The sequence below is a fragment of the Loxodonta africana genome, chromosome 1, assembly GCF_030014295.1.
Source record: "Loxodonta africana isolate mLoxAfr1 chromosome 1, mLoxAfr1.hap2, whole genome shotgun sequence".
Lineage (NCBI taxonomy): Eukaryota > Metazoa > Chordata > Mammalia > Proboscidea > Elephantidae > Loxodonta > Loxodonta africana.
Window position 1 is genome coordinate 83523236 of NC_087342.1, and position 144179 is coordinate 83667414.

General features: G+C 37.9%; 3 protein-coding genes and 2 pseudogenes across 3 annotated transcripts; 4 read left to right on the forward strand and 1 right to left on the reverse strand.

Annotated features, from left to right (window-relative positions):
* The first annotated feature begins 18990 nt into the window (after positions 1-18990).
* On the forward strand, positions 18991-20211 carry LOC100663277 (olfactory receptor 2W1-like). Its single transcript, XM_003422182.3, has one exon. The coding sequence runs from the start codon at positions 19043-19045 to the stop codon at positions 20000-20002; it is 960 nt and encodes a 319-aa protein (XP_003422230.2). The 5' UTR covers positions 18991-19042; the 3' UTR covers positions 20003-20211.
* A 38576-nt stretch (positions 20212-58787) lies between these two features.
* LOC100664131 (olfactory receptor 2W1-like) lies at positions 58788-61212 on the forward strand. Its single transcript, XM_003422183.2, has one exon. The coding sequence runs from the start codon at positions 60250-60252 to the stop codon at positions 61210-61212; it is 963 nt and encodes a 320-aa protein (XP_003422231.2). The 5' UTR covers positions 58788-60249.
* Positions 61213-82130: 20918 nt separating this feature from the next.
* LOC100664416 (olfactory receptor 2W1-like) lies at positions 82131-83749 on the forward strand. The gene has a single exon (XM_003422184.3). The coding sequence runs from the start codon at positions 82790-82792 to the stop codon at positions 83747-83749; it is 960 nt and encodes a 319-aa protein (XP_003422232.2). The 5' UTR covers positions 82131-82789.
* A 21858-nt stretch (positions 83750-105607) lies between these two features.
* On the forward strand, positions 105608-107014 carry LOC100664697 (olfactory receptor 2W1-like; annotated as a pseudogene).
* Positions 107015-116167: 9153 nt separating this feature from the next.
* On the reverse strand, positions 116168-118471 carry LOC111748623 (putative olfactory receptor 2B3; annotated as a pseudogene).
* Between the last annotated feature and the right edge of the window lie 25708 nt (positions 118472-144179).

Consider the following 144179-nt stretch of genomic DNA (forward strand, 5'->3'; position numbering starts at 1 on the left):
GGAAATCAACAATGTCTATCTTGAAATGACTATATCGACTAGTATATTCAGTTAGTCTGGTGAATGTGTGTGCTGTTGGATTATGGCCCCAGTTTGAAGTAAATTCTTTATAATATTGAGGAAATATACTTGAAATGGTGTAACAAACAAAAACCACTTTTTGCATTTTATCTGACACATACACTAGTTTGACATTTGACTATAATTTTTCAACAAACCATTTTCTCTTAGTTATTTTTTAACAGAAACTTTCTGGATTTTATTTTCACCTCAGGCGGTAGGAAGTTATCTCTCTATACTCAATTACAGGAAACAGAGGTGGGGGATTGATAATATGTTGAATTGTTAAAAGTGTGGCAGTTCTGCTCTGTCCCTGCCTGTCATGAGGAGCTGTATCTGTATCACACTACTAAAGAATGCTGAGCTTATTAGTCATTCAAACAGAGACAAATATTTTAAGTTATGTTTTCATCAAGCAGAATAAATTGATTTTTTTTTTTTTTTTTACTGCATAGATATAACCGCAGTCTTTTCCATTAATCCCTCACCTTCTAGTGTCCCATTCAGGTAACTTCACAAGCAGACAACCTAAATTTTTAATGTAAGGAAAATGCTAACTAATAATGTTATGTGATTTTTCATTGTTATTCATAGTGTGACTTAACATTTCCTTTAGTCAAAAATTATATCTATTTGAGGGGGGCTGCTTTAGGTTTAGGGATACAGTGAGGAGCACTATCCATCATGTCTGCTTTTGAGGCTCCTAGAGTAACACAGGGGGAAGTAATACAGGGGAAAGGTCAAAAAAACATGAACTTACATGGTGCATGATTATAATTTCTTATGTGGTTATGTATGCTTTAGTATTGTATTTACTGTGATTGCCTTTTTTTTTCCTTGTGTTGCACTATGTGTCTTCCTTTTCCTTGGTCATATTGTACTGATTTCCCCTATATATTGCCTTTCCCTTCACCAAAGTTAACGCTTGTGTACTACTTAGTTTGTGATTTCTCCTCCCCACCCCTCCACTTCTTCATAACCATCAAAGGTTGTTTCTTTCTGTGTTTAAACCTTTTCCTGCATTTTTATAATAGTGGTCTCGTACAATATTAGTCCTTTTGTGATTGACTTACTTCACAGAGCGTAATGCCCTCCAGATTCACCCATGTTGTAAGATGTTTCCTGGATTCATAATTGTTCTTTATCATTGTGTTGTATTCCATTGTGTTTATGTACCATAATTTATCTATTCACCTGTTGATGGGCACTTAGGTTGTTTTCATGTTTTTGTTATTGTGAATAATGCTGCAATGAATATGGGTGTGCATCTGTCTATTTGTGTGATGGTTTTTATTTCTCTAGGATATATTCCTAGGAGTGGGATTGCTGGATTATATGGTATTTCTATTTCTATCTTTTTAAAGAAGCATCGTGTTATTTTCTCTAGTGGTTATTCCATTTTATATTCACACCAGCAGTGTATGAGACTTCTAATCTCCCCACAACCTTGCCAGCATTTATTGTTTTCTGAATTTTTGATCAGTTTCATTCTTGTACAGGTAAGATGGTATCTCATCGTGGTTTTGATTTGCATTTCTCTAATGGCTGATGATCGCAAGCAACTTTTCATGTATTTGTTAGGTGCCTGAGTGTCCTATTTGGTAAAGTATCTGTTCATGTCATTTGCCCATTTTGTGATTGGATTGCTTGTCCTTTCATTGTTGAGTTGTTGACATTTTCTGTATATTTTAGAGATTAAACCTTTATCAGGTATGTCATTGGCAGAGATTTTTTCCCAGCTTTTAGGTTCTCTTTTTACTCTCTTGGAAAGGTCTTTTGATGAGCATAAGTATTTAATTTTTAGGACATCCTAGCTATCTAGTTTATCGTCTGGAGTCTGTGCATTTTTAATTACACTTGCTATTTTATTTAAGCTATAAATTAGGGCTCCTAGTGTTGCCTCTATGTTTCCTTTCATGAACTTTCTAGTTTCCATTTTGACTTAGTTTTTGTGCATGGGGTGAGGTATGAATCCTGTTTCATTTTTCTGCAAATGCATATCCAGTTTTCACATTACAGTTATTGAAGAGACTATCTTTTCTCCATTTAATGGACATTGAATTTTTGTCGAAGATCAGGTACCCATAGGTGGCTGGATTTATTTCTGGGTTCTCAGTTCTGTTCATTTGGTCTATGTGTCTGTCATTGTACCAGTACCAGGTTGTTATTGACTACCATAGCTGTATAGATTCTGAGACTGGATTGTATGAGGCCTCATACTTTGATCTTTTTCAGTAATGTTTTATTTATCTAAGGGTTCTCTCCTTTCCATATAAATTTGTTTATTAGTTTTTCCATCTAGCTAAAGTATGTTGTTGGAATTTGGATTGGGGTTGTCTTGTGTCTATAGATCGCTTTGGCTAGTATTGACATTTTCACTATGTTAAGTCTTCCTATTCACAAGCATGGGATATTTTTCCATTTAGGAAGCTCTCTTTTGGTTTCTTGCAGTAGCGTTTTGTAGTTTTCTTTGCGTACGTCTTTTAAGTCCCTAGGTAGATTTGTTTCTAAGTATTTTATCTTTTGGGGGGCTATTGTAAATGGTATTGTTTTCCTGATTCCCTTTTCGAAGTTTCTTCATTAGTGTGGAAGAATACAACTGATTTTTGTATGTTGGTCTTATACACTGCCACTTTGCTGAATCCTTCTATTCCAGTCACTTTCTTGTGGATTCTCAGGGATTTTCTATTAATAGGATCATATCTCTTATGAATAGGTATAGTTTTACTGCTTCCTTACCAATTTTGATGCCATTTATTTCTCTTTCTTGTCATAATGCTCTAGCTGGAACTTCCAAGAAATATTTAAGTAGTAGCCTAAAGACTGAGTATAAGTTACCCAGAGAAGAAGGGGAACAGTTCTGTAACACTTTAGGTGGGAATGAGCCTGACCTGTCAAAAAACTGAGGAAAGGCTAGTAGGGAATATGGGTAAAGTGATCTGTGAGACAAGAATGAGGCCAGGCAGGAACCAAATCATGAAGATTCACCTCGACCATCTTAAAGAATTTGAATATTCCTTAAGTGTGTTGGAAGGCCCTTGGCAGCTTTTGAGTACACAGATGATATGCTGTTATTAAATCTTACAACAATATAAAGGGATAAACCCGAATGTAAAGTTAGAATGACCAGAATCTGGAAGAGAGATGACAATGGTATGCATTAGCTGGTGAACATTTTAAAAAGTTAGAAGATAGATAACGTATATTTTTGCATTCAAATTTACCAGTTTGGTGATCATTTAGGTACTGAGGATGAGGGAGATGAAGGTGCCAAGGAAAAATGCCAGATCTTTTATGTAACAAGCTGGTAGATCAAAAGTGCTATTCACTAACATATGGAAAAAGAGGAACACTCTTACTTCATTCTGACATTAGCCAGTAGGTAGATTTATAGGTGAACTCTCTGACCATGTAACTAACAGTAATGAGAATCACAGGGTCACACAACTTTAGAACCATATCTTTTCAAAACTCGGACATTTACTTGTAAGTGAATGCTCCGAGGTCACTTAGACAAAAAACGTAGCTATGACCTCACCGCCATGAAAGAAACTGCAACAAATACCAGATTACCTGGCTGCAATAATTTCTATCCATTTATTTTTCAAATATTAACATAAACTCCCTCCCTTTGTTTATTTTTGTATTTCATTAAATCACCTTGCCTGTGTTGACAAGTTATTTCTTCTTCTTCTTCCATTCTCCTATTCCTCTTTCTTTTCCTTCTTCTCCTCTTCCTCCTCCACCCCTTCTGCCTTTTGCTTCTCCTTCTTTTTCTTTTCAATTTAGGATTTAGGCATTGAAGGACTATGGCCCAAAACAATGATAGTTCCCTAAATGGTGTTGTTCTGCTTGGCTTCTCTGATCGTCCCAAACTGGAGATGATCTTGTCAGGAGTTGTCACCATCTTCTACTTAATTACCTTGGTAGGTAACACAGCCATCATTCTTGCATCTTTCCTGGATTCCCATCTGCACACACCAATGTATTTTTTCCTCAGGAATTTATCTTTCCTAGACCTGTGTTTCACCACCATCATACCTCAGATCCTTGTTAACTTGTGGTGGCCTAATAAGATCATCACCTTTGTGGGCTTTGTCATTCAACTCTATGTTTACATGTGGTTGGGCTCCATTGGGTGCCTTCTCTTGGCTGTTATGTCCTATGATCGTTTTACAGCTGTTTGTAAACCCTTGCATTATTTGGTAATCATGAACCCACATTTATGCCTCAAGATGATTATCATGGTATGGAGTATTAGTTTGGCCTGTTCTCTAGTATTATGTACACTTACCATGAATTTACCTAGATGTGGAAACAACATTTTAAATAATTTCTCGTGTGAAATGCCAGCTATGATCAAGATAGCATGTGTAGACACCACAACAGTTGAAATGTCTGTTTTTGCTTTTGTATTGTCTTTGACCTCACACCCCTCCTCCTTATTCTTATATCCTGTGGTTACATTGCCCGAACTGTGCTGAGAATGAAGTCCAAAGCAGGCCAACGGAAAGCAATTAATACCTGTGGTTCTCATCTCACTGTGGTGTCCATCTTCTGTGGAACTATCATCTACATGTACCTGCAGCCAAAGACCATGGCAAGTTCCTCATGCTCTTTTACACCATCATCACACCAAGTCTCAACCCCCTCATCTACACCTTGAGGAATAAAGACATGAATGAGGCACCGAAGAAACTCATAAGAGTTGCCTGTGAATCTACAAAAATAAAGAGGAAATGGAAATCATAGAAAAATGTTAACGTAAATAAGGCTTTGAAATATGCCTTCAAATTGGCTTAATTTTTACTGAGCAACCTGAGGAAGCAGGTGCCACACAAAACAGACCTCTTGAGGATGGTGGAAAAGGAGGTGCCTGGTTTTTTAGAGGCAGCAATGGCAGATTCCTGTTCTCCAGACTTGAAAGGTATTTTAAATTATACTTTAAAATTGTCATTATGGAAGCTGCAGTCAAGAAATGAAACGACACATTGCATTGGGCAAATCTGCTGCAAAAGACCTCTTTAAAGAGTTAAAAAAGCAAAGATGCCACTTAAAGGACCAAGGTGTGACTTGCTCCAGCCGTGGTGTTTTCAATCACCTCATATGCATGCAAAAGCTGGACAATGAATAAGGAAGACTGAAGAAGAATTGATGCTTTTGAATTACAGCGTTGGTGAAGAATATTGAATATTCTGGACTGCCAGAAGAATGAACAAATCTGTCTTGGAAGAAATACAGACAGAATGCTCCTTAGAAGCAAGGATGATTGTGAGGCTGGTGCAAGACTGGCAGTGTTTTGGTCTGTTGTACATGGCGTCGCTGTGCGTTGGAACCAACTTGATGACACCGAATAACAACATTATTATTATATTTTGCTTGTTTAGAGAAATGTTGTTTTTGCATACTGATCTTGACCGAGGCAAACTCCCACATAGTCAACTTGTCCTCTGCAAATACTGATTGCTTTATCCATTTGGTTGTAATTCCTAAAACTAATTAATTCACTTTGTCTTATTGCTTTGGTAAAAACTTAGAGTGCAACGTTGACTATTAGAAAGAGAGAGAAAAATCTTGATTTTATTTCTAATTTTAAAACGAGAAAGTTTTTAAAAATATCACCAACTTAAATGTTTGCTACAGGTTTTGGATAAAGAAATTCATTTTAAGAAAGCTTAATTCTCACTTCATCAAAAGATTTTCTCTCAAATGAATGCTGAATTTTACTGAATGTTCTTTTAGGAATTTATTGAAGTGATTAAAAATTTCCGCTTTAACATAGTAATGTTAATTTGGTGGATTACATTGGCTGATATTATTATCTTTTCATTCGTAGATGATATCACTTTTGATTACAAGCTTTTTTTTTTTTTTCCTGTGGAATTCAAAAGGTTAAATTTATATTTAGGATTTTGGTACTTATCCTCAAGAATGAGATTATCCTATGTACCTTTCATCTGTTTTGGTTTGTTTTCTCCTCATGGTTATTATAATCTTCTGAAAGGAATTGGATAGCATGTCTTCTTCTTTTTTCCTAGACCCTGAAGTGTTTTTTTAAAATAAAAACCACTAATGATAGGGACTCTCTCTGTTCCAAGAAAGTTTGGTTAAATATACTGTCATAGTGAAACACTAGTCTGACACTCTGTTTGGAGTGAAAACAAAAAGTTTTATTGTAGGAAGTGTTTTGCAAAATGGGACACATTACCACACCCAAACAGGGTACAATAATTTCTGGCACGTGAGAGGAGAAGGGAGTTTTCATGGGTGAACAGAACAAAGGCTGCAGGCTTGCATTCTTCTTAACATCACTAAGTGTATTAGTTAACATTCTGGTGTCTTGCACAAGGTGTTCTGTCATGAACAGTTGGACCTACTTTCTGTTAAAACTGCATGTTTGTCTCTCCCTCTTATCTTAAAGCAAAAAACAAGCTATGCTTCCGCTTCTCTTGTTTCTGATTCTAAAGAAAATCCTTTCCTAATATTACTGCTAATTCTTTTTTGTTTGTTTTAAAATTCTTTTTGTCAAATTAAGGAATTTCCTTCCAATTTGTATTCTGGTGAGATTTCTTTTTCTCTTTTAAAAATCATGAGTGGATGTTGTATTTTACCAATGTGTATTCTACACCTACTGAGATAGCAGTTGTCTTCTTTAGCATGTGACCAAAAACCCAATGAATAGTAGTCATCTTCTTTAGCATTTAGTGTTGGAAATTATGTAGATTGATATTCTAATATTAAATGAGACTTCCATTTCTAAGATAATCCCAAAATGATATTGGTATTATATCCCTTTCATTCATTTAATTTGCTTTGCAGCTATTTGGCTAATCATATTTTTTTTTTTAGTCCCAGAGACTAGCCTTTAAAATTCCTAACTCTCATCCTGACTATATAATTATATAACTCTTGTTTTGATTGGTATTCAAGATTTACATTATTATGCCTATTTAAATATTATTCCCAGCTGAACAGCTTAGTGTAGCATTACATTTCCTTTCTTATATAGCTTTTCTATTTTCAGATTTTATAATTGTCTTATTTTTTGTTTCCTTAGTTTACTGTGCACTTATCATTGATTTATACTCAATGACTAACAAATGTAAATGTTTTCTCAATATTCAAATAATTAATATATGGGTTTTATTTTCCTTTTCAAAACATCTCAGTGGGCCTGTCTGCATTCTGCTTCCTCTGATCTCCTGTTCTCTTGGACTGTTGTAGGACTCTCATCCTGTGATCTCTATTTCCTTTAATCTTAAAAAATTAATATTAAGTGTTTCCTTTGCTGACTTTGCATTGAATATTCCTTTTCTAGATTCATGACTTACTGCTTGGTGCAGCACATCTTCTAATGGGCTTGCAAGATACATTTCTAAAAGAGTTTACGTGTCTGAAAATGTCTTAATTTTATTCTGATGCTTGACTGATAATTTGGTCAGGTATGGAAGTTCAGGTGGAAATCATTTTCCAGCCGAATTGTGATGGCATTTTCCCAGTGATATTACAGCTTTGAAGATGGTTGTTAAGGGTGATGGAATTTTAATAGCAGCTTTTGTACTTTGGAATTCCGAAATCTCGTGATGCTGAAATTTCATCTGGTTTAAAAAATCAATGGCCAAATGAGACAGGGAGCAAAGGCCCTGAGATTGCAGGGTGCCTGCTTAAGGAGTATTGAAGAGACTGGCGTGGTTAGAGGAGAATCAAGTAAAAGAAAAAATAGACTATACTCTCAGTGAGTTTATCGGGGGTTGAGTGCGGAACCTAGAGACTTACTAAGGCAGAGAACAGACGGGGCCCCAAATCTACAAACAAAGTAACAAGAAATGGGTCAGGGAGCAGAAACAAAGCAGATCCCCAGAACAGTGGGGCAGGGTATCTAAAAATAACCTGCAAACTTCTTTAAAGTTGCCTTCCAGAAGCAGCTGGAGTAAAGCAGGCCCAGGGACATTCCCAGAACTTCCACCTGTGACCGCTGTGTGATCTTCCATCAGCGACAGGGAGGGGCTATAGCCCGAGCTGGGGAATCGAACCAGGGAGTGAGAGATGGGGCAGGTGTGACACTCCATAATAAGTCCTGTTACGAATCCAGAGGCCTCCAGGAGAGGAGCCATCTTGGAAAGCTGTTGTGTGCGCACCTTAATTAACAAATCCCCACCTGTGCCTATGAATAAACATGACAGTTTTCCTGCCCAAGAGCTTTTAAAAACTCAGCCCATCTTTTGTTCTGTGAGATGCGGGTATGTGTTGCTCTAGGCCCTCCTCGTCTCCGCTTGCGAGCCTCTTCAATAAAGCTTTGCTCATGTGGAACACTACGTACCTTACCTGCTCATTCTTGACCAGTGAGAGACATGAACCTTATGCCGGTAACACAATGGCCCTTATTTAAAATGAGAACTTATGTACTCAAGTTTTGGGAAAGTAATATCTTTAAGAATTTTAAATTAGGTAATACTTGATATATACTGTGCCAGTCCCTTACACCTTTAGTCTCTGACCCCATTCCTGTTCTTCTGTGATATTCTATTTACTGTAGGGGTCTGGGATGTTGCTTGGCATATCTCTGCTGGGCAATCTCATATATCTATGGTCAGCTGATGGATTGATTGGCAGTTGGGCATTCTAAGATGGCCTTACACATCTGGGAGTTGGCAGGCTGTTGGCTGGGGCATCTCAGTTCTCTTTTACTGTTCTGTCATGTAAACATAGCTTAAAAAACCAAAAACCAAACCCAGTGCCTTCTAGTCGATTCCGACTCATAGCAACCCTATAGGACAGAGTAGAACTGCCCTATAGAGTTTCCAAGGAGCGCCTGGAGGATTCCAACTGCTGACCATTTGGTTAGTGGCTGTAGCACTTAACCACTACACCACCAGGATTTCCAAACATAGCTTAGGCTGATTGATATGGTGGAGTCAGTGTTTCAAGTACAAGAGAATGAGACTCAATGTGCAAGTTCTTTAAAACCCTTTTTTTAAAATTGTGGTGATACATATCACAAAAAATTGCTACTTTAACCATTTTTAAGTGTATAATTCAACGGTAAAAATAACTTTCTCAAATTTGTGCAAGCATCACCACTATTTATTTACAAAACTTTCTCGTTGTCTCAAATAGAAACATGGTACCCATTAAACAATAACCCACCCCCCCTTTCCCCCTCATCCCAGCACCTTAGTAGCCTCTAATCTTCTGTCTCTATGAATTTGCCTATACTAGATATTTCATATAAAAGTATCATACAATATCTGTCCTTTTGTGTCTGACTTAGCTCGATTAACCTGATGTTTTCAAGATTCATCCATGCTGTACCATGCAATATAATTTCATTCCTTTTCATAGCAGGATAATATTCCATTGTATAGATACATCATATTTTGTTTACCCATTCATCTCTTGATGGACACTTGGGTTGTTTCCACCTTTAGGCTATTGTGAACAGTCCTGCTATGAAAATTGGTGTAACCATGTCTGTTTGAGTCCCTGCTTTCAATTCTTTTGGGTATACGCCTTGGAGTGGAATCACTGGGTCATATGCTAGTTCTCCTCATGCATCTGTCAGTTGGTCATTTTGTGGGGGCTTATGTGTTGCTCTGCAGCTGGAAGCTATGCCACTAGTATCCAAATAAAAGCGGAATCACCCATGGTGGACAAGGTTTAGCTGAACTTCCAGAACAAATCAGATTAGGAAGAAGGATCTGGCAGTCTGCTTGTGAAAAAAATTAGCCAGTGAAACCTTATGAATGGCAGTAAAACACTGTCTGATATAGTGGAAAGAGACAATGGAAAAGCTCAATAGCATCAGTTAGAACAAGGCCAGTGCCTGACTACAGGATAGACATTCATTTGTTCATATGCAAGTTCAAGTTGAAGCTGAAGAAAATTAGAACAAGTCCACGGAAGTCAAAGTACAACCTTGAGTACATAATATACCACCTGAATTTAGAGACCATCTCAAGAACAGATGTGACACATTGAACACTAATGACAAAAGACCAGACAAGTTGTGGAATGACATCAAGGACATCATCCATGAAGAAAGCAAGAGGTCATTAAAAAGACAGCAAAGAAAAAACAAAAAAAGACCAAAATGAATGTCAGAAGAGATTCTGAAACTTGCTCTTGAAGGTCAAGTAGCTAAAGTGAATGCAAGAAGCAATGAAGTACAGGAGCTGAACATAAGATTTCAAAGTGCTGCTCAAGAAGACGAAGTATGGTAATGACATATACAAAGGCCTGAAGTTTGAAAACCAAAAAGGAAGAATGTCCTCAGCATTTCTCAAGCTAAAAGAACTGAAGAAAAAATTCAAGCCTCAACTTGCAATAGTGAAAGATTCTATGGGCAAAATACTGAATAACGCAGGAAGCATCAAAAGAAGATGAAAGGAATACAGACTACCAAAAAGAATTGGACAACATTCAATCATTTCACGAGGTAGCATATGATCAAGAACAGATGGTACTGAAGGAAGAAGTCCAAGCACCACTGAAGACATTGGCAAAAAGCAAACCTTCAGGAATTGACAGAATGCCAATTTAGATGTTGCGACAAACACAGGCAATGCTGGAAAAGCTCACTTGTCTATGCCAAGAAATTTGGAACACAGCTACCTGGCCAACCAACTAGAAGAGATCCATTTTTACACCTATCCCAAAAAAAGGCGATCCAACTGAATATGGAAAGTATCAAACAATATTATTAATATCACACTCAAGTAAAATTTTGCTTAAGATCATTCAAAAACGGTTGCAGCAGTACATTGATAGGGAACCGCGAGAAATTCAAGCCAGATTCAGAAGAAGTCGTGGAATGAGGAATATCATTGCCGATGTCAGATGGGTGGATACTGGCTGTCTTAGTGATCTAGTACTGCTGTAAGAGAGATACCACAAGTGGATGGCTTTAACAAAGAGAAAGTTGTTCCCTCACAGTGTAATAGGTTACAAGTCCAAATTCAGGGTGTCAGCTCCAGCGGAAGGCTTTCTCTCTCTGTTGGTTCTGGATGAAGGTCCTTGTCCTCAATCTTCCCATGGTCGAGGAGCTTCTCAGGTGCAGGGACCCTAGGTCCAATGAAAGTACTCTGCTCCGGGTGCTTCTTTCTTGGTGATATGAGGTCCCCAACTCTCTGCTTGCTTCCCTTTCCTATTATCTCTTGAGAGATAAAAGGTGGTGCAGGCCACACCCCAGGGAAACTCCCTTTACCTTGGATCAGGGAGGTGATCTATCTAAGAGTGGTGTTACAATCCCACCCTAATCCTCTCAATATAATATTACAATCCCAAAATGGAGGACAACCACACATGGTCTAACCAAGTTGATACACACATTTTTGGGGGACATAATTCAATCCATGACACTGGCTGAAAGCAGAGAATACCAGAAAGGTGTTGTGATAGTTAAGGCTGTGTTTTAACTTCTCTGGGCCATGATTCTCAGTGTTTTGGCAGTCCTATAATGTTGTGATCACTGGCATGATGAGACGTGATATAATGAGATCACCTTTGTGATGGGATCTGCTGTGAGTAGCCAATTAGTTGAAAGGGAGTTTCCTTCAGTGTGTGGCCTGCATCAATTTTAAGTAGACATTGTGGCAAGGCTAGGGGGCGTTTGCTCACTGTGGATCCTGTAGCTGGCATCAATTTTTGTGATCTCTGATTCTTGTGGTTTGCTAGCAGGTTACCTGCAGTCTTGCTTTCTGATCTTGGGATTCATTGATCTTTGCAGGCTGTGAGCAAGGGCCCTCCTCTCTGATCTACAGATCTTGGATTTGCCAGCCCTGAAACTATGTGCATTAGGAGTAACCTCTTTCCTCACCCATGGATTTAGGGCATTCCAGCCTCTACAACCACGTGAGCCATTTCATTGATCTGTCTTTCTGTATATACATTTACAAGCTTTACTGGTTTTGCTTCCCTAGAAACCCAGCCTAAGACATTTGGTAACAAGAGTGGCTCTAGAGGGACAAAATTGTAAGGATGAGTTTTCTAAATTATTTCTCAATTCTGGTTAGGATTAAAGATGTTGATGACTCTACTTCCAGTAGTAAGGAGGGCACTGCTAATCTATGGTGTAAAGGGGCAATAGAAATACCCAAAATATCATCACCAATAGGTGAGGTATTGATGAAAGGTGAAGCTCTGGGCAATTGCATGTGTGATACCTTTCTACAATTTTGTCAGAATGAGAAGTATAAGGAAGCTGGTTGTTTGTTCCTACTTTCCCTAGACAAACTGGTGAAAGAAAGAGATGAGCTCAGGGTTTCAGAGTAAAAGCTCAAGTGACACATAAATAACCTCAAAGTTTCCACTCATGCCTTGAAAGGAAGCCTTAGTTCTTATAGTAACAGAGTTAATATTGTAGAAAACCATACCCACAGTCTTATCGTAAGAGTGGTTGAATTACCAACCTCAAGAGGTGTCTGAAGTTAAAGGGAGAGCATTGACTGGGAAAAACTGGAATCCTTAAACTTGGGTTGGGGACATATGGGCAGATAATCAAGTAGCTGGAGACATTCGGCCCCTAAGTTTCGTTGAGTCTTTCCTCCCAACAGAACCAGCCCTCTCACTCCCATCTGAAGAGTTTATTCCACGTTTGTCTGCTAAACCACTCTCCCAAGTAAAACCACTAAGCCTTCCACATCTATTTAATGAGATTAACCAAGCTGTGTCTAAAGGGCCCTTGTATGAGTCATTGCCTGGAGTATCACCTGAGGGAGGTGCTTTACAAGACAATGTTGAATGTTCTCCAAACACTTCCCCATCACCGATTTTGGCTTTCAGGCCTATAAGTGGACTTAAGTCCCAATGAGCCCCAAAAGCTGAAGCACAATGCGTGACTCGTGAGGAGACATGCTACACTCCAAAAGAACTGCTTGACTTTTCAAATATGTACAAACAGAGGCCTGGGGCAAATGTGTGGAAATGGCTATTAAGGGTATGGGTAATGGTGCAAGGAACATGAAGATGGATCGGTCTGAGTTTATTGATGTGGGTCCACCATAGATTCTTCATTCAGTGTTTCAGCTCAAGAAATTAGGAAAGGATCTAATAGTTCATTTGGTTGAGTCACGGAAGCGTTGATTACACGGCAACCTATACTGCATCAAGCTGAAATACAAGCCATGCTTTGGTATACTGTAGAAGAAGGCATCCAAAGGCTTAGGGTAATTTGTATGCTAGAGTGGATTTATCAGGTTAGACTCACAAGTCCACTCATGGAGTGCCCAGAGGACACACCATTTACCACAATGTTGAGGAATAAATTCATGAAGGGAGCCCTGGCATCCTTGAAGACTGCTGTGATTGCTATTTTATGTAAGTTATATTTGGCAGTGGCAACTGCCCTAACTGAATTAAGACACTTAACTCCAATTAGATTGATTGAACCCCGCAGTGATAGGGGTCAAGTGGCAGCTCTTACTGGACAAAGACAAGGTGGACATGGTTACCATAATGGACAGCAGAATCAACACAGTAAACAGAAGAGTCTGACTCCTATGGATTTATGGCATTTTCTACTTAGTCGTGGTGTCCAAAGGAGTGACATAGGTAGGAAATAATCTAAACATTTACTTGATCTGTACAAGTGGAAGAATTCTAGGTCAAGTGAACAGCAGTCTAAATTGAATAGCCAGAATAGAGAGTCATGGCTCCTCAGTCAATTTCAAGGCTTGAGAGAGTTTAAAGACTCACAATCCCCTGAATGAAGGGGAGACTGAGTCTCCTTGAGGAAGGACTTCAATACACAGCCCAAAACTTACACTGTTAATCTTTCTATCAACTTCCCCAAAGGAATTTACATCCTTTTACGAGAGTGACGGTTCTTCGAGAAAAGGAAATAATCAGACTTTTTGGAGACAACTGGATACTGCCTGTGAACAGACACTAACTCCAGGGGACCCAAAAAGTCACTGTGGATCACCAGTCAGAGTGGGGGCATATGGAGTTCAGATTATTAATGGAGTCTCAGCTCATGTCTGTCTCACAGTAGGTCCATTGTGTCCCTGAACCCATCCTGTAGTGATTTCCCCAGTTCCAGAATGCATAATTGGAATAGATATGCCCAGAAAGTGGCAAATACCCACATCGAACCCCTGACAAATGGAGTAAGGACTATTATGGTAGGAAAAGCCAAGTGGAAGGCATTAGAACTGCCCCTACCTAGAAAAATAGTAAACCAAAAGCAATACCACGCTCCTGGAGGGATTGCAGAGATTAGTGCTACCATAAAGGACTTGAAGGTTGCAGGGGTGATGATTCTCCCTAAATAATTCTCTGAATGCCTTATTTCCTCTTATGGCTATGTTAGGTTCTGGAGGGGGAGAGACGAATGATAGAAGCACCATGGTTTGATTTATTGATGGTGATCCTTTGGTTGGTTCATTAGTGTTTTGTGGAAAATTAAAGACCTGTTGCATTTGTTTATACAGTTTCCCTGAATGAGTGTAAACAGTGTTTTTAGTCCTAGATAATGAGCTCAATGTTTGTTGCTAAAATCTAGAAAAGTAGTTAGAGAAATTTTCAAAGTACCCAATTCTTTCTAAATCGTAAAGAGGACTCTTGGGATCTCATTACAGAACTGCCTTCGTTGAGCTAAGGCTGATGGTACAGCTCTTTTTCTCTAAGTCCCTAGGGATTCTGTCACCGCTGGATCAGAGCTTTTTAGATATTTTATTCTTATGCTCAGTGAAGCTATTTGTGTGTTTGAAATGTTTCATCGTAGTTCACTTAATTAAGATTGTTTCATTGCTCAGTGATGAGAAGATAACTGCATTTAAATGTGCATCCTGAGGCAGCCTATTTGTGCTTATCTGTTTCATTAATTACTGGTGGCATGCAATTTTAATTCAAGGAAGCTCTTATAACTCAATGGTCCTAAACCAACACAGAAAAATCATCAGAGCACACACTTGCTCCAGGACCCAGGGTTTAAACACTGACATCTCAGATACCTGCAAACTAATTGTCATAGGCTCTGAAGGATTTGAATTACCAATGGTGGCCACCAAGGCAAAGGAATGAAATAAAAATATAAATTTCTTATAATCCTCGATTTACTGTTTAGAGCTTTGGAGATTGACTATCTTCTCTTTCACAGACAAGAAGGTCCTTGGGTGTCAGAGCTTGGAGGTCAAAGAGAACTATTTAGAGGTACCTTATTTACATATTTATCCACCCAGTGCCATGTTTATCTAGAGCACCTTTATTTCCAAATCAATATGTGCACTATTAATGATATGATTGTTTTATAGAGTCAGTATGTGTTAAAATTCTAGTGTTGGAATTACACAGTATTTAAGAGCAAATTTTGTTATTTGTAACACATTCACTGCCTAGAGAAAAAAAATTGAAAATATACTTTCTCATTTCCCTGTCCTATAGCTTTCCTTCACATTGAGTACTTTATGTGTTAATTAAATTTGTCCTTGTGAAATGTCAGCATATGGTCTAATTCTCCAATTGTCTCATCAACTGGCTTTTTCTACAGCACTTTAGTGAAGTCAATTGGATGCAGTCCTGAGTGGGTTATATAATCTTTCTTGATGATCTGAATTTCCACACAATATTGGGAATTATTATTCACTTTTTATTCTTTCTTAATTGGAGTCCTAGGTGGTCGAAATAGTTAATGTAGTCGGTAACGAAAATATTGGAGGTTCAAGTTCACCCAGAAGTGCCTTGGAATTACCTGATTCCTTTTTGTAATATTTCTCTAGAATTTTCAGGTTAATTTAAAGTCAGAACAAGCAGTGAGATTTTGTGACAGATTTCATCCCCTTCCCTGAAGTCTCACATTCAAGAAGAAGAAGGCCTGTTGAGAATCTGTACCTTAACCACCTCAGGAAAAAGTGCAGTTCGTGGTGGCATTGCAGGGAACACATGAGGGCACTGTAGCCTGGACAGCAAATGCTGAACCAGAATCTGCTTTCTTCAGAGTGGGCTTTACGCTGGTGGAGAAACAGAACGCCAAGGGACCTCTCTCTGGAGCACAGTAATGCAAATCTTTAATATCTCTTGAAAAATAATGTATGTTACTTGGTAAAACAATTTTTCAGAGGTAGAAGAAAGGAAACTTAGATCTATATGGGCTGATTCTTCTGGCTTTCTGCCAGAAATCTGAGATTAAATGAACATTGTAAATCTCTGCAGAAACATTCTCCTTCCTGCCTATATTATGAAAGAAAGATAAAAGCTATTCTCTGTTATAAGGGGTGCACATGAAGCTATTTCTTGATTTGTGATTTCAGACATTTTGATTAATTAGCAGAAAGAAAAAAGGAAAACTGTAGATTATATTAAAAAGAATCAAAATATTGAATTTTATTCATAATGATTGTGGAGTTTGGAAAAATACTTTGGATCTTTTTCTAAATCTCATAATGTGCATGGAAAATTATATGAGATTCCCAGTCTAAGGAGGAGTTTTTATTCTTTTCTGATTTACCTATGGGGTCAGAAGTGATAATGATGTAGTCAAGGAATTAACATCATGGAATTGACTTTAATTTTAAAAGAATTATCATTTTTGCATTTATATAATCATAACTGAATTCAGATTTCATACAATTTGTTCAATTTAAAATTCAATTAAATTTAAAATTTATAAAATTCATTAATTTTTAATATGCTTGCATTTTATCCAGAAGTTAGGCACAATTATACACACAAACATGTTTGTCAAAATAAATATTATTTGTTCATCCTCCTGCTCAGATATTCTATCTCATGGCGTGTGACACATTTCAGAAAGTTATTATTTTTCTTTCTGGCCAACTTAGTCAATGGCAGAAATCAGGCTCAAATATTCATTCTTGGAAAGCAAATTCTGAGGAAATTACCCAATGTCCATATTGAAATGACTATGTTGACCAGTATATTCAGTTAGTCTAGTGGATGTGTAAGCTATTGAATCATGGCCACAGACTGATGTCTTTTTCACAACATTGAGAATATGTACTTGACTTGTACATAACAAATAAAATGCACCACTTTACACATACACAAATTCTCAAAAACAGCTTGATAGTTAACTATTATTTTTCAATAAGAAGCTTTTTCTTTGTTTTTGTTTTTTTTAAACAAAACTTTCCAGAAGTTATTTTTGCTTCAGGTAGTAAGGAGTTATTTTTCTCTAGTCAGTAATAGGAAACTGTGAAGGTAGACTGTTGACAATGTGTTCAGTTGTTGAAAGTTTCATCAGATCTGATATGTTCAAGCTTTCCTAGATGAACTATATGTCTGTGTCACATTGCTAAAGAACACAGAGTTTCGTAGTCCTTCAAGTAGAGACTAATATCTTAAATTATTTTTCATCAAACTTAACAAATTAACAATTGCTTACTACAGAGATAAAACCAAAGCCCTTTCCATTTGTCTACTCCCTTTTATCACCCCATTCAGGTAACTTCACAAGATGTCAATCTAAATTTATAAAGAAAATGTTAACTAATAACTTTCAGTAATTTTTCAATATTATTCATGGTGTGACAACTTTTCATTTATTAAAAATATATATTTGGGGTGTCTGCTTTAGGGGTCAGGGATAGAGGGAAGAACAGGAGCCATCACGTCTGCTTTCAAAGCTCATAGAGTAATACAGGGGGAAGGTGAAACAAACACCTACATGGTATATGATTATAATTTTTTCTTACAATAATTTTAGTAATTAATGATTATTGAGACATAGTATGTTACAAACATTGTTCTAAGCACCTTTCATATATTACTCATTCAATACTTACCCCAACTTTAGGTATTTTTTTCCCCATTTTTAGAGATGAGAAAACCGAGTCCAGAAGTGTCATGTAATTTGCCTGGGACCACACAATTAAATAAGTGGCAGAGATGAGACATGAACATAAGCTCTGTAACTAAGCTTTCAAAGTCCATGGTATATTGGCTCTCTGTTGGAGTTCCCTATACTTGATAAAAGATATACAGCAAAAAGACATGATGGTCTCAGGGGATTCCTCTTTAAGAAAAAAACTTTTAGATGCTGGCTGAAAGAATGAGTAGGAGTTCCCCATAGAATCAGTGGAATGATTTCAGGGGCCTTAGATGGGAATGAGTTTGACCTGTTTAACAAAAAAAAACAGAGAGAGCTAGCGTGGATTTGTGAGATGAGAATAAGGCAAGGCAGGTTCATCTCAACCAACCACAAGAATTTGAAGATTTCTTAAATATAGTGGAAAGTCATTGGCCAGTTTTAAGCCCAAGGATGATGTGTTCTTATTAAATATTGTAATAAGGCATAAGACTGAATGTAAGGATAGAAGATTATTACCAGAATCTAGAGAGATGATAGTAGTTCAGATTACAGTAGTGGTGGTGGAAAATTAAAAAAGTGAGAGGATCATTAATGTATATTTCTGCATTCAAATTTACCAGTTTTGGTGATAAATTAGTTATTAGGAATGAGGTACTGCATTCAAATTTACCAGTTTTGGTGATAAATTAGTTATTAGGAATGAGGTAGATGAAAGTGCCAAGGAGAAATGCCAGATTTCTTACAAACAACCTTGGAGATCAAAGATGTTCTGCACTAAGATATGGAGGGAGAGGAATGCTCTTTTCCTTATTCTGACACTAGTCAAATAGTTAGATTTTATATGTGCATTCTCTGATGAAGTAAAAGAATTGTTCATTCTATTAAACTTACTAGTTTTGCAGAAAATAAGAGTCACGTTATTTTAGAACTATGTGTATTGAAGACTCTCAAATTCTTGTGTGAAAATATTCAAACAGTGAGTTTAAGAGTGAACTCCTGAAGGTCACGTAGATAAAATATGTAATAATGAACTCTTCAACATAAAAGAATCTGCAACAAATACCAGGTTTCTTGAACGCAATATTTTCTAGTCATTGATTTTTTAAATTATTGGTATAAATCCTCCCTTTGTTTAGTTCTGTATTTCATTAAACTATTAGTCTATGTTGAAAAATTTCTTCTTCTCCTCTTTTTGGATTTAAGCATTGAAGGACCATGGACCAAAACAATTATACTTCTCTACATGGTTTTATTCTGCTTGGCTTCTCTGATCATCCCAGACTGGAGATGGTCCTGTCAGGAGTTGTCACTATCTTCTACTTAATTACCTTGGTAAGTAACGCAGCCATCATTGTTGCATCCATCCTGGATTCCCATCTGCGCACACCAATGTATTTTTTCCTCAGGAATTTATCTTTCCTGGATCTGTGTTTTACTGCCAGCATCATAACTCAGATGCTGGTTAACTTGTGGGGCCCTGATAAGACCATCAGCTATGTGGGTTGTGTCATTCAACTGTATGTTAATATGTGTTTGGGCTCCACTGAGTGCCTTCTCCTGGCTGTCATGTCCTATGATCGTTTTACAGCCATTTGTAAGCCCTTGCATTATTTGGTAATCATGAAGCCACATCTTTGTCTCAAGATGATCATCATGGTTTGGGGTATTAGTTTGGCCTGTTCTGCAGTACCATGTATACTCACAATGAATTTGGCTAGGTGTGGAAACAACCTTCTGGATCATTTCTTGTGTGAGTTGCCAGCCTTGATCAAAATAGCTTGTACAGACACCACAACTGTTGAAATGTCTGTTTTTGCTTTAGGAATTGTTGTCCTTACACCCCTCCTCCTTATTCTTATATCCTATGGTTACATTGCCCGAACTGTGCTGAGAATGAAGTCAAAAGTAGGCCAAGGAAAAGCAATTAATACCTGTGGATCTCATCTCACTGTGGTGTCCATCTTCTATGGAACTGTCATCTACATGTACCTACAGCCAGGTAACCGGGCCTCCAAAAACCAGGGCAAGTTCTTCACCCTGTTTTACACCATCATCATTCCAAGTCTCAACCCCCTCATCTACACCTTGAGGAATAAGGAGATGAAGGATGCATTAAAGAAGTTGGTGAGAGTTGCCTATGAATCTACAAAAACGAAGAGGAAATGGAAATCATAGAAAAATTTTAGAGTAAGTAAGGCAGTCAAATACATTTTCTAAGTATCTTTAGTTTTTGCTGAGGCAAGTAATCCCTAGATCATAGAGATCAGTTAATATAACAAACCCTGTCTGAAAAACTTTTGTAGTTAAGAGCAATATTATAATTATTCTACTTAGCTCTTTTAAACTGTAATTATTGGCATATCTTCAGAGAGAACAGGCCACTAAGAATTTTTATTTTTGAGTGAAATATAATACAAAGAAGAAGTAAATATAAACTTGAATACCCTGAATGAATTCTCCAGCTGTATGGAAACTGCTTTGGTCATCTAGTTTTGTATTTTCACTGTTCATGCTTGGATCTTCAATAATACAGACATTAATGAATGGTTGCATATACATTATGATTTTTATATTACATAGTGATATACAGAGAATGATTTTTTGTATTTAATATTTTGTAAAACCATCCAGACATTTTTTGTGTATTTGATGTAGGACAATGCAATTTATAAAGATAGTGATTGTCATAAGCACCACATGAAACAGTTCACTTTTTGTTCAGCGGAACTGGATATCAGAATTTTGAGTTAAAGGTCTTTGTTATTTAAGGAGATTACTTCTTTAACATGATACACTGGAGAGATGTTACAAATTCAAGGGATTTAGAGGTGATGATACAATCTTATTCATTAATTCTTCATTCATGAAATATGTATCCCATGACAATCTGAATTTGAATGAAAAGAGAATATAACCAATTTGAGATAAACAAGCTTTTGACATGGATCTGTTGCATCACGGAATTTATGTGAATTTTGTGAGTTGTGGTAATATTTGTGTGTAGTAGTATTTCATATATTATGTAAATCTTTTATTTCCACTTATCATGATATTTAACTTTTTATGGGAAGATGTGATGACTTATGAATTAAACTTTAATATTTTTATGATCTGATATCTTTCTTTAAAAGATCACATTATTTAATAATTGAAACCAATCTAGAGAGATTTAGGAGGATCCAATACTGAAATCTAAAAGTAACCTAATATTTTCTCCTCTAAAAAATTCCAACCAAAACCAGTTGCTGTCAAATTGACTACCGTAACCTAATGTGTTTCAGAATAAACTGTCCCCACAGACCTATTTCCAACACCCAGGAGCTCCATTTTCTCTAATCACTTCATAATTCTTGGCATGAGAAGGGGGAGAAGCCACTAGATGATTTATTGGATAATTATGTATTTTCCCAATCAGAACAATACAGCAATAATACACATAAAATATGTTTAATATCAAATGGAACACAACAACAACGACAGGATATCATTGATGTCCTTGCCTTCAACTTTTAGAGTTCCTTTTAGAAAGAGTTTGTCAGCCCACATACACACACAAAAAACCACAGAGAGTATGTAAGTTCTGTGTTCTTGATGTATACAGTCAAGCTATTCCACCCAATACACTTGGATTTGGAAAATTTGTTCTTTCTCTTAGTACAATTTATAGTAATGTTAGGAGATATATTAGGTCATTTACTAAGTTCAAAAATCTAAGTAAATAAAAAATATAATAGTAATGGACTCTTAGGAGAACATTACATTTTATAGTAACTTATATTTTTTCCCTTTGTATGTCTGGTTTTATTTTCTTTTTGGTCTGTGTTTCTTCTTTGGACTGCAAGTTACAAAAATATTTCAAATATTTATCTCTCTTGTATTTCCCTTAAATAAATGTACATATACTGCTATATTAAATTACAATAATCCTTTAAATATAATGATATTCTAAAAGCTAATCTATACTGAATGGGTGTTATGAAGATTATCAAGAAGGGCAGCTTTTTTGGTTGCTGCCAGATCCAAGAGAACCTGATCAGACTGCAGTGTTCAGACCTTATTGTCCCCATCCATCCATTCCCACAGAAACTTCCTAAAAAATGGTTTGACCTACCTTCCCCAGTGTGACTTAGAAAGGAAAGTGGTGATAGTAAGTAATAACAATGAAAATTAAATCTAATTTTCTCCTCAAGGAGAAGTCACTTTTCTGTCTAAGATCTCACAGCAACATTCTTGAGAATTCGTTATACCAACATTCATAAGAACTTACAACAGAATTTAGCTCATCTAATGTTAATGTAAATGGTCTACCAACAAAGGGAAATATTCCTGAAGACATATGAAGTGATTAAAGGGGAAGAAAGTATGAAACTAATGTTAAACTAGGAATCAGAAGATCAAAATCTGAATCCAAAATTTACCTTGAGAAAAAAAAGTCACTTAACATTTCTAAGCCTTTTTTTCTTAAATTTAAAATGGATATTAAAATGACCCTACACAATATATACTTAGTTTGAGATTCAAAAAAGACAAATCAGGGTGGTGGAGCCAACCTGGCAGTGTAGAAAGGAGCACCATGCTGTCCCTTCACAGCAAACACCTGAAAAACTAAGTAAAACAGAAGCGAATGTCAATCTTGGAACCTTAAGCATCAAATGAAGAGATAAAGAATTCAACCAAGCATCAAACTGAATAACAAACTGACAGAGAACAGAGAACAAGGAGAAATATGGAGTGGAGGTTTCCTATCAGCTAACGCAGCACAGATTCACCATCTTGGACTCCTCAGCCACCGAGAATGGTAGACAGGGAGTACAGGAAGACAGCTTCAAGGAGTTCCAAGCAAGAAACAGAGCAGCTGGTAACCAGTGAAACACACTTTTCCACCCCTCACCCTTCTTCCCTGTTTGGCCTCTGTCACTTCCTGGTGGGCGATGTTGACAATTAGGAAGAAAGAGAACATCCTTGATTTTATTTCTAACTTAAAAATAAGATATTTTAAAATCTCACCAATTTAGGTATCTACTGTAGGTTTCAGGTAAGTATTTTTAATTATTTTATGTAAACTCAGTGTCATGGATTGAATTGTGTCTCCCCAGAAATATGTGTCAAGTTGGTTAGGCCATGATTCCCAGTATTGTGTGGTTGCCCTCCATTTTGTGATTGTAATGTTATGTTAAGAGGATTAGGGTGGGATTATAACACTACCCTTACTCAGGTCACCTCCCTGATCCAGTATAAAGGGAGTTTCCCTGGGGTGTGGCCTGCACCAGCTTTTATCTCTCAAAAGATAAAAGGGAAGCAGAGAGCTGGGGACCTCATACCACCAAGAAAGCAGCACCAGGAGCAGGTGCATCCTTTGGACCTGTGCCTGAGAAGCTCCTCAGCCATGGGAAGATTGAGGAAAAGGACCTTCCTCCAGAGCTGAGAGAGAGAGAAGTCTTCCCCTGGAGCTGACGCCTTGAACTCGGACTTTTAGCCTACTTTATTGTGAGGAAATAATTTTCTCTTTGTTAAAGCAATCCACTTGTGGTATTTCTGTTATAGTGGCACTAGATGACTAAAGTACTCAGTTTTTAGTTCATCAAAAGATTTTGCCTTAAATGTTCTTTTTGAAGTTTTTAAAAGTGATTTAAGATTTCCCCTTTAATGTATTAATGTTAATTTCATGGATTAGATTGATATCATCCTGGCATTTGTACAGCTTTGAATAACTGATTTTCTGAAGTAAATCACCAGGCCTCTCTCTCTACATGCACCTGGGCGGACTCACACTACTGACCTCTCAGTTAACAGCCAAGTGTGTTAACCATTTGTAGCATCCCAGGGACTCCTTCAGAAATTTAGTAGGCCACAAATAGTGCTATTCCTATTAGAATAATGTTTAGACAAAAATAACTGAAATGCTTTTAAAAACCAAACAAAAAAACCTTTGGTGGAGTTGGTTTCTAATAACAATTCCGATAAACTCCAGGATAGTTTCCATTAGGTTACTTGGCTGCATGAGCTCCACTGGAGCCTAGAAATGTGGCAGTGCTCAAACTTTTTCTCCACAAGATACTGGCTTATTGATAAATCAATATTTTATTGTGCTTATCATCTTAGAAACACACTGACTTAAGTTTATAAGACATAATAGATATAAAAATGCATGGAGGTTTAAATATTCTGGCAATTCCTTATATGAGTGAGGAATTAATGAACCAAAATCAATAAAAACAGCATTCTGGGATTTAGTTCACTTGCATATTTCTAACCGTTTTCCTCTCTTCTAAATTAAAAAGAAAAAGCTTGCCCTCAATCTCCTTAATCATTGCCTATTTACTCTTATGGATATGTTATGTTCTGGAGAGGGAGAGCGAAGAATGATGGAAGCACTATGGTTTGATTTATTGATGGTGCTCCTTTGGTTTGTTCAACACTCTTTTCTGAGAAATTGAAGACTTCTTCAGATTTATTCATGCAATCTCCCTGAATGAGTGTGGACAACCTTTTCAGATCTGGATAAAAAGCTCATTGTTTGTTGCATAAAGCTACAAAAGTAATTAGAGAGATTTTCAAAGTCTCTAATTCTTTCAAAATAGGAAGGAGGACCCTTGGAATCCAATTACAGAGCTGGCTTGGTAAACTACTATTGGTGGTGAGCTCATTTTCTCCCCTAGGGATTCTGTGGCTTGGAAGAGTAGAACTTATTAGATATATTTTATTTCCATGCTCAATTCAGCTATTTAAAAGTGTCAGCATTTCACTTTAGCTCTGATAGTGAAATAATGTCTAGGTCTTTGTGAGGAGAAAGAGACAATTAAGTAATTGTTCATTGCTGAGAGCTAAAGTAAGTCAGACAGTCTTACTCCATGAACTCTTCCTCTTGTAGACATCCCTCAGAGCTATGATGCAGCACTGGGGCATTGCCCCCAATATTGTTATTACCTTCAGTCCTCTGGCATTTTCAATACAATCGCCGTGATTATTTCACCCCCTCAGAATGATAAACAGGTGAAGAATTTGGTGAGAGCTTTTTGTAAGATAGAGAGCTTCAAAGGAACATTTTACCTTTGTATGTTCCAGAAATAATGGTCACAATAACCTTGAATGCAGAATTAATTTTCTTAATAGGGGCTTGGAAAGATAAGTTGCAGAAGAACACATATAGCATAATGTCATTTCCTTCAGGTTTAAATACTTGCAAAACATTTTATGTTGTGTCCAAGAAAACCCATTGCCATCAAGTCCATTCCACGTTACAGTAACCTTACATTGTGTAGAGATACATTTATGTGCAGTAAGATATAAAGAAATAAAGATAAAACACAACTTATGATAGCACTCACCTCAGGGAGGAGGTAATGTAATCTTGGAGGGGTAAACCTGGGACTTGTATTGTGTTGATAGTATTATGCTTTATTTCTTGAGTAGGTGAGTGTTCATTTTATTGTGCTTATTATATTTAGAATATAAAAAGTTTAATACTAGTTTTTAAAAGAAAAAATGAGTGTCAAAAGCTCAGTTTTGTTGAAAAATCAATTTATAAAACTCAACATTCTTAATAAAAATGCTAAGTCAGTAACATTAAAAGGGAGATACGTTTAAGTACAGGAATGACTTTAAAAAAAGCAGCAAATGCTGACATAATGGTATTTAAAAAAGAAAAAAAGTCAGGAGTTCATAAACCAATATGGTTGAACATGGGTTTTTGAAGTTCTGGTTAATTCAATAAGAGAAGAAAATGAATTAAGGTAAACATTGAAAAAGAAGGGACAATAGTTACACAATGCAACTAAAGAGAATTTTATTAAAAATAAAATACTTTAAATAATCTGACCAAAAAAAACGCAGAATGCATCAAAGACCTAAATGTTAAAGCTGAAACTTAAAAGTTCCTGGAAGAAAACATAGGGACAATACTACGGGAATTAACTTAAAAAAATAAATTATTAAACACAACTATTAAAACATTTTTTTTTTTTTTATTAAAACATAGGAAACCCTGGTGGTGTAGTGATTAAGAGCTACAGCTGCTAACCAAAAGATGGGCAGTTCAAATCTACCAGGCGCTCCTTGGAAACCCTATGTGGCAGTTCTACTCTGTCCTATAGGGTAGATATCAGTCAGGATTGACTTGGCAGCAATGGGTTTGGTTTTTGGTTTTATTAAAGCATGAACAGCAGGAGTCAAATTAAATAACTAGGACTTCATAAAAATTAAATATTCACGCACATCAAAGGACTCCTGCTGGCATGATGGTTAAGAGCTGGGCTGCTAACCAAAAGATCAGCAGTTCAAATCCACTAACTGTTCCTTGTAAACCCTAGGGGGCATTTCTACTCTGTCCTATAGGGTCTCTATGAATAAGAATCAACTTGATGGCAATGGGTTTGTTGTTTTTGGGGGAGGCACATCAAAAGATGTTATCAAAAGAGTAAAAAGACAACCTACAGACTGGGAAAATATTCAGGAATGACATGTCTGATAAGGGTTTAATCTCTAAAATATATAGAAAATTTCAAAGACTCAACAACGACAAGACAAACAACCCAAATGAAAAATGGGCAAGGACATAAACAGACACTTGACCAAAGAGGACATTAAAGTGGCCAACAAACACAAGAAAAGATGTGCATGATCATTAGCCATTAAAAATCCATCACTGTTGAATCGATTCTGATTCATAGTGACCCTATAGGACAGAGTAGATCTGCCCCACAGAGTTTTCAGGTAGAGCCTGGTGAATTTGAACTGCTGATCTTTTGGTTAATAGCCTTAGCTCTTAGCACTACACCAGCAGGGTTTCCATGAGAGAGATGCAAATCATATATATATACACATGTATATATCCAAAAAACCCAGTGCTATATATATATATATACACATCCCCCACGTGTCTGACAGTTTGTCGTACTGTGGGGGCTTGTGTGTTGCTGTAATGCTGGAAGCTATGCCACCAGTATTCAGATACCAGCAAGTCACCCACGGAGGACAGGTTTCAGCTGAGCTTCCAGACTAAGACTAGGAAGAAGGACCTGGCAGTCTACTTCTGAAAAGTATTATCCAGTGAAAACCTTATGAATAGCAGAGGAACATTGTCTGACATAGTGTTGGAGGATGAGCCTCCCAGGTTGGAAGGCACTCAAAAATGACTGGGAAAAAGCTGCCTCCTCAAAGTAGAGTTGACTTTAATGATGTGGATGGAGTAAAGCTTTCGAGACCTTCATTCGCTGATGTGGGACGACTCAAAATGAGAAGAAACAGCTGCAAACATCCATTAATAATCAGAACCTGGAATGTAAGAAGTATGAATCTAGGAAAATTGGGAATTATCAAAAATGAAATGGAACGCATAAACATCGATATCCTAGGCATTAGTGAGCTAAAATGGACTGGTATTGGCCGTTTTGAATTGGACAATCACATAGTCTACCATGCTGGTAATGACAACTCGAAGAGGAATGGTGTTGCATTCATCGTCAAAAAAAACATTTCAATATCTATCCTGAAGTACAACACTGTCAGTGATAGGATAATATCCATACACCTACAAGGAAGACCAGTTAATATGACTTTTATTCAAATTTACACACCAACTACTAGGGCCAAAGATGAAGAAATAGAAGATTTTTATCAGCTGCTACAGTCTGAAATTGATCGAACATGCAATCAAGATGCATTGGTAATTACTGGCAATTGGAATGCAAAAGTTGGAAACAAAGAAGAAGGACCAGTAGTTGGAAAATATGGCCTTGGTGATAGAAACAATGCCGGAGATCAAATGATAGAATTTTGTCAGACCAACGACTTCTTCATTGCAGATACCTTCTTTCACCAACATAAACGGTGACTATACACATGGACCTCGCCAAATGGAACACACAGAAATCAAATTGACTACATCTGTGGAAAGAGACAATGGAAAAGCTCAATATCAACAGTCAGAATGAGGCAAGGGGCCGACTGTGGAAAAGACCATCAATTGCTCACATGCAAGTACAAGCTGAAACTAAAGAAAATCAGAGCAAGTCCACGAGAGCCAAAATATGACCTTGAGTATATCCCACCTGAATTTAGAGACCATCTCAAGAATAGATTTGACGCATTAAACACTAGTGGCTGAAGACCAGAAGAGTTGTGGAATGACATCAAGGACATCAGCCATGAAGAAAGCAAGAGGTCACTGAAAAGACAGGAAAGAAAGAAAAGACCAAGATGGATGTCAGAGGAGACTCTGAAACTTGCTCTTGAGCATCGAGAAGCTAAAGCACAATAAAGAACTGATGAAGTAAAAGACCGGAAGAGAAGATTTCAAAGGGCTTCTAGGGAAGACAGAGTAGAGTATTATAATGACATGTGCAAAGAGCTGGAGACGGAAAACCAAAAGGGAAGAACACACTTGGCGTTTCTCAAGCTGAAAGAACTGAAGAAAAAATTGAAGGCTCGAGTTGCAATACTGAAGGATTCCATGGGGAAAATATTAAACGAAGCAGGAAGCATCAAAAGAAGATGGAAGGAATACACAGAGTCATTATACCAAAAAGAATTAGTCGATATTCAACCATTTCAAGAGGTGGCATATTATCAGGAACCGATGGTACTGAAGGAAGAAGTCCAAGCTGCTCTGAAGGCATTGGTGAAAAACAAGGCTCCAGGAATTGAAGGAATATCAGTTGAGATGTTTCAACAAACCCATACAGCGCTGGAGGTGCTCACTCGTCTATGCCAAGAAATATGAAAGACAGCTTCCTGGCCAACTGACCAGAAGAGATCCATATTTATGCCTATTCCCAAGAAAGGTAATCCAACTGAATGTGGAAATTATAGAACAATATCATTAATACTGCACGCAAGCAAAAGTTTGCTGAAGATCATTCAAACACGGCTGCAGTAGTATATTGACAGGGAACTGCCAGAAATTCAGGCTGGATTCAGATGAGGACGTGGAACCAGGGATATCATTGCTGATGTCAGATGGATCCTGGCTGAAAGCAGAGAATACCAGAAGGATGTTTACCTGTGTTTTATTAACTATGCAAAGGCAGTCGACTGTGTGGATCATAACAAACTGGATTACACTGCGAAGAATGGGAATTCCAGAACACTTAATTGTGCTCATGAGGAACCTTTACATAGATCAAGAGGCGGTTGTTCAGACAGAACAAGGGGATACTGGTTTGGTTTAAAGTAGGAAAGGTGTGCGTCAGGGTTATATTCTTTCACCATACTTATTTAACCTGTATGCTAAACAAATAATATGAGAAGGTGGACTATATGAAGAAGAACGGGGCATTATAATTGGAGGAAGACTCATTAACAACTTGCATTATGCAGATGACACAACCTTGCTTGCTGAAAGTGAAGAGGACTTGAAGCACTTATTAATGAAGATCAAAGACCACAGCCTTCAGTATGGATTGCAACTCAACATAAAGAAAACAAAAATCCTCACGACTGGACCAATGAGCAACATTGTGATAAAAGGAGAAAAGATTGAAGTTGTCAAGGATTTCATGTTGCTTGGATCCACAATCAACAGCCATGGAAGCAGCAGTCAAGAAATCAAAAGATGCATTGCATTGGGCAAATCTGCTGCAAAGGACCTCTTCAAAGTGTTGAAGAGCAAAGATGTCACCCTGAAGACTAAGGTGCTCCTGACCCAAGCCATGGTATTTTCAATCACATCATATGCATGTGAAAGCTGGACAATGAATAAGGAAGACCGAAGAAGAATTGACCCCTTTGAATTGTGGTGTTGGCGAAGAATATTGAATATACCATGGACTGCCAAAAGAACAAACAAATCTGTCTTGGAAGAAGTACAACCAGAATGCTCCTTAGAATCAAAGATGGCGAGGCTCCATCTTACATACTTTGGACATGTTGTCAGGAGGGATTAGTCCCTGGAGAAGGACATCACGCTTGGCAGAGTACAGGGTCAGCAGAAAAAAGGAAGATCCTCAATGAGGTGTATTGATACAGTGGCTGCAACAATGAGCTTAAGCATAACAACGATTGTAAGGATGGCGCAGGACTGGGCAGGGTTTCGTTCTGTTGTGTATAGGGTCACTATGAGTCCGAACCGACTCGATGGCACCTAACAGCAACAACAAGAACGGGGGAAGGAGAAAAGAAAGCAATATTAGTCATGGTATTCAAGAGCCCTGAAGGCAGAAATTCACCCCTCCCCTATAATGTTCTAGATCTATAAAATAGGTGCAGGGCAAAGTAATGGTCGTGATCCAAGGGAAGAGCATCAGAGGGATCTCAGTGCATCTCTCCCAACCAAACCTCCACTTTCAACTCTGGTCATCATGAAGCTTGGTAATTTATGTCACTTCCAGATGGTTTCCCGTGTGTTTGTCTTTATTCCTCAGTAACACTGGGAGCTGCCTGCAAGGGACAGGGATTGTGTGTCTGCTCTTTACTCTGCCCCTGAAATACCAGTCATATAGTTCAGTCCACTTGCGGACTGGTACACAATTTCAAACTTATGACACAGGAATGAGTCACAATTTTCTTTTGTGGTTTGGTATTCCTCTTCTGGTATAGATAAGTAAATATTGATAACTGTGTGTCAATCCCTCACTTGAGAATATTTGGGGCCCAGAACACAAAGATTAAGTGCTTATATTTACAAGACCTGCACAAGTATGTTCACAGCAGCTCTATTCGTAATAGCATAAAGCTGGTGACTTAATTACCTATTGGTGCTGTCACAAAAGCTACTACTACAAATCGGTGGCCTTAAAGAACAGAAGTTTATTTGCTCACACTTTGGGAGTCGAGAAGTCTGAATTCGGGCATGGCCCTAGGAGGAGGTCCTTCTTTGTCTGTTTCAGCTGCTAGCAATCCTTGGAGTTTCTGGGCTTGTAGATGCATCTGCCATGTGCATTTGTCTTCATCTGTCATCTTCACCGTTTGTGTCCCGATATCTATTTTTCTTTAATTATAACTCACAGGTGATTAGATTTAGGATCCACCCACCTCTAGGAGGACCTTATTAACGTAACAAAAGAAAACCTCTATTTACAGGCAGTGTCATATTACTGGTTCGAGGGGTTAGGATTTCAACACACTTTTTTGTGGGGATGCAATGTAATCCATAACAACTAGAAACACCTCAAATGTCCTTAAAAAGTAGGACAGAAAAATAAATTGCAGCATATTTATAAAATGGAATTCTAAACAGCAGTGAGAATTGAACCACTGATTTACACAACAACATGGATGAATCTCAAAGACAGTGTTGAGAGATAAAGGTTAGCTACAAAAGACTGTATACCATTTGATTTCATTTATTTGAAGTTCAAAACTGGGAGAATAATCTACTCGGTAGAAGTCGGAGAAGTTTTTATCCTTGAAGTAGATATCAGCATAGTTGTTATCTTGGGAGTGTGTGCTGGCTAGGAGGGGGCATAAGAGAATCTTCTAGGATGCTGGAAAAGTTCATATCTTGATCTGGGTGATAATTACATGTGCAAGCAGAGGGTCAGTGAAAAAGAGGAAAAGCCTCAATGAGATGCATTGACACAGTGGCTACAGAAACGGGCTCAAACATGGCAACGACTGTGAGGATGGTGCAGGACCTGTCGTGCACAGGGTTGCTATGAGTCAGAACTGACTCAACAGCACCTAACAACAACAACAGCATGCTCATGTAGAAACTCATCAGCTTGTACTTTAAGAAATTGTGCACTTTAAAGTATGTAACATGTCTCAATAAAATTTAACCTGCGTTTATCACATATCCTCCATTAGTTCCTACAATGAGTAATGGATAAAGATATGTTCTTTGAAAGTGGTGCCAGTTCAAAGTCAGTATCTAGAATCTTCTCAATGTTTTGGACGTTTTAACCACCCAGTGTAGATCAGTATCATAAACAGCCTCAGGTTCCCTTGGGAGAGGCTGGGACTTTGAGTTAGAGTACAAATTCTGGACAGCATAACAGGGTCCTCTCAATGGGAGCAGCCTTTTCTTTCATTTAAATGGTTCGATGCAGTTCAAATCCACCTACTGCTCCTTAGAAATCCTATGGGGAGCTCTTTTCTCTCCTATAGTGTTGCTATGAGTTGGAATCGACACCACAGCAACAGGTTTGGGTTTTTTTTTTTTTGGTTATGCTTGTGAACTGGTTTAAATCTTCAGGGGTTTGTTCAGGAGCCATGACTTTCTATTTTGGTAACAAGTCAGCTGTCTGTTAACAGACTTAGGTTGTTTTTTTTTTTTATATATATGGATCCAACTTTACACATACTTTAATTGGTTTCCCAGGTATTGTAGAAACATCATAAATGTTAAGTGTGAAAATCAAGATTCTCCAATGTGCATATAATTTGATCCTTTCAAAAAATCAAAGTAAAAATTTTCATATATTTTATATGTAGTAAAGATTTTTTTGTGTGCATGGTGAAATTTGTGGGAAGATACATACCAACCTGATAAAACTGCTTATCTGAGTGAAAGAGTGAAGAGTTGATAAGGGGAAACTTAAGGGAAAAAAGGCAGAAATAAAAATATTGAAATTAAACTGGGATGTATATTATGAACTATTGACGTAAAATTACATCTGTGCATGTCTACAGGGATGTAAAAGTAGCAAATTTTATAATATGAGCTATGGTCCTTCAGGAAAATTTTAGTGTCTTCTGTAGACTTATCTGAATTATTTGAAGTTTTTCCATGAAAATGTATGATTTACGTAATCATTTGAAGCTCAAAGCTATTTTCCTTGGAAAACGAAAAAATGAAAAACATCTATTGTTTTCGTAGATAACATAGGTGCATATTTTACAAAAAGACAAATGGTTCTAAAAATTCACAAAGAATATTGTGAAAGGAATCTCAGAAATCAGGTCACCAAGAGATAAACTCTGCCAAAATGTAGTGAATGTTTTCCGGATCTTTGTGCCTGGAGCATATTCTTTATATAGGGCATTTAACGTTCAATATCATTAAATATTCATCTTCATCATCACCTGTAATGAGTTAATATTATTATATTTTAAGCATATACCATCCTAGATACATTTATTCAATGATACATTTAATATGCTTCTCACTGCTTTATCTCAACAAACATTGATTGATCCCTACTCTATGTTTAGACCCTCTTCCAGGCCCTCAAGAAGATCCACTGGAAGCCATTATACCAGCATCAGGGAAACCTGAGTAAAGTGTTATCACAAGGCTAACATATCTTGACCGATTGTTATTTGGAAAAATTGGGAGACAGTACCCCTAAATGCATACAGGAAAATATTCTTATGGAATACTCTTCCTGAAAAAAAAAAAAATGAAGACAAGCTTATTTAGTGGGATATTATATAAGAAAAGAATAAATCATGGGGAAAAACCCTTGAAATACTTTCACTAAAAATATTACAATATGCTATCTCAGTGGATTTATGATTACATCGTCATTCCTGTGGGTTGGCAAAGAGTACTATACAATGAACCTATAGATTAAATTAGTTTTTGACCATCATGGTTGGTTGCCTGATTGTGAAATAATTCCCCAAATTGTTTTCTTTATGATTATGAAGAAAGACATCCCAATCATATTAACAGTATCTAAATTTATCTAGTTACCTTAGTGAGAGCCTTGATAACTGATAGAAGCCAGTTCCAGGTCCAGTCCAGTTCAGTTGCTGTTCAAGTTGATTCAGCTGATACAGGCACATTCCCCACAATCCTTAAGATTCCATGGGGAATGATTGGGCTCTTTAGAATAATCTTTATTGATGAGTTTTAAAAAACTTCTTTTGGGTCTAGCCTCAAAAGTTTAAGATCTCAGAGAAGCCTTCCCTGACCAGGAACAATGCATCCACCAAACTCTCCTATCCTCAGCATGCCCCCTTTTCTCCCCTCCTTTGCTTCCTTAGCTCCCACCACAATCAGACCCAGTGTATATTTTCTTTATTTCTTCATTACCTATCTTCCCCAAATAGAAGTAAACTCCATGAGGGCAGGGATTTTTCCGTTTTGTCTATTTTATTCTTTTCTATATCTCTACTGGTGATCAAATGATAGGTACTCAGTGGTTGTTGAATTGATTCATTCAGTTATAGTGGTAAGCAAGGGAGATAAGACCTGTATTCTTTTGGAGCTAATGTCTTAATTGTGGGAAGATAGATACTATTTAAGCAAAATTTAGAGCGATGAGTGTTGTGAAAAATAAGAGAATGACATGGTGGGGTCTTGACTGAGATTAGATAGTCAAGAGAGATCTCACTGAATAGATTATATCTGATATACAGAGTGACAAGAAGTGCAGTGTGTAAAACAACGTTGCAGACTAAATATTCCAGGTACATAAAACCAGTGCAAAGCCCCCTTAGTGAGAAGTAGATCAGCAAGTTCAAAATATAAACAGAATGACTGTGAGTCTGTAATAACAAAGGGATGAAGAGAATGGGAGATGAGGCAGGAGGAAAAAACAGAGACCAGATCACAGTCCATCGGTAGGTCATGGTAAGGAGTCTGAATTTTATTTTAAGTGCCTGGGAAGTATTCAGAGATTTCAAAGTACATAAAAATATTTTATTTGCTTGTTTTTAGTTTTTTAGAATAGTTTTGGGTGCCATATGTACAATGGATTGAAAGAAGAGCAAGTTAGAAGAGGGAAACAAGGCAGGATGCCATTGGTTGATCCAGGAGAACAAAGATAGTGGCTTTAGTCTATATCAGTAACAGTAGAAATGGAAGGAAGAAGTACAGCTTGGATAGTTCAAATTTTTGAGGTCAGGGTAGGGAGGTAATTAAGGATGACTACTAGGTTTCTGGACAGTAACAGGCAGATGTTGACACTATTTAGTTTGATGAAGGAGATTTGGTGTAATGGGAATCAAGATTTTTGTTGTGACCATGTATAGATTCATATTTTTATTAGACATCCAAAAGTGAGTGAAATTAGACAGTTTGTAATTAGTATTTATTCTGACATGCAGCCAATTGGGGAGGCATTTTTAATGACTTCCATAAATAAAGGGCTAAAGCAAGCAAGATAAAAAAAGGGTAAAAAAAAAGCGGGGGGGGGGGCGGAGAAAAAAACGCATCTTGATTCAGCCAAAGGAGTTCAGAAAGATAATATATATTATGCCTCTGAGGCAAAAACACTTGCTTCACAATCTGGGTATACCCATTCCTGGATAACCAATGAGGAATTTTTCAAAAATTAAAGAATATAGATAATGTCTTTGTAATTTTCTCAGGGTAGTAAACCCATGGAATGTACATGGATTAAGGAGCAAGGGGCTAGGGAAGTCATTGTACAGGAATATAATTAAGGTAGACATGTAACATGAATACTTGTATACATTTTGGTTATTCAAAAGAAAATTGAAGATTTGCTCATGGTAGATGTAAATTGTAAAATTGAATTGTACTAGGAAATACATGATCACTTTCAATAAGTTATTTTAAATAAAAGGATAGGTATAGAAAACCTGACTAAAATGGGAAGAGAAAAAAATACATGAATGAAAGTCAGACTTTAGTCAAAGTGAGTGGTTTAAAGTATCCAGATATTTACAATTTTGAAGGACAATAAATATACAAATGATTGGTTTTCTGTTGTTTATTATTAGCAGCATTATTAATAACATTTATAGAATATATATATATGCATATATATGTATATGTAACCCACTGCTGTCAAGTTGATTCCAACTCATAGTGACCCTGTAGAGTAGGGTAGAATTTCCCCACACTGTTTCCTAGGCTGTAATATTTACGGAAGCAGGCTGTCACCTTTCTCCTGCCAGAGGAGCTAGTGGGTTCCAACCACTGATCTTTTGATTAGCAGCCAAGTGCTTGACTACTACTCCACCAGGGCTCCTTATACGTATATAGGTATACAGAGTATATACACACAAGTACACACTCACACACGTATATACATATATATTCATAACAGAAATGTTTGAAAGGAGGAAAATGCTTCCCATATGTTTCATCAAGTACCGGTGTGAACTCTCCTCAAATTGATAAAAATGAATAATTTTGCAGCATACAGACCCCTGAATTGATCAAACTGTGATAGCTAATGCCAATTTGGATGACTACTGTGTGATGGCCAGTGTTGTAATATCTCACAGAAGTAAAACTCATTTAATCCTCATCCTAATCCTACAGTAGTCACCATCACAATTCTCCTGTTATGTATGAGAATCCAAGGCACCTTGTCTGAAGAAGAACAAAAACTCAGACCTGTATGGGCTAATTCTGTAGGTATTAGTCTAAGTAACTTGTTCAATTTACATAGCTGGTAAGTGGAACCACCAGGATTTGAGCCCAGGAACTCTGACTCTATATCTATCCATCTGATCATCACACCATACTGTCTCAAATATAGAATACAAAGATTACTGTCGTAAAGAAAATAATTAAAATGATTTCATTGTTTGGTGATGAGAAATCATCCACATTTAAACATGTATCATGAGGCAGTCAATTTGTGCTTATGTATTAGAGTAATTATTGGTGGAATATAATTTTAACTCAGGGAACCTCTTATAACTTAATGATTATAAACTAACTCATAAAAATCTTCAGAGCATATACCTGGTCCAAGCTCTAGGGTTTAAATAGTGACCTCTCAGTCACCAGCAAACTAATTGTCAGAGGCACTGAAGTCTTTGAATCACCAACGGTGGTCATCAAGACAAAGGCATGTTAGCACTGAATAAAAATATAAATTTCTTGTGATCTTCACCTTACTGTTTAGAGCTTTGGAGGTTGAATATCCTCTCTTCCACAAACAAGAAAGACCTTGAGTGTCATAGCTTGGAGGTCAGAGACAAATATTAGAGGTACCTTGTTTACATATCTGCTCAGAACACATATATTTCCAAAATCAATGTGTGTGCTATTAATAGTACACATATAGTACACATAACATATAGTCAGTATATGTTAAAATTCAAGTGTTGCAATTGCACATTATTTTAGAGCAAATTTTGCCATTTGCAATACAATTCACCAACTAGATAAATTTTTTAAAAATATATTTTCTCATTTCCCTGCCCTATAGTTTTCCTTTATATTAAATAAGTTTTGCATTTACTAAATTTGTCCTTGTGAAAAATATTGGGATATAGACTACTCCCCAGCTTCTTCATCAACTGGGTTTTCAAGAGCACTTTAATGAAGTCAATTGGATGCAGTCCTGGGTGGTTTAGATAATTTATCTTGATGATCTGAATTTTCAGGCTATTTTGGGAATTTTCTTTCAGTTTTTATTCTGAGTTGGCGTTCCTGGGTGGTACAAACGTTTAACTAATTGGATAACACAACTGTTGGTGGTTGTAGTCCACCCAGAAGGGGCTTGGAATCATCTGATTACTTTGTGTAATGTTTCTCCAGTGCTAAGAACTAGTATTTGCAAGTTCGTTTAAAATAGTGAGGCTTTGTGGAAGGTTTCACCCCCTTATCTGAAGTCACATGTTCAAGGAGAAGAAGTCCTGTCAAGAATCTGTACATTAACACAGGTTAGGTAAACAGCAGAATTCCCTGTGGAACTGCAGGGAACAATGAGAGAGCTGCAGCCGGGGGAGCAAATGCTGAACCAGGATCCTTTTTCTTCACAATGAGCTCAACACACATCAGAAGTGGAACCTCAGGGTGACTTGTTCTGGAGCATGGTAATGTAGATCTTTAGTATTTCTTAGAAAATAGTGTGGCTGAGTTGGCAGAACAATTGGTCGGAGCAGAAGAAAGACAACTTAGACCTGTATGGGCTGATTCTTCTGATTCTCTCTCAGAAATCTAAGATTAGATATATGTTGTAAATCTCTGCAGAAAAATTGTTCTATCTATATTCTGAAGGAAAGATGAAAGTTATTCTTAATTATTAAACGAGGACATAAAGCTATGTCCGTATTTATGATTTGAAACATTTTGATTCAGCAGAAATAAAAGAGGAAAACTGTAGATTAAATTGAAAAGAAGAATTGAAACATATTTATGAAGACTGTGAAGCTGGAAAGACCCAGGTATTTTGGATCTGTTTCCAAACCACATGTGCATGGGAAATTATTTGCAGGCTCCGAATGTCAGTAGGAGGATTTGCAGCCCCTCTGACTTAATCTTTGGGGGCTGTAGGGATAATGAAAATAATCAACTATGAAAATGTTAGACAGCATGGGGTGGACTTTAATTTTACAATAATTTTTATTTTTGCATTCATATAATTGGAACTGAATTTATATTTTATGTATTTTAAACAAAGTTTTAATTTAAATTTTAATAAAATTTATTAAATTTAATATAATTTTCATGTTTATTCAGGAGCTAGGCACAATTACACACACCAACATGTGTATCAAAATAAATACTATTTATTCAGCCCCCTGCTCAGATATTATAGACCTCTAACGGTGTGTGACCGGTTCTGATGCATTTCAAAGACATATTTTTTCCTCTCGGTCCACTTGGGTCAACGGTAGAAACCAGGCTGAAATCATTATCCTTGAAAAACAAATTCTGAGGAAATCAACAAATGTCTACATTGAAATGACTGTATCGACCAATATATTCAGTTAGTCTGGTGAATGTGTGTGCTATTGGATTATGGCCCCAGTTTGAAGTAAATTCTTTATAGTATTGAGGAAATATACTTGAAATGGCGTAACAAACAAAAACCACTTTTTGCATTTTATCTGACCCATACACTAGTTTGATATTTAACTATAATTTTTCAACAAACTATTTTCTCTTAGTTATTTTTTAACAGAAACTTTCTGGACTTTATTTTCACCTCAGGTGGTAGGAAGTTATCTCTCTATACTCAATTACAGGAAACTGAGGTGGGGGATTGATAATCTGTGGAATTGTTAAAAGTGTGGCAGTTCTCATCTGTCCCTGCATATCTTGAGGAGCTGTATCTGTATCACATTACTAAAGAATGCTGAGTTTATTAGTCATTCAAACAGAGACAAACATTTTAAATTATGTTTTCATCAAGCAGAATAAATTGACTTTTTACTACATAGATAAAACCAAAGTCTTTTCCATTAATCCCTCACCTTCTAGTGTCCCATTCAGGTAACTTCACAAGCAGACAACCTAAATTTTTAATGTAAGGAAAACGCTAACTAATAATGTTATGTGATTTTTCATTGTTATTCACAGTGTGACTTAACTTTTCCTTTAGTCAAAAATTATATCTATTTGAAGGGGGGCTGCTTTAGGTTTAGGGATACAGTGAGGAGCACTACCCATCATGTCTGCTCTTGAAGCTCCTAGAGTAACACAGGGGGAAGTGACACAGGGGGAAGGTTAAAACAACATGGACCTACATGGTGCATGATTATAATTTCTTCTTATAATAATTGTGATAAGTAATGTTTTTGGGGTGCATTATGTTACAAGCACTGTTCTAAGCACTTTATATATATTACTCAATTATTCTTCACCCCAACCCTACATATTCCTTTTTATTTTATTGTGCCCTAGGTGAAAGTTTACAGAGCAAATTAGTTTCTCATTCAAAAATTTATACACAAATTGTTTTGTAACATTGGTTGCAATCCCTGCAATGCGTGAGCACTTTCCTTCTTTGCACCCCAGGTTCCCTGTTTTCATTTGTCCAGTTTTCCTGTTCCTTCCTGCCTTCTCATCTTTGCTTTTGGGCAGGTGTTTCCCATTTGTTCTTGTACACTTGATTGATCATGGTCTCCATGTGTGTTATTGCTTTTTTTATAGTCCTGTCTAATCTTTGGCTGAAAGGTGAACTTTGGGAGTGGCTGCAGTTCTGATTTAGAAGGGTAACTAGGGGCCATAGTCTCCGGGGTTCCTCCAGTTGCTGTCACACCACTGAGCCTGGTCTTTTTTGTAAATTTGAAATTTTTTCTACATTTTTCTCCTACTCTGTTGAGGATTCTCTATTGTGATCCCTGTCAAAACGGTCGCTGGTGGTAGCCAGGCACCATCTAGTTCTTATGGGCTCAGGCTTGTTGAGGCTGTGGTTTGTATGGTCCATTAGTCCATGAGACTAATATTTTCCTCGTGTATTTGGTTTTCTTCCTTCTCCTTATTCCAGATGGGATGGGACCAATGGATACATCTTAGACACTACTCATCAAAGTAGGATGTAGAACATTTTCCTTATGAACTATGCTAGGCTAATTGACCTAGATATTCCCTGGACTTAGTTCCTAGCCCTCAGCTCCAGTAACTCCATCCCTCAAGGTGTTTTTGTATGTTATGGAAGCTTCTAGGACTGTGCCCCCTTTGTGCCCTATTTTATATATATGAATATACACTCTGTACATGCAAATATGTATGTAAAAATATCCAAAGCCTGACATATATATGTTCATGAGTGCACTCCTATATGGCCTCCTTCTCCTATACAGCATACATATCTATGTATCTGCTTATGAGTTATTATTTGTTTTTACTGTTCTTATATAGTTTTATACTCTATAGTATAGTATTTACTGTGATTGCCTTTTTTTTTTTTTTCCCTTGTGTTTCACTAAGTCTCTTCCTTTCCCTTGGTCAAGTTCTACTGATTTCCCCTTATTGTATATTGCCTTCCCCTTCACCAAAGTTAACGCTTGTCTACTACTTAGTTAGTGATTTCTCCTCCCCGCCCCTCCACTCCTTCGTGACTGTCAAAGACTGTTTCTTTCTGTGTGTAAACCATTTCCTGAGTTTTTATAATAGTGATCTCATACAATATTTGTCTTTTTGTGATTGACTTCACAGAGCATAATGCCCTCCAGATTCACCCATGCTGTAAGATGTTTGGTGGATTCATCATTGTTCTTGATCATTATGTAGTATTCCATTGAGTGTATGTACCATAACTTTTTATCCATTCGTCTGTTGATGGGCACTTAGGTTGTTTTCATTTTTTTGTTATTGTGAATAATGCTGCAATGAACATGGGTGTTCATATGTCTATTTGTGTGACAGCTCTTATTTCTCTAGGATATATTCCTAGGAGTGGGATTGCTGGATCATATGGTATTTCTATTTCTACCTTTTTAAAGAAGCACCATATTATTTTCTCTAGTGGTTGTTCTATTTTACATTCACACCAGCAGTGTATGAGACTTCTAATCTCCCCACAACCTCACCAGCATTTGTTGTTTTCTGAATTTTCGATCAGTTTCATTCTTGTTGAGGTAAGATGGTATCTCATGTGGTTTTAATTTGCATTTCTCTAATGGCTGATGATCACAAGCATCTTTTCATGTATTTGTTAGGTGCCTGAATGCCTATTTGGTAAAGTGTCTGTTCATGTCATTTGCCCATTTTTTGATTGGGTTGCTTGTCTTTTCATTGTTGAGTTGTTGACATTTTCTGTATATTTTAGAGATTAAACATTTCTCAGATATGTCATCAACAGAGATTTTTTCCCAGATATTAGGTTCTCTTTTTACTCTCTTGGAAAAGTCTTTTGATGAGCATAAGTATTTACATTTTTGGAGATCCTAGTTATCTAGTTTATCTTCTGGGGTCTGTGCATTTTTAATTATGCTTGCTATTCTATTATGCCATAAATTAGGGCTCCTAGTGTTGCCTCTATGTTTTCTTCCATGAACTTTATAGTTTCCATTTTGACTTAGTTTTTGTGCATTGGGGTGAGGTATGAATCCTGTTTCATTTTTCTGCAAATGGATATGCAGTTTTGACAGCACCATTTATTGAAGATATTATCATTTCTCCTTTTACTGGGCTTTCAAATTTTTTTGAAGATCAGGCACGCATAGGTGGATGGATTTATTTCTGTGTTCTCAGTTCTGTTCATTTGGTCTATATGTCCATCATTGTACCAGTACCAGGTTGTTATTAACTACCATAGCTGTATAGGTTCTGAGATTGGCTTGTGTGAGGCCTCATGCTTTGTTCTTCTTTTTCAGTAATGTTTTGTGTATCCAAGGGTTCTCTCCTTTCCAGATAAATTTGGTTATTAGCTTTTCCATCTAGCTAAAAAATGTTGTTGGAATTTGGATCAGGGTTGTATTGTGTGTATAGATTGGTTTGGTTAGTATTGACATTTTCACAATGTTAAGTCTTCCTATTCATAAGCATGGGATATTTTTCCATTTAGGAAGATCTCTTTTGTTTTTTTACAGTAGCATTTTGTAGTTTTCTTTGCATAAGTATTTTATCTTTTGGTGGGCTATTGTAAATGGTATTGTTTTTCTGATTCCCTTTTCAGAGTTTTCTTCATTAGTGTGGAAGAATAGAACTGATTTTTGTATGTTGGCCTTAAACTCTGCCACTTTGCTGAATCCTTCTATTAATTCCAGTCACTTTCTTGTGGATTCTCAGGGATTTTCTATTAATAGGATCATATCACTTTTGAATAGGTATAGTTTTACTGCTTCCTTACCAATTCTGATGCCATTTATTTCTCTGTCTTGTCATATTGCTCTAGCTAGGACTTCCAAGAAATATTCAAGTAGTAGCCTACAGAATGAGTATAAGTTACGCAGCAAAGAAGGGGAAAGGTTGGCATTTTTTTTTTTTTTTTATAATAACTTTTATTAAGCTTCAAGTGAACATTTACAAATCCAATCAGTCTGTCACATATAAGTTTACATACATCTCACTCCCTACTCCCACTTACTCTCCCCGTCTTGAGTCAGCCCTTTCAGTCTCTCCTTTCTTGACAATTTTGCCGGCTTCCCTCTCTCTCTATCCTCCCATCCCCCCTCCAGACAAGAGTTGCCAACACAATCTCAAGTGTCCACCTGATATAATTAGCTCACTCTTCATCAGCATCTCTCTCCCACCCGCTGACCAGTCCCTTTCATTTCTGATGAGTTGTCTTCGGGGATGGTTCCTGTCCTGTGTCAACTGAAGGTCTGGGGAGCATGGCCGCCGGGATTCCTCCAGTCTCAGTCAGACCATTAAGTTTGGTCTTCTTATGAGAATTTGGGGTCTGCATCCCACTGATCTCCTGCTCCCTCAGGGGTCCTCTGCTGAGCTCCCTGTCAGGGCAGTCATCAATTGTGGCCGGGCACCAACTAGTTCTTCTGGTCTCAGGATGATGTAGGTCTCTGGTTCATGCGGCCCTTTCTGTCTCTTGGGCTCTTAGTTGTCATGTGGGCTTGGTGTTCTTCATTTTTCTTTGCTCCAGGTGGGTTGAGACCAATTGCTGCATCTTAGATGGCTGCTTGTTAGCATTTAAGACCCCAGACGCCACATTTCAAAGTGGGATGCAGAATGATTTCATAATAGAATTATTTTGCCAATTGACTTAGAAGTCCCCGCAAACCATGCTCCCCAGACCCCCGCGCTTGCTCCGCTGACCTTTGAAGCATTCATTTTATCCCGGAAACTTCTTTGCTTTTGGTCCAGTCCAATTGAGCTGACCTTCCATGTATTGAGTGTTGTCTTTCCCTTCACCTAAAGCAGTTCTTATCTACTGATTAATCAATAAAAAAACCCTCTCCCACCCTCCCTCCCTCCCCCCCTCGTAACCACAAAAGTATGTGTTCTTCTCAGGTTTACTGTTTCTCAAGATCTTATAATAGTGGTCTTATACAATATTTGTCCTTTTGCCTCTGACTAATTTCGCTCAGCATAATGCCTTCCAGGTTCCTCCATGTTATGAAATGTTTCAGAGATTCGTCACTGTTCTTTATCGATGCGTAGTATTCCATTGTGTGAATATACCACAATTTATTTAACCATTCATCCGTTGATGGACACCTTGGTTGCTTCCAACTTTTTGCTATTGTAAACAGAGCTGCAATAAACATGGGTGTGCATATATCTGTTTGTATGAAGGCTCTTGTATCTCTAGGGTATATTCCTAGGAGTGGGATTTCTGGGTTGTATGGTAGTTCTATTTCTAACTGTTTAAGATAACGCCAGATAGATTTCCAAAGTGGTTGTACCATTTTACATTTCCACCAGCAGTGTATGAGAGTTCCAATCTCTCCGCAGCCTCTCCAACATTTATTATTTTGTGTTTTTTGGATTAATGCCAGCCTTGCTGGTGTGAGATGGAATCTCATCGTAGTTTTAATTTGCATTTCTCTAATGGCTAATGATCGAGAGCATTTTCTCATGTATCTGTTGGCTGCCTGAATATCTTCTTTAGAGAAATGTGTGTTCATATCCTTTGCCCACTTCTTGATTGGGTTGTTTGTCTTTTTGTGGTTGAGTTTTGACAGAATCATGTAGATTTTAGAGATCAGGCGCTGGTCGGAGATGTCATAGCTGAAAATTCTTTCCCAATCTGTAGGTGGTCTTTTTACTCTTTTGGTGAAGTCTTTAGATGAGCATAGGTGTTTGATTTTTAGGAGCTCCCAGTTATCGGGTTTCTCTTCATCATTTTTGGTAATGTTTTGTATTCTGTTTATACCTTGTATTAGGGCTCCTAGGGTTGTCCCAATTTTTTCTTCCATGATCTTTATCGTTTTAGTCTTTATGTTTAGGTCTTTGATCCACTTGGAGTTAGTTTTTGTGCATGGTGTGAGGTATGGGTCCTGTTTCATTTTTTTGCAAATGGATATCCAGTTATGCCAGCACCATTTGTTAAAAAGGCTGTCTTTTCCCCAGTTAATTGACACTGGTCCTTTGTCAAATATCAGCTGCTCATACGTGGATGGATCTATGTCTGGGTTCTCAATTCTGTTCCATTGGTCTATGTGTCTGTTGTTGTACCAATACCAGGCTGTTTTGACTACTGTGGCTGTATAATAGGTTCTGAAGTCAGGTAAGGTGAGGCCTCCCACTTTCTTCTTCTTTTTCAGTAGTGCTTTGCTTATCCGGGGCTTCTTTCCCTTCCATATGAAATTGGTGATTTGTTTCTCTATCCCCTTAAAATATGACATTGGAATTTGGATCGGAAGTGCGTTAAATGTATAGATGGCTTTTGGTAGAATAGACATTTTTACTATGTTAAGTCTTCCTATCCATGAGCAAGGTATGTTTTTCCACTTAAGTATGTCCTTTTGAATTTCTTGTAGTAGAGCTTTGTAGTTTTCTTCGTATAGGTCTTTTACATCCTTGGTAAGATTTATTCCTAAGTATCTTATCTTCTTGGGGGCTACTGTGAATGGTATTGATTTGGTTATTTCCTCTTTGGTGTTCTTTTTGTTGATGTAGAGGAATCCAAGTGATTTTTGTATGTTTATTTTATAACCTGAGACTCTGCCAAACTCTTCTATTAGTTTCAGTAGTTTTCTGGAGGATTCCTTAGGGTTTTCTGTGTATATAATCATGTCATCTGCAAATAGTGATAACTTTACTTCTTCCTTGCCAATCCGGATACCTTTTATTTCTTTGTCTAGCCTAATTGCCCTGGCTAAGACTTCCAACACGATGTTGAATAAGAGTGGTGATAAAGGGCATCCTTGTCTGGTTCCCGTTCTCAAGGGAAATGCTTTCAGGTTCTCTCCATTTAGAGTGATATTGGCTGTTGGCTTTGCATAGATGCCCTTTATTATGTTGAGGAATTTTCCTTCAATTCCTATTTTGGTGAGAGTTTTTATCATGAATGGGTGTTGGACTTTGTCAAATGCCTTTTCTGCATCAATTGATAAGATCATGTGGTTTTTGTCTTTTGTTTTATTTATGTGATGGATTACATTAATGGTTTTTCTGATATTAAACCAGCCTTGCATACCTGGTATAAATCCCACTTGATCAGGGTGAATTATTTTTTTGATGTGTCGTTGGATTCTATTGGCTAGAATTTTGTTGAGGATTTTTGCATCAATGTTCATGAGGGATATAGGTCTATAATTTTCTTTTTTTGTAATGTCTTTACCTGGTTTTGGTATCAGGGAGATGGTGGCTTCATAGAATGAGTTGGGTAGTATTCCGTCATTTTCTATGCTTTGGAATACCTTTAGTAGTAGTGGTGTTAACTCTTCTCTGAAAATTTGGTAGAACTCTGCAGTGAAGCCGTCCGGGCCAGGACTTTTTTTTGTTGGGAGTTTTTTGATTACCGTTTCAATCTCTTTTTTTGTTATGGGTCTACTTAGTTGTTCTACTTCTGAATGTGTTAGTTTAGGTAGGTAGTGTTTTTCCAGGAATTCACCCATTTCTTCTAGGTTTTCAAATTTGTTAGAGTACAATTTTTCATAATAATCTGAAATGATTCTTTTAATTTCATTTGGTTCTGTTGTGATGTGGTCCTTCTCATTTCTTATTCGGGTTATTTGTGTCCTTTCCTGTATTTCTTTAGTCAGTCTAGCCAATGGTTTATCAATTTTGTTAATTTTTTCAAAGAACCAGCTTTTGGCTTTGTTAATTCTTTCGATTGTTTTTCTGTTCTCTAATTCATTTAGTTCAGCTCTAATTTTTATTATTTGTTTTCTTCTGGAGCCTGATGGATTCTTTTGTTGCTCACTTTCTATTTGTTCAAGTTGTAGGGACAGTTCTCTGATTTTGGCTCTTTCTTCTTTTTGTATGTGTGCATTTATTGATATAAATTGGCCTCTGAGCACTGCTTTTGCTGTGTCCCAGAGGTTTTGATAGGAAGTATTTTCATTCTCGTTGCTTTCTATGAATTTCCTTATTCCCTCCTTGATGTCTTCTATAACCCAGTCTTTTTTCAGGAGGGTATTGTTCATTTTCCAAGTATTTGATTTCTTTTCCCTCGTTTTTCTGTTATTGATCTCTAGTTTTATTGCCTTGTGGTCTGAGAAGATGCTTTGTAATATTTCGATGTTTTGGACTCTGGAAAGGTTTGTTTTATGACCTAATATGTGGTCTATTCTAGAGAATGTTCCATGTGCGCTAGAAAAAAAAGTATATTTTGCAGCAGTTGGGTGGAGAGTTCTATATAAGTCAATGAGGTCAAGTTGGTTGATTGTTGTAATTAGATCTTCCGTGTCTCTGTTTAGCTTCTTACTGGATGTCCTGTCCTTCTCCGAAAGTGGTGTGTTGAAGTCTCTTACTATAATTGTGGAGGTATCTATCTCGCTTTTCAGTTCTGTTAAAATTTGATTTATGTATCTTGCAGCCCTGTCATTGGGTGCGTAAATATTTAATATGGTTATGTCTTCCTGATCAATTGTCCCTTTTATCATTATATAGTGTCCTTCTTTATCCTTTGTGGTGGATTTAAGTCTAAAGTCTATTTTGTCAGAAATTAATATTGCTACTCCTCTTCTTTTTTGCTTATTGTTTGCTTGATATACTTTTTTCCATCCTTTGAGTTTTAGTTTGTTTGTGTCTCTAAGTCTAAGGTGTGTCTCTTGTAGGCAGCATATAGATGGATCGTGTTTCTTTATCCAGTCTGAGACTCTCTGTCTCTTTATTGGTGCATTTAGTCCATTTACATTCAGGGTAATTATAGATAAATAAGTTTTTAGTGCTGTCATTTTGATGCCTTTTTATGTGTGTTGTTGACAATTTCATTTTTCCACACACTTTTTTGTGCTGAGGCGTTTTTCTTAGTAAATTGTGAGATCCTCATTTTCATAGTGTTTGACTTTATGTTAGTTGAGTCGTTACGTTTTTCTTGGTTTTTGTCTTGAGTTATAGAGTTGTTATGCCTTTTTGTGGTTACCTCATTATATACCCCTATTTTTCTAAGTAAAAACCTAACTTGTATTGTTCTATATCGCCTTGTATCACTCTCCATATGGCAGTTCAATGCCTCCTGTGTTTAGTCCCTCTTTTTGATTATTGTGATCTTTTACCTATTGACTTCCATAATTCCCTGTTATGTGTATTTTTTTTTTTAATTAATCTTAATTTGTTTGTTTTTGTGATTTCCCTATTTGAGTTGATATCAGGACGTTCTGTTTTGTGACCTTGTGTTGTGCTGATATCTGATATTATTGGTTCTGTGACCAAACAATATCCTTTAGTATTTCTTGTAGCTTTGGTTTGGTTTTTGCAAATTCTCTAAACTTGTGTTTGTCTGTAAATATCTTAATTTCGCCTTCATATTTCAGAGAGAGTTTTGCTGGATATATGATCCTTGGTTGGCAGTTTTTCTCCTTCAGTGTTCTGTATATGTCGTCCCATTCCCTTCTTGCCTGCATGGTTTCTGCTGAGTAGTCAGAACATATTCTTATTGATTCTCCCTTGAAGGAAACCTTTCTTTTCTCCCTGGCTGCTTTTAAAATTTTCTGTTTATCTTTGGTTTTGGTGAGTTTGATGATAATATGTCTTGGTGTTTTTCTTTTTGGATCAATCTTAAATGGGGTTCGATGAGCATCTTGGATAGATATCCTTTCGTCTTTCATGATGTCAGGGAAGTTTTCTGTCAGAAGTTCTTCAACTATTTTCTCTGTGTTTTCTGTCCCCCCTCTCTGTTCTGGGACTCCAATCACCCGCAGGTTATCCTTCTTGATAGAGTCCCACATAATTCTTAGGGTTTCTTCATTTTTTTTAATTCTTTTATCTGATTTTTTTTCAGCTATGTTGGTGTTGATTCCCTGGTCCTCCAGATGTCCCAGTCTGCATTCTAATTGCTCGAGTCTGCTCCTCTGACTTCCTAGTGTGTTGTCTAATTCTGTTATTTTATTGTTAATCTTTTGGATTTCTACATGTTGTCTCTCTATGGATTCTTGCAACTTATTAATTTTTCCAGTATGTTCTTGAATAATCTTTTTGAGTTCTTCAACAGTTTTATCAGTGTGTTCCTTGGCTTTTTCTGCAGATATCCTAATTTCATTTGTGATATCATTAAGCATTCTGTAAATTAGTTTTTTATATTCTGTATCTGATAATTCCAAAATTGTATCTTCATTTGGGAAAGATTTTGATTCTTTTGTTTGGGGGGTTGGAGAAGCTGTCACGGTCTGCTTCTTTAAGTGGTTTGATATGGATTGTTGTCTCCGAGCCATCACTGGGAAACTAGTTTTTCCAGAAAATCCGCTAAAAAAAAACTGCAGTCAGATCCCTACCAGAGTTCTCCCTCTGGCTCAGGCTATTCAGATGTTAATGAAGCCGCCTGCGAGGAGTCCAAATCCCTGCGGGACGGTTCCCCTGCTCGGATGCTGCTCTTTCTGCTCCAAGATCAGTCACTGCCTCCCGGGGACTTCTCCTACCGGCTGCGTCCCACGCCGCCCGTGGAACCGGCTGGTCCCCCTCCCGGGGTTAGTTCAGGGGGGTGGAGCAGGTCTCTGTGCTTGTGCCGTACCTGACTGGTACGCTGGCTCCAGGCTCTGGAAACTATCGCTGCTTCCCCGTATTAGTTCGTTCTCCGTCTCTAAATCCGTGTTTGTTGTTCAGGGTTCGTAGATTGTTATGTATGTGATCGATTCACTTGTTTTTCCGTGTCTTTGTTGTAAGAGGGATCCGAGGTAACGTCTGCCTAGTCCGCCATCTTGGCTCCCAAGGTTGGCATTTTTAACAGCAGCTTTTGTACTTTAGAATTCTGAAACTTCCTGTTGCTGAAATTTCAACTGGTTTGAAAAATCAATGGCCAATTAAGACAGGGAGCAAAGGCCCTGAGATCAGAGGGTGCCTGTTTAAGGAATAGCAAAGAAACTGGTGTGGTTAGAGAGACGCAAGTAAAAGAGAAATAATCTATACTATCACGGAGGTAATGGGGGTTGAGTGTGGAACCTAGAGACTCAGGAAGACAGAGAACAGAGGGGCCCCCAAATCTGCAAACAAAGTAACAAGAAATGGGCCAGGGCCCAGAAACAAAGCCAATCCCCAGAACAATGGGGCAGGGTATCTAAAAGTAGCCTGCAAACTTCTTTAAAGTTGCCTTCCAGAAGCAGCTGGAGAAAAGCAGGCCCAGGGACATGCCCAAAACATCCACCTGTGACCGCGGTCTGACCTTCCATCAGGGACAGTGAGGGGCTACAGCCCCAGCCAGGGAATTGAACCTGGGGAGCTAGAGACTATGCAGGAGCGACACCCCTTAATGAGCCCTGTTAAAATCCCAGAGACCTCCGAGACAGGAGCCATCTTGGAAGGCTGCTGTGTGTGCACCTTAGTTAACATATCCCCGCCTGTGCCTATGAATAAACATGATTCTTTCCCTGCCCAAGAGCTTTTAAATACTCGGGCCTGCCTTTTGTTCTGTGAGATGGGGGTATGCATTGCTCTAGGTCCTGCTCCTCTCTGCTTGCAAGCCTCTTCAATAAAGCTTTGCTTGTGTGGAAAACTACTTTGCCTTACCTGCTCATTCTTGACCAGTGAGAGACCTGACTCTTTTTCTGGTGACACAATGGCCGTTTTTTAAAATGAAAACTTATGTATTCAAGTTTTGGAAAAGTAATATCTTTAAGAGTTTTAAATTAGGTAATGCTTGATATATACTGTACCAGTCCCTTGCACCTTTAGTCTCTGACCCCATTCCTGTTCTTCTGTGCTATTCTGTGTACTGTAGGGGTCTGGGACTTTGTTTAGCATATCTTGCTGGGCAATCTCATACATCTATGGTCAGCTGATGGACTGATTGGCAGCTGGGCAATCTAAGATGACCTTACACATCTGGCAGTTGGCAGGCTGTTAGCTGGGGCATCTCAGTTCTCTTTTACTTGTTCTGTCATGTAGACATAGCTTGGATTGATTGATATGGTGAAGTCAGTGTTTTAAGTACAAGAGAATGAGACTCAATGTGCAAATGCTTTAAAAACACCATTTTTTATTAATTGTGGTAATACATATAACAAAAATTTGCTACTTTAACCATTTTTAAGTGTATAATTCAACAGTAATAATAACTGTCTCAAGTCTGTGCAAGCACCACCACTATCTATTTACAAAACTTTTTCATTGTCCCAAATAGAAACACAGTACCCGTTAAACAATAACCCCTCCCCTTTTCCCCTCGCCCCAGCTCCTTAGTAGTCTCTACTCTACTGTCTTATGAATTTGCCTATACTAGATATTTCATAAAAAAGTATCATACAATACCTGTCCTTTTGTGTCTGATTTACTCAATTAAGGTAATGTTTTCCAGATTTATCCATATTGTAGCATGCAATATAATTTCATTCCTTTTTATAACAGGATAATATTCCACTGTACAGATATATCAAATTTTGTTTATCCATTCATCCCTTGATGGACACTTGGGTTGTTTGCACCTTTAGACTATTGTGAACAGTGCTGCTATGAATATTGGTGTACAAATATCTTTTTGAGTCTCTGCTTTCAATTCTTTTAGGTGTATGCCTAGAAGTGGAATTGCTAGGTCATATGCTAATTCTCCCCGTGCATCTGTCAGTTGGTCATTTTGTTGGGGCTTGTGTGTTGCTCTGCAGGTGGAAGCTATGCCACTGGCATTCCAACAACAGCAGAATCACCCATGGTGGACAAGGGTTAGCTGATCTTCCAGAATTAGACAGATTAGGAAGAAGGACCTGGCAGTCTGCTTGTGAAAAAAATTACGCAGTGAAACCTGACGAATAGCAGTGAAATACTGTCTGATATAGTGGAAAGAGACAATGGAAAATCTCAATATCAATTAGAGCAAGGCCAGGGCCTGACTGCAGGCAGACATTCAATTGGTCATATGGAAGTTCAAGTCGAAGCTGAAGAAATTAGAACAAGTTCATGGAAGTCACAATACAACCTTGAGTACATACCACCTGAATTTAGAGACCATCTCAAGAATAGATTTGACACATTGAACACTAATGACAAAAGACTAAATAAGTTGTGGAATGACATCAAGGACATCATCCATGAAGAAAGCAAGAGGTCATTAAAAAGACAGCAAAGAAAAAAAAAAAAAGACCAAAATGAATGTCAGAAGAGATTCTGAAACTTGCTCTTGAAGGATGGCTAGCTAAACTGAATGTAAGAAGGAATGAAGGAAAAGAGCTGAACAGAAGATTTCAAAGGGCTGCTCAAGAAGACAAAGTATGACAATGACATGTGCAAAGACCTGAAGTTAGAAAACCAAAAGGGAAGAACGTGCTCAGCATTTCTCAACCTGAAAGAGCTGAAGAAAAAATTCAAGCCTTAACTTGCAATAGTGATTCTATGGGCAAAATACTGAACAATGCAGGAAACATCAAAAGAAGATGAAAGGAATACAGAGTACCAAAAAGAACTGGACGACATTCAGTCATTTCAGAAGGTAGCATATGATCAAGAACAGATGGTACTGAAAGAAGAAGTCCAAGCCGCACTGAAGGCATTGGCAAAAAACAAACCTTCGGGAATTGACGGAATACCAGTTGAGATGTTACAACAAACTCATGCAGCGCTGGAAGTGTTCACTCATCTATGCCAAGAAATTTAGAACACGGCTACCTGGCTAACCAACTACAAGAGATCCATATTTATGCCTGTTCCAAAGAAAGGTGATCCAACCAAGTATGGAAAGTATCGAACAAAATTATTAATATCACACTCAAATAAAATTTTGCTGAAGATCATTCAAAAGCAGTTGCAGCAGTACATTGACAAGGAACTGCCAGAAATTCAAGCCAGATTCAGAATAGGTCGTGGAATGAAGAATATTGTTGCTGATGTCAGATGGATGGATACTGGCTGTCTTAGTTATCTAGTGCTGCTATAACACAGATACCACAAGTAGATGGCTTTAACAAAGAGAAATTTGTTCCCTCACAGTCTAATAGGTTACAAGTCCAAATTCAGGGCATCAGCTGCAGGGGAAGGCTTTCCCTCTGTTGGCTCTGGAGGAAGGTCCTTGTCCTCAATCTTCCCATGATTGAGGAGCTTCTCAGGTGCAGGGACCCCAGGTCCAAAGGACGCGCTCAGCTCTCGGTGCTTCTATCTTGGTGGTATGAGATCCCCAACTCTCTGTTTGCTTCCCTTTCCTTTTATCTCTCGAGAGATAAAAGACTGTGGAGGCCACACCCCAGGGAAACTCCCTTTACCTAGGATCAGGGAGGTGATCTAAATAAGGGTGGTGTTACAATCCCACCCTAATCCTCTCAATATAAAATTACAATCACAAAATGGAGAACAAGTACACATGGCCTAACCGAGTTGATACACACATTTTGGGGGAATATAATTCAATCCATGACACTGGCTGAAAGCAGAGAATACCAGAAAGATGTTGTGATAGTTAAGGTTGTGTTTCAACTTGGCTGGGCCATGATTCCCAGTGTTTTGGCAGTCTTATGCTGTTGTGATCACTTTCATGATGAGATGTGATATAATGTGATCACCTCTGTGATGGGATCTGCTGTGAGTAGCCAATCAGTTGAAAGGGAGTTTCCTTGAGTGTGTGGTCTGCATCAATTTTAAGTGGACATTCTGGCAAGGCCAGAGGATTTTTGCTCACTGTGGATCCTGTGGCTGGCTTCAATTTGTCTGATCTCTGATTCTTGTGGTTTGAACTAGCAGCTTACCTGCAGTCTTGCTTTCCAATCTTGGGATTAATTGATCTTTGCAGGCTGTGAGCAAGAGACCTGCTCCCTGACCTGATGATCTTGGATTCGCCAGCCCTGCAGCTGCATGAATTAGGAGTAGCCTCTATCCTGACCCATGGACTTAGGACGTTCCAGCCTCTACAACTACATGAGCCATTTCCTTGATATCTCTCTCTATATATACATTTACATGCTTTACCAGCACAAGAAATTTGGTACCAAGAATGATTCTAGAGGAACAAAACTGTAAGGGTGAGTTTTCTAAATTATTTCTCAAGTCTGGTTAGTATTAAAGATGTTGATGAGTCTGCTTCCAGTAGTAACAAGGGCACTGCTAATCCATGGTGTAAGGTGGCAATACAAATATGAAAAATATCACCACCAAGAGATGAGGTATTGATGAAAGGTGAGGCTCTGTGTGATTGCATGTGTGATACCTTTCTACAATTTTGTTGGAATGCTAAGTATAAGAAAGCTGGTTGGTTGTTCCCACTTTCCCTAGACAAACTGATGAAAGAAAGAGATGAGTTCAGGGCTTCAGAATCAAAGCTCAAGTGACTCATAAATGACCTCAAAGTTTCCACTCATGCCTTGAAAGCAAGTCTTATTTCTTGTAGTAACAGAGTTGATTTTGTAGAGAGCTAAAACCAGAGTCTTATTGTAAGAGTGGTTGAATTACCAAACACAAGAGGTATCTGAAGTTAAAGGGAGGGCATTGACTGGGAAAAACTAGAATCCTTAAACTTGGGTTGGGGACATATGGGCAGATAATCAAGGAGCTGGAGACACTCAGCCCCCAAATTCCGTTGAGTCTTTCCTGCCAACAGAACCAGCCCTCTCACTCCAATCTGAAGAAATTACGTCATGTTTGTCTGCTAATCCACTCTCGCAAGTAAAACCATTAAGCCTTCCACATCTGTTTAATGAGATTAACCAAGCTGTGTCTAAAGGGCCCTTGAATGAGTCATTGCCTGGGGCATGGCCTGAGGCAGATGCTTTACAAGACAGTGTTGAATGTTCTCCAAACACTTTCCCATCACCAATTTTCGCTTCCAGACCTACAAGTAAACTTAAGTCCCAATGAGCCCCAAAGGTGAAGTACAATATGTAACTCAGGAGGAGGTATGCTACACTCCAAAAGAATTCCTTGACTTTTCTAATATGTAGAAACAGAAACCTGGAGAAAATGTGTGGGAATTTCTATTAAGGGTATGGGATAATGGTGCAAGGAACATGAAGATGGATCAGTCTGAGTTTATTGATACGGGTCCACTAACTCTTCATTCAGTGTTTCAGCTCAAGAAGTTAGGACAGGATCTAATAGTTTATTTGGTTGAGTCACTGAAGCATTGGTTACGTGGCAGCCTACACTAAATCAAGTTGAAGCACAAGATATGCTTTGGTACACTGTAGAAGAAGGCATCCGAAGGCTTAGGGAAATTGGTATGCTAGAGCAGATTTATCAGGTTCGACTCACAGGTCCACACATGGAGTGCCCAGAGCATACACCTTTTACCACAATATTGAGGAACAAATTCGTGAAGGGAGCCCTAGCATCCTTGAAGACTGCTGTGATTGCCATTTCACGTAAGTTATATCTGACAGTGGCAATTGGGTTGATTGGACCCCGCAGTGATAGGGGTCAAGTGACAGCTTTTACTGGACAAAGACAAGGTGGGCATGGTTACCATAATGGACAGCAGAATCAATGCAGTAAACAGAAGAGTCTGACTCCTATGGACTTATGGCATTTTCTACTTTGTCATAGTGTCCATAGGCGTCATAGTGTCCACAGGAGTGAAATAGATAGGAAATATACTAAATATATACTTGATCTATACAAGTGGAAAAATTCTAGGTCAAGAGAACAGCAGTCTAAATAGAACAGCCAGAACAGAGAGTCAGGGCTCCTTAGTCATTTCCAAGGCTTGAGCGAGTTTAAAAACTCACAATCCCCTGAATGAAGGGGAGGGTGTGTCCCCTTGAGGAAGGACTCCAATACATAGCCTAAAACTTATACTGTTAATCTTTCTACCAGCCTGCTCCAAAGTAATCCACACCCTTTTATGAGAGTGACAGTTCTTCGGGAAAAGGAAATAATCAGGCATTTCAGAGACTACTGGATACTGGCTGTGAACAGACACTAATTCCAGGGGACCCAAAAAGTCACTGTGGATCACCAGTCAGAGTGAGGGCATATGGAGTTCAGATTATTAATGGAGTCTTAGTTCATGTCTGTCTCACAGTAGTTTCAGTGGTTTCCTGAACCTGTCCTGTAGTGATTTTCCCAATTCCAGAATGCATAATTGGAATAGATACACAAAGCAACTGGCAGAACCTCCACATTGAATTTCTGACAAAAGGAGTAAGGACTATTATGGTAGGAAAAGCCAAGTGGAAGGTATTAGAACTGCCCGTAACTAGGGAAATAATAAACCAAAATAAGAAGTGAATAATAATCACACTCCTGGAGAGATTGCAGAGATTAGTACCATCATAAAGGACTTGAAGTTTGCGTGGGTGGTGATTCTCCCTGAATAATTCCCTGAATAATTGCCTTATTTCCTCTTATGGCTATGTTACATTCTGGAGGGGGAGAGATGAACGATGGAAGCACCATGGTTTGATTTATTGATGGTGGTCCTTTGGTTGGTTCATGACTGTTTTGTGGAAACTTGGAGACCTGTTGCGTTTATTTATACAGTTTCCCTGAACAAGTGTGAACAGTATTTTTAGTCCTCGATAAACAGCTCAATGTTGGTTGTTATAATCTAGAAAAGGAGCTAGAGAAATTTTCAAAGTACCCAATTCTTTCTCAATTGTAAAGAGGACTCTTGGGATCTCATCACAGAGCCGGCTTGGTTGAGCTACGGTTGATGGTAGAGCTCATTTTCTCCAAATCCCTAGGGATTCTGTCACCTGGAGGATCAGAACTCATTAGATATATTTTGTTCTTATGCTTAGTGCAGCTACTTATAAGTTTGAAATGTTTCATCTTAGTTCACTTAATTAAGATTGTTTCATTGCTCAGTGATGAGAAGATAACCACATTTAAATGTGCATCCTGAGGCAGTCTATTTGTGCTTATCTGTTTTATTAATTACTGGTGGCATGCAATTTTAATTCAAGGAAGCTCTTACAATGTGATGATCTTAAACCAACCCAGAAAAATCATCAGAGCACACAATTGTTCCAGGACCCAGGGTTTAAATAGTGACATCTCAGGTACCAGCAAACTAATTATCATAGGCGCTGAAGGATTTGAATCACCAATGGTGGCCATCAAGACAAAGGCATGAAATAAAAATATAAATTTCTTATAATCCTCAATTTACTGTTTAGAGCTTTGGAGATTGACTATCTTCTCTTTCACAGACAAGAAAGTCCTTGGGTTTCAGAGATTGGAAGTCAGAGGGAACTATTAGAGGTACCTTATTTACATATTTACTCAGAGCACATTTATTTCCAAATCAATATGTACATTATTAATGGCATGATTATTTTATAGGGTCAGTATATGTTAAAATTCTAGGGTTGGAAATACACATTAAGAGCAAATTTTGTTACTCGTAATACATTCACTACTTAGAGAAAAAAAGATTAAAAATATACTTTCTCATTTCCCTCTTGTATAGCTTTCCTTCATATGAATACGTTTTGCATTTATTAAATTTGTCCTTGTGAAATGTCAGCATATGGTCTAATTCTCCAACTGTTCCATCAACCAGCTTTTTGTATAGCACTTTAGTGAAGTCAATTGGATGCAGTCCTGAGTGGGTTAGACAATCTTTCTTGATGATTTGAATTTCCACACAATGTTGGGGATTATTATTCACTTCTTATTTTTTCTTAATTGGAGTCCCTGGGTGGTTGAAATAGTTAATGTACTCAGTAACCAAAAGTTTGGAGTGTCACGTTCACCCAGAAGTGCCTTGGAATTATCTAATTTTTTTTTGTATTATTTCTCTGGAATTTTCAGATTAATTTAAAGTCAGAAGAGGCATGAGAATTTGTGACAGGTTTCATCCCCTTGCCTGAAGTCTCATGTTCAAGAAGAAGTCCTGTTGAGAATCTCTACCTGAACCACCTCAGGAAAGAGCTCAATTCATGGTGGCATTGCAGGGAATACAGGAGAGAGCTGAAACCTGAGGAGCAAATGCTGAACCAGAATCCATTTTCTTCAGAGTGGGCTTTACACTGGTGAAGTACAATGCCAAGGTACCTCTCTCTGGAGCACAGTAATGCAAATCTTTAATATCTGTTGGAAAATAATGTGCGTTATCTGGTAAAACAATTTTTCAGAGGTAGAAGAAAGGAAACTTAGATCTATATGGGCTGATTCTTCTGGCTTTCTGCCAGAAATCTGAGGTTAAATATTGTAAATCTCTGCAGAAACATTCTCCTTTCTGTCTATATTATGAAAGAAAGATAAAAGCTGTTCTCTATTATAAGGGGTGCACATGAAGCTATTTCTAGATTTGTGATTTCAGACATTTTGATTAGCAGAAATAACAAACGGAAAAGTGTAGATTAAATTGAAATATTGAATTTTATTCATAGCAATTGTGCAGTTAGGAAAGATACTTTGGATCTTTTTCTAAATGTCATAATGTGCATGGAAAATTATCTGAGATTCCCAAACTCAGTAAGAGTTTTTATCCTTTTCTGATTTATCTATCGGGACAGAAGTGATAATGATATAGTCAAGGAATTAACATCATGGAATTGACTTTAATTTTAAAAGAATTATCATTTTTGCATTTATATAATCATAGCTGAATTTAGATTTCATATAATTTGTTTAGTTTAAAAATTTATAAAATTCATTAATTTTTCATGTGTTTGTGTTTTACTCAGAAGTTAGGCACGATTTTACACACAAATGTGTTTCTCAAAATAAATATTATTTATTCATCCTCCTGCTCAGATATCATATCTCACGGTGTGTGATACATTTCAGAAAGTTATTATTTTTCCTTCTGGCCAACTTGGTCAGTGGCAGAAATCCGGCTCAAATACTTATTCTTGGAAAGCAAATTGAGGAAATTAACCAATGTCTATATTGAAATGACTATGTTGACCAGTATATTCAGTTAGTCTAGTGAATGTATACAGTATTGAATCACGGCCACAGAATGATGTCTTTTTCATAATATTGAGAATATGTACATAACATAAATGTACCACTTTTTACCCTATAGCGACAAACACACAAATGCTCAAACACCTTGATAGTTAACTATTAGTTTTCAACAAGAAGCGTTTTCTTAGTTTTTTTTTTTTTAAAACAAATCTTTCCAGAAGTTATTTTTGCTTCAGGTAGTAAGAAGTTATCTTTCTGTAGTCAGTAATAGGACACTGTGAAGGTGGACTGTTGACAGTGTGCTCAATTGTTAAAAGTTTCACCAGTTCTGATATGTTCAAGCTTTCCTAGATGAATTATATCTCTGTCACATTGCTGAAGAACACGGAGCTTCGTAGTCCTTCAAATAGAGACTAATATTTTAAATTATTTTTCATCAAACTTACCAAATTGGCTATTTGTTACTACAGAGATGAAACCAAAGCCTTTTCCATTTGTCTACTCCCTTTATCACCCCATTCAGGTAACTTCACAAGATGTCAGTCTAAATTTATAAAGAAAATGTTAACTAATAACTTCCAGTAATGTTTCAATATTATTCATGGTGTGACTTAACTTTTCATTATTTAAAAAAATATATTTGGGGTGTCTGCTTTAGGGGTCAGGGATAGAGGGAAGAACACTAGCCATAAAGTCTGCTTTTAAAGCTCATAGAGTGATACAGGGGGAAGGTTAAATGAACACTTACCTCATGGTGCATGATTATAATTTTTTATTATAATAATCTTGGTAATTAATGATTATTGAGACATACTATGTTACAAACATTGTTCTAAGCACGTTACATATATTACTCATTCAATATTCACCCCAGCTACAGGTATCTTTATTGTCCCATTTTTACAGATGAGAAAACTGAACCCAGAAGCGCTATGTAACTTGCCTGGGACCACACAGTTAAATAACTGGCAGAGTTGAGACATGAACATAAGCTCTGTGACCATGCTTTTAAAGTCCGTGCTGTATTGGCGCTCTGTTGGAGTTACCTATAATTGATAAAAAATATACAGCAAAAAGAGATGATAGGCTCAGGGGTTTCCTCTTCAAGAAAGAAACTTTTAAAGGCTGGCTGAAAGAATGAGTAGGAGTTCCCCATAGAAATAGTGGGATGATTTCAGGGATTTCAGAGGGGAAAGAGTTTGACCTGTTTAAACAAACAAACAAACAAGCAAGCAAACAAACAAACAAACAAACACAAAAAACAGAGAGAGCTAGTAGGGATTTGTGAGATGAGAATAGGACTGGAGAGGTTCATCTCAACCAACTTAAAGCATTTGAATATTTCTTAAGTGTAGTTGAAAGTCGTTGACCAGTTTTAAGCCCATGGATGATGTGATCTTATTAAATCTTGTAACAAGGCTTAAGACTGAATGTAAGGATAGAAGATTATTACCAGAATCTAGACAGATGATAGTAGTTTCGATTAGAGTAGTGGTGGTGGAAAATTTAAAAGGTGAGAGGATCATTAATGTATATTTCTGCATTCAAATTTATCAGATTTGGTGATAATTTAGTTATTAGAAATGAGGTAGATGAAAATGCCAAGGAGAAATGCCAGATTTCTTACAAAACAACCTTGGGGATCAAAGATGTTCTGCACTAAGATATGGAAGAAGAGGAACGCTCTTTTCCTTATTCTGACAATAACCAAATAGTTAGATTTTATGGGTGCATTCTCTCATTAAGTAAAAGAATTGTTCATTATATTAAACTTACTAGTTTTACAGAGAATAAGAGTCACGTTATTTTAGAACCATATCTATTGAAGACTCTCAAATTCACTTGTGAAAATATTCAGATCCTCAGTTTAAGAGTGAACTCCTGAAGGTCATGCAGATAAAATATGTAATACTGAACTCTTCATCATAAAAGAATCTGCAACAAATACCAGATTTCTTGAATGCAATATTTTCTTTTCATTGATTTTTAAAAAATTTTTGGTATAAATTCTCCCTTTGTTGAGTTCTGTATTTCGTTAAACTATTAAGGTAGTCTGTGTTGACAAGTGCTTTCTTCTTCTTCTCTTTTTAGATTTAGGCATTGAGGGACCATGGATCAAAACAATTATACTTCTCTATATAGTTTTATTCTGCTTGGCTTCTCTGATCATCCCAAATTGGAGATGGTCCTGTCAGGAGTTGTCACCATCTTCTACTTAATTACATTGGTGGGTAACACAGCCATCATTGTTGCATCTCTCCTGGATTCCCATCTGCACACACCAATGTATTTTTTCCTCAGGAATTTATCTTTCCTAGATCTGTGTTTTACCACCAGCAGCATACCTCAGATGCTGGTTAACTTGTGGGGCCCTGATAAGACCATCAGCTATGTGGGTTGTGTCATTCAACTGTATGTTAATATGTGTTTGGGCTCCGCTGAGTGCCTTCTCCTGGCTGTCATGTCCTATGATCGTTTTACAGCTATTTGCAAACCCTTGCATTATTTGGTAATCATGAAGCCACATCTTTGTCTCAAGATGATGATCATGGTTTGGGGTATTAGTTTGGCCTGTTCTGCAATATCATGTACACTCACACTGAATTTGCCTAGGTGTGGAAACAACCTTCTGGATCATTTCTTGTGTGAGTTGCCAGCTATGGTCAAAATAGCTTGTACAGACACCACAACTGTTGAAATGTCTGTTTTTGCTTTAGGAATTGTCATTGTCCTTACACCCCTCCTCCTTATTCTTATATCCTATGGTTACATTTCCCAAGCTGTGCTGAGAATGAAGTCAAAAGTAGGCCAAAGAAAAGCACTTAATACCTGTGGATCTCATCTCACTGTGGTGTCCATCTTCTATGGAACTGTCATCTACATGTACTTACAGCCAGGTAACAGTGCCTCCAAAGACCAGGGGAAGTTCCTCACCCTTTTTTATGCCATCATCACTCCAAGTCTGAACCCCCTTATCTACACCTTGAGGAACAAGGACATGAAGGATGCACTAAGGAAGTTGGTAAGAGTTGCCTATAAATCTACAAAAATGAAAACCGTAGAAAAATATTAGAGTAAATAAGGCAGTGAAATACATTTTCTAAGTATTATTAGTTTTTGCTTAAGCAAGTAATCCCTAATTAGAGATCAGTTAATATAATAAATCCTGTGTGGAAAACTTTTGTGGTTAAAAACAATATTATAATTATTCTACTTAGCTCTTTTAAACTGTAATTACTGGCATATCTTCAGAGAGAACAGGTCACAAGGAATTTTTATTTTTGCATGATATATAATACAAAGAAGATGTAAATATAAAACTGAATACACTGAATGAATTCTCCAGGTGTATGGAAACTGCTTTGGTCATCTAGTTTTGTATTTTCATTGTTCATGCTTGGATCTTCAATAATACAGACATTAATGAATGGTTTCATATACATTATGATTTGTATATTACATAGTGATATATGAAGAATGATTTTGTGTATTCAATATATTGTAAAACCATCCAGACATTTTTTTGTGTATTTGGTGTAGGGCAATGCAATTTATAAGACAGTGATTGTCATAAGCACCACATGGAACAGTTTACTCTTTGTTCAGTGGAACCTGATATCAGAATTTTGAGACAAAGGTCTTTGTTATTTAAGTGGATTACCTCTTTAACATGATACACTGGAGAGATGATACAAATTCAAGGGATTTTAAGGTGATGACACAATCTTACTCATTAATTCTTCATTCATGAAACATATATCCCATGAGAATCTGAATTTGAATGGAAAGAGAATATAACCAATTTGAGATAAACAGCCTTTTGCCATGGATCCGTTGCATCATGGAATTTACGTGAATTTTTTTGCATTGTGGTAATATTTGTGGGTAGTAGTATTTCATAAAATATGTAAATTTTTCCAATTATCATGATATTTAACTTTGTATGGGAAAATGTGATGACTTATGAATTAAACTTTAATATTTTTTATGATTTAATACCTTTTTTAAAATATCACATTATTTAATAATTGAAACCTCTTTAGATAGATTTAGAAGGATACATTACTGAAATCTAAAAGTAACCTAATCTTTTCTCCTCTAAAAAACCAGTTGCTGTCGAATCGACTATCGTGCCCTCATGTGATTCAGAATAGAACTGTCCCCACAGAACTGTTTGCAACACCCAGGAACTCCATTTTCTCTAATCAGTTCATAATTCTTGGAATGAGAAGGGGGTGAAGCCACTAGACGATTTAGTGGATAATTATGTATTTTCCCAATCAAAACAATACAGCAAGAACACACATAAAATATATTTAATATCAATAGCATACAACGACAGGATGTCATTGACGTCCTTGCCTTCCACTTTTAGAGCTGCTTTCAGAGTTTGTCAGCCCACAAAAACAAACAAAAAAAGCCACAGAGAGAATGTAAGTTCTGTGTCCTTGATGTATACAGTCAAGCTATTGCACCCAATACGCTTGGATTTGGGAAATTTGTTCTTTCTCTTAGTACAATCTATGATAATGTTAGGAGATATATTAGGTCATTTACTAAGTTTAATAATCTAAGCACATCAAAAATATAATAGTAATGGACTCTTAGGAGAGCATTACATTTTATAGCAATATATATTTTCTTCCCATTGGATGCCTGGTTTTACTTTCTTTTTGGTTTGAGCCTCTTCTTTGCTTGGGCTGCAAGTTACACTAATATTTCAAATATTTAATCTCTCTTGTATTTCCCTTAACTAAATGTACATACACCACTATATTAAATTACAATAAATCCTTTAAATAAATCCTAAAAGCTAATCTGAACTGAATGGGTCTTATGAAGATTATCAAGAAGGGCAGTTTTTTTGGTTGTTGCCAGGTCCAGGAGAACCTGATCAGACTGCAGCCCTCAGACCTCATTGTCCCCATCCATCCATCCCCCCAGAAACTCCTTAAAAAATGGTTTGACCGCCCTTCCCCAATGTGACTGGAAAAGGGAAGTGGTGATAGTAAGTAATAACAATGAAAATTAAATCTAATTTTCTCTTTAATGATAAGTCACTTTTCTGCCTAAGATCTCACAGCAACATTCTTGTGAATTTAATGTACCAACATTCACAAGAATTTACAACAGAATTTAGCTCAACTAATGTAATTTTTTTTTTTTTTAATGTAAATGGTCTACCAACAAAGGGAAATATTCCTGAAGGCATATGAAGTAATTAATGGGGAAGAAAAGTATGAAACAAATGTTAGACTAGGAATCAGAAGATCAAAATTTGAATCCAAAATTTACCTTGAGAAAAAAAAATCACTTAACATTTCTAAGCCTTTATTTTCTTAAATTTAAAATGGATATCAAAATAACCCTACACAATATATACTTAGTTTGAGGCTCAAAAAGATAAATCAGGGGGGTGGAGCCAATCTGGCAGTGTAGACAGAAGCACCATGCTGTCCCTCCACAGCAAAGGCCCGAAAAACTAAGCAAAAGAGAGACAAACATCAGTGTTGGAAACCTAAGCATCAAATGAAGAGATAAAGAACTCAACCAAGCATCAAATGGAATAAGAAACTGACAGAGAACAGAGAACAAGGAGAAATATGGAGTGGAGGTCCCCTATTGCTAATTTAGAAAGGAGTCACCATCTTGGACTCCTCAGCCACCAAGAGTGGTAGACAGGAAGTACGGGAAGACAGCTTCAAGGAGCTCCAAGCAGGAAACAGAGCAGCTGGTAACCAGTGATACACACTTTTCCACCCCACACCCTTCTTCCCCCTGCTTTGCCTCTGTCACTTCCTGGTGGGTGAGGTTGACAATTAGGAAGAAAGAGAATATCCTTGATTTTATTTCTAATTTAAAATGAGATATTTTAAAAACTCACCAGTTTAGATATCTGCTGTAGGTTTCAGGTAAGTATTTTTAATTATTTTATGTAAACTCAGTGTCATGGATTGAATTGTGTCCCTCCAAAAATATGTGTCAAGTTGATTAGGCCATGATTCCCAGTATTGTGTGGCTATCCTCCATTTTGTGATTGTAATGTTATGTTAAGAAGGTTAGGGTGAGATTGTAACACCACCCTTACTCAGGTCACCTTCCTGATCCAGTATAAAGGGAGTTTCCCTGGGGTGCAGCCTGTACCACCTTTTATCTCTCAAAAGATAAAAGGGAAGCAGAGAGCTGGGGACCTCATACCACCAAGAAAGCAGCACCAGAAGCAGATGCATCCTTTGGACCTGTGCCTGAGAAGCTCCTCAGCCATGGGAAGATTGAGGACAAGGACCTTCCTCCAGAGCTGACAGAAAGAGAAAGGCTTCCTCTGGATGTGACACCTTGAATTTGGACTTTTAGCCTACTTTACTGTGAGGAAATAAATTTCTCTTTGTTAAAGCAATCCGCTTGTGGTATTTCTGTTATAGCAGCACTAGATGACTCAGTTTTTAGTTCATCAAAAGATTTTGTCTTAAAATGATGTTGCATTGATTGAATGTTCTTTTTCAAGTTTTTCAAAGTGATTTAAAATTTCCCCTTTAATGTATTACTTAATTTCATGGATTAAATAGATTATCAGCCTTGCATTTCTAGGGTTTTGAATAGCTGATTTTCTGAAGTAGATCACCAGTCCTCTCTCCCTACATACCCCTGGGTGGACTCAAACTACCAAGCTTTCAGTTAACAGCCAAGTGTGTTAATCATTTGTACCATTCCAGAGTATCCTTTGGATATTCGGTAGGTCACAAATAGTGGTATTCCTACTACAATATGTTTAGACAAAAATAACTGAAATGCTTCTTAAACTCAAACACCGAAACTTTTGTTGGAGCTGCATTCTAATAATAATTCTACTGATAAACTCCAGGATAGTTTCCATTAGGTTACTTGGCTGCATGAGCTCCACTGAAGCCTAGAAATGTGGCAGTGCTCAAACTTTTTCTCCACAAGATACTGGCTTGTTGATAAATCAATATTTTATTGTGCTTGTTATCTTAAGAACACATCGATTTAAGTTTATAAGACATAATAGATATAAAAATGTAGAGGTGTTTAAATATTCTGGCAATTTCTTACATGAGTGAGGAATTAATGAGCCAAAACCAATAAAAACAACATTCTGGGATTTAGTTCACTTGTATATTTCTAATGCTTTTCCTGTCTTCTAAATTACAAAGAAAAAGCGTGCCCCTCAATTCCCTGAATAATTGCGTATTTACTCTTATGGGTATGTTATGTTCTGGAGGGGGAGAGTGAGGAATGATGGAAGCACTGTGGTTTGATTTATTGATGGTCCTCTTTTGGTTTGTTCATCACTGTTTTCTGAGAAATTGAAGACATGTTGGGATTTGTTCATGCAGTCTCCCCGAATGAGTGTGGACAAAACTTTTCAGATCTGGATAAAGATCTCAGTGTTTGTTGTATAAAGCTAAAAAAGTAATTAGAGAAATTTTCAAAGTATCTGATTCTTTCAAAACAGGACAGAGGACCCTTGGAATCTAATTACAGAGCTGGCTTGGTACAACTAGTGTTGGTGGTGAGCTCATTTTTTCCAAGTCCTTAGGGATTCTGTCACTTGGAAGAGTAGAACTCATTAGATATGTTTTATCCCCATGCTCAGTTCAGCTATATAAAACTTTCAACATTTCGCTTTAGCTCAGATAATGAAATAATCTCTAGGTCTTTGTGAGGACAAAGAGACAATTGAGGAATTGTTTATTGCTGAGAGCTAAAGTAAGTCAGACAATCTTACTCCATGAACTCTTCCTCTTGTAGACACTCCTCAGAACTATGATGCAGCACTAGGGCATTGCCCCCAATATTGTTATTACCTTCAGTCCTCTGCATTTTCAATACAATCACCATCATAATTTCACCCCTTCAGAATGACAAACAGGTAAAGAATTTGGTGAGAGCTTTTTGTGAGATAGAGACCTTCAAAGGGACATTTTACCTTTGTATGTTCCAGAAATAATGATCACAATACCCATGAATGCAGAATTATTTTTCTTAATAGGGGTTTGGAAGGATAAGTTGCAGAAGAACGCATGTAGCATAATGTCATTTACTTCAGGTTTAAATACTTGCAAAACATTTTATATTGTGTCCAAGAGAACCCATTGCCATCAAGTCCATTCCACATCACAGTAACCCTACATTGTGTAGAGATACATTTATGTGCAGTAAGATATAAAGAAATAAAGATAAAACACAAGTTATGATAGCACTCACCTCAGGGAGGAGGTAATGTAATCAGGGAGGGGTAAACCTGGGACTTCTATTGTGTTGATAATATTGTGCTTTATTTCTTGAGTAGGTGAGTGTTCATTTTATTGTGCTTATTATATTTAGAATATAAAATGTTTAAAATAGTTTTTAAAAGAAAAAATGAGTGTCAAAAGCTCAGTTTTGTTGAAAAATCAATTTATAAAACTCAACATCCTTAACAAAAATGCTAAGTCAGTAACAATAAAAGGAAGATATGTTTAAGTATAGGAATGTCTGTTTAAAAAAAGCAGCAAATGCTGACATGGTGGTATTTAAAAAGCAAAAAAAGTCAGGGGTTCATAAACCAATATGGTTGAACATTGTTTTGAAGTTCTGGTTAATTCAATAAGAGAAGAAAATGAATTAAGGTAAACATTGAAAAAGAAGGGAAAATAGTTACATAATGCAACTAAAGAGAATTTTGTTAAAAATAAAATGCTTAAAATAATCTGACAAAAAAAAAAACAAAAACAAAAAAACCTCAGAATGGATCAAAGACCTAAATGTTAAAGCTAAAACTTTATACTTCTTGGAGGAAAACATAGGGGCAATACTATGGGAATTAAATAAAAAAAAATAAATTATTAAACACAACTATCAAACATGGGAAACCCTGGTGGAGTAGTGGTTAAGAGCTACAGCTGCTAACCAAAAGGCCAGGAGTTGAAATCCAGTAGGCACTCCTCGGAAACCCTATAGGGCAGTTCTACTCTGTCATGTAGGGTACCTATGAGATAGAATTGAATTGGCAGCAATGGGTTTGGTTTTTGGTTTTATTAAAGCATGAACAGCAGGAGTCAAATTAAATAACTAGGACTTCATAAAAATTAAATATTCATGCACATCAAAGGACTCCTGCTGGCATGATGGTTAAGAGCTCGGCTGCTAATCAAAAGGTCAGCAGTTCAAATCCACCAGCTGTTCCTTGGAAACCCTATGGGGCATTTCTACTCTGTCGTATAGGGTCTCTATGAATAAGAATCAACTTGATGGCAATGGGTTCGTTGTTTTTTGGTGGGGGGGCACATCAAAAGACGTAAAAAGACAACCTACAGACTGGGAAAATATTCAGGAATGACATGTCTGATAAGGGTTTAATCTCTAAAATATATAGAAAGCTTCAAAGACTCAACAACAAGACAAACAACCCAACTGAAAAATGGGCAAGGACATAAACAGACACTTGACCAAAGTGAACATTAAAGTAACCAACAAACACATGAAAAGATGCTTATGATCATTAGCCATTAAAAAATCTATCACCACTAGTCGATTCTGATTCATAGTGACCCTATAGGACAGAGTAGATCTGCCCCACAGAGTTTTCAGGGAGTGACTGGTGAATTCGAACTGCTGATCTTTTGGTAATAGCCTTAGCTCTTAGCACTACACCACCAGGGTTTCCATGAGAGAGATGCAAATCATATATATATACATATATATGTATATACTTCCTCCACATGTCTGTCAGTTTGTTGTACTGTGGGGGCTTGTGTGTTGCCGTGATGCTGGAAGCTATGCCACCGATATTCAGATACCAGCAGAGTCACCCATGGAGGACAAGTTTCAGCTGAGCTTCCTCTGAAAAGCATTAGCCAGTGAAAACCTTATGAATAGCAGCGGAACATTGTCTGATATAGTGCAGGAAGATGAGGCCCGGTTGGAAGGCACTCAAAAGATGACTGGGGAAGAGGTGCCTCCTCAAAGTAGAGTCGACTTTAATGATGTGGATGGAGTAAAGCTTTCAAGACCTTCATTTGCTGATGTGGCACGACTCAAAATGAGAAGAAACAGCTGCAAACATCCATTAATAATCGGAACCTGGAATGTACAAAGTATGAATCTAGGAAAATTGGAAATCGTCCAAAATGAAATGGAATGCATAAACATCGATATCTTAGGCATTAGTGAGCTGAAATGGACTGGTATTGGCCATTTTGAATTGGACAATCATATAGTCTACTATCCTGGGAATGACAACTTGAAGAGGAATGGTGTTGCATTCATTGTCAAAAAGAACTTTTCAAGATCTATCCTGAAGTACAATGCTGTCAGTGATAGGATGATATCTATACGCCTACAAGGAAGACCAGTTAATACGACTATTATTCAAATTTATGCACCAACTGCTAAAGGCCAAAGATGAAGAAATAGAAGATTTTTATCAGCTGCTGCAGTCTGAAATTGATCGAACATGCAATCAAGATGCATTGGTAATTACTGGCAATTGGAATGCAAAAGTTGGAAATAAAGAAGAAGGACCAATAGATGGAAAAATATGTCCTTGGTGATAGAAACAATGCTGGAGATGGAATGATAGAATTTTGCAAGACCAACGCCTTTTTCATTGCAAATACCTTCTTTAATCAACATAAAAGGCGAATATACACATGGACCTCATCAGATGGAACACACAGAAATCAAATTGACTACATCTGTGGAAAGAGACGATGGAAAAGCTCAATATCATCAGTCAGAAAAAGGCCAGGGGCCGACTGTGGAACAGACCATCAATTGCTCATATGCAAGTTCAAGCTGAAATTGAAGAAATCAGAGCAAGTCAACGAGAGTCAAAGTATGACCTTGAGCATATCCCACCTGAATTTAGAGACCATCTCAAGAATAGATTTGACCCACTGAACACTAGTGACCAAAGACCAGATGAGTTGTGGAATGACACCAAGGACATCATCCATGAAGAAAGCAAGAGGTCACTGAAAAGACAAGAAAGAAAGAAAAGACCAAGATGGATGTCAGAGGAGACTCTGAAACTTGCTCTTGAGCATCGAGCAGCTAAAGCAAAAAGAAGAATTGATGAAATAAAAGAACTGAACAGAAGATTTCAAAGAGCCTCTCGAGAAGACAGAGTAGAGTATTATAATGACATGTGCAAAGAGCTGGAGACGGAAAACCAAAAGGGAAGAACACGCTTGCCGTTTCTCAAGCTGAAAGAACTGAAGAAAAAATTGAAGGCTCGAGTTGCAATACTGAAGGATTCCAAGGGAAAATATTAAACGAAGCAGGAAGCATCAAAAGAAGATGGAAGGAATACACAGAGTCATTATACCCAAAAGAATTAGTCGATATTCAACCATTTCAAGAGGTGGTATATTATCAAAAACCGATGGTACTGAAGGAAGAAGTCCAAGCTGCTCTGAAGGCATTGGTGAAAAACAAGGCTCCAGGAATTGATGGACTATCAATTGAGATGTTTCAACAAACAGATACAGCACTGAAAGACAGCTTCCTGGCCAACTGACTGGAAGAGATCCATATTTATGCCTATTCCCAAGAAAGGTGATCCAACTGAATGTGGAAATTATAGAACAATATGATCAATATTACATGCAAGCAAAAGTTTGCTGAAGATCATTCAAAAATGGCTGCAGCAGTATATTGACAGGGAACTGCCAGAAATTCAGGCTGGATTCAGAAGAGAATGTGGAACCAGGGATATCATTGCTGATGTCAGATGGATCCTGGCTGAAAGCAGAGAATACCAGAAGGATGTTTACCTGCGTTTTATTAACTGTGCAAAGGGATTCGACTGTGTGGATCATAACAAACTATGGATTACACTGCGAAGAATGGGAATTCCAGAACACTTAATTGTGCTCGTGAGGAACCTTTACAAAGATCAAGAGGCAGTTGTTCGGACAGAACAAGGGGATACTGATTGGTTTAAAGTCAGGAAAGGTGTGCATCAGGGTTGTATTCTTTCACCATACCTATTTAATCTGTATACTGAACAAATAATATGAGAAGCTGGACTATATGAAGAAGAACGGGGCATCAGGATTGGAGGAAGACTCATTAACAACCTGCGTTATGCAGATTGCACGGCCTTGCTTGCTGAAAGTGAAGAGGACTTGAAGCACTTACCAATGAAGATCAAAGACCACAGCCTTCAGTCTGGATTGCACCTCAACATAAGGAAAACAAAAATCCTCACAACTGGACCAAAGAGGAACATCATGATAAACGGAGAAAAGATTGAAGTTGTCAAAGATTTCATTTTACTTGGATCCACAATCAACAGCCGTGGAACCAGCAGTCAGGAAATCAAAAGATGCATTACATTGGGCAAATCTGCTGCAAAGGACCTCTTCAAAGTGTCAAAGAGCAAAGATGTCACCCTGAAGACTAAGGTGCTCCTGACCCAAACCATGGTATTTTCAATCACATCATATGCATGTGAAAGCTGGACAATGAATAAGGAAGACCGAAGAAGAATTGACCCCTTTGAATTGTGGTGTTGGCGAAGAATATTGAATATACCATGGACTGCCAAAAGAACAAACAAATCTGTCTTGGAAGAAGTATAACCAGAATGCTCCTCAGAAGCAAGGATGGCGAGACTGCATCTTACATACTTTGGACATGTTGTCAGGAGGGATCAGTCCCTGGAGAAGGACATCATGCTTGGCAGAGTACAGGGTCAGCAGGAAAGAGGAAGACCCTCAACGAGGTGGATTGACACCGTGGCTGCAACAATAAGCTCAAGCATAACAATTATTGTAAGGATGGTGCAGGACTGGGCAGTGTTTCTTTCTGTTGTGCATAGGGTCGCTATGAGTCAAAACCGACTCAACGACACCTAACAATAACAACAACAATAGAGGGAAGGAGAAAACAAAGCAATATTAGTCATGGTATTCAAGAGGCCTGAGGGCAGAAGATTCACCCCTCCCCCTTAACGTTCTAGATCTATAAAATAGGCGCAGGACAAACTAAGGGTCGTGATCCAAGCGGAAGAGCATCAGAGGGATCTGAGTGCTTCTCTCCCAGCCAAACCTCCACTTTCAACTCTGGTCATCATGAAGCTTGGTAATTTATGTCACTTCCAAATGGTTTCCTGTGTGTTTGTCCTTATTCCTCAGTAACACTGGTAGCTGCCTGCAAGGGACAGCAATTGTGTGTCTGCTCTTTACTCAGTCCCCGAAATACCAGTCATATAGTTCAGTCCCCTTGAGGACTGGTACAGGATTTCAAATTTATGACACAGGAATGAGTCACAATTTCCTTTTGTGGTTTGGTATCCCCCTCTGGTATTGATAAGTAAACATTGATAACTGTGTGTCAGTCCCTGACTTGGGAATATCTGGGGCTCAGAACACAAAGAATTAAGTGCTTACATTTACCACAAGACCTGTACAAGTATGTTCACTGCAGCTCTCTTCATAATAGCAAAAATCTGGTGTCTTAATTATGTATTGCTGCTGTCACAAAAGCTACTACAAATCGGTGGCCTTAAAGAACAGAAATTTATTTTCTCACAGTTTGGGAGGCTAGAAATGTGAATTCAGGCATGGCCTTAGGGGGAGCTCTTTCTTTCTCTGTTTCAGCTACTAGCAATCCTTAGAGTTCCTGGGCTTGTAGATGCATCTGCCGTGTGCATCTGTCTTCATATGTCATCTTCACCATTTCTGTCCCGATATCTATTCTGCTTTAATTATAACTCACAGGTGATTAGATTTAGGATCCACCCACCTCTAGGAGGGCCTTATTAACTTAACAAAAGAAAACCTCTATTTACAGGCAGTGTCATATTACTGGTTCAAGGGGTTAGGAGTTCAACATACTTTTTGTGGGGATGCAATGTAACCCATAACAACTAGAAACACCTCAAATGTCCTTAAAAAGCAGAACAGAAAAATAAATTGCAGCATATTTATAAAATGGAATTCTAAACAGCAGTGAGAATTGAACCACTGATTTACACAACAACATGGATGAATCTCAAAGACAGTGTTGAGAGATAAGGGTTAGCTACAAAGGACTGCATACCATTTGATTTCATTTATTTGAAGTTCAAAACTGGGAGAATAATCTACTTGATAGAAGTCAGAGAAGTTTTTATCCTTGAAGTAGATATCAGCATAGTTGTTATCTTGGGAGTGTGTGCTGGCTAGGAGGGGGCATAAGAGAATCTTCTAGGATGCTGGAAAAGTTCATATCGTGATCTGGGTGATAATTGTATGTGCAAGGAGAGGGTCAGTGAAAAAGAGGAAAAGCCTCAGTGAGGTGCGTTGACACAGTGGCTACAGAAACGGGCTCAAACATGGCAACGACTGTGAGGATGGTGCAGGACCTGTCATGCATAGGGTTGCTATGAGTCAGAACTGACTCAACGATGCCTAACAACAACAAAAACATGCTCATGTAGAAACTCATCAGCTTGTACTTTAAGAAACTGTGCACTTTAAAGTATGTAACATGCCTCAATAAAAAATTTAAACTGCATTATCACATACCCTCCATTAGTTCCTACAATGAGTAACGGATAAAGATATGTTCTTTGAATCTGGTGCCAGTTCAAAGTCAGTATCTAGAATCTTCTCAATATTTTGAATGTTTCAACTACCCAGTGTTGATCAGTATCATAAAGAGCCTCAGGTTCCCTTGGAAGAGGCTAGGATTATGAGTTAGAGTACAGATTCTTGAGAGCATAACAGGGTCCCCTCAATGGGAGCAACCTTTTCTTTCATTTAAAGGGTTCTAGTTCAAATCCACCAACTGCTTCTTGGAAATCCTATGGGGCAGCTCTGTTCTGTCCTATAGGGTTGCTATGAGTTGGAATCGACACCACGGCAACAGGTTTGGGTTTTTTTTTTTTGGTTATGCTTGTGAACTGGCTTAAATCTTGAGGGGTTTGTTGAGGAGCCATGACTTTGTATTTTGGTGACAAGTCAGCTATCTGTAACAGACTTGGGTTGTTTTTGTTTTATATATATATAGATAAAACTTTACACATACTTTAATTGGTTCCCCAGGTATTATAGAAACATCATAAATGTTAAGTGTGAAAATCAAGATTCTCCAATGTGCATATACACTTTGATCCCTTTCAAAAAATTAAAGTAAAAATTTTCATATATTTTATATGTAGTAATGATTTTTTTGTGTGCAGGGTGAAATTTGTGGAAAGATACATACCAACCCAATAAAAATGCTTGTCTGAGTGAAAGGGTGAAAAGAAGAGTTGATAAGGGGAAACTTAAGGGGAAAAAAGGCAGAAATAAAAATATTGAAATTGAACTGGGATGTATATTATGAACTATTGATGTAAAATTATATCTGTCTACAGAAATATAAAATTAGCAAATTTTATAATATGAGTTATGGTCCTTCAGGAAAATTTTCGTGTCTTCTGTAGACTTATCTGAATTATTCAAAGTTTTTCCATGAAATTGCATGATTTATGTAATCATTTGAAGCTCGAAGCTATTTTCCTTGGAAAAATGAAAAACATCTATTTTCATAGACAACATAGGTGCATATTTTACAAAAAGACAAATGGTACTGAAAATTCACAAAGAATAATGTGAAAGCAATCTCAGAAATCAGGTCACCAGGAGATAAACTCTGCCAAAATGTAGTGAATGTTTTCTGGATCTCTTTGTGCCTGGAACATATTCTTTATCCAGGGGATTTAATGTTTTTTTTTTTTATCATTAAATATTTATCTCCATCTTCACCTTTAATGAATTAATATTATTATATTTTAAGTGTATACTATCCTAGATAACATTTATTCAATGATACATTTAATATGCTTCTTACTGCTTTATCTCAACAAACATTGATCGATCCCTACTCTATGTTTGGACCCTCTTCCAGGTCTTCAAGAAGATTGACTGGAAGCCATTATACCAGCATCAGGGAAACCTGAGTAAAGTGTTACCACATGGCTGACATATCTTGACCAATTGTTATTTGGAAAAATTGGGCGACAGTACCCCTAAATGCACACAGGAAAATATTCTTATGGAATACTCTTCCTGAAGAGAAACTTATTTAGTGGGATATTATATAAGAAAAGAATAAATCATGGGGAAAAACCCTTTAAATACTTTTACTAAAAATATTACAATATGCTATCTCAGTGGATTTACAATTACATCATTATTCCTGTGGGTTGGCAAAAAGTACTATACAATGAACCCATAGATTAAATTAGTTTTTGACCATTGTTGTTGGTTGCCTGACTGTGAAATAATTCCCCAAATTGTCTTCTTTATAATTATGAAGAAAGACATCCCAATCATACTAATAGGATCTAAATTTATCTAGTTACCTTAGTGAGAGCCTTGATAACTGCTAGAAGCCAGTTCCAGGTCCAGTCCAGTTGCTGTTTGAGTTGATTCAACTCACACAGGCACATTCCCTACAATCCTTAAGATTCCATAGGGAGTGATTGGGCTCTTTAGAATAATCTTTATTGATGAGATTTAAAACTCCCTTTGATTCTAGCCTCAAAAGTTTAAGATCTCATAGAAACCTTCCCTGACCAGGAACAATCCATCCACCAAACTCTCCCATCCTTCAGCATGCCCCTTTTTCTCCCCTCCTTTACTTCCTTAGCTCCCACCACAATCAGACCAGTGTATATTTTCTTTATTTCTTCATTGCCTATCCTCCCCAAATAGAAGTAAACTCCATGAGGACAGGGATTTTTCTGTTTTGTCTATTTTATTCTTTTCTATATCTCTACTGGTGATCAAATGATAGGTACTCAGTGGTTGTTGAATTGATTCATTCAGTTATAGTGGTAAATAAGGGAGATAAGACCTGTATTCTTTTGGAGCTGATGTGTTAATCGTGGGAAGATAGATACATAATAAGCAAAGTTTAGAGCAATGAGTGTTGGGAAAAATAAGAGAATGACATGGTGGGGTCTTGACTGAGATTAGATTGTCAAGGGAGATCTCACTGAAAAGATTATATCTGATATACAGAGTGACAAGAAGTGCAGTGTGTAAAACAACGTTGCAGACTAAATATTCCAGGTACGTAAAACCAGTGCAAAGGCCCCTTAGTGAGAAGCAGCTCAGCAAGTTCAAAATATAAACAGAATGACTGTGAGTCTGTAATAACAAAGGGATGAAGAGAATGGGAGATGAGGCAGGAGGAAAAAACAGAGACCAGATCACAGTCCATCGGTAGGTCATGGTAAGGAGTCTGAATTTTATTTTAAGTGCCTGGGAAGTATTCAGAGATTTCAAAGTACATAAAAATATTTTATTTGCTTGTTTTTAGTTTTTTAGAATAGTTTTGGGTGCCATATGTACAATGGATTGAAAGAAGAGCAAGTTAGAAGAGGGAAACAAGGCAGGATGCCATTGGTTGACCCAGGAGAACAAAGATAGTGGCTTTAGTCTATATCAGTAACAGTAGAAATGGAAGGAAGAAGTACAGCTTGGATAGTTCAAATTTTTGAGGTCAGGGTAGGGAGGTAATTAAGGATGACTACTAGGTTTCTGGACAGTAACAGGCAGATGTTGACACTATTTAGTTTGATGAAGGAGATTTGGTGTAATGGGAATCAAGATTTTTGTTGTGACCATGTATAGATTCATATTTTTATTAGACATCCAAAAGTGAGTGAAATTAGACAGTTTGTAATTAGTATTTACTCTGACATGCAGCCAATTGGGGAGGCGTTTTTAATGACTTCCATAAATAAAGGGCTAAAGCAAGCAAGATAAAAAAAAAAGGGTAAAAAATAAAAAAGGGGGAAGAAAAAAACACATCTTGATTCAGCCAAAGGAGTTCAGAAAGATAACATGTATTATGCTTCTGAGGCCAAAACACTTGCTTCACAATCTGGGTATACCCATTCCTGGATAAGCAATGAGAAATTTTTTCAAAAATTAAAGAATATAGATAATGTCTTTGTAATTTTCTCAGGGTAGTAAACCCATGGAATGTACATGGATTAAGGAGCTAGGGAAGTCATTGTACAGGAATATAATTAAGGTAGACATGTAACATGAAAACTTGTATACATTTTGGTTTTTCAAAGGGAAAATGAAGATTTACTCATGGTAGATGTAAACTGTGAAATTCAATTGTAGTAGGAAATACACAATTACTTTCAGTAAACTATTTTAAATAAAAGGATAGGTATAGAAAGCTTGACTGCAATGCGAAGAGAAAAAAATACGTGAATGAAAGTCAGACTTTAGTCAAAGTGAGTAGTTTCAAGTATGCAGATGTTTACAATTTTGAAAGACAATAAATGTACAAATGATTGTTTTTTTGTTGCTTATTAGCAGCATTATTAATAACATTTATATAATATATGGATATGCATATATATGTATGTATATGCAACCCACTGCTGTCAAGCTGATTCCAACTCATAGTGACCCTATAGAGTAGGGTAGAACTGCCCCAGTGTTCCTAGGCTGCAATCCTTATGGAAGCAGACTGTCACCTTTCTCCTGCCAGAGAGGTTAGTGGGTTCCAACCACTGATCTTTTGATTAGCAGCCAAGTGCTTAACCACTACTCCACCAGGGCTCCTTGTATGTATATAGGTATTCACAGTATGTATACACAAGTACCCATTCATACACATACGTACATATATTCATAACAGAAGTGTTCCAAAGGAGGAAAATTTTTCTCATATGTTTTGCCAGGTACCGGTGTGAGATAAAAATGAATAATTTTGCAGCATAGAGTCCCCTGAATTGATCGAAATAGTGATAGCTAATGCCCATTTGGATGTCTACTGTGTGATGGCCAGTGTTGTAATATTTCACAGAAGTAAAACTCATTTAATCCTCACACTAATCCTACAGTAGTCACCATCACGATTCTGCTGTAATGTATGAGAATCCAAGGCACCTTGTCGGAAGAAGAAGAACAAAAACTCAGACCTGTATGTGATGATTCTGTTGGTATTCTGTAAGGGGTCTAAGGAACTTGTTCAATTCATATAGCTGGTAAATGGAACCACCAGAATTTGAGCCCAGGAACTCTGATTCTAGAATTTATCCATCTAATCATCATGCCATACTGTCTCTCAAATGTAGAATACAATGATTACTGTCATAAAGAAAATAATTAAAATGATTTCATTGTTTGGTGATGAGAAATCATCCACATTTAAACATGTATCATGAGGCAGTCAATTTGTGCTTATGTATTAGAATAATTACTGGTAGAATATAATTTTAACTCAGGGAACCTGTAATAAATTAATGATTATAAACTAACTCATAAAAATCTTCAGAGCATATACCTGGTCCAAGCTCTAGGGTTTAAATAGTGACCTCTCAGTCACCAGCAAACGAATTGTCAGAGGCACTGAAGTCTTTGAATCACCAATGGTGGTCATCAAGACAAAGGCATGTTAGCACTGAATAAAAATATAAATTTCTTGTGATCTTCACCTTACTGTTTAGAGCTTTGGAGGTTGAATATCCTCTCTTCCACAGACAAGAAAGACCTTGAGTGTCAGAGCTTGGAGGTCAGAGACAAATATTAGAGGTACCTTGTTTACATATCTGCTCAAAGCACATTTATTTCCAAAATTAATGTGTGTACTATTAATTTTTTTTTACTATTAATGGTATGATTATTTTATACTCACTATATGTTAAAATTCAAGTGTTGGAATTGCACATTATTTTAGAGCAAATTTTGCCATTTGCAATACAATTAGCCAACTAGATAAATTTTTTAAAAATATATTTTCTCATTTCCTTGCCTTATAGTTTTCCTTTATATTAAATAAGTTTTGCATTTACTTAGTTTGTCCTTGTGAAAAATATCAGGATATGGACTAATCCCCAGCTGCTTCATCAACTGGCTTTTTCTATAGCACTTTAATGAAGTCAATTTGATGTAGTCCTGGGTGGTTTAGATAATTTATCTTGATGATCTGAATTTTCAGGCTATTTTGGGAAACTTTATTCAATTTTTATTCTGAGTTGGAGTCCCTGGGTGGTGCAAGCATTTAACTAATTGGGTAACAGAACTGTTGGTGGTTGTAGTCCACCCAGAAGGGGCTTGGAATCATCTGATCACTTTGTGTAAGGTTTCTCCAGTGTTAAGAACTAGTATTTGCAAGTTCGTTTAAAATAGTGAGACTTTGTGGCGTGTTTCACCCCCTTATCTGAAATCACATGCTCAAGAGGGAGGAGTCCTGTCAAGAATCTGTACCTTAACACAGGTCAGGTAAACAGCAGAATTCCCTGTGGCACCGCAGGGAACACAGGAGAGAGCTGCAGCCTGGGGAGCAAATGCTGAACTAGGATCCTTTTTCTTCACAGTGGGCTCAACACAGGTTGAGAAGTGGAACCTCAGGGTGACTTGCTCTGGAGCACGGTAATGTACATCTTTACTATTTCTTAGCAAATGGTGTGGCTGAGGTGGTAAAACAATTTGTCAGAGGCAGAAGAAAGACAACTTAGACCTGTATAGGCCGATTCTTCTGGTTTTCTGTCAGAAATCTAAGATTAGATATATGTTGTAAATCTGCAGAACAATCTTTCTATCTATATTATGAAGGAAAGATGAAAGTTATTCTTTACTATAAAAGCAAGACATAAAGCTATGTCCTTATTTATGATTTGAAACATTTTGATTCAGCAGAAATAAAGGAGGAAAACTGTAGATTAAATTGAAAAGAAGAATTGAAACATATTTATGAAGACTGTGGAGCTGGAAAGGACCCAGGTATTTTGGATCTGTTTCCAAACCTCATGTGCATGGGAAGTTATTTGCAGGCTCCCAGTGTCAGTAGGAGGATTTGCAGCCCCTCTGACTTAATCTTTGGGGGCTGTAGGGATAATGAAAATAATCAACTATGAAAATAATTAACAGCATGGGATGGACTTTAATTTTACAATAATTTTTATTTTCACTTTCTTATAATTGTAACTGAATTTAAATTTTACATATTTTAAACTTAAAGTTTTAATTTAAATTTTAATAAAATTTATTAAATTTAATATAATTTTCATGTTTATTTAGGAGCTAGGCACAATTACACACACCAACATGTGTATCAAAATAAATACTATTTATTCATCCACCTGCTCAGATATTATAGACCTCTAATGGCAGTGGGTTTAATGGTGTGTGACCGCTTCTGAGGCATTTCAAAGACATATTTTTTCCTTTCGGTCCACCTGGGTCAATGGTAGAAACCAGGCTCAAATCATTATTCTTGAAAAACAAATTCTGAGGAAATCAACCAATGTCTATCTTGAAATGACTGCATTGACCAATATATTCAGTTCGTCTGGTGAATGTGTGTGCTATTGGATTATGGCCCCAGTTTGAAGTTATATAGTTATATATGCTATAGTATAGTATTTACCGTGATTGCCTTTTTTTTTTCCCTTGTGTTTCCCTAAGTCTGTTCCTTTGCCTTGGTCAAGTTCTACTGATTTCCCCTTATTGTGTATTGCCTTCCTCTTCACCAAAGTTAACGCTTGTTTACTAATTAGTTGGTGATTTCTCCTCCCCACCCCTCCATTCCTTCGTGACTATCAAAGACTGTTTCTTTCTGTGTGTAAACCATTTCCTGAGTTTTTATTATAGTGGTCTCATACAATATTTGTCTTTTTGTGATTGGCTTACTTCACAGAGCATAATGCCCTCCAGATTCACCCATGCTGCAAGATGTTTCGTGGATTCATCATTGTTCTTGATCATTGTGTACTATTCCATTGTGTGTATGTACCATAACTTGTTTATCCATTCTCCTGTTGATAGGTACATATGTTGTTTTCATTTTTTTGTTATTGTGAATAATGCTGCAATGAACATGGGTGTGCATATGTCTATTTGTGTGACGGCTCTTATTTCTCTAGGATATATTCCTAGGAGAGGGATTGCTGGATCATATGGTATTTCTATTTCTAGCTTTTTAAAGAAGCATGGTATTATTTTCAGTTGTGGTTGTTCCATTTTACATTCGCACCAGCAGTGTATGAGACTTCTAATCTCCCCACAATCTCACCAGCATTTATTGTTTTCTGAATTTTTGATCAGTTTCATTCTTGTAGAGGTAAGATGGTATCTCATCATGGTTTTGATTTGCATTTCTCTAATGGCTGATGATCGCAAGCATCTTTTCATGTATTTGTTAGGTGGCTGAATGTTCTATTTGGTAAAGTGTCCTTTCATGTCATTAGCTCATTTTTTGATTGGGTTGCTTGTCTTTTCATTGTTGAGTTGTTGACATTTTCTGTATATCTTAGAGATTAAACCTTCATCAGATATGACATGGACAGAGATTTATTCCACAGTTCTTAGGTTCTCTAATTCTTTTAGAAAGGTCTTTTGATGAGCATAAGTATTTAATTTTTAGGAGATCCTAGTTATTTAGTTTATATTCTAGAGTCTGTGCATTTTTAATTATGCCTGGTATTCTATTTATGCCATAAATTAGGGCTCCTAGTGTTGCCTCTATGTTTTCTTTCATGAACTTTATAGTTTCCATTTTGACTTAGTTTTTGTGCATAGGGTGAGGTATGAGTCCTGTTTCATTTTTCTGCAAATGGATATCCAGTTTTCACATTACCAGTTATTGAAGAGACTATCTTTTCTCCATTTAATGGCCATCGAATTTTTGTCAAAGATTAGGTACAAAAAAAAAAAAAAAAAAAAAAACCCATAGGTAGATGGATTTATTTCTGGGTTCTCGATTCTGTTCATTTGGTCTATGTGTCTGTCATTGTACCAGGACCAGGTTGTTATTGACTACCATAGCTGTTAATATTAGGTTCTGAGATTGCGTTGTATGAGGCCTCACACTTTGTTCTTTTTGTAACGTTTTACTTATCCAAGGGTTCTCTGCTTTCTATATAAATCTGGTTATTAGTTTTTCCATCTTAAAGAATATTGTTGGAATTTGGATCAGGGTTGCATTGTGTCTATAGATTGTTTTGGTTAGCATTAACATTTTCACAATGTTAAGACTTCCTATTCACAAGCAAGGGATATTTTTCCATTTAGGAAGTTCTTTTTTGGTTTCTTGCAGTAGCATTTTGTAGTGTTCTTTGTATAAGTCTTTTACATCCCTAAGTAGATGTGTTCCTAAGTATTTTATCTTTTGGGCTGCTGTAAATGGTATTGTTTTTCTGATTCCCTTTTCAGAGTTTTCTTCATTAGTGTGGAAGAATACAATTGATTTTTGTATGTTGGTCTTATACTCTGCCACTTTGCTGAATCCTTCTATTAATTCCAGTCACTTTCTTGTGGATTCTCAGGGATTTTGTATTAATAGGATCATATCACTTTTGAATAGGTATAGTTTTACTGCTTCCTTACCAATTTCGATGCCATTTATTTCTCTTTCTTATCATATTGCTCTAGCTAGGACTTCCCATACAATCCAACCCTACATATTCTTATTGTCCAATTTTAAAGAGAATACTGATCCAGGAAGAGTTATGTAACTTGCCTGGAATTACATAGCTAAATACCAAGCAGAGATGAGTTGTGAACACAGGCTTTCTGACTATACTCTTAAGCTCCATGTTACACTGGCTGTCTGTAAGAGTTCCTTCTGCATGATATAATGGACAAAGTAAAAGAGATTGTGCATTCAGGGGATTCCTCTTCAAACAAAAAATACTCAAGTAGTACCCTAAAGAACGAGTATAAGTTACCCAGAGAAGAAGGGGAACGGTTCTGTAACACTTTAGGTGGGATTGAGCCTGACCTGTCAAAAAACTCAGAAAATGCTAGTAAGTGAATACGGGTAAAGTGATCTGTGAGACAAGAATGAGGCCAGGCAGGAACCAAATCATGAAGATTTATCTTGACCATCTTAAAGAGTTTGAATATTCCTTAAGTGTGATGGAAGGCCTTTGTCAGCTTTTAAGTACACAGATGACATGCTTTTCTTAAATCTAATAACAATATAAAGGGATAAACCTGAATGTAAAGGTAGAATTAGCAGAATGTGAAAGAGAGATGACAGTGGTTTGCATTAGCTGGTGGAAATTTAAAAAAGTTAGAAGATAGTTAACATATATTTTTGCGTTCAAATTTACGAGTTTGGTGATCAGTTAGGTACTAAGGATGAGGGAGATGAAGGTGCCAAGGAAAAATGCCAGACCTTTTATATAACAGGCTGGGAGATCAAAAGTGCTATTCACTAACATATGGAAAAAGAGAAATACTCTTACTTCGTTCTGACATTAGCCAGTAGATAGATTTATAGGTGAACTCTCTAACGAAGTGACTAGCTTTAATGAGAATCATAGGGCCACACAAGTATAGAACTGTATCTCTTGAAAACTCTGACATTTACTTACAAGTGAATACTCCAAGGTCACTTAGACAAAAAATGTAGTTATGACCTCATCACCATGAAAGAAACTACAACAAATACCAGATTATCTGGCTGGAATATTTTCTATCCATTTATTTTTTCCATTATTAACATAAACTCCCTCCATTTGTTTATTTTTGTATGTCATTAAATCACCTAGTCTGTTTTGACAAGTAATTTTTTCTTCTTCTTCCCTTCTCCTATTCCTCTTCCTTTTCCTTCTTCTCCTCTTCCTCCCCCTCTCCTTCTGCCTCCTCCTCCTCCATCTTTTTCTTCTCAATTTAGGATTTAGGCATTGAAGGACTATGGGCCAAAACAATGATAGTTCTCTACATGGTTTTATTCTGCTTGGTTTCTCTGATAATCCCAAACTGGAGATGATCCTGTCAGGAGTTGTCACCATCTTCTACTTAATTACCTTGGTGGGTAACACAGCCATCATTCTTGCATCTCTCCTGGATTCCCGTCTGCACACACCAATGTATTTTTTCCTCAGGAATCTATCTTTTCTAGACCTGTGTTTCACCACCATTGTACCTCAGTTCCTGGTTAACTTGTGGGGACTTAATAAGACCATCACCTTTGTGGGCTGTGTCATTCAACTCTATGTTTATATGTGGTTGGGCTCCACTGAGTGCCTTCTCCTGGCTGTTATGTCCTATGATCGTTTTACAGCTGTTTGTAAACCCTTGCATTATTTGGTAATCATGAACCCACATCTATGCCTCAAGATGATTATCATGGTATGGAGTATTAGTTTGGCCTGTTCTCTAGTATTATGTACACTTACCATGAATTTACCTAGATGTGGAAACAACATTTTAAATCATTTCGCGTGTGAAATGCCAGCTATGATCAAGATAGCATGCGTAGACACAAAAGCAGTTGAAATGTCTGTTTTTGCTTTAGGTATTGTCTTTGTCCTTACACCCCTCTTCCTTATTCTTATATCCTATGGTTACATTGCCCGAGCTGTGGTTAGAATGAAGTCCAAAGCAGGCCAACGAAAAGCAATTAATACCTGCGGATCTCATCTTACTGTGGTGTCAATCTTCTATGGAACCCTCATCTACTCGTACCTGCAGCCAGGTAACAGTACCTCCAAAGACCAGGGCAAGTTCCTCACGCTGTTTTACACCGCCATCACTCCAAGTCTCAACCCCCTCATCTACACCTTGAGGAATAAAGACATGAAGGATGCACTGAAGAAACTCATAAGAGTTGCCTATGAATCTACAACAATGAAGAGGAAATGGAAATCATAGAAAAATGTTAATGTAAATAAAGCTATGAAATAATGTCTTCAAATTGGCTTAATTTTTACTGAGCCACCTGAGGAAGCAAGTGCTACACAAAGTAGACCTCTTGAGGATGTGGAAAAGGAGGTGCCTGGTTTTTTAGAGGCAGCAGTGGCAGATCTGTTCTCCATACTTGAAAGGTATTTTAAATCATACTTTACAATTATCATTATGGAAGCCGCAGTCAAGAAATGAAACGACACATTGCATTGGGCAAATCTGCTGCAAAAGACCTCTTTAAAAGGTTAAAAAGCAAAGATGCCACTTAAAGGACTAAGGTGTGCCTGATTCCAGCCATGGTGTTTTCAGTCACCTCATATGCATGCAAAAGCTGGACAATGAATAAGGAACTCTGAAGAAGAATCGATGCTTTTGAATTACGAAGTTGGTATTGAATATACCATGGACTTCCAGAAGAATGAACAAATCTGTCTTGGAAGAAATACAGACAGAATGCTCCTTAGAAGCAAGGATGATTGTGACGCTGGTGCAGGACTGGGCAGTGTTTTGGTCTGTTGTACATAGGGTTCTATGCTTTGGAACCAACTTGTCAACAGCTGATAGCAACATTATTATTATATTTTGCTTGTTTAGAGAAATGTTATTTTTGCATATTGATCTTGACCAAGGCAAACTCCCACACAGTCAACTTGTCATCTGCAGATACTGATTGCTTTATCCATTTGGTTGTAATTCCTAAAACTAAGTAATTCACTTTGTCTTATTATTTGGGTAAGAACTTAGAGTGCAATGTCGACTATTAGAAAGAGAGAGAAAATTCTTGATTTTATTTCTAATTTTAAAACGAGAAAGTTTTTAAAAATATCACCAACTTAAATGTTTGCAACAGGTTTTAGATAAAGGTATTCATTTTAAGAAAACTTAATTCTCACTTCATTAAAAGATTTTCTCTCAAATGAATGCAGAATTTTACTGAGTGTTCTTTTAGGAATTTATTAAAGTGACTAAAAATTTCCCCTTTAACATATTAATGTTAATTTGGTGGACTACATTGGCTGATATTATTATCCTTGCATTCCTAGATGATATCACACTGGATTACAACCTTTTTTTTTTTTCTATTGAATTCAAATGACTAAATTTATATTGAGGATTTTGGTAGTTATCCTCATGAATGAGATTATCCTATGTATCTTTCAACTGTTTCATTTTGTTTTGTTTTCTCCTCATGGTTATTGTAATCTTATGAAAGGAATTGGATAGCATGTCTTCTTTTTTTTAAACACTGAAGTGGTTTTTTAATAACAACCACTAATGATAGGGACTCCCTCTGTTCCAAGAAAGTTTGGTAAAATATACTGTCATAATGAAACACCAGTCTGACATTCTGTCTGAAGTGAAAACAAAAAGTTTTATAGTAGGAAGTGTTTTGCAAAATGGGACACATTACCGCACCCAAACACGGTACAATAATTTCTGACACGTGAGAGGAGAAGAGTTTTTATGGGTGACGTGAACAAAGGCTGCATGCTTGCATTCTTCTTACCATCAGTAAGTCTATTAAACATCCTGGTGTGTTGAAAAAGGTGTTCTGTCAGGAACAATTGAATGAACTTTCTGTTAAAACTGCATGTTTGTCTCTCCCTCTTATCTTACAGCAACAAACAAGCTATGCTTCTGCTTGTCTTGTTTCTTATTCTAAAGAAAGTCCTTTCCAACTCAAGGGTACTGGGTTGGGTGGGTTAGTATTACTAATAATTTTTTTGTTTGTTTGTTTTAAGATTCTATTTGTCAAATTAAGGAATTTCCTTCCAATTTGTATTCTGGTGAGATTTCTTTTACTCTTTTAAAAATCATGAGTGGATGTTGCTTTGTACCAACGAATATTCTACGTCTTTAAAAAAAAAAACAAAAACTGAGATAGTCTTTTTCTTTAGCATGTTAGTGTTGGAAATTATGTAGATTGATATTCTAATTTTAAATCAGAGTTCCATTTCTAAGATAATCCCAAGAGGCTATTGGTATTATATCCCTTTTATTCACTGAATTTGAATTGCAGCTATTTATTTATTTATTTTTTAGCCCCAGAAATTAGCCTTTAAAATTTCTAACTCTCATCCTCATAGTATAATTATATAACTCTTGGTTTGATTTGTATTCAGGATTTACATTATTATGCCTATTTAAATATTATTCCCACCTGAACGGCTTAGTGTAACGTAACATTTCCTTTCTTATATAGCTTTTCTATTTTCAGATTTTAAAATTGTCTTATTTTTTGTTTGTTTAGTTTACTATGCACTTCTGATTGATTTATACTCAATTACTAACAAATGTAAATGTTTTCTCAATATTCAAATAATTAATATATGGATTTCATTTTCCTTTTCAAAACATCTCAGTAGGCCATTCCATTCTGCTTTCTCTGAACTGGTGTTCTCTTGGACCGTTATAGGACTCTCATCCTGTGATCTTTAAGTATTTCCTTTGCTGTATTTTCTTTAATCTTAAAAAAATTAAGCGTGTCCTTTGCTGACTGCATTGAATATTCTTTTTCTAGATCCATGACTTACTGCTTGGTGCAGCACATCTTCTAATGGACTTGCAAGATACATTTTTAGGAGTTTACATGTCTGAAAATGTCTTAATTTTATTCTGATGCTTGACTGATAATTTGGCCAGATATAGAAATTCAGGTGGAAATCATTTTCCAACAGAATTGTGATCACATTTTCCGCAGTGATATTACAGCTTTGAAGATGGTTGTTAAAGATGATGACATTATTAACAGCAGCTTTTGTACTTTAGAATTCTGAAGTTTCATGATGCTGAAATTTCATCTGGTTTGAAAAATCAACGGCCAATTAAGACAGGAAACAAAGGCCCTGAGATTGGAGGGTGCCTGTTTGAGGAATAGCAAAGAAACTGGTGTGGTTAGAGGAGAATCAAGTAAAAGCGAAGTAGTCTACACCATCAGGGAGGAAATAGGGGATTGAGTGTGGAACCTAGAGACTCAGTAAGACAGAGAACAGAGGGGCCCCCAAATCTGCAAACACAGTAACAAGTAATGGGCCTGGGCACAGAAACAAAGCCAATCCCCAGAACAATGGGACAGGGTATCTAAAAATAGCCTGCAAACTTCTTTAAAGTTGCCTTTCAGAAGCAGCTGGAGAAAACCAGGCCCAGGGACATGCCCAGAACACCCACCTGTGACCGCTGCGTGACCTTCCACCAGGGGCAGTAAGGGGCTACAGCACCAGCCAGGGAATCGAACCTGGGAAACGAGAGACTTTTTATGGCGTGACACCCCATAATAAGTCCTATTATGAATCCCAGAGACCTCTGGGACAGGAGCCATCTTGGAAAGCTGCTGTGCGCACACCTTAATTAACCTATCCCTGGCTGTGCCTATGAATAAATATGAATCTCCCTTCCCCCTCCCCCGGCCCAAGAATTTTTAAAAACTCGGACCTTCTTTTGTTCTGTGAGACATTGGTATGCTTTGCTCTAGGCCTTCCTCTTCTCCGCTTGCAAGCCTCTTCAATAAGCTTTGCTTGTGTGGAAAACTACATGCCTTACCTGCTCATTCTTGACTACTGAGAGGCAAGAACCTTATTCCGGTAACACGATGATCATTTTTTAAAATGAAAAGTTATGTATGCAAGTTTAGGGAAAGTACTGTCTTTAAGAATTTTAAATTAGGTAATACTTAATATATACTGTATCAGTTCTTTGCACCTTTAGTCTCTGACCCCATTCCTGTCCTTCTGTGCTATTCTATGTACTGTAGGGGCCTGGGACTTTGCTTGGCATATCTCTGCTGGGCATTCTCATATATCTATGGTCAGCTGATGGATTGATTGGCAGCTGGCCGATCTAAGATGGCCTTATACATCTGACAGTTGGCAGGCTGTTGGCTGGGGCATCTCAGTTCTCTTTTACTTGTTCTGTCATGTAAACATAGCTTGGGCTGATTGATGTGGTGGAGTCAGTGTTTCAAGTACAAGATAATGAGACTCAATGTTCAATTGCTTTAAAAACTTTTTTTTTAAATTGTGGCAATACGTAAAACTACGGTTTGCTACTTTAACCGTTTTTAAGGGTACAGTTCAACAGTAATAATAACTTTCTTAAATTTGTACAACCATCACCACCATCTATGTACAAATTTTTTCATTGTCCCAAATAGAAATACAGTACCCATTAAGCAGTAACTCCCCCTTTTCAACTCCCCAACTCCTTTGTAACCTCTAATCTACTTTCCGTCTCTATGAATTTGCCTAAACTAGATATTTCATATAAAAGAATCATACAATATCTGTCCTTTTGTGTCTGGCTTATTTCAATTAATGTGATGTTTTCAAGATTCATCCACTTTGTGGCATGCAATATAATATCTTTCCTTTTTATAGCAGGATAATATTCCATTGTATAGATATATCATATTTTGTTTATCCATTCATCTCTTGATGGACACTTGGGTTGTCTCCACCTTTAGGCTATTGTGAACAGTGCTGCTATGAACATTAGTATACAAATATCTTTTTGAGTCCCTGCTTTCAATTCTTTTGGATGTATACCTAGGAATGGAATCGCTGGGTCATATGCTAGTTCTCCCCATGCTTCTGTCAGTTGGTCATTTTATGGGGGCTTGTGTGTTGCTCTGAAGCTGGAAGCTATGCCATGGTATTCAAAATCGCCCATGGTGGGCAAGGTTTAGCTGAACTTCCAGAACAAGACAGATTCGGAAGAGGGACCTGGCAGTCTGCTTGCGAAAAAAATTAGCCAGTGAAACCTTATGAATGGCAGTAAAACACTGTCTGATATAGTGGAAAGAGGCAATGGAAAAGCTCAATAGCATCAGTTAGAAGAAGGCCAGGGCCTGACCGCAGGACAGATATTCAATTGGTCATATGCAAGTTCAAGTTGAAGCTGAAGAAAATTAGAATAAGTCCACGGAAGTCAAAGTACAAACTTGAGTATATACCACCTGAATTTAGAGACCACCTCATGGATAGATTTGACACATTGAACACTAATGACAAAAGACCAGACAAGTTGTGGGATGACATCAGGGACATCATCCATGAAGAAAGCAAGAGGTCATTAAAAAGACAGCAAAGAAAAAAAAAAAAAAACACCAAAATGAATGTCAGAAGAGATTCTGAACATTATGCTTGAAGGTCGAGTAGCTAAAGTGAATGGAAGAAGCAATGAGGTAAAAGAGTTGAACAGAAGATTTCAAAGGGCTGCTCAAGAAGACAAAGTATGATAATGACATGTGCAAAGACCTGAAGTTAGAAAACCAAAAGGGAAGAATGTGCTCAGCATTTCTCCAGCTGAAAAAACTAAAGAAAAAACTCAAGCCTCAACTTACAATAGTGAATGATTCCATGGGCAAAATACTGAACAATGCAGGAAGCATCAAAAGAAGATGAAAGGAATACACAGAGTACCAAAAAGAATTGGACGACATTCAGTCATTTCAGAGGGTAGCATATGATCAAGAACAGATAGTACTGAAAGAAAGAAGTCCAAGCCGCACTGAAGACATTGGCAAAAAACAAACCTTCAGGAATTGACGGAATATCAATTGAGATGTTACAACAAACATGTGCAGCGCTGGAAGTGTTCACTCATCTATGCCAGGAAAATTGGAACACAGCTACCTGGCCAAAAACTGGAAGAGATCCATATTTATGCCTATTCCAAAGAAAGGTGACCCAACAGAATATGGGAAGTATTAAACAATATTATTAATATCACACTCAAGTAAAATTTTGCGTAAGATCATTCAAAAGCGGTTGCAGCAGTGCATCAACAGGGAACTGCCAGAAATTCAAGCCAGATTCAGAAGAGGTTGTGGAATAAGAAATATCATTGCTGATGTCAGATGGGTGCATACTGGCTTTCTTAGTGATCTAGTGCTCCTACAATGGAGATACCACAAGTGGATGGCCTTAACAAAGAGAAATTTGTTCCCTCACAGTGTAATAGGTTACAAGTCCAAATTCAGGGTGTCAGCTCCAGGGAAAGGCTTTTTCTCCCTGTTGGCTCTGGAGGGAGGTCCTTGTCCTCAATCTTTCCACGGTTGAGGAGCTTCTCAGATGTAGGGACCCTAGGTCCAAAGGATGCGCTCTGCTCCAGGTGCTTCTTTCTTGGTGGTATGAGGTCCCCAACTCTCTGCTTCCTTCCCTTTCCTTTTGTCTCTTGAGAGATAAAAGGTGGTGCAGGCCACACCCCAGGGAAACACCCTGTACCTTGGATCAGGGAGGTGATCTGACTAAGGGTGGTGTTACAATCCCACCCTTATCCTCTCAATATAAAATTACAATCACAAAGTTGAAGACAAGCACACATGTCCTAACAAAGTTGATACACACATTTTTGGGGGACATAATTCAATCCATGACACTGGCTGAAAGCAGAGAATACCAGAAAGATGTTGAGATAGTTAAGGCTGTGTTTCAACTTGGCTGGGCAATGATTCTCAGTGTATTGGCAGTCCTATAACTTTTTTTTAAAATAATTTTTATTGAGCTTTAAGTGAGCGTTTACAAATCAAGTCAGTCTGTCACATATAAGCTTATATACACCTTACTCCATACTCCCACTTACTCTCCCCCTAATGAGTCAGCCCTTCCAGTCTCTCCTTTCGTGACAATTTTGCCAGTTTCTAACCCTCTCTACCCTCCTATCTCCCCTCCAGACAGGAGATGCCAACACAGTCTCAAGTGTCCACCTGATACAAGTAACTCACTCTTCATGAGCATCTCTCTCCTACCCATTGTCCAGTCCCTTCCATGTCTGATGAGTTGTCTTTGGGAATGGTTCCTGTCCTGGGCCAAGAGAAGGTTTGGGGACCATGACTGCTGGGATTTCTCTAGTCTCAGTCAGACCGTTAAGTCAGGTCTTTTTATGAGAATTTGGGGTCTGCATCCCACTGATCTCCTGCTCCCTCAAGGGTTCTCTGTTGTGCTCCCTGTCAGGGCAGTCATCGGTTGTGGCCAGGCACCATCTAGTTCTTCTGGTCTCAGGATGATGTAAGTCCCTGATTCATGGGGCCCTTTCTGTCTCTTGGGCTCTGAGTTATCATGTGACCTTGGTGTTTTCATTCTCCTTTGCTCCAGGTGGGTTGAGACCAATTGATGCATCTTAGATGGCCCCTTGTTAGCATTTAAGACCCCAGATGCCACATTTCAAAGTGGGATGCAGAACGTTTTAATAATAGAATTATTTTGCCAGTTGACTTAGAAGTCCCCTTAAGCCATAGTCCCCAAACCCCCTCCCTTGCTCTGCCGACCTTTGAAGCATTCAGTTTATCCCGGAAACTTCTTTGCTTTTGGTCCAGTCCTGTTGAGCTGACCTTCCGTGTATTGAGTATTGTCCTTCCCTTCACCTAAAGTAGTTCTTATCTACTAACTAATCAGTAAAAAACCCACTCCCACCCTCCCTCCCTTCCTGCCTTGTAACCACAAAAGTATGTGTTCTTCTCAGTTTATACTATTTCTCAAGATCTTATACTAGTGGTCTTAGATAATATTTGTCCTTTTGCCTCTGACTAATTTCACTCAGCATAATGCCTTCCAGCTTCCTCCATGTTATGAAATGTTTCACAGATTCGTCACTGTTCTTTATCGATGCGTAGTATTCCATTGTGTGAATATACCATAATGTATTTAACCATTCATCCGTTGATGGACACCTTGGTTGCTTCCAGCTTTTTGCTCTTGTAAACAGAACTGCAATAAACATGGGTGTGCATATATCTGTTTGTGCAAAGGCTCTTGTTTCTCTAGGGTATATTCCGAGGAGTGGGATTTCTGGGTTGTATGGTAGCTCTATTTCTAACTTTTTAAGAAAATGCCAGATAGATTTCCAAAGTGGTTGTACCATTTGACATTCCCACCAGCAGTGTATAAGAGTTCCAATCTCTCCTCAGCCTCTCCAACATTTATTCTTTTGTGTTTTTTGGATTAATGCCAGCCTTGTTGGTGTGAGATGGAATCTCATCGTAGTTTTAATTTGCATTTCTCTAATGGCTAATGATCAAGAGCATTTTCTCATGTATCTGTTAGCTGCCTGGATATCTTCTTTAGTAAAGTGCGTGTTCGTATCCTTTACCCACTTCTTGATTGGATTGTTTGTCTTTTTGTGGTTGAGTTTTGACAGAATCATATAGATTTTAGAGATCAGGCACTGGTCGGAGATGTCATAGCTGAAAATTCTTTCCCAATCTGTAGGTGGTCTTTTTACTCTTTTGGTGAAGTCTTTAGATGAGCATAGGTGTTCGATTTTTAGGAGCTCCCAGTTATCTGGTTTCTCTTCGTCATTTTTGGTAATGTTTTGTATTCTGTTTATGCCCTGTATTAGGGCTCCTCGGGTTGTCCCTATTTTTTCTTCCATGATCTTTATCGTTTTAGTCTTTATGTTTAGGTCTTTGATCCACTTGGAGTAAGTTTTTGTGCATGGTGTGAGGTATGGGTCCTGTTTCATTTTTTTGCAAATGGATATCCAGTTATGCCAGCACCATTTGTTAAAAAGACTATCTTTTCCCCAATTAACTGACACTGGGCTTTGTCAAATATCAGCTGCTCATATGTGGATGGATTTGTATCTGGGTTCTCAATTCTGTTCCATTGGTCTATGTGCCTGTTGTTGTACCAGTACCAGGCTCTTTTGACTACTGTTGCTGTATAATAGGTTCTAAAATCAGGTAGAGTGAGGCCTCCCACTTTCTTCTTCTTTTTCAGTAATGCTTTACTTATCTGGGGCTTCTTTCCCTTCCACATGAAGTTGGTGATTTGTTTCTCCATCACATTAGAAAATGCCATTGGAATTTGGATCGGAAGTGCATTGTATGTATAGATGGCTTTTGGTAGAAGAGACATTTTTACTATGTTAAGTCTTCCTATCCATGAGCAAGGAATATTTTTCCACTTAAGTAGGTCCTTTTTAGTTTCTTGTAGTAGTACTTTGTAGTTTTCTTTGTATAGGTCTTTTACATCTTTGGCAAGATTTATTCCTAAGTATTTTATCTTCTTGGGGGCTACTGTGAATGGTATTGATTTGGTGATTTCCTCTTTGATGTTCTTTTTGTTGGTGTTGAGGAATCCAAGTGATTTTTGTATGTTTATCTTATAACCTGAGACTCTGCCAAACTCTTCTATTAGTTTCAGTAGTTTTCTGGAGGATTCCTTAGGGCTTTCTGTGTATAAGATCATGTCATCTGCAAATAGAGATAATTTCACTTCCTCTTGCCAATCCGGATGCCCTTTATTTCTTTGTCTAGCCTAATTGCTCTGGCTAGGACCTCTAGCACAATGTTGAATAAGAGTGGTGATAAAGGGCATCCTTGTCTGTTTCCCATTCTCAAGGGAAATGCTTTCAGGCTCTCTCCATTTAGAGTGATGTTGGTTATTGGCTTTGTATAGATGCCCTTTATTATATTGAGGAATTTTCCTTCAATTCCTATTTTGCTGAGAGTTTTTGTCATAAATGGGAGTTGGACTTTGTCAAATGCCTTTTCTGCATCAATTGATAAGATCATGTGGTTTTTGTCTTTTGTTTTATTTATATGGTGGATTACATTAATGCTTTTTCTAATATTACACCAGCCTTGCATTAAAAAAAAGAAAATTTTTCTCTGTGTACCTAGTATAAATCCCACTTGGTCGTGGTGGATTATTTTTTTGATATGTTGTTGAATTCTATTGGCTAGTATTTTGTTGAGGACTTTTGCATCTATGTTCATGAGGGATATAGGTCTGTAATTTTCTTTTTTTGTGACGTCTTTACCTGGTTTTGCTATTAGGGAGATGGTGGCTTCATAGAATGAGTTAGGCAGTATTCCGTCATTTTCTATGCTCTGAAATATCTTTAGTAGTAGTGGTGTTAACTCTTCTCTGAAAGTTTGGTAGAACTCTGCGGTAAAGCCGTCCATGCCAGGGCTTTTTTTTTGTTGGGAGTTTTTTTTGATTACTGTTTCAATCTCTTTTTTTGTTATGGGTCTATTTAGTTGTTCTACTTCTGATTGTGTTAGTTTAGGTAGGTAGTGTTTTTCTAGGAATTCATCCGTTTCTTCTAGGTTTGCAAATTTGTTAGAGTACAATTTTTCATAATAATCTGGTAGGATTCTTTTAATTTCAGTTGGGTCTGTTGTGATGTGGCCCATCTCATTTCTTATTCAGGTTATTAGTTTCCTTTCCTGTAATTCTTTAGTCAGTCTGGCCAATGGTTTATCAATTTTATTAATTTTTTCAAAGAACCAGCTTTTGGCTTTGTTAATTCTTTCAATTGTTTTTCTGTTCTCTAATTCATTTAGTTCAGCTCTAATTATTATTATTTGTTTTCTTCTGGTGCCTGATGGATTCTTTTGTTGCTCACTTTGTATTTGTTCAAGTTGTAGGGACACTTCTCTGATTTTGGCTCTTTCTTCTTTTTGTATGTGTGCATTTATCGATATAAATTGACCTCTGAGCACTGCTTTTGCTTTGTCCCAGAGGTTTTGATAGAAAGTGTTTTCATTCTCATTGCATTCTATGAATTTCCTTATTCCCTCCTTAATGTCTTCTATAACCCAGTTTTTTTTTCAGTAGGGTATTGTTCAGTTTCCAAGTATTTGATTTCTTTTCCCTAATTTTTTCTGTTATTGATTTCCGCTTTTACGGCCTTATGGTCTGAGAAGATGCTTTGTAATTTTTCGATGTTTTGGATTCTGCAAAGGTTTGTTTTATGACCTAATTTCTGTATGGTCTATTCTAAAGAATGTTCCATGTGCACTAGAAAAAAAAGTATACTTTGCAGCAGTTGGGTGGAGAGTTCTGTATAAGTCCATGTGGTCAAGTTGGTTGATTGTAGCAATTAGGTCTTCCGTGTCTCTATTGAGCTTCTCACTGGATGTCCTGTCTTTCTCCGAAAGTAGTGTGTTGAAGTCTCCTACTGTAATTGTGGAGGTGTTTATCTCACTTTTCAGTTCTGTTAAAATTTGTTGTATGTATTTTGCAGCCCTGTCATTGGGTGCATAAATATTTAATAAGGTTATATCTTCCTGGTCAGTTGTCCCTTTTATCGTTACATAGTGTCCTTCTTTATCCTTTGTGGTGGATTTAACTTTAAAGTCTATTTTGTCAGAAATTAATATTGCTACTCCTGCTCTTTTTTGCTTATTGTTTGCTTGATATATTTTTTTCCATCCTTTCAGTTTTAGTTTGTTTGTGTCTCTAAGTCTAAGGTGTGTCTCTTTTAGGAAGCATATAGACGGATCGTGTTTCTTTATCCAGTCTGAGTCTCTCAGACTCTCTGTCTCTATATTGGTGCATTTAGTCCATTGGCATTCAGCGTAATTATAGAGAAGTATGTGTTTAGTGCTGTCATTTTGATGCCTTTTTATATGTGTTGTTGACAATTTCATTTTTCCACTTACTTTTTTGTGCTGAGATTTTTTTCTTTGTAAATTGTGTGTTCCTCATTTTCATAGTATTTGGCTTTATGTTTGTTGAGTCGTTATGTTTTTCTTGGTTTTTATTTTGAGTTATGGAGTTATTATACCTCTTTGTGGTTACCTTAATATTTACCCCTATTTTTCTAAGTAAAAACCTAACTTGTATTGTCCTATATCGCCTTGCATCCCTCTCCATATGGCAGTTCTATGCCACCTATATCTAGTCCCTCTTTTTGATTATTGTGATCTTTGACATATTGACTTTAATGATTCACTGTTTTGAGTGTTTTTTTTTTTTTTTAATTAATCTTAATTTGTTTTTGTGGTTTCCCTATTTGAGTTGATATCAGGATGCTCTGTTCTGTGACCTTGTGTTGTGCTGGTATCTGATATTGTTGATTTTCTGACCAAACAATTTCCCTTAGTATTTCTTGAAGCTTTGGTTTGGTTTTTGCAAATTCTCTAAATTTGTGTTTATCTGTAAATGTCTTAATTTCACCTTCATATTTCAGAGAGAGTTTTGCTGGATATATGATCCTTGACTGGCAGTTTTTCTCCTTCAATGGTCTGTATATGTCATCCCATTGCCTTCTTGCCTGCATGGTTTCTGCTGAGTAGTTTGAACTTATTCTTATGGATTCTCCATTGTAGGAGACCTTTCTTTTCTCCCTGGCTGCTTTTAAAATTTTCTCTTTATCTTTGGTTTTGGCAAGTTTGATGATAATATGTCTTGGTGATTTTCTTTTTGGATGAATCTTAAGTGGGGTTTGATGAGCATCTTGGATAGATATCGTTTCGTCTTTCATGATGTCAGGGAAGTTTTCTGCCAATAGATCTTCAACTATTCTCTCTGTATTTTCTGTTATCCCTCCCTGTTCTGGGACTCCAATCACATGCAAGTTATTCTTCTTGATAGAGTCCCACATGATTCTTAGGGTTTCTTCATTTTTTAAAATTCTTTTATCTGATTTTTTTCAGCTATATTGGTGTTAGTTCCCTGGTCCTCCAGATTTCCCACTCTGCATTCTAATTGCTCGAGTCTGCTCCTCTGACTTCCTATAAAAAAAATTCCTATAGTGTTGTCTAATTCTGTAATGTTATTGTTAATCTTTTGGATTTCTGAATGCTGTCTCTCTATGGATTCTTGCAACTTATTAATTTTTCCACTATGTTCTTGAATAATCTTTTTGAGTTCTTCAACTGCTTTATCAGTCTGTTCCTTGGCTTTTTCTGCAGATTGCCTTATTTCATTTATGAGGTCATCCCTGATGTCTTGAAGCATTCTGTAAATTCGTTTTTTATATTCTGTATCTGGCAATTCCAGGATTGTATCTTCATTTGGGAAAGATTCTGATTCTTTAGTTTGGCGGGTTGTAGAAGGAACCATGGTCTGCTTCTTTATGTGGTTTGATATGGACTGCTGTCTCCGAGCCATCACTAAGATATTGTAGTGATTTATTCTATATTTGCTCACTGAGTCTTATCTTGTTTTGTTTTCTTTCAATATACATAGATGGGCTACTAGATTGCGCTGTCCTGATTGTTGTAGCCCTTGACTCACTTATATCCTATTACCAGCTGGTTTTGGCTGTTACCAGATATATAATCCTAAGAGTCCATTCACTATTCTTGAGTAGAATCTGATTTTGGGTCACCAAGTGTGTGATGCAGACTGTCACCTATCCACCTTGAGAAGTAGTGGTGATAGTTGTGTGCACCAGATTCTAGTAGCAGGTGGGGTTCACATTCCAGGGGGTGCAGGATGCTGACAGGATTCCCCCAAGTGTCAGTGAGGTAGGTGTGTCTCTATTCCTAAAGCACTTTGGTGAGAGGGCTCTGCAGCTGTACCTTAGGCCCCCAATGCAAGTATCTCTACAGATTGCTAGGTGTCACCCTCCTTAGACCCCTAAGGCAGGAGGCTAGGTGGTCTGGGGGGAGCTTCAGCCCTCAGTTTCCTGTTGTGGGTCAGTGAGGGTTCTGTTGAATATGCAGAGATATCAGACCTGGGAAACTTTTCTTTCCAGTAAATCCGCAAAAAAAAAATTACAGTCAGATCCCTATCAGAAATGCCTTTGCATTATAATAGCCACCTTGTTCCCTGTAGGGATGAAAGCCCGAGACTGTGGATCACATATGCTTGGCTGGAGCTGGTTCTGTGTTTTTAGTCCAATTAGGGAAGGATTTTTGGTCCCTGGTTTTTTTGTAGCTGCTTCTCTCAGGCCAGGAGAATGGGTTAGGAAAAGACCCCCCCCCCCCAAAAAAAAGAAAGAAAATCTGCAGAGCAGTTTGCTCTCTGGCTCAGGAAATTCCAATGTTAATGAAGTCGCCTGGGAAGGGGAGGGGAGGGTTCAGATAAGTAGGAGAGAGTAGCACCCTGGAATATAGACAAAGTTACTTATCTTGCTTGGGATGACTGTTTTATCTGAGATTCCCGAGGGGCATGTTGACTGTGTGCGCTGGCTGGGTAGAGATTGTCCCCGCGGGTCAGGCCTGCGTGTGGTGCTTGCGCTGTCTCAGAAGCCACGGTTAGTTCCTCCGCTCCCAGTCTGAAGCCCAGTGCCAAGGTTCCCGGGCTGGGATGCCACACTCCAAGCTCCAAAACCAGTTGCTGTCTCCCGGTGACTTCTCCTGTCTGCCGTGTTGCTGCGCTGCCTGCATGCTCTGGCTAGGCTTCCCCCGAGGTCAGTTCAGGGGCTAGGGCTGCGCCCCATGTTTGTGCAGTCTCAGGATGCCGTGCTCAGCTACCCTGCACCCAGTCCAAATCCCGGCGCCAAGGTTTCCTGACTGGGACGCTGGCTCCAGGCTCCGAAAACAGTCGCTGCTTCCCTGTGGTTGTTCATTCTCAGTCTCTGTCACTCAGGTCAACTCTTTAGATCTGTGTTTGATCGTCAGGGTTCGTAGATTGCCATGTATGTGATCGAGTCACTTGTTTTTCCAAGTCTTTGTTGCAAGAGGTATCCGGGGTAGCATCTACCTAGTCAGCCATCTTGCCCCCGCCTCTCCTATGACGTTTTGATCACTTCCGTGATGAGATTTGATATAATGTGATCACCTCTGTGATAGGACCTGTTGTGAGTAGCCAATCAGTTGAAAGGGAGTTTCCTTGAGTGTGTGGCCTTCATCAATTTTAAATGGACATTCTGGCAAGGCTAGAGGGCTTTTGCTCACTGTGGAACCTTTAGCTGGGTTCAATTTCTCTGATCTCTGATGTTTGTGGTTTCAGCTAGCAGCTTACCTGTAGTCTAGCTTGTGGATCTTGGGATTCATCGATCCTTGCAACCTGTGAGCAAGAGCCCTGCTCTCTGTCCTGCCAATCTTCTCTTTGACAGCCCTGTAGCTATGTGAATTAGGAGAAGCCTCTATCCTGACCCATGGACTTAGGCCGTTCCAGCTACTATAACCACAGGAGCCATTTTCTTGATATCTCTGGCTCTCTCTATACTTACCTTTACATGCTTTACTGGTTTTGCTTCTCTAGAAACCCAGCCTGAGACATTTGGTACCAAGAGTGCTTCTAGAGGAACAAAATTGCAAGGATGAGTTTTCTAAATTATTTCTCAAGTCTGCTTAGTATTGAAGATTTTGATGAGTCTGCTTCCAGTAGTAACGAGGGCACTGCTAATCCATGGTGTAAGTGGCAATACAAATATGCAAAATATCACCAGCAGTAGTTGAGGTATTGATGAAAGTTGAGGCTTGGTGATTGCGTGTGTGATACCTTTCTAGAATTTTGTCAGAATGTGAAGTATAAGGAAGCTGGTTGGTAGTTTGTACTTTCCCTAGACAAACTGGTGAAAGAAAGAGATGAGCTCAGGGCGTCAGAATCAAAGCTCAAGTGACTTATAAATGACCTCAAAGTTTCCACTCACGCCTTGAAAGAAAGCCTTATTTCTTGAAATAACAAAGGTGATATTGCAGAAAGCCAAAACCAGAGTCTGATTGTAAGAGTGGATGAATTACCAACCTCAAGAGGTGTCTGAAGTTAAAAGAAGGGCATTGACTGGGAAGAACTGGAATCCTTAAACTTGGGTTGGGGACATATGGGCAGGTATTCAAGTAGCTGGAGACACTCAGCCCCTAAATTCCGTTGAGTCTTTCCTCCCAACAGAACCAGCCCTCTCACTCCCATCTGAAGAGATTATTCCATGTTTGTCTGCTAATCCACTCTCGCAAGTAAAACCATTAAGCCTTCCACCTCTGTTTAATGAGATTAACCAAGCTATGTCTAAAGGGCCCTTGTGTGAGTCATTGCCTGGGGCATGGCCTGAGGCAGATGCTTTACAAGATGATGTTGAATGTTCTCCAAACACTTCCCCATTACCAATTTTGGCTTCCAGATCTATAAGAAAAGAAAAAAAAATTTTTTTTTCAGACCTATAAGTCGACTTAAGTCCCAATGAGAACCAAAAGGTAACGTCCAATGTGTGACTCAGGAGGAGGTACACTACACTCCAGAATAAGTGCTTGACCTTTCCAATATGTACAAACAGAAACGTGGGGAATATGTGTGGCAATGTTTATAAAAGGTATAAGATAATGCTGTAAGGAACATGAAGATGGATCAGTCTGGGTTTATTGATATGGGTCCACTAAACAGACTCTTCATTCAGTGCTTCAGCTCAAGAAGTTAGGAAAGGATCTAATAACTTATTTGGTTAAATCACTGAAGCATTGATTACATGGCAGCCTACACTAAGTCAAGTTGAAGCACAAGACATGCTTTGGTATACTGTAGAAGAACACATCCATAGGCTTAGGGAAATTGGTATATCAGGGTGGATTTATCAGGTTAAACACACAGGTCTGCACATGAAGTGCTCAGGGGGCACACCTTTTACCACAATGTTGAGGAACAAATTTGTGAAGGGAGCCCTAACATCCGTCAAGACTGCTGTGATTTCTATTTTATGTAAGTTATATTTGGCAGTGGCAACTGCCCTAACTGAATTAAGACATTTAACTCCAATTGGGTTGATTGGACCCTGCAGTGATAGTGGTTAAGTGGCAGCTCTCACTGGACAAAGACAAGGTGGGCATGGTTACCATAATGGACAGCAGAATCAACACAGTAAACAGAAGAGTCTGGCTCCTATGGACTTATGGCATTTTCTACTTAATCATGGTGTCCACAGGAGTGAAATAGGTAGGAAATATCCTCAATATTTACTTGATCTGTGCAAGTGGAAGAATTCTAGGTCAAGTGAACAGCAGTCTAAATTGAATAGCCAGGATAGAGAATCATGGTCCCTCAGTCAATTCCAAGGCTTGAGTAAGTTTAAAGACTCACAACCCTTTGAATGAAGCGGGGGCTGAGCCCAAAACTTATACTGTTAATCTTTCTACCAGCCTTCCCCAAAGGAATCTATGGCCTTTTATGACGGTTCTTCAGGAAAAGGAAATAATCAGACTTTTTGGAGACTACTAGATACTGGCTGTGAACAGACACTAACTCCAGGGTACCCAAAAAGTCACTGTGGATCACCAGTCAGAGTAGGGGCATATGGAAATCAGATTATTAATGGAGTCTTAGCTTGTGTCTATCTCACGGTAGGTCCAGTGGCTTCCTGAACCCATCCCGTAGTGATTTCCCTAATTCCAGAATGCATAATTGGAATAGATACATCCAGCAAGTGGCAGAACCCGCACATTGAATCCCTGAGAAATGGAGTAAGGAGTATTATGGCAGGAAAAGCCAAGTGGAAGGCTTTAGACCTGCCCCTACTTAGGAAAATAGTAAACAAAAAGCAATACCACATTCCTGGAAGGATTGCAGAGATTAGTGCCACCATGAAGGACTTGAAGGTTGCAGGGGTGGTAATTTTCCCTGAATAATTCCCTAAATAATTGGCTTATATCATCTTATGGCTACGTTATGTTCTGGAGGGGGAGAGATGAATGATGGAAGCACCATGGTTTGATTTATCGATGGTGGTCCTTTGGTTGGTTCATTACCGTTTTGTGGAAAATTGAAGACCTGTTGCATTTGTTTATAGAGTTTCCCTGAATGAGTGTGAACAGTGTTTTTAGTCCTAGATAAAGAACTCAATGTTTGTTGTTACAATCTGGAAAAGTAGCTAGAGAATTTTTCAAAATACCCAATTCTTTCTCAATTACAAAGAGGACTCTTGGGATCTCATTACAGAGCTGGCTTGGTTGAGCTATGGTTCATGGTAGAGCTGATTTTCTCCAAGTCCCTAGGGATTCTGTCGCCTGGAGGATCAGAACTTGTTAGGTATGTTTTGTTCTTATGCTCAATGCAGCTATTTATAAGTTTGAAATGTTTCATCTTAGTTCACTTAATTAAGATTGTTTCAGTGATGAGAAGATAACTGCACTTAAATGTGCATCCTGAGGCAGTCTATTTGTGCTCATCTGTTTTATTAATTACTGGTGGTATGCAATTTTAATTCAAAGAAGCTTTTATAACTTAATGACCATAAACTATCCCAGAAAAATCATCAGAGCACACAATTGCTCCAGGACCCAGGGTTTAAATAGTGACATCTCAGGTACCAGCAAACTAATTATCATAGGCGCTGAAGGATTTGAATCACCAACGGTGGCCACCAAGGTAAAGACATGAAATAAAAATATAAATTTCTTATAATCCTAAATTTACTGTTTAGAGCTTTGAAGAATGACTATCTTCTCTTTCACAGACAAGAAAGTCCTTGGGTGTCAGAACTTGGAGGTTAGGCAGAGAGGTACCTTATTTACTTATTTATCTAGAGCACATTTATTTCCAAATCAATATGTGCACTATTAATGGTATGATTATTTTATAGAGTCAGTATATGTTAAAATTCTAGTGTTGGAATCACACATTATTTAAAAGCAAATTTTGTTATTTGTAATACATTCACTGCCTAGAGAAAAAAAAAATTAAAAAATATACTGTCTCATTTCTCTGTCCTATAGCTTTCCTTCATATTGAGTACATTTTCCATTTATTAAATTTGTCCTTGTGAAATATCAGCATATGGTCTAATTCTCCAACTTTTTCATCAACCGGCTTTTTCTACAGTGCTTTAGTGAAGTCAATTGGATGCAGTCCTGAATGGATTAGATAACCTTTCTTGATGATCTGAATTTCCACACAATGTTGGGAATTATTATTCACTTTTTATTCTTTCTTAATTGGCATCCCTGGGTGGTTGAAATAGTTATTGCACTTGGTAACCAAAATGTTGGAGGTTTGAGTTCACCTAGAAGCACCTTGGAATTATCTGATTTCTTTTTGTAATATTTCTCTAGAATTTGCAGGTTAACTTAAAGTCAGAACAAGCAGTGAGACTTTGTGACAGGTTTCATCCCCTTACCTGAAGTCTCACGTTCAAGAAGGAGAAGTCCTGTCAAGAATCTGCACCTCGACCACCTCAGGAAAAAGCACAGTTCATGGTGGCATTGCAGGGAACACATGAGAGCACTGAAACCTGGACGGCAAATGCTGAACCAGGATCTGTTTTCTTCACAGTGGGCTTTGCACTGGTGGAGAATCAGAACACCAAGGGACCTATCTCTGGAGCACAGTAATGCAAATCTTTAATATCTCTCAGAAAATAATGTATGTTATTTGGTAAAATAATTTTTCAGAGGTAGAAGAAAGGAAATTTAGATCTATATGGGCTGATTCTTCTGGCTTTCTGCCAGAAATCTGAGATTAAATAAATGTTGTAAATCTCTGCAGAAACATTCTCCTTTCTGTCTGTATTATGAAAGATAAAAGCTATTCTCTATTATAAGGGGTGCACATGAAGCTATTTCTTGATTTGTGATTTCAGACATTTTGATTAGCAGAAATAAAAAACGAAAAAGTTCAGATTAAATTAAGAAAATTGAAATATTGAATTTTATTCATAGCAATTGTGGAGTTAAGAAAGATACCTTAGATCTTTTTCTGAATCTCATAATGTGCATGGGAAATTGTCTGAGATTCCCAATCTCAGGAGGAGTTTTTATTCTTTTCTGATTTACCTATGGTGGCAGAAGTGATAATGATGTAGTCAAGGAATTCACATCATGGAATTGACTTTAATTTCAAAAGAATTATCACTTTTTCATTTATCTAATCAAAACTGAATTCAGATTTCATACAATTTGTTTAAATTAAAAATTCAATTAAATTAAAAAATTTATAAAATTCATTAATTTTTCATACACTTATGTTTTATTCAGAAGTTAGGCACAATTATACGCACAAATATGTTTGGCAAAATAAATATTATTTATTCATCCTCCTGCTCAGACAGTATATCTCATGGTGTGTGATACATTTCAGACATTCATTTTTTTTCTTTCTGGCCTACTTGGTCACTGGCAGAAATCAGGCTCAAATACTTCTTCTTGGAAAGCAGATTCTGAGGAAATTACCCAATATGGATATTGAAATAACTGTTGACCAGTATATTCAGTTAGTCTAGTGAGTGTGTACACTATTGATTCATGGCCAAAGACTGATGTCTTTTTCATAATATTGAGACTATGTACTTGACATGTACATAACAAATAAAATGCACCACTTTTTACCCTATAGCTACACACACACACAAATTCTCAAGCTCCTTGATAAGTAACTATTATTTTTTAATAAGAAGCTCTTTCTTAGTTTTTTTTTTAAACAAATCTTTCCAGAAGTTATTTTTGCTTCAGATACTAAGAAGTTATTTTTCTGTAGTCAGTAATAGGAAGCTGTGAAGGTGGACTGTTGACAATGTGTTCAATTGTTAGAAGTTTCATCAGTTCTGATACGTTCAAGCTTTCCTAAGTGAACTGTATCTGTGTCACATTGCTAAAGAACACAGAGCTTCGTAGTCCTTCACATAGAGATTAATATTTTAAATTATTTTTCATCAAATTTACCCAGTTGGCTATTTGTTACTACAGAGATGAAACCAAAGCCTTTTCCATTTGTCTACTCCCTTCTGTCACTCCATTCAGGTAACTTCACAAGATGTCAATCTAAATTTATAAAGAAAATGTTAACAATAACTTTCAGTAATTTTTCAGTATTATTCATGATGTGACTTAACTTTTCATTTATGAAAAAATATGTTTGGGGTGTCTGCTTTAGGGGTCAGGGATAGAGGGGAGAACACTAGCCATCATGTCTGCTTTTAAAGCTCATAGAGTGGTACGGGGGAAGGTTAAACAAACACTTACCTGCATGGTGCATGATTATAATTTTTTCTTATAATAATTTTGGTAACTTATGATTATTGAGACATACAATGTTACAAACATTGTTCTAAGCAGCTTACATATATTACTCATTCAATATTCACCCCAACTTTAGGTATTTTTATTGTCCCATTTTTAGAGACAAGAAAACCAAGCCCAAGAGTGTTATGTAACTTGCGTGGGACCACACAATTAAATATAGCTGGCAGAGATGAGATATAAAAAAAAGCTCTGTGACCATGGTTTTAATGTCCATGCTATATTGGCTGTCTCTTGGAGTTCCCTATACTTGATAAAAGATATACAGCAAAAAGAGATGATGGGCTCAGGTGATTCCTCTTTAAGAAAGAAATTTTTAAAGCTGACCAAAAGAATGAGTGGGAATTCCCCATAGAAATAGTGGAATGATTTCAGGGACTTCAGATGGGAATGAGTTTAACCAGGTAGGTTCATGTCAACCAACTTAAAGAATCTGAGTATTTCTTAAATGTAGTGGAAAGTCATTGACCAGTTTTAAGCCCATGGATGATGTGATCTTATTAAATCTTTTAACAAGGCATAAGACTGAATGTAAGGACAGAAGATTATTACCAGAATCTAGACATATGATAGTAGTTTCAATTAGAGTAGTAGTGGTAGAAAATTTAAAAAGTGAGAGGATCATTAATGTGTATTTCTGCATTCAAATTTACCACTTTTGGTGATAAGTTAGTTATTAGGAATGAGGTAGATGAAAGTGCCAAGGAGAAATGCCAGATACCTTACAAAGCAACCTTGGAGATCAAAGATGCTATGTACTAAGATATGGAAGAAGAAGAATGCTCTTTTCCTTACTCTGACATTAGCCAAATAATTAAATTTTATATGTGCATTCTCTGATTAAGAAAAAGAATTGGTCATTATATTAAACTTACTAGTTTTGCAGAGAGTAAGAGTCACATTATTTTAGAACCATATCTATTGAAGACTCTCAAATTCACTTGTGAAAATATTCAGACCCTGAGTTTAAGAGTGAACTCCTGAAGGTCATGCTGATAAAATATATAATACTGAACTCTACAGTATAAAAGAACCTGCAGTAAATACTAGATTTCTTGAATGCAATATTTTCTATTCATTGATTTTGTAAAATTATTGGTATAAATTCTCCCTTTGTTTAGTTCTGTATTTCGTTAAACTATTAAGGTAGTCTGTGTTGACAAATTTCTTGTTCTTCTCTTTTTGGATTTAGGCATTGAAGGACCATGGACCAAAACAATTATACTTTTCTACATGGTTTTATTCTGCTTGGCTTCTCTGATCATCCCAAGCTGAAGATGGTCCTGTCAGGAGTTGTCACTATCTTCTACTTAATTACATTGGTGGGTAACACAGCCATCATTCTTGCATCTCTCCTGGATTTCCATCTGCACATACCAATGTATTTTTTCCTCGGGAATTTTTTAGACCTGTGTTTTACCACCAGCATCATACCTCAGATGCTGGTTAACTTGTGGGGCCCTGATAAGACCATCAGCTATGTGGGTTGTGTCATTCTACGTGTTTGGGCTCCACTGAGTGCCTTCTCCTGACTGTCATGTCCTATGATCGTTTTACAGCTATTTGTAAAGCCTTGCATTATGTAGTAATCATGAACCCACATCTTTGTCTCAAGATGATCATCATGGATTGGGGTATTTGTCTGACCTCTTCTATAGTATTATGTACATTCACACTGGATTTGCCTAGGTGTGGAAACAACGTTCTGGATCATTTCTTGTGTGAGTTGCCAGCTATGGTCAAAATAGCTCGTACAGACACCACAACTGTTGAAATGTCTGTTTTTGCTATAGGAATTGTCATTGTCCTTATATCCCTCCTCCTTAGTCTTACATCCTATGGTTACATTGCCCAAGCTGTGCTGAGAATGAAGTCAAAAGCAGGCCAAAGAAAAGCAATTAATATCTGTGGATCTCATCTCACTGTGGTGTCCATCTTCTATGGAACTGTCATCTACATGTACCTACAGCCAGGTAACAGGGCCTCCAAAGACCAGGGCAAGTTCCTCACCCTCTTTTACACCATCATTATTCCAAGTCTCAACCCCCTCATCTACACCTTGAGGAAAAAGGACATGAAGGATGCACTAAAGAAGTTGGTGAGAGTTGCCTATGAATCTACAAAAATGAAGAGCAAATGGAAATCAGAAGAATATTAGAGTAAATAAGGCAGTGAAATATATTTTCTAAGTATCTTTAGTTTTTGCTGAGGCAAGTAATCATAGAGATTGGTTAATAAAAGAAATCCCGTGTGGAAAACTGTTGTGGTTTAAAACAATAAAACCAATTTGAGATAAACAGGCTTTTGCCATGGATCTGTTGCATCATGGAATTTATGTGAATTTTTTACATTGTGGTAATATTTGTGTGTAGTAGTATTTCATACAATATGTAAATCTTTTATTTCCAGTTATCATGGTATTTAGCTTTTTATGGGAAAATGTGGTGACTTATGAATTAAACTTTAATATTTTTTATGATCCAATATCTTTCTTTAAAGGATCACATGATTTAATAATTGAAACCAATCTAGATAGATGTAGAAAGATCCGTTATGAAATCTAAAAGTAACCTAATATTTTCTCCTCTAAAAAACCAATTCCTGTTGAATTGACTATCATGACCTCATGTGTTTCAGAATAGAACTGTCCCCACAGAACTGTTTGCAACACCCAGGAACTCCATTTTCTGTAAACACTTCATCATTCTTGGATTGAGAAGGGGGAGAAGCCACTAGATGAATTACTGGATAATTATGTATTTTCCCAACCAGAACAGTACAGCAATAAAACACGTAAAATATCTTTAATATCAATGACACACAAAAACATTGACAGGATATCATTGATTTCCTTGCCTTCCACTTTCAGAGTTGCTTTCAGAAAGAGTTTGTCAGCCCACAAAAAAGGAAAGGAAGAAACGCACAGAGAATGTAAGTTCTGTGCTCCTGATGTATACAGTCAAGCTATTCCACCCAATACTCTTGGATTTGGAAAATTTCTTTCTCTTAGTACAATTTATAATAATGTTAGGAGATGTATTAAGTCATTTACTAAGTTCAATAATCTAAGTACATCAAAAACATAATAGTAATGGACTCTTAGGAGAGCATTACAATTTATAGCAATATATTTTTATCCCTTTGTATGTCTGGTTTTATTTTCTTTTTGATTTGAGCCTCTTCTTTGTTCGGGCTGCAAGTTACACTAATATTTCAAATATTTGATCTCTCTTGTGTTTCCCTTAAGTACATGTACATACACCACTGTATTAAATTACAATAAGTCCTTTAAATATATTGGCATTCTAAAATCTAATCTGTACTGAATGGGTGTTATGAAGGTTATCAAGAAGGGCAGCTTCTTTGGTTGCTGCCAGGTCCAGGAGAACCTGACCAGACTGCAGTCCTCAGGCCTCATTGACACTATCCATCCATCCCCCAGAAACTCCTTAAAATACACTTTGACCCCCCTCCTCAATGTGATTCAAAAAGGAAAGTGGTTATAGTAAGTAATAACAATGAAAATTAAATCTAATTTTCTCTTTAACGATAAGACACTTTTCTGCCTAAGATCCCACAGCAACATTCTTGTGAATTTATTGTACCAACATTCATAAGAATTCACAACAGAATTTAGCTCATCAAATGTAAATGACCTACCAACAAAAGGAAATATTCCTGAAGGCATATGAAGTGATTAAAGGGGAAGAAAAGTATGAAAGAAGTGTTAGACTAGGACTCCAAAATTTACCTTGAGGGGAAAAAAAAATGCTTAACATTTCTAAGCCTTTATTTTTTTTTTATTTAAAATGGATATTAAAATGATGCTACACAATATATTCTTGGTTTCAGATTCAAAAAAGATAAATTGGGGGGTGGGCAGAGCCAACCTGGCACTTTAGACAGAAGCACCATGCTGTACCTACACACCAAACACCCCAAAAACTAACTAAAACAGTGATCACCCTGAAGACTAAGGTGCGCCTGACCCAAGCCATGGTATTTTCAATTGCATCATATGCATGTGAAAGCTGGATAATGAAAAAGGAAGAGAGAAGAAGAGTTGATGCCTTTGAATTGTGGTGTTGGCAAAGAATATTGAATATACAATGGACTGCTAAAAGAACGAACAAATCTGTCTTGGAAGAAGTGAGGCCAGAATGCTCGTTAGAGGCAAGGATGGAAAGACTGCATCTTATATACTTTGGACATGTTGTCAGGAGGGATCAGTCCCTGGCGAAGGACATCATGCTTGGCAGAGTACAGGGTCAACGGAAAAAAGGAAGACCCTCAACAAGGTGGATTGACACAGTGGCTGCAACAAAGAGCTCAAGCATAACAACGATTGTAAGGATGCTGCAGGAACGGGCAGTGTTTTGTTCTGTTGTGCATAGGGTCGCTATGAGTTGGAACCGACCCAATGGCACCTAACAACAACAACAACCTACAGGTCATTAAGAAGAAGGTAATAACGAATAAACAAATAACCTTCAGAAAATATTCACAGAGAATCTAAAGAGCTAGAAAATAAACAAAAAGAGGTTCCATTAATGGGAGCAGTTAGACAGGGTTTGGTTGCTAAAGACTCACAGGTCCCAAAATGACAATGCTTACAAATGTACAGCTGATTGCAGGAAAAGAGTACAAGCTAGCAACAGCATTAAAATCCGTGTGTGCATCAAAGTCAGAGGCAGTCTGGAGGGAAGGGGTTTGGAGAGGGTGGTCATGAGTTCTAATTGTCCCTCCTCTCGTTGTTGGTGTTGTTGTTAGATGCCAATGAGTTGGTTCCGACTCATAAGGACCGTATGCACACAGAACGAGACACTCTCCAGTCCTGCACCATCCTCCCAATCGTTATTATTCTTGAGCTTATAGTTGCAGCCAGTGTGTCAATCTATCTCATTGAGGATCTTCCTCTTTTTCGCTGACCCTCTACTTTACCAAGTGTGATGTCTTTCTCCAGGGACTGGTCCCTCATGATAGCATGTCCAAAGTACGTGAGCGAAGTCATGCCATCCTTGCTTCTAAGGAGCATTCTGGCTCCTCTAGGCACCTCTTCCAAGATAGATTTGTTCATTCTTTTGGCAGTGCACGGTACATTCAATATTCTTTGCCAACACCATAATTCAAAGACATCAATTCTTCTTCAGCCTTTCTTAGTCATTGTCCAGCTTTCACAGGCATATGAGGCGATCGAAAACATCATAGCTTGGGTCATGTGCGCTTAGTCCTTAAAGTGACTTCTTTGCTTTTTAACACTTTAAAGAGGTCTTTTGCAACAGATTTACCCAATGCGATGCATGGTGTTATTTAACTACTTGTTCCTTGGGCATTAATCACAGATCAGAATAAAATGAATTCCCTGACAACTTCAATCTTTTCTCTATTTGCCATGATGTTGGTTATCGGTCCAGTTGTAAGGATTTTTTTTTTTGTCTTTATTCTAAGGCATAGTCCATACTGAAGTTTGTGGTCTTTGATCTTCATCAGTAAGTGCTTCAAGTCCTCTTCACTTTCAGCAATCAAGGTTCTGTCATCTGCATATCATAGGTTGTTAATGAATCTTCCTCCAATCCTGATGCCACTTTCTTCTTTACATAGTTCAGCTTCTTATACTATTTGCCCAGCATACAGATTCAATAAGTACAGTGAAAAGATATAACCTGGTTGCATACATTTTCCAATTTTAAACCGCACAATGTCACCTTGTTCTGTTCCAATGAGTGCCTCTTGGTCTATGCACAGGTTCTACATGAGCACAGTTAAGTGTTCTGGAATTCACATTCTTTGAAATGTTCTACACAATTGTTATTATCCACATAGTCAAATGCCTTTGCATAGTCAATAAAAGACAGGTAAATATCTTGGATACTGGATGATAGGTTTCAGTCCTTTGCTTCAGGTTCTAAAAGATGTTGAATAACTTTAAGGGCTTAGTGGGGTCTATTTGGACTTTAATAAGTTCAGCTGATAGAATGCAGCCAACATTGGTTGACAAGGAAGCCCATAATTGTGATGATATTTGATTAAGAATTTGAGACTGTTTTTCTAAGGACAGGATATCCTTGTCCTCCACCACCAAAAGACCTTGTAATAAACAAAGGGTTTCTTCTAACTCAGGCATCTGGGTTTCATCTTCATTTTCAACATCAGGGAAATGGGTAATATATTCCCTGCATCTGTAAGCTGAATATGGCATTCCCATTTGGAAAGAAAGTCATAGCATAACAAATTTACAGGCAACTATCACTTTTTTTTTTTTTTTATCACTTAGTAGAAATGGGTGGAAGTCTTCTATTGGCCCTAAAGAAAGTGCTACGGGTAAGAACGGGTTGAAATTTGTTCCTTATTGGAAGTCCCTACAATTTGAGAAGTCTGAGTACTCTGGGGAAGAGGTCTTTGCAAACTTGTGGGATTGATTGCCAACAATGTTGAACCTGTATCCAAAGGAAGGTACCCAAAAAACCAATCCCATTACTGTCCAGTTAACTCTTACTCATAGTGACCCACAAGGACAGAGTAGAGCTGCCCCATAGGGTTTTCAAGGAGTGCCTGGTGGATTCGAACCGCCAACCTTCTGGTAATTAGTCGTGGCTCCTAACCACTACAGCACCAAGGAGGGTACTAGTCTCCCCATTTACTTCGATCATTGTTTCGGTTGGGACAAGGGGACAGCTTTCAAAGCCTCTATCACCTCCCTGGATGGAGCCTTTTCACATTGATTTTTTAAAGGTGATGCTGAACAAGTCACCTTTTGTTTATTCTTAAGCTTAAAACAATCCATTTTAAAGTGACCAGGTTTCTCGCAATAGTTTCAGACCATGGGAGCAATATTATTGGTGGGAGAATGCTCTTGCTTTGGCTTTGCTCCCATTGGTTTCTGTAATTACTTCAATTGGAGAGCCATTAATTTTTCTTTCTTTTTTTTTGCTCAGGCTGTTTCGATTGCTGTTTCATAGTTTGGTTTAATTTATAGGCTAAAATGGGTAATTCAATAGTATCAATATTTTCCCAATTTTACTGATGCCTTTTTACCATTTGGGATAATTTAGGATTTAATCCTCCTACAAATAGTGAATTAAAGGTGACCTTAGCCCCTTTATCAGTAATTTTTAACCCTGAATGGTCTATAAACATTTTAGTTAACCTATCTCTATAATTATAGTCACTTTTATCTTGATTGCAAGCTTGTAATTTTGTCCAATTGATTTTTGGAGGGAAAACTGAAGAAATAGTCTATAAGCTCTTCTATTAATTCCTTGGTTTCTGCCCTAAGAGTTGTGCCTGAGGTACCTTTAGGGACACTTAAAGTTTTTTCAGGATCTACCCATTTTTCTGCCTCTATCCACCAATGGGCATCACTGGGATCTAACAAAATATTTATTACATTATAGGTATAAGCAGCACCAGGCTCATATGTTTCAACTAATATACTAAATTCATGAATAAATTTTGTTTGGATATTCCCTTGGATCAGAGAACTCTTTTACAATGGCCCTAAGTTTAGCCTTAGGCCATGGGTGGAAGGAGACCTCAAGGTTCCCACCTTTGGTTCTTTGTTTAAGTGCTAAGGGAATGGTGGGCTCAATATTTTCTGGCCTAGCAAATGGCATTTCAGACAAGGCCAAATTCTCCAAGCCTGGATAGAGACTGAAGGCAATGATTTGACTGAGTCCAATTTTATTCTGCCTTCCAACCCCTTTTGCAATGTTTGAATTTGTTTGGATGGTTTAGTTATTACTTCCTCTAGGGAGGCAAATTGGTCATGATGTTGCTGTCAAGATGCCTCAAAATACCAATTATAAAAAATTTTCCACTGTAGTTGCTTTACACAAGATCCTTGACTTTCTAGTTTACATCTCAAATATAATATCTTAGCCAAATCCAAACTTCCCCTTAGGGGTCACTGTTCAGCCTCAGGGTCCTTAGTCAGACTGTGCTATTTTTCTAAATACTGACCAGCAGTGACATCAAAGTTTTGAACCATGTAGGCAGCAGGGGTCCCAGATGGTGCGCTTTTGTCACTGCTGTTATTATTATTTCTCTTGCTTTTGTTAGCTTACACAGAAAAGGAGACAAAAAAGAAAACACAACCATAAATTCAAGTACGGAAATTTTACCAAAAGACCTCCAGATGGAGCTCTCAAAATAAGACTTCAAACAAAAGGTGCCAAAACAGTTTACATAATAACATCTCCTATTATGCAGAAAGGCAATAAAGTTTGTATTTCGATAGTGATTACCTCAGTCAGAGGATCTTAGAAGGGGACGAGGAGTGCAAGAAGCAAAATACAATGGATCTGCTGTGGCACCAAAAGTACTTCAGATCTCCTGGAGATCCAGTGAGGAATTTGCTAGTGAAGACCCTGTCCATGGTGCACCAATTTGTAACAAGTTTCACCAAGCTGTCTGCAATAAAGAGATTTTGTTGTGACATATCAGAAAACAAGAATGGGAAACTGGCTGCAAGCACTCAGGGTACAAATAGACCCAGATCCCAAAAAGTACAATCTATGGGTATGTTTTATACAATTTCTACAGGTGCTGGTTCATTGTAAGGGTCTTTCAACATGCCATTTTCAGTCGTTGGAATATGTCCCTATGAGTAAATTACTTACAGACTATGATTGGTTAAAGTAAAGACAAAAACTAAGATCAAGATTGTGTGGTCTTTTCTTTTTTTTCTTACCTAACAATCTGGTCTTTTGGCTCAGAGATCTTGGGTCTGTCATGAGAGTTGTTTTTTGTTACGTGACTTAAGTGTGATATCGGGTACATCTCTAACTTGCGTCCTGGGGTAAATTGTTATTTCCTTTTCATATGCACATCCACAGTCCATTGATCCAGTTAGAGGTCTCTGCTCTACTACTTTGATATACTTTTTATTCTTTCAAGTCCTATAGATTCTGACAAACAAGTTAGCCTTTTATGGTTACGGCCTACTGTGGTTAGATTAACCCTTTATCAGGTTCCTAAGTTTCTAGTAATTTTCTAATGCCAATGCTACCCCTCTTACTTATAATCCTTGAATTCTTCTTCCTGCCTTACTAGATAAAGCCCAAAGTTTTTGGTGAACATGTCCATCCTCATCTTCTCTGTTCCTTGTAGTCTATGTTTTATCCATACTAAACTACTTGTAACTTCTGAAAAGGTTTGCTTTCTGGCTCCTTTTTTGTTGCCCAAAATGTTGCTTCCACTATGCTTTCACATTACTAACTACAGCTAATAACCTAAGTGTCTTTCTTGAGGGTCATATCCCCCAGTAAAGTTAATTTGGGCAGCTGTCCTACCCCGCTAACCTGTGTCAGGTGTCCCTCACATGTCCTCCAGAAATCCTTGTCTGCCCCTCCAATGGCATTTGGTAACTTTGAAAAAAAGTCATCTGCTACCCCTGATAAACTAGAACATTTCTTCAGTAGAAGAACTGCAATTGTTTCTCCTCTGGTCTAGTGCTATTTGGAGCCCTGGTGGCATAGTGGTTAAGAGCTTAACTGCTAACCAAAAGATCAACAGTTCAAATCCACCAGCCGTTCCTTGGAAACTCCATGGCTGCAGTTCTACTCTGTCCTATAAGGTTACTATGAGTCAGAATCAACTTGAAGCCAACCAGTTTGTGTGTGTGTGTGTTTTTTTTTTTTTTTGGAGTGCTAGTTACTGAATAATAAATGTTTATGGAATGAGTATTCAAATAAGAATGGATAAATTCATATCGATATTAGAAGAAAAGTATTCCCATTGACATTTCTATAATTAGCTTTATAATTTAGATGAAATCCTTCGTGCTTAGGGCAGAACTTGGTGCAGAACTTGGGACAAATAAGAAATTTGAGAAAAAGAAAAAAAATGCTATCTGTAAGTAATAAATGGATGAACTGAAAGTAGAATTGGAAAAAAAATTCAACTGAAGTTCCAGGTTTCTAGTACAATATGAGGATCCCTGGTGGCACAGTGGTTCAGTGCTTGGCTGCTAACCCAAAGAGCGGCAGTTCTGCTTCTGTCAAGATTGGAAAACCTACGGGGCAGTTTTTCAGTACAACATGAATACATTTAGATAGCTTAAAGGTAGCTACATTTGAGCCAGTCTGTAAGCTTACAACAAGTATAAGGTTGTATATGATAGATTTTATCAAGGGAAGTGAGGATGTGAAATGATTACGGTATGGGTGCTGGTGGAGAAATTTTTGGTTTGGGATAGCTGGTTATTTAATCATTGTTGTTGTTGTTAGGTGCTGTCATGTTGTTTACGACTCATAGCAACCCTATGTACAAAAGAATGAACACTGCCAAGTATTGCATTATCCTTAAAATGGTTGCTGTGCTTAAGCCCATTGTTGCAGTCACTGTGTCAATCTGTCTCATTGAGGGTCTTCCTCTCTTTCACTGACTCTCTATTTTATCAGGTGTGATGTCCTTCTCCAGGGAATAATCCCTCCTGATAACATATCCCAAGTACTTGGGATGAAGTCTCATCATCCTTGCTTCTAAGGAGCATTCTGGCTGTACTTCTTCTAAGAGAGATTTGTTCTTTCTTCTGGCAGTTCATGTTATATTCAATATTTTTCACCAACACCATAATTCAAAAGCATTGATTATTCTTTGGTCTTTCTTATTCATTGCCCAGCATTTGCATACGAGGCTATTGAAAATACCATGGCTTGGGTCACACGGACCTTAATCCTCAAATGACATCTTTGCTTTTTAACACTTGAAAAAGGTTTTTTTTTGCCACAGATTTGCTCAATACAATATATTGTTTGATTTCTTGACCGCTGCTTCCACTGGCATATATTGTGGATTCAAGTGAAATGAAATTCTTCATAATATCAATCTTTCCTCTGTTTATCATGATGTTGCTTATTGGCCTAGTTGTGAGGATTTTTGTTTTCTTTATGTTGAGGTGCAATCCATACTGAAGCCTGTAACAGTCTTTGGTCTTCATCAGTAAGTGCTTCAAGTCCTCTTTGCTTTCAGCAAGCAAGATTGTGTCATCACAGGTTGTTTATGAGTCTCCTTCCAATCTTGATGCCACATTCTTATTCATATAGTCCAGCTTCTCGAATTATCGGCTCAGCATGCAGATTGAATAAGTATGGTGAAAGGATAAAACCCTGACACACACCTTTCCTGATTTTAAATCAGACAGCATTCTCTTGTTCTGTTTGAACAACTGCCTCTTGGTCTATGCGTGGGTTCCTCATGAGCACAACTAAGTGTTCTGGAATTCCCATTCTTTGCAATGTTATCCGTAGTTTGCTTTGATCTGCACAGCTTTTGCATAGTCAATAAAATACAGGTAAACATCTTTCTGGTATTTTCTGCTTTCAGCCAAGATCCATCTGATGACTCTTATTCCACATCCTCTTCTGAATTCAGCTTGAATTTCTAGCAGTTGGTGATATTAATGATAGTGTTCAAAAATTTCTGCGTTCTGTTGGATTGCTAATCATAAAGGTGTGGAAAATCCAAAGTAAGGTGGTAGACAAGATGATTCTAGAACAAATAGCATATAAGTGGGGTGGTAAAACATCCAAATCTCCTGACTACTCTGACATTGATTGAAGAAAATGACTATGACTTGGCTTCAAGGAACAGAGTGCATTGGTGGATTCTGGAAAGCAGAAAACTTTTTAATTTAGAAAAAAGATCTTATCTCAGCATTCCTTCTTTATAGAGGAAGAATTTTCTAGCTTCTGGTAGAGTTCAACGGAATCATGAGAGCCTAGAGAGTAGGAAAGTAAGTTCAAAAGTTATTAACATCTTCCAGGTTAAGGAAACATGAAGAATTGCATCATCTTGGAGTATTTCTTAAAGAAAAAGATTCTTGGCATCACCTTCTTGAAGACCTCCTTCATATTCTTATTTCTAAGGTTTTAAATGAGAGGGTTCAGCACGGGTGTGATGGTCCCACAGAAGATGGAAACCATCTTTTCCCAGTCCTTAGAGGTGGATGAAGATGGTTGTAGATAAATATAGATGCCTGTTCGAAAAAAAGAGATACTATAATCAAGTTGGACCCACAGGTCCCAAAAGATTTTTGTTATCTTTTGACAATCTGATTGTCAATATTGCTTGAACAATGAAGCCATAAGAGATGAGGATCAATGTCACTGGAATTAGCAGAATACACTAAAGAAACAGATCTCAGACTCAATAGGCTTTGTGGCAGCTCTTGAGAAGGGCAGGGACCTCACAGAAGAAGTGGTCCACTTCCTTATGTCTGCTCCACAGCATGTTAAAGGTCAAGGAAGACTGCAATACTGAGTTGCTGAAACCAGTGTGTATGGCTGCCATCCTTAGGTAGAACAAATGATTCATGATGCCTACATAGTGGGAAAAAAAACAAACCAAACCTGTTGCTGTTGAGTTGAATCGACCCTGTAGGACAGAGTAGAACTGCCTCATAGGATTTCCAAGGAGTGGCTGGTGGATTCGAACTGCCAATCTTTTGGTAGCAGCCATAACTGTTAACCACTGCACTGCCAGGGTCTGCAAATCACCACAAATCTGTCAAAGGACATTATAGCCAGGGGGAGACAGTAGCACCCAAGGCCAGGAAAATGATGAGTTGGGCCTTGCAGCCACCTAGCTGATAGTCTTTTTGTTGCAACAAATATTTGCCGACATATGAGGGGCTGTGTTTAAGTTATAACAGAGATCTAAGATAGAGAAACTAGTGAGAAAGAAACACATAGGTGTATGAAGTTTGGGATTCAGGATGCACATCATCATGATGGGTACATTGTCAAAAATGGTGATTTTGTAAGATACCAGCAGAACCACAAAAAAGGGCATTTGCAGCCAGGATTGTCTGAGAAGCCAAATGACTTCTTCGGGGCTCTCTCTTTTGCTGAAATCATAATGACTCACTTGTTTTTGATTACCTAAAAAATACAAAATAGTAAGGCCGTCAGTGAACCTTTATTTTCGTGTCTATTTCTTTTTTGTAAAATTTTTATTGTGTTTTAATTGAAAGTTTACAAATCAAGTCAGTCTCTAATACAAAAATTTATACTCTCCTTGCTATATACTCCTAATTGCTGTTCCCGTAATGAGACAGTACACTCATTCCCTCCACCCTCTCTTTTCTTGTCCATTTGGCCAGCTTCTGACTCCCTCCTCCCTGCCATCTCCCCTCCAGACAGGAGATGCCAACATAGCCTCTTGTGTCCAATTGATCCAAGAAGCTCACTCTTCACCAGTATCAGTTTCTAAACCATTGTCCAGTCCAATCCCTGTCTGAAGAGTTGGCTTTGGGATGGTTCCTGTCCTGGGCCAACAGAAGGTCGGGGACCATGACCACTGGGGTCCTTCTAGTCTCAGTCAGACCATTAAGTCTGGTCTTTCTATGAGAATTTGGGGTCTGCATTCCACAGCTCTCCTGCTTCCTCCAGGATTCTCTGTTGTGTTCCCTGTCAGAGCAGTCATCAGGTATAGCTGGGCACCATCTAGCTCTTCTGGTCTCAGGCTGATGTATTCTCTGGTTTATGTCGTCCTTTCTGTCTCTTGGGCTCATAATTACCTTGTATCTTTGGTGTTCTTCATTCTCCTTTGTTCCAGGTGGGTTGAGACCAACTAATGGAACTTAGATGACTGCTTCATAGCTTTTAAGACCCCAGACGCCACTCTCCAAAGTGGGATGCAGAATGTTATCTTAATAAATTTTATTATGCCAACTGACTCAGATGTCCTCTAAAACCATGCTCCCCAAACCCCTGCCCCTGCTATGCTGGGTTTATTCAGGAGACTTCTTTGTTTTTGGTTTAGTCCAGTTGTGTGGACCTCTTCTGTATTGTGCGTTGTCTTTCCCTTCACCTAAAACTGTCCTTATCTACTATATAATTAGTGAAAGCCCCTTTCCCTCCCTACTGCCTCCTCCCTCTTTTAACCATTAAAGAGTATTTTCTTCTCAGTTTAAACTATTTCTCAAGTTCTTATAATAGTGTTCTTATACAGTATTTGTCCTTTTGCAACTGACTAATTTCACACAGCAAAATACCTTCTGGATTCCTCCATGTTATGAAATGTTTCATGGATTCATCATTGTTCTTCATTGATGTGTAGTATTCCATTGTGTGAATATACCATACTTTATTTATCCATTCATCTGTTGATGGCCACCATGGTTGCTTCCATCTTTTTGCCATTGTAAATAGTGCTGCAAAGAAACATGAGTATACATATATCTGTTCATACAAAAGCTCTTATTTCTCTAGGAAATATTTCAAGGAGTGGGGTTTCTGGATCATATGGTAGTTCTATTTCTAGCCTTTTAAGAAATCGCCAAATCGATTTCCAAAGTGGTTGTACCATTTTACATTCCCATCAGCACTGTAGAAGTGTTTCAGTCTCTCCACAACCTCTCTAACATTTATTATTTTGTGTTTTTTGGATTACTGCCAGCCTTGTTGGAGTGAGGTGAAATCTCATTGTAGTTTTGATTTGCATTTCTCTAATGGCTAATGATAGTGAGCATTTCCTCATGTATCTGTTTGCCACCTGAATATCTTCTTTAGTGAAGTGCCTGTTCATATGCTTTGCCCATTTTTTTTTATTGGGTTGTCTTTTTGTAGTTTAGTTTTTTCAGTGTCATGTAGATTTTAGAGATCAGGCACTGACTGGAAATGTCATAGCTAAAAACTTTTTCCCACACTGTAGATAATCTTTTTACTCTTTTGGTGAAGTCTTTGGATGAGCATAGGTGTTTGATTTTTAGGAGCTCCCAGTTATCTAATTTCTCTTTGGTATCTTTAGTAATGTTTTGTATACTGTTTATGCCATGTATTAGGACTCATAGTGTTGTCCCTATTTTTTCTTCCATGATCTTTATCACTTTAGATTTTATATTTCGGTCTTTGATCCATTTTGAGTTAGTTTTTGTGCATGGTGTGAGGTATGGGTCTCATTTCATTTTTTTTGCTGATGGATATGCAGTTATGCCAGCACCATTACTTAAAAAGAGACTGCCATTTCCGCATTTAACTGACTTTGGGCCTTTGTCAAATACCAGCTGCTCATATGTAGATGGATTTAGGTCTGGATTCTCAATTCTGTTCCATTGGTCTATGTATCTGTTGTTGTACCAGTCCCAGGGTGTTTTTACTACTGTGGTGGTAAAGTAGGTTCTAAAATCAGGTAGAGTGAGACCTCCCACTTTGTTCTTCTTTTTCAGTAATGCTTTACTTATTTGGGGTCCCTTTCCCTTCCATATGAAGTTTGTGATTTGTTTCTCCATTTCATTAAAAAATGTCATTGGAATTTGGATCGGAATTGCACTGTATCTATAGGTGGCTTTTGCTAGAATAGATATTTTAACAATGTTAAGTTTTCCTATCCATGAGCAAGGTATGTTTTTCCATTTATGTAGGTCTCTTTTGCTTTCTTGCAGTAGTGTCTTGTAGTTCTCTTTGTATACATTTTTTACATCTCGGGAAAGATTTATAACTAGGTATTCTATCTTCTTGGGGGCTACTGTAAATGGTACTGATTTGGTGATTTCCTCCTCAATGTTCTTTTTGTCGGTATAGAGGAATCCAACTGATTTTTGTATGTTTATCTTGGATCCTGTTACTCTGTTGAACTCTTCTACTAGTTTTAGTAGTTTTCCTGAGGATTCTTTAGGGTTTTCTGTGTATAAGATCATGTCGTCTGCAAATAAAGATACTTTTAATTCTTCCTTACCAATCTGGATGCCATTTATTTCTTTATCTAGACTAAATGCTCTGGCTAGGACCTCCAGCACAATGATGAATAAGAGTGGCGATAAAGGGCATCCTTGCTGGGTTCCCGATCTTAAGGAGAATGCTTTCAGACTCTCTCTATTCAGGATGACGATGGTTGTTGGGTTTGTATAAAAATACCCTTTATTATGTTGAGGAATTTTCCTCTATAACTATTTTGATGAGAGTTTTTATCATGAATGGGTGTTGAATTTTGTCAAATACCTTTTCTGCATCAATTGATAAAATCATATGGTTCTTGTCTTTTATTTATATGATGGATTACGTTAATTGTTTTTCTAATGTTGAACCATCCCTGCATACCTGGTATGAATCCCACTTGGTCACAGTCAATTATTTTTCTGATATGTTGTTGAATTCTATTGGCTAGAATTTTGTTGAGGATTTTTGCATCTAAGTTCATGAGTGATATTGGTCTGTAATTTTCTTTTTTTGAGATGTCTTTATTTGGTTTTGGTGTCAGGGACATCCTGGCTTCATAGAATGAGTTTGGGAGTATTCAATCATTTTCTATCCTCTGAAATACCTTTAGTAGTAGCGGTGTTAATTCTTCCCTGCACATTTGGTAGAACTCTGCAGTAAAGCCGTCTGGGCTAGGGTTTTTTTTTGGGAGTTTTTTGATTACCTTTTCAATCTCTTTTCTTTATGTGTCTATTTAGTTGACCTACCTCTGTTTGTATTCTTTTAGGTAGGTAATGTGTTTCTAGGAATTCATCCACTTCTAAGTTTTCAAGTTTGTTACAGTACAATTTTTCATAGTAATCTGATATGATTCTTTTAATTTCAATTGGTTCTGTTGTCTTATCGCCCATCTTATTTCTCATTCACGTTATTTGCTTCTTCTGTTTTTGTCCGTTTAGCCAATGGTTTATCAATTTCGTTAATTTTTTCAAACAGCCAGCTTTTGGTCTTGTTAACTCTTTCAATCGATTTTTTGTTTTCTATTTCATTTAGTTCTGTTCTAATTTTTATTGTTTCCTTTCTTATACTGCCTGAAGGTTTCTGTTGTTGCTCTCTTTCTATTTGTTCAAGTTGTAGGGATAATTCTTTGATTTTGGCCCTTTCTTCTTTTTGTATGAGTGCATTTATGGACATAAATTAACCTCTGAGAACTGCTTTTGCTGTGTCCTAAAAGATCTGATAGGAAGTGTTTTCATTCTCACTGGATTCTATGAATTTCTTTATTCCATCCTTAATGTCTTTCATAACCCAGTCTTTTCTGAGCAGGGTATTGTTCAGTTGCCAAGTGTTTGATTTCTTTTCCCATTATTGATTTTTACTTTTCTGGCCTTATGGTCATGGAAAATGCTTTGTAATATTTCGATGCTTTGGATTCCACTAAGGCACTGGGTTTTTGTTTTTTCTAAGGCTTCCTGTATGACCTAATATGTGGTCTATTCTAGAGAATATTCTATGTGCACTAGAAAAGAAAGTATACTTGGCTGCTGTTGGGTCCAGTGTTCTGCATATGTCTGTAAGGTAAAATTGGTTGATTATGGCATTTAAATCTTCCATGTCTTTATTGAGCTTCTTTCTGGATGTCTTGTCCTTCACCGAAAGAGGTGTGTTGTAGTCTCCTACTGTAATTGTGGAGCTGTCTATTTCACTTTTCAATGGTGTTAGAGTTTGTTTAATGTATATTGCAGCTCTGTCATAAACCCAGTACCCTGTCATTTGGTGCATAAATATTTAATACGGTTATATTCTCCTGGCATATTGTCCCTTTAGTCATTGTATAGTGTCTTTCCTTATCATTGTGGTGGATTTAAGTTTAAAGTCTATTTTGTCAGAAATTAATATTGCCACTCCTGCTCTTTTTTCATTGTTGTTAGCTTGATATATTTGTTTCCATCCTTTGAGTTTTAGTTTCTTTGTGTCTTTAAGTCTAAGGTGTGTCTCTTGTAGTCAGTATATATATGGATCGTTTTTTTTTTTATTCATTCTGCCACTCTCTGTCTCTTTATCTGTGCATTTAGTCCATTAACATTCAGTGCAATTATGGACAGGTTTTTTTTTTTTATGGGTTTAGTGCTGTCATTTTGATGTCTTTTTTATTTGTTGTTGACAGATTCTATTTCCCACGTAATTTTTTGTTGTGAGTAGTTTATATACTGTCTTTTCCTCTTCTTCATTGTTGTTGATTTTGTTTTTGCTGAGTATTTTTTTCTCTTGTTTTATTTTGATGAGTATGAATGTTAGTCTCCTTTTAGGTTACCTTCATATTTACCCCTATTTTTCTAAGTTTAAACTTAACTTTTATTTCTTTATATTGCCTTATCTTCCTCTCCATATGAAAGATCTATGACTACATTTCTTAATCCCTCTCATTATTTTAATATTGTCTTCTTTTACATAATGACATCGCTGTTTCCCTGTTTTGAGCATTTTTTAATCTTTTTTTATTTTTGTGATTTCCCTGTCTGGGTTAACATCTGATTGCTCTGTCCAGTGTACTAGTCTTGGGTTAATACCTGATATTATTGATTTTCTAACCAAAGAACTCCCTTTAGTATTTCTTGTAGTTTTGGTTTGGTTTTTAAGAATTCCCTAAACTTGTGTTTATCTGGAAATGTCTTAATTTCACCTTCATATTTGAGAGAGAGTTTTGCTTGTTCCATGATTCTTGGCTGGCAATTTTTTCCTTCAGTGCTTTATATAAGTCATCCCATTGGCTTCTTGCCTGCATGGTGTCTGCGGAGTAGTCTGAGCTTATTCTTATTGACTCTCCTTTGTAGGTGACCTTTTCTTTTTCCCTGCTGCTCTTAAAATTCTCTCTATATCTTTGGTTTTGGCAAGTTTGATTTTAATATGTCTTGGTGACTTTCTTTTAAATCTATCTTATGTGGAGTTCGATGACCATCTTGGATTAATATCTTCACAACTTTCATGATATCAGGGAAGTTTTCTGCCAACAAATCTTCAACAATTCTCTCTGTATTTTCTGTTATCCCTCCCTGTTCTGGTACTCCAATCCCTCGTAGTTTATTTCTCTTGATAGAGTCCCACATGATTCTTAAGGTTTCCTCATTTTTTAAAAATTCTTTTATCTGATTTTTCTTCAAATATATTGGTGTCAAGTGCTTTATCTTCAAGGTCACCAATTCTGTCTTCCACTTGCTCGATACTGCTCCTCTGACTTTCTATCGAGTTGTCTAATTCTGTAATTTTATTGTTAATCTTCTGAATTTCTGATTTCTGTCTCTCTATGGATCCTTGCAGCTCATTAAATTTTTCATTATGTTCTTGAATAACCTTTTTATTCCTTAAAATGTTTTTTTTTTTTGTGTGTGTGTTCTTTGGCTTGTTTTGCATATTGCCTGGTCTCCTTACTGATGTCCTCAAGAGTTACTGTATATTAATCTTTTGTATTCTGCATCCGGTAATTCCAGGAAGCCACCTTCATTCGGAAGACCCTTTGATTTTCTTTTTTGAGAGCTTGTTGAAGAGATCATGGCCTGTTTCTTTATGTAGTTTGATATTGACTTTTGTCTCTGAGCCATCTATAAGTTACTGTATTAGTTTATTTTTATGTTGGCTTACTGTATCCTAGTTTCTTGCTTTGTTTTGTTTTGATATGCCCAAATGGGTGGCTTGAGTGAGCTAGCTTGATTATTTTCACCTTTGGAGCTCTGACATCCTGTCACCAGATGGCTGGAACTGTTATAAGGTATATGAGCTTATGAGTCCATTCACTTTTCTTGTGTGAATTCAGCTCAGGTGTCTAGGTAGCTGTCACCAAGTGTATGGTACAGGCTCTGTGCTACAGTCTTAGAGGGGCAGGGGTGTTTGGTGTAGGTACCGGTATCTGGTTGCAGCAGGGGGTTACACTCTGAACAAGGCAGGGAGCTGAGAACCACTCCCCAAGTGTTTCTGACGAAAGCATGTCCCCCTTCCCTACAGCATATAGGTGGGTGCATTCAGCAGATGGGCCATGGGCACCCAATGCTTTTGGGTATAAGGACTCGGAGGTACCAGTTTTCCTTGGGCCCCTGTCATGGGTGAATGGGTGACCTGAGTGGAGCCACCAGTCCTTAGGCCCCTGATGTGGGTAGATGAGGACCCTGTTTAATAGGCAAAGAGGTGCCAAATATCAGACACCCACCTCTCCACTACACACCTTAAACAGTTGCAGTCTGCCAGCAAAAGCCTAAATAGGCCCACACAGGTCCATGCAGGGGGGAAAGGTATTCAAAGTCCATGGACCATATATGCCTGGACAGGAGCTGCTTCTGTCTTGAGCTCCCCAGGTTAGTGGAGCTGGGAATTTATCTTTTCCCCCTGTTGTGAATTTATTCCTACTCCAAGGCTTGGAGGATGGCTCCATGTGCTAAAAATGGCCTATCTCAAGCCCAGGGAAATCAACAGTCTCTGGAGCTGGCTTGGGTGTGGGGGCTTATGGTAAAATATATGCAAGTACTTAGCTTTTGCCCAGAGCACTGTTCTTCTCTGATTTCGGGTGTGTGAGTAGGCTGTGCAGCTGACTGCTTCTCTGTGAGAAAACTGTGGCCGAATACTACTACTATCAGCCCGCTACAGCAGCTCCCGTGAATGGTGCCTCAGTGTTCCCTGTGATTCAGGTCTGGCACCTCCTCTCCGCTTCTGAACTGTCTCTCTCTCTGTGCCACTCAGTCTGTTTTCTAACTTTGCCTTTGATGTTCAGGGCTCCTAGCTTTCTATAAATATAATCATTTCGCTTGATTTTTTGGGTCTTTATTGTAAGAGGGATTGGCGGAAGCATCTGGCTATTCTGCCATCTTGGCCCCACCTCTCAATCTTATTTTATTTTTTAATATTTTATTTATGTTGTTGAGAACATACATAGCAAAACACACCAATTCAACCTTTTCAACATGTACAGTTCAATGACATTGATTACATACTTTGAGTGTGCAACCACTCTCACTCTCCTTTTCTGAGTTGTTTTTCCCCCATTAACATAAACTCACTGCCCTCTAATGTTCCTATCTAATCTTTCTAGTTGCTGTTGTCAATTTCATTGACACTTTTTACTAGTTAAGGTGAACTTTTTTTAAAATTGTGGTTTAGATGAAAGTTTACAGAGCACATCATTTTCTCATTAAGAAATTAATACACATATTGTTTTGTGATATCTGTTGCCAGCCCCACGATGTGTCAACACTCTCCACTTCTTGACCTTGGGTTCCACATTACCAGCTTTGCTGTTCCCTCCTGCCTTCTCATTCTTGCCCCTGGGCTGGTATGCTCATTTGTCTCATTTTGTTTTATGAGCCAGCCTAATCAGTTTGATGGCACTGGTAATCTTTGGTTGAAGGGGTTTTTTTTTTTTTTCAAGTTGCAATTTAGGTGAAAGTGTATAGAGAAAATTAGTTTCTCATTCAAAAACGTATGCACAAAATGTTCCGTGGCATTAGCTGCAGTCCCTCATTGTGTCAGCACTCTCTTCCTTTCATTTTCCACCCTGAGTTCACCATGTCTATTGGTCTAGTTTTCTTGTTCTCACCCGCCTTCTCATCTTTGTTCCTGGGCAGGTGTTGCCCATTTGATCTCGTATACTTGATTGATGTAAGAAGCACGTTCCTCACATATGTAATTGTTTATCTTGTAGACCTGCCTATTCTTTGGCTGAAAGGTGAACTTTGGGAATGGCTTCAAGTCTGAGTGAGAAGGGTGTCTGGGGGCCATAGTCTTGAGGGTTCCTCCAGTCTCCGTCAGACTAGTAAGCCTCGTCTTTTGTGAAGCTGGTCATTTGTTCTACATTTTTCTCCCTCTGTGTCTGCAACCCTCTATTAAAATCCCAGTCAGAGTAGTCGATAGTAGTAGTCGGGCACCATCTAATTTTTATGGGCTCTGGATTGTGCAGGCTATGGTTCAGCCAACCTTCATGGCTCCAGGAGGTCTGGAGTCCATAACAATTTGAAATTTTATTCTATACTTTCCCTTTCCCCCTTTTGATCAGGATTCATCTATGGACTCTTTGATCAAAATGTTCAGTAATGGTAGCCAGGCACCATCTAGTTCTTCTGGTTCAAAGGAGGCAGTTGTTCATGGAAGCAATAGCACACATTCCATATCCTCCTTCTGTTCCTGAGGCTCCTTTTTCCTCTGTTGCTCCAGGTGAATAAAGACAAATTATTGTGCCTTAGATAGTTGCTTGCAAGCTTTTCAGACCCCAGGCACCACACAATGAACTAGGAGGTAGAACAGAAGCACTAAACATGTTATTAGGTCAATTAACTGGAATGTCCCATGGAACCATGGCCCTAAATCTACAAACCAAGAAACCAAACCCTATGAGGATTTTGGTTGCACACAAGCAGACTCAACAGCCTCTCTTCTTTTTTTTTTTTGTCATTGTTGTGATTGTATCTATCACACAATTTTTGCCCATTCAAATTTTTACAGGTGTACAACTTATTGACAGCAATAATTGGCTGTGCAACCTCACCCTTAATCAATGTGATATTTCCATCACTCTTAACCTCCCCCTTCTCCCCACCCTGCTACCCCTAAAAAAAAAAAAACAAAAAAAAAACCCTGGTAACCACTAATAAACTTTGCTCGAGGTCATACATTATTTGGTTTTTTTTGTGATTGACTTATTTCACTCAGCATAATGTCTTCCAGTGGCATCCATATTGTAGCATGTATCAAGACTTCATTTCTTCTCCTGGCTAAGTAGTATTTCATTGTATGTACCACGTTTTGTTTATTCATTCATCTTTTGATGGGCATTTAGGTTATTTCCACCTTTTGGCTATTGTGAATAGTGCTGCAATAAGCACTCGTGTAGAAGTCTTTGATTAAGTCTTTGCTATCAAATCTTGGGTATATACCTAGGAGTAGAATTGCTGGGTCATATGGTAGTTCTATTTTTAGTTTTTTGAGGAACTGTCACAATGTTTTCTACAACAGTTGTACCATTTTACATTCCTATCAGTAATGGATAAGGGTTCCAATTTCCCTACATCTTTGCCAACGTTTGTTATTTTCAGTTTTTTTTTTAATCTTAGCCATCCTAGTGAGAGTGAAATGGTATTTCACTATGGCTTTGATTCTCATCTCTCAGATGGCTAATGATGCTGAGCATCTTTTCATGTGTTGGGTGGTCATTTGAATGTCCTCTTTGGTGAAATATCTATTCAAGTAATTTGCCCATTTTATAATTGGTTATTCATCTTTTTGTTGTTGTCGAAGTTATATATATATATATTTGGTTATTAGATTTTTGTCAGATATATGGTTTCTGAAGATATTCTCCCAGTCAGTAGTTTGTCTTTTCACTTTTTTGCTAGTCTTTTGGTGAACAAAAGTTTTTTATTTTTATGTTCTACCCTTTATTTATTTTGTCTTTTGCTGCTTGTGTTCTTGTTTTTATGTTAAAAGCTAGGCCTTATAGCATTGCCCCTGATTTTCTTTCTAAGAATTTTATGGCTTTAGTTTGCACATTTAAGTCCTTAATCCATTTTGAATTAGGTTTTGCTTATGGAGTAAGGCATGGATGCTGTTTCATTTTTCTGCACGTGGACATCCAATTTTTCCTGCACCATTTATTAAAGAGACTCTTCTTTCACCATCAAATGGACTTTACACCTTTGTAAAAAATCAGTTGACCATAGAAGTGTGGGTTTATTTCTGGACTCTTAATTCCATTTCATTGGTCTATGTGTCTATTGTTATAACAGTATCAGGCTGTTTTGATTACTGTAGGTGTACAGTCGGTTTTCTTCAGTCTGTAACCTGACCCTATGAATGCCAGTAAAATTCCATTAATCCTTAAACTAGGCCAGGCCACATCTGGCCTGCCCTGCATGCACAGAAGGGCCAGCTACAACCACTAATTGAGTTCAACAGAGGAGGACGCAGCAACGAGTGGAATGAATCAGAAGGAAGATCATCACTCACACCCTAATCCGAAGCGAGATATCTGACAAGTGCCACATCACCTCCTGTTTCCTGGTAACCTTCTAAATTTTCCCTCCTCAGTACGCCTGCATGGCCACCATCTTGCTGCCCAAAACCACATATAAGCCCTGTTATCCCATGGCTCAGGGAGCCAAATCTGAGGAACTTCCTCCCGACTTCTCGCTCTGCCCATGGCAAGAAAGTTACTTCCGCCTTCTAAAAGACCAGTGTCCAGATAATTGGCAAATCTGAATGTGCCTGTCAAGAACCCACCTTGTAGGCTTTGGTAACAAGTGTTCCTTATTCGTTGTCCAGTCATCGCATGCATATGAGGCAATTGAAAACACCTTGGCTTGGGTCAGGCACACCTTAGTCCGTAAAGCGACGTCTTTGCCTTTCAACACTTAAAAGCGGTCTTTTGCAGCAGATTTTCTCAAAGCAATACGTCATTTGATTTCTTGACTACTAATTCCACGGGCATTGGTTGTGGATCCAAGTAAAAGGAAACGTTTGAAGACGTCAATCTTTTCTCATGATGTTGCTTATTGGTCCAGCTGTGAGGATTTTTGTTTCCTTTATGTTGAGGTGTAATCCATACTGAAGGCTGTGGTCTTTGATCTTCCTCAGTAAGTGCTTCATGTCCTTTTCACTTTCAGCAAGCAAAGTTGTGTCATTTGCATAACACAGGTTGTTAATATGTCTTCCTCTAATCCTGATCCTTCATTCTTCTTCATATAGCTCAGGTTCTGAGATTATTTGCTCAGCAAACAGATTGAATAGGTATGGTAAAAGGCTACAACCCTGACACAAACCTTTCCTGACTTCAAACCACGCAGTATCCCCTTGTTCTGTCAGGAGAAGAATTGAAGCCTTTGAATTATAGTGTTGTCGAAGAATATTGAATACACCATGGACTGCCAAAAGAATGAACAAATCTTTCTTGGAAGAAGTACAGCCAGAATGCTCCTTACAGTCAAGGATAGTAAGACTTCATCTCACATACTTTGGACATGTCATCAGGAGGGACCAGTCCCTGGAGAAGAACATCATCCTTGGTAAAGCAGAGGGTCAATGAAAGAAAGACCCTCAGTGAGATGAAATGACACAGTGGTTGCAACAATGAACTCAAGCATAACATCAACTGTGAGGATGGCCCAGGACTGGGCAGTATTTCATTCTGTCATACATAGTCTCGCTATGAGTTGGAAGCAGCACGACGGCACCTGACAACAACAATATATGTTTTAAAATCAGGAAGTGTGAGTCCTTCTACTTTGTTCTTCTCTTTCGACATTGCTTTAGCTATTCGGGGCCTCTTTCCATTGCCTATACAGTTGAGGGTTGGTTTTTCTATTTCTGTAAGGAAGGCTGTTGGAAATTTGATTGGGATTGTGTTGAATCTATAGATCAGTTTGATGAATTCCTATTTTACATTAACGGAAAAATGAACTTGGTGAAGTTCATGTTTATTGCACTCTCATCCTAAATCCTTCCCTATTTATATATCCTACACTAGTTGAAAGAAACTTTAAATACCATTAATTATTCTTATTTTTGGGCAAATATTTACACAGAAGAGTTTTTATTAAAAAGGACTTTTGGAATCACTGAAAATACTTAACACTTATTTTAACGGTCTTGTGGAAAAAAATGGGCACTCTGATACAACACAGAAGCAGAATGTGGGTAAGATGATTTTGAGAGACCCTTTACCATCATGGTAGCCTGATTTTGTAACGAATATGTTTGGACAAAATCTGCCAGAGATCTGCAGGTCTAAAAATTATACCATCCAAAGTGGCCTAACATATGAATTAAAAGATTGAGTTTTAAGATCAGCATTAATTTACTGGGACAAAACTAGTGGATATGACATGGGATTGCAGCAAGAATAGTTTTGGAAAATAAGTTGTTTTTTGCAATTTATAATTTAATCTGTGCTCACCAAAGATTTTTGGTTAAAAAAGAAACTGAATTGAAGTGGTCATCAGCCTAGATACAATCTTCCAATCTCTGAGTTTTCTGGTCTCTAAACTTCTCTGTCCCTGAAATCACCCTTGTACTTCAGTCCAAGAAGTGCTCTTATCTTATAGTCTTAGTTTTACCACTTGGTAGCTATGTACCCTGAAGATGGTAAGTAAGGGGCTCCTCAGTATGCACTTCACAACTAGTTTTTAAATTTCTATGTAGTTTTGGCAAGTGGAGTTGGAACACACTTGTCTTTCCAGCCACTGGCTTTCTTTATGCCTCAGCCCTACTCAAAGACTTCAATGGTTGCTGCCCCACTCCAAGCTTTTCAACCTGGGCTCCTTTTATCCTACAGATCTAAATAACTTTCCACCTTGGGGATATGCTCCTGCCAGGGTGGCCCAGGCTTGTCTCCTCACCATCCCCTGCTCATGTCATGACTCTCTCTGCTTCAGCACCTGTGCTCATTCTGACCCTCTTACCAATTCTCAATGGTCAGTGGTGACCTCTGGTTTCATTCCTCAGTCTTCATTCTCCTCAACCTCTCTATGGCATTCTATAGAGTACAATCCTCCTTTTTTGAGTGCCTACTTTGGCCCGAATGATATTGCACTCTAGACTCCAGATTCATGACAAATCCCTTTTATGAATACTGATTGCTGGGTCCCTCCTAGGCATAATGAATCAAATCCCTGGAGGACTGAGTAGAAAACTGAGATCTTTTAAAAACTCCTAGGGGATCATGAAGCATCTGGTCAATGGATGTGGGTTCAGTGTTCACCATACCACTGGAGTACTGCTAATCTCTCACTCCCTCATTCCTTCTTGCGCTTAGTCGGTTGAACTTTGAGTTACCTTTCTCCTCTCCCTCTCCTAGTATGACAAACCAGACTTCAGCAGCTTTCCACTCTTTCCCCTCACTTCCCATCCCCACTGGTCCTCCCATCCATTACAGACCTTTTCTCATTTCATTCAAGTGATAACGAAGCTTGTGTTTTTATTTTCCTCCTTTATGCTTCCTTCTTCCCCTTCCAAACTTTGACCTTTATATATACATTTATTCAACACATATTGACAGCTTACTAATTGGAAGAACTGCACCATTAGGTACCATGCATCATTTTATCTTGCAAGGCACTGTGTTTCATAACCCTGTACAAGAAAAAAAAAAAAAAAAAGACTAGTTTGGGGAATACTGATAAAATAAAAATTTTAAACTCTGAAATCAAGGTCATCTATAGCATTGTCCCAGTCTATCTTTCAGTACAGTCAGTTAATTACTGAGCTATGAAGATACAGTCTGGAAAGGTCAGAGGATCATCATGTTCAGGAGCTCACTGCTCTAACCTTGGGAAGTTTATTAACATTTGGGGCCTTGAATTTTTATTGATAAAATGAAGATTACAAATTCTTCTCTGACAACTTTACAGGACTTTTGCAAGGATCAAATGTGTTAATGTTTGTGACAGCATCTTGACAAACGTTGCTGTTGTTAGGTGCCATTGAGCCAATTCTGACCCATAGCAACCCCGTGTGACAAGAGTGTAACTGTTCTGTAGGGTTTTCTAACCTGTCAGGTCACCCGGTCTTCCTCCTGCAGAGCGGCTGGGTGGATTCAAATCGCTGCATGGGTACAAATTGCAGATCTTCAGGTTTGCAGATGAGAAATTAACCGTTGTGCCACCGGGCTTCTTGTATACCAAATATGCTGTTGTTGTGTGCCGTTGAATTGATTCCATCTCATAGCCATCCTATATAACAGAGTAGAACTGCTCCATAGGGTTTCCAAGGCTGTAATCTTTAAGGAAACAGGCTGATGCATCTTTCTTGCCCTCAACAGCTGGTGGGTTAGAATCATCACTGTTTCGGTTAGCAGTAGAGTGGTTTAACCACTGCTCCAGCAGGGCTCCTTATATCAAATATAAGGTAGTAGCGCAGTGGTGAAGAACTCTGCTGCTAACCAAAAAGGTCGGCAGTTCGAATCCACCAGGCACTCCTTGGAAATCTTATGGGACAGTTTGCTTTGTCCCATTGGCTTGCTATGAGTCAGAATTGACTCAGCAACAATGGATTTTGTTTTGAACTAGAGTATAAATAAAGTTAGAAACGATTTGAGATAACAAAAGGGTAGTGGTATATACTGGAAAATACTAGTGCTGCATGTCTGAGTTACTTAGCCCCTTATTTTACCCGAAAATGAAAATATTTGACTGTAATGAGATTTAAGATTCCTTCCAAATTGAGAATGCACCGTTCAGATGCAGTTACCCAAATTTTCCACTAGGTGGCAAAAGTTAGCCAGCGTTTCGTTCAAACGCTAAATTCTGACCTAGCCTTTTAAAAGAAAACCCGTTGTCATTGCTGTTGCCCTCGAGTCTATTCTGACTCCTTGCGACCCTATAGGACAGAGTAGAACTTCCCCACAGAGTTTGCAAGGAGTGCCTGATGGTTCTGAACTGCCGACCTTTGGTTAGCAGCTATATATAGCACTTAACCACTACACCATCTAAAAACCATCTAGGAATGACTTTATAACTAGTCTTCCTTACAGGCAATTTCATAGTACCAATTGTAAGGAGTCCTGGTTGCCCAGTGGTTAAGAGCTTGCCTGCTAACCAAAAGGTTGGCAGTTCAAATCCACCAGCTGCTCCTTAAAAACTCTATGGGGCAAGTCTACTCTGTCCTATAGGGCTGCTATGAGTCAGAATTCACGTGACAAGTGTTTTTTTTTTTTTTTTTAAATGTGTATTTAATTATAAGGTACTCTGCAAAAGACTTTAGCAAATAAAGGTTATGCTTATCATATCCCTTTAAAACAAAATATGTAACATTCCCAGGGACCTATAAACTGTTAAGCTAAAACACCAGGTTCTGTATATAAGATATACGTTGAATTCTATGTCCGATCCTCTTTCCAACATTATAGTTAATTTTGTAAAACTTCAAGCTGGAGCTGTTCATGAGCTGGTTGGTGTCAGCTCTGCTCACAAGGTTATTCCCACCCAAATGAGAGAATGGTGGTGGCCAGTGGTCTAGTTCGGTGGGGCTTTTAAAGAAATTCTTTGGCAAGCGTGTTCCACATAAGGTATTTGACTAATAAAAACACAGCTATACCCACTGGCCAAAAGCAAACAAATACTTCTTTAACTGCCTCGCATTTGGTATATTTCTTCCTGCTGCTGAAGTGTCTGCTCTACCCTTGCTTCTCAGTCTTCAGTTTTCTGAACTCTCAGCCTCAGCCAGATAAACTTTGTTCTGAAATAATTCTTTTTCCAAAAGACCAGCAAAACTGTCCCAGAGCTGAAGAGAATGCTCTCAAACCAAGGCAATAATATTCTGGAATTAAGGGAAACCAGTGGGTAAGATATTGGAAACTTCTATGAAATTTTTCTGGACTGTGACTAGAGTATTTTCATTCTCAACAAATCTTATAAAAGAAGTGCTGATTCCTCTGGTTTTTTGAGATCCTGTATGGAAACCTACGGAAACAAAATTCCTTAATGTGTTACAAAGAAAATAATAACAGCAACAACCATAGTAATAATGGATGCATTTAAGAGGCACTTGCTATAATCCAGGCTGGGGTTAAGTACCTACATGGGTTATTTTGTTCAATATTTACCACAGCCATATGAGAAGGATAGTAAAGAAGTGAAATCTAGAAAATATAATCAACTTCTTAAAGGAAAATTAGGTTAAGAGAGACAAAGGAACTTGCCTGAGATCACACAGCTGTGCAGGGCTAGATGTGATTAATGGCTGTGTAAAATCATAATTTCATGTCCACTGGGGATTGTCTTAGTCATCTAGCGCTGCTATAACAGAAATACCACAAGTGGATGGCATCAACAAACAGAAGTTTATTCTCTCACAGTCTAGTAGTCTCAAAGTCCAGATTCAGGGTGTCAGCTCCAGGGGAAGGCTTTCTCTCTCTGTGGGATCTGGAGGAAGGTCCTTGTCATCAATCTTCCCCTGGTCTAGGAGCTTCTCAGCTCAGGGACCCTGGGTCCAAAGGAAACACTCTTCTCCTGGCACTACATTCTTGGTGGTATAATGTTCCCCCATGTCTCTCTGCTCGCTTCTCTCTTTTATATCTCAAAGAGATTGATTTAAGACACAATCTAACTTTGTAGATTGAGTCCTGCCTCATTAACATAACTGCCTCTAATCCCACCTCATTAACATCATAGAGGTAGGATTTACAGCACATGAGCAAATCACATCAAATGACAAAATGGCAGACAAAATACTGGGAATCACACAATACTGGGAATCACACAACAGTGGGAATCATGGACTAGCCAAGTTGACACACATTTTGGGGGACACAGTTCAAATTCAAACAGCGATGATCTAAAACTTTCCTCCCTGGTGTTCCATTGAATCCACCTGAGAGATTCAATCCATACGCCCCGTGGTACTTGGATTTCTCTATGGTTCTGAAGGACAAAAATGTCAGATTTCTCCTACTCTATAAATGACATTCTTATTGCAGAAACTGCTCAGTAATGAAAAGGCTACAGTTGAATTTGTACATTCATTCTGTATAAGATCAGAGCATCTGAATACTGAGCAATTCACAAATTACTTTGACAGGTAACATATAGAAAGACTCGCAAAGTAATCCCATTGTATACCCTATACTGAAATGTACAGAAGAACAACAAAAAAGACCACATACTGAGTGAGAAGGTCATATCGAAAAATTTTAGCAGAATATAAAGAAATCTGTATCTTAAGCCTTATTGTGAGGAAAGGGAGAGTTTAGATTTAACTCTGTTTATACCCTCGCAATGTATATATTATCTTTTTTACCTGACCAGACATCTTTATCTTTTATAGATTTAATGTTCATTTAAATTTACCCATATATTTTCCCTTTTAAAATTTATGTTTTCTTTCATCTCATACATTCTGAAATCTCTCCTCCTACCTAAGGTACTTTACTTAGAGCTTCCATTTGTAATGTCCAATTTCTGTCAAATTGTGTTTTTGTCTGAAAAAACCCATTGAGATTTTCATTTTAATCATTATATTTTCATTTATAAATGTTTTATCTTGTTATTTTCAAAATTTCTTGGACATTATAGTTTTTATGGTAGTAAACATAGCTAGCTACATTATATCCTTTTATTATTATTCTAATATCTGAGTTATATGGTTCTACTGTCTGTTGTTTCTGCTTATTCTTTCATGGTGTATTGTCTGCTTGTGAACAAATGTTTTGCTTTGTTTTTATTATCTAGTGCTCATATTGCTTATAAAATGACTTGTTGGAATTTTCAAAGTCTAGATGCTGATGTATTCCTCCAGAGAGGATTTGTGTTTGCTTTTGCCAGGGGCCTTACAGTCTGGTCTACTTTAAATAAAATTCATGACTTGAGGATTTTCAGACCATACAGCTACTATGAACTTGGGTTGCAAATCCATCTGAGAGACCACATATGATAAAAACTCAGGAACAAGTTTTTTTTTCTCTCATTCTACCAGCGTAAAGTGGCTATCCCTGTAGGCCTTTGAGAAGTAGGATGTTCCTCACACTGAAAACCTGACCATGTGGGGTCCTGGCTTAATGGGAGAGGTCATCCTGCTACGTATTCCACTCTGAGTGCTCCCTGAGCTTTGCTTTTTTTTCTCCAAATGCCCAATGAGCTCAGGAAAATGAAAACTTTAGTTTTGCATGTTTAGTAGATAATGCCAGGAATAGGTAAATTCAGAGCTTCCTGAATTTCTGCTAGATAATCCCTATTAAACGACAAGCTCTTTAATGTTTTTAAATTATTTATTCATCTGTTTAGGAGGGTAGTTGTGGATACCTAATGTGTCATATTAGTGGTTTACATCTCTTCTCCAAAGTCTCTTATAACAAATTTTTCCATAGTGTTCCCTCCAAGTCATTAAATATATCAGCAAACTATATTAGACCCTGCCTGTGCATTTCCAACTTTCCTAGATTCAAACTTCATACATTCCACGTTCTGATTATTAATGGATGTTTGCAGCTGTTTCTTCTCATTTTGAATCATGCCACATCAGCAAATGAAGGTTCAGAAAGTTTGACTCCATCCATGTCTTTAAGGTCAACTCTACTTTGAGAAGGCAGCTCTTCTCCCAGTTGTATTTTGAGTGCCTTCCAATCTGAGGGGCATATCTTCTGGCACTGTATCAGACAATGTTCCGCTGTTATTCCTGAGGTTTTCACTGGCTAATTCTTTTCAGAAGTAGACTGCTTGGTACTTCTTCCTAGTCTATCTTAGTCTGGAAGCTCAGCTGAAACCTGTCCACCATGGTTGACCCTGCTGGTATTTGAATATTGGTGGCATAGCTCCCAGCATCAAAGCAACACACAAGCCCCCACAGTATGACAAACTGACAGATGTGTGGGGGAATATATAGGTTGGGAGGGGGTAGATAGACAACTGAAATCTCAACTGTATCTAATAATCTATATCTAAACAATATTTAATAATCTAATCTATATATTAAATATATAGGTTGGGAGGGGTTAAATTTAGTGAACTGAAATCTAAATCCTCCCTTTTCCCCACAATAATGCTGAAGATACAGATATCTTTATATTCTGATAAGAATTTAAAAAATAAACTTCTAACTCAGTAGGTGGTCTATTTTGTTATTGTTCTATACATTTCAGTATAAGGCAGAGTTATGGATTGAATTGTGTCTCCCCCAATAATGTGTGTCAACTTGGCTAGGCCATGATTCCCAGCATTGTGTGATTGTCTACCATCTTGTAATCTGGTACAATTTTCTTCTGCGTTGTAAATCTTACCTCTATGATGTTAAAGACTTGGGATTAGAGGCATTTATGTTAATGAGGCAAGGCTCAATCTAGGAGATTAGGTTGTGTCTTAAGCCAATATCTTTTGAGATGTAAAAGAGAGAAAGAACTGAGTAGAGAGACATGAGGACATCACATGACATCACTAAGCAAGCAGTGCCAGGAGGAGAGCTCACCCTTTGGACCCAAGGTTCCTGTGCTGAGAAGCTCCTAGACCAGAAGAAGATTAATGACAAAGGTCTTCTCCCAGAACCAGCAGAGAAAGTCTTCCCCTAGAGCTGTCACCCTGAATTTGGACTTCTAGTCTCTTAAAAGGTGAGTGAATAAATTTCTCTTTGTTAAAGCCATCCACTTGCGGTATTTCTGTTATAGCAGCACGAAATAACTAAGACAGATTTTGGTACATAGATTGGGGTGCTGCTTTACCAGATACCTACAATGTGGAAGGGGTTTTTGAAACCGTGAATGGATAGAGGCTAGAAGAGTTTTAGAGTGTCTAATAGTAAAAGCCTAGATTGCCTTGAAGAGACTGTTGGTGGAATTATGGACATCAGAGACAATTCTGGTCAGGACTCAGAAGGAAATGAGGCGAGCTATTACACTGGAGATGGCACGCATGGCAAGAAGCAGCAGCAGAACCAGTAGATCAGTGGGAGACTATGCTGGAGCTGACCCATGGAGCAAGAGCTGAGTGCTCTCTGGCCAACGTTTACTGGCAGACTGGGGCATCTCCAGGCACTTATCGGTGGAGCCTAAGAGCTTTGGAACCCTTACCCTAGCATGGCAGACAAGGACAGTGAGGCCTGAGGGGCTGAGAGACCAAGGAACCATGAAGCAGAAGCTGAAGAGACAAAGGAACGCAGGAAGAACAGCTGCCTCAGTCTCAAAGGGCAGAGCCCTGACCTCTGGGGTCTCAAAGGGTAGAGTCACCATTCAGATGGAGTAGAAGAATGGGCCACTCAAATTCAAGGGAGCAGAGTTGCAGTTCTAGTGGACCTGGAAGGTGGAGCTGAAGCCCAGGGCAGAGGGGCCTCCAACCAGAATCCAGAGACTGTGGCTATTGCCTAGATTCTGGAGGGCAAGGCCATTGTCCAAATGGTTTCAGAGAACAGAGAATTATTTTCAAGCCTTGAGGGCTAATGTAATGTGTTCTACTGACTTCCTTGGTGTCTGGTATTCCTTCTTTCTCTCCAGTTTCTGCCATTTGTGATGGAAGAGTCTAGCTTATGCCTGTTCCATCATTGTACATAGGAAGCAGATAACTTGTATTCTAGATTTCACAGATGAAGAGGAATTCTTGAATTTTGGACTTGGAATTGATTTAAGACTTTTGCTATGATATGATGGGGTGAGTGTGTTTTACATGTGACAGGGACATAAATTTTGAGGGGCTAGAGCATAGAATGTTATGGATTGAATTGTATCTCCGCAACAAATATGTGTCAAATTGGCTAGGCCATGATTCCCAGTATTGTGTGATTGTCCACCATTTTGTCTCTGATGTGATTGTATATGTATTGTATGTGTCGTATATCCTACCTCTATGATGTTAATGAGGTGGGATTAGTGGCAGTTATGTTAATGAGGCAGGGTTCATTCTATAAGATTAAGTTGTATCTTAAGTCCATCTCTTTTGAGATATAAAAGAGAGAAGTGAATGGAGAGACATGGGGACCTCATGCCAGCAAGAAATCAGTGCCAGGAGCAGAATATATCCTTTGGACCCAAAGTTCCTGCACTGAGAATCTCCTAAACCAGGGGAAGATTGATGACAAGGACCTTCCCAGAAATGACAGAGAGAGAGCACCTTCCCCTAGAGCTGACACCTTGAAACTGGGCTTCTAGCCTCTTAAACTGTGAGAGAATAAATTTCTCTTTGGTAAAGCCATCCACTTGTGGTATTTCTGTTATAGCAACACTAGATAACTGAGACAGGCATGTAAAGGAATCACTGTAGGGGTCTTTCTCTACATTACCTTTCAAACTAATTGATGAACTGCTCAGTTATTCAGATGGTCTAATTTTATAAAAAATGTATGTACAAATTCAGCTGTAGGGTTTTCATTGCTGGGCATTTTCTGCAATAAGAATGTCATTCACAGAGTAGGCAGAATCTGACATTGTTGTCTTTCAGAACCATGGGCAGATCCAAGCATCACCGGGCATAGGGATTGGATCTGTCAGGTGGACTCCGTGGGACACCAGAGAGGAAAGTTTTAGACAATCCTCAAGCAGTGCACAAGTATCTGATTTTAGGCAAGTTTCTTAGCCTCTCTTAATATAATTTTACTTGGACAAGTTATTTACATTTTCTAGATTTCATTTCTTTATTGTGGATAATAATGGTGTCTTTTTCATAAAGTTTTGTAAATATTGAACAAAATTCTTGTAGACACTTAACCCCATGCCTGTAATACAGCAAGTGCACTTTAAATGCAGCTATTATTACTATGGTTTTTGCTGTTGTTATTTTCTATGTAATAAAAAAAAATAGCTTAAGGAATTTTCATTTCCTTATATTTCCATGCAGGATATCTGAAAACCTGATGAATCAGCACTTCTCTTATAAGATTTGTTGACGATATGAAAACAGCCTAGTCACAGTTCAGTAGAAATTTGACAGAAGTTTCCAATACCTTATCCACAAGTTTTCTTTGATTCCAGAATATTATTGCCTTGGTTTGAGAGCACCCTCTTGAGTTGGGAACAGTTTTCCCAGTCTTTTGGAAAAAGAATAATTTCAAAACTAAGTTTATCTGTTTGAGGCTGAGAGTTCAGAAAACTCAGGACCGAGAAGCAAGGGTAAAGCAGGAAGCAGCAGGAAGAGAATATACTAAGTGCAAGGCAATTAAAGAAATATTTGTTTGCTTTTGGCCAGTGGGTATAGCTGTGTTTTTATTTGTCAAATGCCTTATGTGGAACATACTTCCCAAAGAATTTCTTTAAAAGCCCACCAGACTACACCACTGGCTACCCCCATCCTCCCAGTCTGGCAGGAATAACACTGTGAGCAGAGCAGACACCAAACAGCCTGTGAAAAATTCTAGCTGAAAGTTTTACAACATTAACTATAAAGTTAGAAAGAGGATTGGACATAGAATTCAACGTAAATCTTACATACAGTACCTGATGTTTTACTTTAAAAGTTTACAGGTCCCTGGGAATGGTATATAATTTGTTTTAAGGAAGTGTGATAAGCATAAGTTTGATATGCCAAATTCAAAAACAAACAAACAAACAAAACAAGACAAAACCAGTTGCCATCAAGTTAATTCCAACTCATAGTGACTCTATAGGACAGAGTGGAACTGTCCCATAGGGTTTCCAAGGAGCTTCTGGTAGATTGGAACTGCTGACCTTTTGGTTAGCAGCCAAGCTCTTAACCACTAGCCACCAGGGCTCCATTCTTTTGCAGAGTACCTTATAATTGGTACTCTGAAATTGCCTGTAAAGAAGGCTAGCTATAATGTCATTCCTTGAAGGCTAGATATGAATTTAGTGTTTGAAAGAAATACTGGCTAACTTTTGGCACCTGGTGGAAAAATTTGGTGACTGCATCTGGGCAGTCTCAGTTTTATAGCTGGAAGGACTAGAACTCATCCTAATGAAATATTTTCATTTTCAGATGAAATGAGGGGGCAAGTAAGTCAAATATCCAGTACTGTATTTTCCAGTATCTCATCTCAAATTATTATATTATTATATTCAAACTATTATATTCCAGTATCTATCTCAAATTATTTCTAATTCTATATATATTCTATTCTCCTACCTTATATTTGATATCCCCCACGTGTCTGTCAGTTTGTTGTACTGTGGGGGCTTGTATGTTGTTGTGATGCTGGAAGCTATGCCACTGGTATTCAGATACCAGCAGGGTCCCCCATGGAGGACAGATTTCAGCTGAGCTTCCAGGCTAAGACAGACTAGGAAGAAGGACCTTATGAATAGTAGCAGAACATTGTCTGATATGGTGCTGGAAGATGAGCCACCCAGGTTGGAAGGCACTGAAAAAATGACTGGGGAAGAGGAGCCTCCTCAAAGTAGAGTCAACAAAAATGATGTGACTGGGGTAAAGCTTTCGGGACTTTGATTTGTTGATGTGGCACAACTCAAAACGAGAAGAAACAGCTGCAAACATCCATTAGCAATCGGAACCTGGAATGTAGGAAGTATGAATTTAGGAAAATTGGAAATCATCAAAAATGAAATGGAATGCATTAACATCAATATCCTAGGCATTAGTGAGCAGAAATGGACTGGTATTGGTCATTTTGAATCGGACAATCATATAGTCTACTATCCTGGGAATGACAACTCAAAGAGGAATGGTGTCGCATTCAACATCAAAAAGAACATTTCAAGATCTATCCTGAAGTACAATGCTGTCAGTGATAGAATAATATCCATATGCCTACAAGGAAGACCAGTTAATAAGACTATTATTCAAGTTTAGGAACTAATCCCTAGGGCCAAAGATGAGGAAATAGAAGATTTTTATCAGCTGTTGCAGTCTGAAATTGTTCAAACATGCAGTCAAGATGCATTGATAATTACTGGTGATTGGAATGCGAAAGTTGGAAAAAAAGAAGAAGGATCAGTAGTTGGAAAATATGGCCTTGGCGATAGAAACAATGCCGGAGATTGAATGATAGAATTTTGCAAGACCAGTGACTTCTTCATTGCAAATACCTTCTTGCACCAACATAAACAGTGTCTATACACATGGACCTCACCAGATGGAACACACAGAAATCAAACTGACTACTTGTGGAAATAGATAATTGAAAAGCTCAAGATCATCAGTCAGAACAAGGCCAGGGGCTGACGGTGGAATAGACGATCAATGGCTCATATGAAAGTTCAAGCTGAAACTGAAGAAAATTAGAGCAAGTCCACGAGAGCCAAAATATGATCTTGAGTATATCCCACCTGAATTTTAGAGACCTTCTGAAGAATAGATTTAATGCATTGAGCACTAGTGACTGAAGACAGATGAGTTGTGGAATGACATCAAGGACATCATCCATGAAGAAAACAAGAGGTCACTGAAAAGAGAGGAAAGAAAGAAAAGGACAAGAAGGATGTCAGAGGAGACTCTGAAACTTGCTCTTGAGTGTCCAGCAGCTAAAGCAAAAGGAAGAATTGATGAAGTAAAAGACCTGAAGAGAAGATTTCAAAGGGCCTTTCGAGAAGAAAAGGTAAAGTATTGTAATGACATGTGCAAAGAGCTGGAGATGGAAAACAAAAAGGGAAGAACACGCTCGGCATTTCTCAAGTTGAAAGAACTGAAGAAAATATTCAAGCCTCGAGTTGCAATAGTGAAGAATTCCATGGGGAAAATATTAAATGTCACAGGAAGCATCAAAAGAAGATGGAAGGAATACAGAGAGTCGTTATACCAAAAAGAATTAGTCGGAATTCAACCATTTCAAGAGGTGGCATGTGATCAGGAACCGATGGTACTGAAGGAAGAAGTCCAAGTTGCTATGAAGGCATTGGCGAAAAACAAGGCTCCAGGAATTGATGGAATATCAATTGAGATGTTCAGGTGCTCACTCATCTATGCCAAGAAATATGGAAGACAGCTTCCTGGCCAACTGATTGGAAGAGATTCATATTTATGCCTGTTCCCAAGAAAGGTGATCCAACTGAATCCGGAAATTATAGAACAATATCTTTAATATCACACACAAGCAAAATTTTGCTGAAGATCATTCAAAAACGGCTGCAGCAGTATATCGACAGGGAACTGCCAGAAATTCAAGCTGGTTTCAGAAGACGATGTGGAACCAGGGATATCATTGCTGATGTCAGATGGATCCTGGCTGAAAGCATAGAATACCAGAAGGATGTTTACCTGGGTTTTACTGATTATGCAAAGGCATTCGACTGTGTGGATCATAATAAATTCTGGATAACAATGCGAAGAATGGGAATTCCAGAACACTTAATTGTGCTCATGAGGAAGCTTTACATAGATAAATAGGCAGTTGTTCAGACAGAACAAGGGGATAACTGATTGGTTTAAAGTCAGGGTTGTATTCTTTCACCATACCTATTCAATCTGTATGCTCAACAGGTAATACGAGAAGCTGGAGTATATGAAGAAGAATGGGGCATCAGGATTGGAGGAAGAGTCCTCAACAACCTGAGTTATGCAGATGACACAACCTTGCTTCCTGAAAGTGAAGAAGACTTGAAACACTTACTAATAAAGATCAAAGACCACAACCTTCAGTATGGATTATACCTCAACATAAAGAAAACAAAAATCTTCACAACTGGACCAATGAGCAACATCATGATAAATGGAGAAAAGATTGAAGTTGTCAAGGATTTCAGTTTAATTGGATCCACAATCAACAGCCATGGAAGCAGCAGTCAAGAAATCAAAAGACGCATTGCACTGGGCAAATCTGCTGCAAAGGACCTCTTCAAAGTGTTGAAGAGCAAAGATGTCACCCTGAAGACTAAGGTGCTCCTGACCCAAGCCATGGTATTTTCAATCACATCATATGCATGTGAAAGCTGGACAATGAATAAGGAAGACCGAAGAAGAGTTGACACCTTTGAATTGTGGTGTTGGCGAAGAATATTGAATATACCATGGATTGCCATAACAACGAACAAACCTGTCTTGGAGGAAGTGCAGCCAGAATGCTCCTTAGAGGAAAAGATAGTGTGAATGTGTCTTACATACTTTGGACATGTTGTCAGGAGAAATCAGTCTCTGGAGAAGGACATCATGCTTGGCAGAGTACAGGGTCAGCGGAAAAGAGGATGACTTTCAATGAGGTGGATTGACACAGTGGCTGCAACAACGAGCTCAAGCATAAAAAGAATTGTGAGGATGGCGCAGGAGCGGACAGTGTTTCGTTCTGTTGTGCATAGGGTCGCTATGAGTTGGAACAGACTCCTTGGCACCTAACAACAACAAAAACAACAGTATTTGATATAAGGAACCCTAGTGGTGCGGTGGTTAAATCACTCTCCCGCTAATCAAAATGTTGGTGGTTCAAACTCACCAGCTGCTCCACAGGAGAAACATGTTGCAGTGGGCTTCTGTAAAGATAATACCCTTAGAAACCCTATGAGGCAGGTCTATTCTGTCTTCAGGGTTGCTACGAATTAGAATCAACTCAACAGCACGCAACAACAACTACGGCATATTAGGTATAAACGAAACCCTGGTGCGCAATGGCTAAGTGCTTGGCTGCCAACCTAAAAGTCTGTGATCTGAATGCACCCAGTGGTTTGAACCCACACATTGGTTTGAACCCACCCAGCGGCTGCATGGGAGAAAGACCTGGCGATCTGCTTCCATAAAGATTATAACCTAGAAAACACTATAAGATAGCTGTACTATGCTGCATGGAGTCACTATGG

Bases quoted from the DNA above. Each gene is read 5' to 3' on its own strand.
- LOC100663277 (XM_003422182.3), top strand. From the start codon at position 19,043: ATGGACCAAAACAATTATACTTCTCTACATGGTTTTATTCTGCTTGGC.
- LOC100664131 (XM_003422183.2), top strand. From the start codon at position 60,250: ATGGATCAAAACAATTATACTTCTCTATATAGTTTTATTCTGCTTGGC.
- LOC100664416 (XM_003422184.3), top strand. From the start codon at position 82,790: ATGGGCCAAAACAATGATAGTTCTCTACATGGTTTTATTCTGCTTGGT.